Source organism: Lissotriton helveticus, chromosome 7 (assembly GCF_964261635.1).
Source record: "Lissotriton helveticus chromosome 7, aLisHel1.1, whole genome shotgun sequence".
NCBI classification, from domain to species: domain Eukaryota; kingdom Metazoa; phylum Chordata; class Amphibia; order Caudata; family Salamandridae; genus Lissotriton; species Lissotriton helveticus.
The window spans coordinates 901,826,405-901,970,583 of NC_136068.1; the positions used below are offsets into that span (position 1 = coordinate 901,826,405).

General features: G+C 43.7%; 1 pseudogene; it reads left to right on the top strand.

The window, feature by feature from the left end:
• The first annotated feature begins 34,569 nt into the window (after positions 1 to 34,569).
• On the top strand, positions 34,570 to 117,222 carry LOC144769323 (myelin expression factor 2 pseudogene; annotated as a pseudogene).
• Positions 117,223 to 144,179: the final 26,957 nt, after the last annotated feature.

The following is a 144,179-nucleotide window of genomic DNA, read 5'->3' on the forward strand; positions in this document are numbered from 1 at the left end:
ATTAATTTTAAAGTATTATAATTAATTTTAACATACTTAAAATACTTAAATAAACGTAAAATTAATAAATAATTAATGTAACTTTAAAAAAAATAAAAAAATAATTTTAAAACATAAATATATATGTTTTAAAATTATATATTGTTATATATATGTTTTATGTGTTATATATATATGTTTTAAAATTATTTTTTTATTTTCTTTTAAAGTTACATTAATTATTTATTAATTTTAAGTTTATTTAAGTATTTTAAGTATGTTAAAATTAATTATATATATATATTATATATATATATATATATATATATATATATACATAATATTAACTAAACATATACAATATTTTTTCCGTAGGATAGCGAGAGGTTTAAATTTACTATTCACACTCCAGAGAGTGCAAAAGTAGGGAAAGCGTTGGATAGCGTAGGGATGAAAATTACTATTCCCACTCCAGAGAGCGCTACAGTAGGGAAAACGTTGGATAGCGTAAGGTTAAAAATTACTATTCCCACTCCAGTGAGCGCAACAGTAGGGAAAGCGTTGGATAGCGTAGGGGTAAAAATTACTATTCCCACTCCAGTGAGGGCAACAGTAGGGAAAGCGTTGGATAGCGTAGGGGTAAAAATTACTATTCCAACTCCAGAGAGTGCAACAGTAGGGCAAGCGTTGGATATTGAGAGGGTAAAAATTACTATTACCACTCCAGAGAGAGCAACAGTAGGGAAAGCATTGGATAGCGTAGGGGTAAAAATTACTATTCCCACTCCAAAGAGCGCAACAGTAGGGTAAGCATTGGATAGCGTAGGGGTAAAAATAACTATTCCCACTCCAGAGAGTGCAACAGTAGGGAAAGCGTTGGATAGCGTAGGAGTAAAAATTACTATTCCCACTCCAGTTAGTGCAACAGTAGAGAAAGCGTTGGATATCGTAAGGATAAAAATTACTATTCCCCCTCCAGTGAGTGCAACAGTAGGGAAAGGGTTGGATAGCGTAGGGGTAAAAGTTACTATTCCAACTCCAGAGAGTGCATCAGTAGGGAAAGCGTTGGATAGCGTGGGGGTAAAAATTACTATTCCCACTCCAGTGAGTGCAACAGTAGGGAAAGTGTTGGATAGCGTAGGATTAAAAATTACTATTCCCACTCCAGTGAGTGCAACAGTAGGGAAAGCGTTGGATAGCGTAGGGATACAAATTACTATTCCTACTACAAAGAGTGCAACAGTAGGGAAAGCGTTGGATAGCGTAGAGATAAAAATTACTATTCCCACTCCAGTGAGTGCAACAGAAGGGAAAGCGTTGGATAGCGTAGGGGTAAAAATGACTATTCCAACTCCAGAGAGTGCAGCAGTCGGGAAAGGTGTGGATAGCGTAGGGGTAAAAATTACTATTCCCACTCCAGTTAGTGCAACAGTAGGGAAAGCGTTGGATGGCGTAGGGGTAAAAATTACTATTCCCACTCCAGAGAGTGCAACAGTAAGGAAAAGGTTGGATAGCGTAGGGGTAAAAATTACTATTCCCACTCCAGTGAGTGCAACAGTAGGGAAAGCGTTGGATAGCGTAGGGGTAAAAATTACTATTCCAACACCAGAGAGTGCAACAGTAGGGAAAACGTTGGATAGCGTAGGGGTAAAAATTACTATTCCCACTCGATGAGTGCAACAGTAGGCAAAGCGTTGGATAACCTAGGGGTAAAAATTACTATTCACACTCCAGTGAGTGCAATAGTAGGGAAAGTAAATACTTCATAAATAAATATATATAACATAAATATTAATACCAATTACAAAATAATTAAAATTTTATGAAATATGTTAATTAATCAAATAAAATTACAATTAAAAATTAACTAATAATAAAAGTTACCTACTAATACTAATTATTTACCAATTACCAATAAATTAATTTACTATATAAAAATAAATGAAAATTAGACACAAAAATGTATTTAAAAAATATAATTACTTACAATTAAATTACTTCCCAAGCTATTCCCCTATAAACACGCAACCCACTACAGAAAATAATGTAATAAAAGTAACATATTTATCAATTATTCAATTACAATAGATTACAAAATATATTTTAATTAATTACCAATTAATAATTAATTAACAACTAATTCTAAATAAATAACAATATTTAATTAATTATAAATAAATTACTTCCCACCCTATTCCCCTATAAACCCAGAACCCGCTACGCAAAATAAATTACTAAAATTAACATATTTATCAATTAATCAATTAAAATTAATTATATTTTAATTAATTGCCAATTAATAATTATAATTCATTCTATATAAATACCAATAAATAAAATAACATTTAATTAATTATAATTAAATTACTTCCCACCCTATTCCCCTATAAACCCACAACCCGATACAGAAAATAAATTACTAAAATTAACATATTTATCAATTAATCAATTACAATTAATTACCAATTATATTGTAATTAATTACCAATTAATAATTAATTAACAATAAATTCTAAATAAATAACAATAAATAAAATAATATATTTAATTAATTATAATTAAATTACTTCCCACCCTATTCCCCTATAAACCCACAACCCACTACAGAAAATAAATTACAAAAATTAACATATTGATCAATTAATCAATTAAAGTTAATTACCAATTATATTTTAATTAAGTACCAATTAATAATTAATTAACAATTAATTCTAAATTAATAACAATAAAATAACATATTTAATTATTTAAAATTTAATTACTTCCCACCCTATTTCCCTATAAACCCACAACCCGCTACAGAATTATATTACACCAAAAATAAAAATTAATATTAACTTACCTTAAATTCGATATTTTTGTTGTCTATATTATGTCTAGTCGATATTATGTCCATTCTATATTTTTGATTCGATATATATGTCCATTCTATTCGATATTAAAATTTTCTAGTCGATATTTTGGTAGTCTATATTATGTCTAGGCGATATTATGTCCATTCTATATTTTTACTCGATATTGTGTCTAGTCGATATTAAAAACTCGATATTTTGACTCTATACCCTCTTGGGTGTAGTCTTTGTCAGGGACTCCTCTGGAGCGAGTGCAAGGTCATTTTACAAGAGGGGTGTTGGCTACCAAAGCAGAATTTAATGCAGTTTTTATTGAAATTCTTCGGGCATCCACTTGAACTATGCCAAACTCCATTAAACAACATTACAAGTTACAGGATGTATTACATGGCAGCACCAATTTGGGGTGGGAGTACTTCATGCAGTGTTACCCTGATGGAAATGGCAATATGGAATAAATCACTGTTGAGTATTGCAGTCAATAGTGGTTATGTTTCTTTGTATGCTTTTTCATTTTAGTGGTCTATGAAGGTTGCTGTTCTGAAGAATGCTGTTGTGTTCCTCATTAGCAATGAATGAGACCAGGCCAAGAACAACCTGTAGGAATGTCTAATTCCTTGCTGGTAATGTTCATTACTCCTAGTCCTGTTATCCTCGTCACAATTATCACACCCCTCCCTCCAGATAGCTGGCCTGCATTTGTAGGGAGTCATGGTAGTTCAGGGGCAATGATGGGTGAGTATCACCTGTATATGCTTCAGGCTTATGGGAGGATCATATACTTCTCGCATTCTTCGCAGTGGCGTCACTAGAGGGAGCTAGACAGAGAGAGGGAGCTAGAGGGAGTAAGACAGAGAGAGAGGGAGCTAGAGGGAGTAAGACAGAGGGAGAGGGAGCTAGAGGGAGTAAGACAGAGAGAGGGAGACAGAGGGGGCTAGAGGGAGCAAGACAGAGAGAGAGGGAACTAGACAGAGAGAGGGAGCTAGAGGGAGTAAGAGAGAGAGAGGGAGCTAGAGGGAGAAAGACAGAGTGCCAGGAAGCTAGAGGGAGTAAGACACAGAGAGAGAGAGCTAGAGGGAGTAAGACAGAGAAAGAGGGGGCTCGAGGGAGTAAGAGAGAGAGAGGGAGCTAGAGGGAGTAAAAGAGAGGGGGCTAGAGGGAGTAAGGCAGAGAGAGAGGAAGCTAGAGGGAGAGGGAGCTAGAGGGAGCAAGACAGAGAGAGAGAAGGAGCTAGAGGGAGTAAAACAGAGAGAGGGAGCTAGAGGGAGCAAGACAGAGAGAGAGGGGGGTAGAGGGAGTAAGACAGAGAGAGGGAGCTAGAGGGAGTAAGAGAGAGAGTGGGAGCTAGAGGGAGTAAGAGAGAGAGAGCGGGAGCTAGAGGGAGTAAGAGAGAGAGAGCGGGAGCTAGAGGGAGTAAGGCAGAGAGAGGGAGCTAGAGGGAGTAAGGCAGAGAGAGGGAGCTAGAGGGAGTAACACAGAGAGAGAGGGAGCTAGAGGGAGTAAGACAGAGAGAGAGGGAGCTAGAAGGAGTAAGAGAGGGAGCTAGAGGGAGCAAGACAGAGAGAGGGAGCTAGAGGAAGTAAGACAGAGGGAGAGGGAGCTAGAGGGAGTAAGACAGAGAGAGAGGGAGCTACAGGGAGTAAGACATAGAGAGAGGGAACCAGAGGGAGCTAGAGGGAGTAAAACAGAGAGAGGGAGCTAGAGGGAGCAAGACAGAGAGAGAGGGAGCTAGAGGGAGCTAGACAGAGAGAGGGAGCTAGAGGGAGTAAGACAGAGAGAGAGGGAACCAGAGGGAGCTAGAGGGAGTAAAACAGAGAGAGGGAGCTAGAGGGAGCAAGACAGAGAGAGAGGGAGCTAGAGGGAGCTAGACAGAGAGAGGGAGCTAGAGGGAGTAAGACAGTACCTAGCGCTGTACATTTCCGACAGAGGTGGTCCATGTGGTAAGTCGTGAGGGGGTGACACCATGAGTTACCTGCACCGGGTGACACCAACCCTAGTGACGCCACTGATTCTTCGTGTTCTTTTTTCTGTCTTGCAACGTGGAGTCAACTCATTAGTGATGAACGGGACAAGGACGACAGGACCAGGAGTAATATCACTTTTCCCTTAACACTAATGCTCTGCAATAAGCATCATTTGAAACACAACACAGGGATTTAATTTGGGAACATTTAAAATAGACATCATAGAAGTTGGTCAACTAAATGTCTGTGAATGGAAGTGCCTACACCCTTAGTGTTACGATGAATGTTGTTTATCATTGTTTGCGGATCTCCTTCCGGCTTCTCACGTTCTTGGGTCAAGGCAATGTTGTAAAAGCACCTGCTGCTGTATGTCCCCAAGAATGAAAACGCTAAAACCTATTCATGTAGAAAATATTAAAAAGACTGAGTGGAAGTAATGCAGTTTGCTTCTAACACGGGGGGCAATGTGACAGGCCAGCCTCTTAAGAGCTGTATTTCTGTAATTATTTCCGAAGGAGAGATGCTTAGTGACGTTTCTCATTAAAGTCCTAATTCGCCTTTTGCGGCTAATGAGCATGTGCACATTTAAACTGCAGCTAATTACCCTTCTCGTTTTTATCAACCATTGGGCCACTGTTCCAAGCCTGGCAGTTTAACAGTGACTCGTAATTATTTGTGAAAATGCGTTCTCGAATCTGGAAGAAACAGATGTAATCAGCATTATGGAGCACAATATTAGTGGAACAAAGGATTACAGATTCTTGCCTGTCCTGCGCGTGCGGAAATGCTGTGCATATCACACAAAAAGCGGTGTTAACCAAAGTTTCTTGCTTTTTGTCTTCAGAGGCTATGGGTATTGTATGTTGAGAGGCAGAGTAAACGCGTAATATCCACTCTTACACATGATGGGCAAGTCTTTTTCGTGAAGAGTCACGTTCGAAAAATGACGACAACGACATACCACATGCAATCACTGGAAGCGTAAACCCCTTGCACACCAATCCACTGCAGTTTGAGTGCGTCATTCCACCTCGCAAATATAACGCACAATTGGCTACAAAAGTTCCGTCGGAGCAGCTGCGTGTCACACTTACTATCACGCACACATCAGGTACTCCAACGTCGTCCCACTGCACCTTTCAGAGCGTGGTGTGGCCGCCAAGTGCCCCCATGATGTCTCCTAGCCGACAGAGTTTTACCAATAATGTAAAATGAATGTTTGGGAAGCTGGCACGTGACATGGGACCACTTTGCAACATCCCCATATTTCTTTGTATATTACCGCTCGATCACTGCCTCCCAGATTTCTTATCCATTCCTGTTCCTGGCTTCGTTTAAAAGTGCACCACTTAGCTGAGTAAGACATCTTACCCCCGACATATTACCCATCCGCGGTATTATTATGTGTGTGCTTCTCCCTCCAATTGCTCTGATACCGCTTGGTAAGCAATTGCACTTTGAAGATCATTTCCTGTATTGCACTAATCCATCCCTAATGCGTTTTGCAAGGGATAGTTCGCGTTATATAAAGCTGGAAAAATAATCAAAAGGATTAAAAAAACATTGTAAATGGGTAAAAACGGTACAGATGCAGACATAGACAAAACACTTTCTAGCACACGTACAGTCAGACAAAAAGCTATCGCTCAGGGTCGACAGTTGGATCGATATATGATTTGAAGGATGAACAAATAGGTCAACAGATGGACCGAGGCATGGACAGAGCGTGTGCAAGGCAGAGGGAAGAATGGACAGAGGGAGGGATAAACAGACAGAGGAACAGAATGATGAATTAGCAGACAGACGAATGGTTTTATGGATGCATGCTCAAAGGATCCTAGATGAATTAATGCACGTGGGCCTAAATATGAATGAATGCATGTTTACACAAAAGCTCTTTATTACTGCAATATGGACATGGTAGCTTTCCCATTTGTAGTTTTGTTGCCACTGAAGAGAATAGTAAGTCATTTATGGACCAAAAGAAAAATTATAGAAATAATACTTGAAACTCAGTATAGTGCATTCATCTTTTTTATGGTCGACATTAATAGTGAACTTTCGAAGTAATAGAAAATTGGAATGTTGGGAACGGAGTGCTCCGGGCTTCTGATGGATGGTTGAAGCCTGGAGCTCCAACACACCAATGTTTGTTCACAGCTGTTGCTGAACAAACGACCTAACGGAGCCCGAGGCGATTTCAATACCCTCGGGCTCCGTGAGGCCTTTGTTTGACAAATTAAAACATTCACCCTGTAGGGGTGAAATGTTCTAATAGCCTTAGAGCCCTCCATAGGGGGATCTACGGGCCATTATAGCCCCGCTCCCTTAGTAAAGGCCCACCCTGAATGTTGGAGCAGGCCTTTAATGGGCGGTAGGGCGCTCCACGTCGGGCTCTAAGCCTATATTCCATGTCTTACTATGAGTGCTAATATCGCTGAGGACTACATCAGAATCTCCCATTTTTTCAAAAAGCATAAAAGTGGTAAGGGAGGATAATAGGATAGGAGTTGGAGCGGAGAATGAGGAGTAGGAAGAGGAAGGTAGAGTTGAGATAGGGAAAAAGTAAATATTTGTTTACAGCGGAATAGCAAAGGGTCGAAGAGGAAATAGGTTTTGGGGAGAAGAGCACCAAAAGTCAACAGAGCTCAAACCAGCATAGGCAAAGTAAAACAGGTGTTTTAGCTTTAGCAGAATTTTAAAAGATCCTCTGACTGTATCAGCTCAGCAGGGAGTGCGATCCATAGAGAGGGGGATCTCTGCAGAATGTTTGTGTAGTAGCATTCCGAGATCAGAACTTTTTGTTTTAACTTATTGTTTGCCCAGGCATCTCAAATTGCTGATGACACTAGAGATTGTCCCAGAAATCAGTTTGGAAGCTAATTCAAGCTAGAGTCGATATTTCTGTAGAAGACACACTAAGCTTATTACCCTTCTCTCTCATATCTACTAATACGTATTCTAATATCTAACCGCATAACTACTATTACACATTAACTAGCTCTAAGATCTTTGATGTATGATTCATCAGGAGTTGTAGGTATCTCTTTTCTAGCATCTCTCCAACCCCTCTCCTCTACTCATCCTTTTACCACTCTGTATGCTTACTCTTTCCCTTCTGCTGGAAATCCAGTAGCTCATCTCAATACAAACATGGACCTTTTCTCATGTATCTCTCTCAGACACCCAACAGTTTTACCACTAACATTCGAAGCCGGATACAGCGGAAGCGATGGAAGATGCTGCGTAACCCTATCTCCGATATGGAATGACCTGTGAGTATAGAGATACCACTCAACAGACAAGACCATAAAAAGGAAAAGGAAACAATAAAGATGCGGCCGCGAAATTACACAACAAGACTGACCGTGGAGGTGTAGACCATACTCCTGTTCTGTCAATCCAGCTGTTTTGCCCTGTATTCCCTGTAACAACATACAAGCGCAACATATATTTATATTAACAGCCACAGCGTGTATTAAGCGTTAAGACTAGAGTGAAAATGTCTCAGCACTTACGTTTCTATCATGCCGCACTAGCCAATAGAAAAACCATAAAAGTAAAAAATACAGCATAAAAGAAATGATCTGAACTTCCTAAGAAGTATACTTAGCCTGCGCCTACTCCCACAGCGTATGTGCCTTCACCAAGGTATGTAAGGATATACTTAGCTCCGAGAAGGGCACTCATGTGTAGGAAATGTACACTTCGCTGTAGGAACTTGCAGGAGCTCAAACACACAAGGTCAATCCTGGTTATGCCTTGTGAGTCATTCATTCAGAACTGCTGCCAAAGAAAACAATGCCGCCTAGTGTTCAGAGCCTCAGGTCAGCTTGAAGTGCTCTTCAGCCCATTTGTACAAAAAAAGAACAAAGTAACAAAAACCCAATGTCTTTGCCTAATCCAAACCTTTCAAGCGGCTCCGAAAAGCGTTCCAGTGTGTATGCCACAAAGTAACCAAAAGCAAAGCCCTTGCCGAATCCGAGCCTTTTACAAGCGGGTCTGAAACGCACTCCAGCGGTTGTGCAAAAAAGTAACCAAAAACGAATTCAGGGGTTATTGTCCGAAGTTTCTTCCATGTCGCCTAACTGCTCCAGGACACGTGCAGCGTGTTAGAATCAGAAAGAGCAGGGGGATACTGGCGTCTCCGTTTGGCAGTAGGGCGTTTCTCCCACGCTCAGAGAAGCAATATGTAGCGTTTAGAGGGATATATACCTTGTTACCGGGCTGGTTTACTGCATAGCACGGCAAACGTCCAGGTACAGCTTTCGTTATTGACAAGCACCAAGCTCCCTGTCCCTATATGGCCCTGTCACAAAGCCATATGAAGACCCCCACAGGGTTATGGGAGTTGTACTGTTAATATCCACATGCATTAGAATCTCTGCAAACATACATGTCAACATTTGTCCCAAACCCTAACCTACGCGGGAATGTGACAGAACCCCCTCTCGACGACCGGCGTCTCGACTGTCCACCAGGCATGGATGGGTACTGCAGGTGGAAGCGCCTAAGCAACCCCAGGCAATGAAGGTTGGTAGTAGGCTCACACGAGCGGTCCTCAGGACCATAACCCTTCCAGTCAATGAAGTAATGCACCCTCCCACGGATGTACCAGGAATCGAGAATGCGCTTGACCTCGTACTCCTCATCCCCGTCGACCTCTAGAGGTAACGGCCTCAGGGGCAATCTGGTCTGTGGAAGGCAAGGCCGCAGCAGGGAAATATGGAAAACTGGATGGATGTGCCAAGAAGAAGGGAGTGTTAATCTCATTTCTACAGGGTTGATTACTTTGTCTATAGGATCGGGACCCATGAATTTCAGCTTCAGTCAGGAATTATCCTTTAGTCTCAAATGCCTGGTTTCTAGCCACACCCTAACCCCCTCCCTGCATAAAGTCCCTCGAGAACGCTTTTTATCAGCAGCTCTTGTCACAGGCTTGTGCCTTGTTTAACTGAGCCTTAGCGTTCTGTAAAACGATTTGGAGGTGTGCATGTTCCTCCTGTATGGTAGGGTGTCTGGAGCGTATAGGCCACTCAAAAGGCAACATGTTTGGGTGATGCCCTGTTAGGCAGTAAATAGGAGAATGCCCCAGAGAAGAATGCTCTGCATTATTGCTTGCAAATTAAGCCATCTAAAGAAGGGTGCTTCATTCCTCTTTGTGGTGTAGCGTAAAACACCTGAGATACTGTTCCAACGTTTGGCTCAGTCTCTCGGTTTTGCTGTCCGATGGTGGATGGTAGCTAGTTGAGAGGCGAACGTCTACCTTCATGACATCCCATAATGCATTCTAGAATCATGAAGTAAACTGAGTCCCTCTATCCATAATAATAACTGCCGGGATTCCGTGTGAACGCTCAATATGCTGCAAAAACTCCTGGGCCACTTCCACCAAGGAGGGTAGCTTCGTTAGAGCGATAAAGTGCCCCATCTTGGTCAGATGATCGATCTTGACCAGTATGGTGTTGTGTCCCAAACTAGGAGGCATAGCCACAATGAAATCCATGGACAGTGTGTGCCAAGGCATCGGAGGTATGGGAATGGGTTGAAGCAATCTGCATGTTTTTTTTTATGATGGGTCTTTCCTTGGGTACAAATGTCACATTCGGAAACTTACTTGGCCGTGTCTGCCTGCAAGGTTATCCACCAGAAATGCCTTTTCATAGCCTGGATGTTTTTCTGTATTCCGAGATGTCCACCCAGCATAGAGTTGTGAATCCATCGCAAAGCTTGCTGTTGTAAAGGACCATCCGGCACGTACAATTTGTCATCATGGTACAGCAGGTAGTTGCTGGTCGACCGGTTTTCGGGATCTTTGTCTATCCACGCCTGGGCATTTCATCCTGCCACCGGTTTTTTCACCTCAACCAAAAAGCTGTGCGATGTTGTTGAAGCCAGGATTTATTCAGAATAAGAAGCCTTGTGTAGTATCACAGGAGGTTCTTCTATAGGACCTTGTTTGAGTTCAGGAAGCGGGGCTGGTCAAGAGAGAGCATCCGCTTTGCCGTTTTGTGGTCAGGTCGGTATTTAATCACGAAGCTGAAATCTGAGAAGAATAGCAACCAGCGGAGTTGTTGCGGAGTTAAGGCTCTGGCGGTCTTCAGGAACAGCAGGTTCCGGTGATCAGTGAATATTTCCACAGTGTGCCTAGCCCCCAGTCAGTAGTGTCTCCACTCTTCGCACACCCTTTTCATGGCCAGCAGTTCTTTGTCCGTGATGCTGTAATTGACCTCACAGGACTTCAATTTCTTAGAGAAGTAGGCCACAAGATGGAGTTGGCCAGTGTCTGGATGTCTCTGGGCTAGAATGCCTCCAATGGCGTAATGGGATGCGTCTGTTTCTACCACAAAAGGAAGAGAGGCGTCTGGATGCTTCAACACATGTGCTTGTGTGAGGCAGCTCTAGAGCATTTGGAAAGCCTGTTCTGCGGAAAGGGGCCATAGGAATTTGCCCCCTTTCTTCAGTAAATGTGCTAAAGGCTGTATGATGTTAGAGAACTCCTTTATGAACCTCCGATAGAAATTTGTGAAGCCCAGAAAGCTCTGTAGGGCCTTAACACTGGAGGGAGATTTCCACTGAACAACGCCTTGCATAATTTTATTATCCATATATAACCCATTTGGCCCTATGACGTACTGTAGGAATTCCACTTCAGTGATGTTGAAAAGACACTTCTCCAACTTAGCAATAAGAGCGAATAGTTGCACTCATTACAGCACTGCAGTCACATGTAGGACATGCTCTTCTGTGGATGCACAATAAATCAGGATGCCGTTGATATAGATCATACAGGACACGTCCATCAGGCCTCGTAACGCTTAATCCATGAAGTACTGGAAGGCAACGGGTGTGTTGCAAAGCCCTAATGGCATAACCTAGTATTCGTATAACCCAGACTTCGTCTGGAAAGCCATTTTCCACTCGTCCCCACGCCGCACACGCACAAGATGGTTTGCTCCCCTTAAATCTAGTTTTGTGAATACCTTGGCTCCTTTTAGCTTGTCCAACAAAACAGGTATCAGAGGCAGTGTGTACCTGTTTTCTATGGTCACTTTGTTAATGGCTCTATAGTCTATGCAAGCCCTTAAGCCACCCTCCTTCTTGGGTATGAAGAAGAGTGGTGAAGAGGCTGGGGAGGAAGAAGGGCGTATGAATCCAGAGGACAGCAACTATTCCAGATAACGCTGAAAGTATGTGGTCTCAGCCTCCGTAAGTGCATACACATGACTGCATGGAATGAGGGCTCCTGGCTCCAGCATTGGTGTTTTGTACCGTGTTTTTAGTGCAATGTTGTTTCCAGAACGTTGAGTTCATGGAGACGGTGCATGTTGCCCATTGTACCAGGTGCTCATGATACGTTAGCCATGGCATTCCCACGATAACCTTAAAGTGAGAAGCATCAATAAGGTAGAACTGGATGTATTCGAAATGGTGCAGGCCTACCTGCATCAGAATCAATTGTGTGTGGAAATATACAGGACCAGAAGTTAACACTGTACCATCCACCGCCTTCACTGGTTTGGGTATTTTCTTTTTTATACAGGGGAGCCCTAATTCCAGAGCGTACCGCTGATTGATGAAATTGCCAGTTGCTCCACAATCCAATAACACATGGACCACAATAGGTTCCAGGGAGACGCATAAGTTCATATGAGCCACAGAGCTTTGTACTGTGTTAGCCATTGCTGACTAGACCGCTTACTTCATGGGCCTCAAACAAGTGGTCTCAGTCTTGTTTGGGTACATCAGTTTCCCTGGTTCTCTGTAGCATAGTCAACGACGGTTAGATTCCGGGCTCCGGGGTTTGCCTTGAGCATGAATTTAGACCGGGTTTTACATTCCTGATGAAATGTCCATATTTCCCACAGTACATGCACAGTCTCTGTTTTCTTCTTTCTCTCTGTCCTCTTGGCTGAGGGGTCCCCGTATTCCGCCTATTTGCATAGGTTCTGTCCCGTCTGTGGCATGCGGATGTTCCTCATGAACAGGCTCAGGGCATGGTACATAGATCCTGGTTTCTGTTCGGTACTTGTCTTCTTTCCTCTCTATATATAAGAAAAGGGGGGGTTTACCCAAATGACTCACTGGGGACCTGGGTGCTATATGGTATATGAAAAAGGGTCCTAGTGAACCGTTCAGACAGTATTCACGTTTATTTACACCGACAATAACAAAGATATTAAAGCAAACACACTGTAAATTAATCACAATGGGCAAAGTCTACGATATATAAAGTTATGATAACAGTGCCCCAAGAGAAGGAAAAAGGGGGAAATAGCGTGATGCTGTGAAGGAGAAAAAGAAATAGATAAGAAATAATAATAGTTGTGACAAACAGATATATTAAACTCATTAGTTATTTGCAAACTAAATTGGCTTCAGATCCCTGAGCCAAAACATGGAATCACAAATTTCCAAATACTTGTCAAGAATCATCTATTTGACACTGGCATACTATATCCACAAAAATGAGGGCAGCGTCAAATGAGATGAAAGGAAAGTAGCCGTCGACGTTTCGACCCCACCCTACGACAGTAGGCGTACTTGAGGCCTCACATCGGGGTCTTCATCAGGACAAGGGTGTAACCAGGGTGCACTATATTTTCTGTAGGAGTATAAATAATGCTACATCAGTATAGTGTTCTCCATCGAATTAGGAGAAATTGAGATGGCATCTCAATTTCTCCTAATTCCTAAAAGCTCCTGAATATCAATCATTTATAATGTTAAGAATTTGCTCATTTGGCTTCCTCTCCCCCTTAAGCACACTAGTCATGAGCAGATTTATTATTGCAACAGTCTGCGTATATACTTTGTGTCCCCTTAAAAAAGTTATTACCTTAACATCAACTTTCATTTCAACATGGTTCACTAAGCCCTGGAGTGGAAAATCCTTTTTTCAACTTGTCATCCCATGAAAATGCAATGACCTCCCCTAGACCACTAGTCTCCTGTTAGACCTGGCACCATTGGCGTGGGTCTCCCTTCCAATTTTAGCTGTTGCCTCCTGTGTTTTTGCTATGTTTTTGCTGGTCTAGATGCTTTGGGCACTTTGCCACTGCTATTCAGTGCCAAAGTGCCACTGCTTCCTATTGTACAGTATTGTAATGGATTAGTGACTCCATGATTGGCTCATTTGATTTACTAATCAGTCCCTAGTACAGTGCATCATTTGGGCCTATAAATCAAATGCTGCTGGTGGGCTTGTAACACTTGTTGTGCAACCCCCCAGAGCAGCTTGTAGCCTATGGCTCAGGCCTGCCATTGCAGAGGCTGTGTGCAGCCTGGGGCTACCATATCGACATGGCAAGTGCACACACTTGCCAGTCCCCAAATCTTCCCTTTTCTGCATGTTAGTCACTCCCAAGGTAGGCCCAAGGGCAGAGTGTATTGTATGTAAAAGGTAGGACATGCCCTGATGTGTGTGGCATGTCCTGATAGTGAATTACAGCCAATTTCGTTTTTTCACTATTGCAAGGCTACCTGTTACCATAGGCCAGAATGGGCAGTTTGATTATAACATCTTATAATCCTAATTGACTCAGGGAACTAGGTAGAAATTCGAGTTTAGTATGCCTGAATTCAGAATAATAAAATACATCTTTTTGTGAAGTTGGTTTCTAACATTCTGTGTTTGAAAATACCACTTTTAGAAAGTAGGTTTTTTCTTGCCTAACATTCCAAGCCTGCCTCTGCAAGGTTGCGTATTCCATGTCTGGTTTGTGAGTGACAGGGGCTGGGGTGGATCCAGGAGACAGGGTGAGTCAGCACAAGGCTTTATAAACCTATCTGCATGAGGAGTGGTGGGAGGAGTAACACCTGCATCTGAATAGGACTCTGCCTGCCTTCCACAATGATGGCTCCACCTCCTGTGGTGTGTCTAGTGACCCTGGTCCACACTGACAAAGGAAGAAGTTATGCACTGGCAGAATGCACCCAAAACTGGTTTGGACTAGGTACAGACACTCTCTGCCTTCAGACACAAAGGATTTATGAGTATAAAAAGGGGGACCCAGGCCCCAGAATTTTAGATCACTTCTGGGAATTAAGATGACCCTTTGCTGAGGAGAAGAACCAGAGAAGCTGAAGGAGGAGACTACCCCTGTGCTGTGTGTTTGAGGGTTGGCCTGCAGTGGTTGCTTCATTGCCAAAGAAAGGACAAAAAGGACTGAGTGTGCTTTCATCATCTTGAAGTAGAATATCCAAGGGCTTGAACTGTGCTTGCCTCCTGCTTGAAGTCTCAGAGATGCAACACTTCACCCCCATCTCCCCCCTGAATTTCCTTGCTGGGAATTGAAGTGCCTGCTGTTGTTCTGGGCCTTCTGAGAGGCTGCATGTCGCTGGGAGCTGGAAGCGTGGCTCAATGACGAGAAGGATGCCGCCGCCGCAGCAGTTGTCATCGCATCCCTGAAGATGCTTGCCGCCGCTGCCGCCATCATATCGCCGAAGCGCGTTGCATCACCCGAGAAGCGTGCCGCCGCTGCAGCGGTTGATGTCGCTTCACCAGAGAAGCGTGTTGCAGGGCCTGTCATGGCTCAGAAGTTCATCGAGTCACCGTCGGACGTGCACACATCGCATCTACGTTGTCACACTGTAACCAAGACACCATTTTGTCGCATCTCACCGGAGTGTCATCACATCAGATCACAGTAAGAAACTGACGCATCACCTCCCCACACAGTAAGGAAGCGAGCATCAACTCCCCTGCGCAGCAGTAAGGAACCAACTAATCCACTCCCCTGAGTGTAAGGAACCAACGCATTACCTCTCCTGTGACCCTTTTGTTATTGTGCGTTATGCATCCAAGGTACTTTGAGAGTAAAAAGTTGCATTTGCAATCTAAAGTGAACTAAGCTATTTCTACCATTTAAAAAACTTATTTTGATTACAGTATTGTGGATTTTTGTAGTTTGGTCTTGTGTTAAGTCTAGTAAAGATTACTTATTTTTCTAAACCTGTGTGGTATCCATCTGTAGTGTTTTTACTGTATGTGTTCACAAATGCTTTACACACTGCCTCTAAGATAAGCCGGTCTGCTCGTGCCAAGCTACCAAGGGGGTGAGCAGGGGTTATTTTAGAAGTGTAGCCTCTTACCTTGACTAGCAGCAAGGGTCCCTCTTTGGTCAAAGGTACCTACCTCTGCCAACTAGAGACCTCCAATTCTAACGTTGGTGGTCAGCGGTGGGATTTGGACTTGCATTTGTGATTCATGAACAGTGATTGGTGTACACTGCTAGTGAGTGCAGATCATAACAAAACCACTTACATTTTGGTAGAATTCTTTTCCTGGGAACTTCTTTTCTATTTTTGATTCTTGAGAACTGCCAGTCTTTTCAACCATGGCCAACTTCCATTGCCTTCGTTGATTTTGAACTGGAAGAAGAGAGGATTGATACCTACAATGTGCAAAATCTCAAAGCTCTGTGCAATAAATTTAAAATCTCTTTGAAAGACCTCTCCAAGAAGGAGGAATACCAAAAGGCGCTCAAGGCCTGGCTAGAATCTATGAATTCCAATGGGCATCCTGAAAATCCGGTGGAGGAGGCAGAGAATTTAGATGGGCAGCTTGAGGGGCCATTGGGCCTAACCTGGGAGAAAGTACCTTCCAGGGCAGGCAACAGTGTTTCTTCCAAGGGCCTGTCCCCAGGAGAGCTGGAAGACAGGGAGAGGGAGAGAGTACATAAGTTTGAGCTATCCAAGCTCAAAAAGATGGTCAGAGGGAAATAGAGAGCAAGAAAATTGAAATTGGAAGGGAATTAGAAATAAAGAAGTTAGCCTTAGAGGAAAAGAAAATGCATCTTGAACATGAGAGAGTGTTGGGGGAATTGGAACTCAAGGCCAAAAGTTTAGAGGTTCCTCCCTCTGGTGGCAGTGTACCACCAGTGCCTCTAGAAGTAAGGGCCTACATCCCCAAAGAAGTAATTAAAGGTTTTCACAAACATAAGGATATTGGTCAATGGTTTAGGGCTTATGAAGCTGCAATGTTGCCCACGGGTCCCTGAGAAGGATTGGGGAGCAGGGTTGTGCTCAGACACTCTTTGCAGGACCAGCCAGACTTGTCAGAAAAGTTTAAAGAGTGGGAGGAAGCACAAGGCTCCATTCCTGCCCTTCCCTGTGGTCAGCACCCCCTTTGAAAGGGTGGGCATTGACATTGTGGGGCCTCTGGATCCCAAGACAGCCATGGGCAACAGGTTTATCCTGGTCTTGGTGGACCATGCCACCTGGTACCCGGAAACCATCCCTCTCAGGACAGTAACGGCCCCCGTGGTGGGACGTGCACTGATGGGGATTTTCTCCCACCTGGGGTTTCCCAGAGAGGTGGTGTCAGACCATGGTATGAATTTCATATCCAAGTATACGAAGTCCCTATGGCAGGAGTGTGGTGTAACATACAAGTTTACCACTCCTTACCACCCCAAGGTAATGGGCTGGTTGAGAGATTCAACGGACCCTTAAAGGCATGATTATGGGTCTCGAGGAACCCATGAGGCATAAGTAGGACGTCCTCTTGCCATACCTTCTCCTTGCTTACTGAGAGGTGCCACAGAAGTCCCTAGGGTTCAGCCGCTTTGAACTACTCTATGGACACCATGTAAGAGGACCTCTGAGTTTGGTAAAGGAAGGCTGGAGGAAGCTCCCAGGAAACCTCCCCAGGATGTATATAGCTACATGCTGGCCTTCAGAAACCAAACCCAGCATTTCAGGTAACTCACTCAGGCGAGTATGGAGCCAGCCAGGAGGGAATGAAGCGGTGGTACGATTAGAAAGCCACTCTGTTTGAGCTTGAGCCTGGTCAGAAAGTGTGGGTCATGGCCCCAGTGGAGCCTTATGAGCTCCAAGATAAGTGGACCGGACCCTTTGAGGGGGTGAAATGCAAGAGTGATGTCACCTACTTGGTGGACTTGCGGTCTCCCAGGAACACTTTGCGAGTCCTGTATGTCAACCTCCTGAAACCCCACTTGGAGAGGTCCAAAGTGGGCATGCTCCTAGCCACAGATGCTGCAATGGCAGAGAAGACTGTGCCTCTTCCTGACCTCCTGTGTGTCAAGGAGCAAGTTGGGTCAGTGGAAGGTGTGAACCTCTCTAACTCCCTGAACCCTGAGCAGCAGGAGGACTGTTGCCAACTGTTGGGACACTTCCCTGACCTTTTCTCCCTGACCCCTAGTGTCACTGACTGGTGTGTCCATGATGTGGACACTGGAGACAGTCCTCCTGTTAAGAACACATCTTACAGAGTGACTAACAGAGTGAGAGCTTGCATCAAGGAGGAGGTCTCCAAGATGTTTGCATTAGGGGTGATTGAGTCCTCAAACAGCCCAGTGGTCTTGGTGTGGACTACCGAGGACTCAATTCAATCACTAACGTGTACCCCATCGTCAGACCTGCTGAGCTTATTGATCGGTTAGGGGCTACCCAGTACCTCAGCACATTTGATTTAATGTCTGGGTACTGGCAGATCACCTTAACTGATGGGGCAAAAGAGAGGTCAGCATTCTCCACACCAGATGGGCACTACCAAATTTTTGTTATGCCCTTTGGAATGAAGAATGCCCCTGCCACATTTCAGAGGTTGGTCAGCCAGGTGTTGGCTAGTTTGGAGGAGTTCAGTGCCGCCTACCTAAATCACATTGCAGTGTTCAGCGCCAGTTGGGAAGAACATCTGCACCACCTCTGGGAAGTGTTGATGGTGCTGCGAAGAGCAAGCCTCACAATCAAGTGCCAGATCGGGCAGGGTTCCGTGGTGTACTTGCGACACCAGGTTGGGAGCGGTCAGGTGGCGCCCCTACAGCCCAAGATTGAGACTATCCTGGCTTGGGAACCCCCCAAGACCTAAACAGAAATGAATCTTTTTAGGACTCACTGGGTACTACCGGAGGTTTGTCAAGGGGTATGGCAGCATTGTTGCACCCTTGACAGAGCTGACTTCCAGGAAGCAGCCCCAGAAAGTGAACTGAGCTGGACTGATACCTGTCAGAAAACTTAGGATGCCCTGAAGACTGCCATGTGCACAGCGCCTGTGCTCCTGGCACCCAAGTTCTCAATGGAGTTTATTGTCCAAACAGACGCTTCAGAGCATGGTGTAGGGGCCTTTCTTTCACAGATAAATGAGGATGGCCTAGACCAACCTGCAGCCTTCATCAGTAGGAGGTTACTTCCACTGGAACAGATGTGGTGTGCGATTGAGCACGAGGAATTTGCTGTGGTCTGGGCACTGAAGAAGTTAAGACCATACTTACTTGGGACTCAATCCTACGTCAGACAGACCACAGGCCCCTCAGATGGTTGATGCAGATGAGGATTAAGAATCCAAAGCTGTTGAAGTGGGCCATTTCCCTACAGGGGATGGACTTCACGGTGGAACACGGCCTTGGAACAGAACACGCCAATGTTGGGTAGTTCTCCCCACATTTCAGCTGAAGAGGACACGTGTTACACCAGGCACCATTGGCGTGGTTCTCTCTTCCATTTTTTGCTGTTACCTCCTGTGTTTTTGCTATGTTTTTTCTGGTCTAGATGCTTTTGGCACTTTGCCACAGCTATTCAGTGTCAAAGTGCAAGTGCTCTCTATTGTAAAGTATTGTAATGGATTAGTGACTCCATGATTGGCTTATTTGATTTACTTGTCAGACCTTAGTACAGTGCACCATGTGTGCCCAGGGCCTGTAAATCAAATGCTGCTGGTGGGCTTGCAGCACTTGTTGTGCCACCCACCGAAGCAGCTTGTAACCTATGGCTTAGGCATGCCATTGCAGAGCCTGTGTGCAGCCTGGGGCTGCCATGTCGACTTGGCAAGTGCACACACTTGCCAGTCCCCAAACCTTCCCTTTTCTGCATGTTAGTCACTCCCAATGTAGGCCCAAGGGCAGGGTGTTTTGTATGTAAAAGGTAGGAAATGCCCTGATGTGTGTGGCATGTCCTGATAGTGAATTACAGCCAATTTTGTTTTTTTACTATTGCAAGGCCACCTGTTCCCATAGGCCAGAATGGGCAGTTTGATTATAACATTTTATAAACCTAACTGACTAAGGGAACTAGGTAGAAAGTTGAGTTTAGTATGCCTGAACTCAGAATGATAAAATACATCTTTTTTGAGAAGGTGGTTTTAAAATTCTGTGTTTGAAAATACCACTTTTAGGAAGTAGGTATTTTCTTGCCTAACCAACCAAGCCTTTGCTAGGTTGTGTATTCCATGTCTGGTTTGTGAGTGACAGGGGCTGGGGTAGCTCCAGGAGACAGGGGGAGTCAGCACAAGGCTGAATAGACCTATCTGCATGAGGAGTGGTGGGAGCACCTGGGTCTGAAAAGGGCTCTGCCTGCCTTCCACAATGCTGGCTCCTCCTCATTTGGTGTGTCTGATGACCCTGGTCCAGACTGACAAAGGAAGAAGTTTTGCACTGACAGAATGCACCCAGAACTGGTTTGGACTAGGTACAGACACTCTCTGCCTTCAGAGACAAATGATTTATGAGAATAAAAAGGGGGACCCAGACCCCAGAATTTTAGATCACTTCTGGGAACCAAGACAACCCTTTGCTCAGCCGCAGCCGGGGGGGTGATGTGGGGAGGGGGAGGGGCAGGGTGGGGTCTAGTAAAATATGGAATCCGGACCTTAACAGGTAAGTAAACATAAAAACAAATTTCGTTGCGCGCACTGCATCACCAAATGCGATGCATTGCACGCAACGAAATTCGTTTTATTTATTTTTATGTTTACTTAACTGTTAAGGTCCAAGTTCCATACATTACTAGCCCCCACCCTACGTCACCGCCCGGCCGGTACTCCCACTACCGGGCGCGGCTACCTTTGCTGAGGAGAAGAACCAGAGAAGCTGAAGGAGGAAACTGCCCCTGTTCTCTCTGTTTGGGGGTTGACCTGCAGTGGTTGCTTCATTGCCAAAGAAAGTAGAAAAGGGACTGAGTGTGCTTTCATCATCTTGAAGAAGAATCTCCAAGGGCTTCAACTGTGCTTGCCTTCTGCTTGAAGTCTCAGGTATACAAGACTTCACCCTCAGGTCCCCCCTGAATTCCCTTGCTGGGAATTGTTGTGCCTGCTGTTTTCTGGGCCTTCTGAGAGACTGCGTGTCGCTGGGACCACCACTTAACGATGAGAAGCGTGTCGCCCCGCAGCAGTTGTTACATTGTCGAATAAGCGTGCAGCTGTCGCCATCACATCGCCGAAGCACGTCACATCACTAGAGAAGCATGCCGCCACCGCAGAGGTGGCTGTCGCATCACCGGAGAAGCGTGTCGCAGGGCCTGTCGCGGCTCAAAAGTTCATTGAGTCGCCGCATGGCCGTCGGGCGTGCACGCATCGCATCTACGTTGTCGTACCGTAATCTAGATGCCATTTTGTTGCATCGCACTGGAGAGTCATTGCATCGGATCGCAGTTAGAAACTGACGCATTACCTCCCCACACAGTAAGGAAACGAGCATCATTTCCCCTCCCCTGAGTGTAAGGACCCAACGCATCACTTTCCCTGCGACCCTTTTGTTGTTGTGCGTTACGCATCCAAGGTACTTTGAGAGTAAAGTGTTGCATTTACAATCTAGAGTGAACTAAACTATTTCTACCATTTTAAAGACTAAGGCCTAGATGTAGGTAATTCCCATTTACAGACTCTTAAATAGCGAATTTTACCGATTCGGTATTTAAAAATCTGTAAATGGGAAGGGGTCAGATTTAGGTAATTCCGAATTCAGGAATACCAAATCTGTAAGATTCGGTATTTACCGATTCGGTAAATACTGAATCGGTATTGCCCATTGATGCCTATGGGCCTTGAAGCCCATAGGACTCAATGGGCAATAACGATTCGGTATTTACCGAATCGGTAAATACCGAATCCTGCAAGGGTGCAGGGGGTGTCACTTTGACACCCTCTAGCACCCCAAGTACAGGCTTGTGTGACATGCGGCACACATACATGCCCTAAGGGCATGTCTGTGTGTCACATTGCACAGGTGTGCATGCACAGATGTGCATGCACACCTGAATTTGGTATTTTACCACACAATAGGATTGTGTGGTAAAATACCGACTCTTAAGGGCCTGTGGCACTCTCAGGAGTGGTACAAAAGGGGGTGGTGATGGACGGAGCATCTGAACCAATAAAACACTCACACCCAGTCAACAGATCTGGGTTTAATCCATCACCGTTCTTTAGCCCACTCTGCCACCCCAGTTCAGACATGGCCATATGCAAATCATTCTGACCCTGTGCCTCATGGGAACAGTCAATAGGATTGTGTGGTAAAATACCGACTCTTAAGGGCCTGTGGCACTCTCAGGAGTGTCAGCTACATATGGATTTACCGATTCGGTATTTTACAGAATCGGTATATTTACCGCATCGGTAAAATTACAGATTCTTAAAATTACATGCCCCTACATCTGAAAACCCAAATACCGGCCGGTAACGGCCCAAATCGGCCGTTACCGACCGGTATTTGGGCTCCTACAACTGGCCCTTATTTTGATTAGAGAATTGTGGATATTTGTCATTTGGTCTTGTGTTAAGACTAGTAAAGATTACTTATTTTTCTAAACCTGGGTGGTGTCCATCTGTAGTGTTTTCACTGTATTACTGTATGTGTTCACAAATGCTTTACAAACTGCATCCGAGATAAGCCTGTCTGCTCATGCCAAGCTACCAAGGGGGTGAGCAGGTTTTTTTTTAGAAGTATAGCCTTTTACCCTGACTAGAAGCAAGGGTCCCTATTTGGTTAAAGGTACCTACCAATGCCAACTAGAGACCCCCAATTCTAACATCTCCCAATGAGTTTTATGGTATTATTGCCAAGCACAGATTGTTGTTACATCAAACACTGAGAAGACTCAGCTCCTTCTTATTTTCTTAATCACACAAAGTTGTTACCAGCATTGCGTACAGTGACTTGTTCCTGTTTGATATACTACTAATATTGAATGTCTGCTTAATAGCAAATGGACATGGGCACATTTTGTACACAGCTGTAGCATTCATTGTGTCCTGTGCATGACACTGCTTCAACATATTAGGTTAAGACCACCCTGGTAACAATCTCAGTGGTAACAGAAGCAGAAGTCCAAAAACATGTTTATGTTGGTAAAATAACCTGTGTAAGACAGCCAATAGGTAAGAACTGTGTTCACAGCCTTAGTCTTTTAAGCTTTTCTTTCCTATCCAAATCATGCAATAATGACTTTGGATGATTTCTATGTTGTTGCCAGAGGCATACAAGATCAAATCATCTCAGGTTAAGGAAGCTAACTAAAAATGTTGCCTCTATTTGGTCAACTGCAGATCCATCCCTATAAACAAATTAGAGCTCTTCACCTTTTTAGAAGAGACCCAGCCAGAAGATCTGTTTCTTACAGAAACCGGGATAAAAGAGAACTCCACACCTGATATTAAGGTAACACATCCAGAAGAGTATTAAATTGTGCACACAGGCCACCGTAGTAAAATAGAAGGAGGGTTCGTCATTATTATAACAAATATTTAAAAGGAAAATTTTCTCCCATTCCCATTCAAGGATGTGAAAATCTTGCATTCTCATTAGAACTTTCCCACACATTTACGTTCTCAGTGATATTGATATATCGGCCACCTGGACCCCTGTCCCAGTTCATACAAACACTGCCTGGCATAGTAGTAGAACAAAACTTACAAAATGAAAACTGTATACTCCTTTGTGATCTTAGTCTACACTTTGAAAACACTAGTTGCACAAATGCACAAAACCTAACACATGGCTCAGAGGCTATTCACCTAACCCAGAGAATGAGGCTGTCCACTCACACAAAGAGTCATCTTCTCAATCCTATATTTTCAAATATCTCTAATCTAATAGTATCTACTCCTCTCCCACTTTGCTGGTCAGACCACTTTATGATCCCCTTCCATCTTGAGAGGGAAGGAAATAAACGTATCCAGATCCAGTATCTCAGTTTAGGTCAAAGATGTTTGAAATTAGATGGCACTAACTGGGAAATCATTCTTCCTAGTTCTATCCCCACATTGAATGGAGATATAACCAAAATGTACTCCACATTTGTAGAGTGGATAGAAAACTCATTAGATGTACAAATTCCTAAGAGATTACAGAAAAGTAGCTACTCACATACATGTGAACCTGGTTTCACAAATAACCTCACAATCCTTATAAAGGAATGTAAAAATAACTAAAGAAAGTGGAGAAAACATTATGATGCAGTCAGTAAACAAAAGAACAGGGACAATGAAAACAAAATATCAATATGCTATAAGGAAGGCAATAGCCTCCTTCCTTAGTACTAAGATCGAGAATGTTCCCAACTCCGCAAAGGATCTTTTTAAAATCTATCAATCAATCAATCAATGACACTTGTAGAGCGCGCTACATACCCGTAGGGTCTCAAGGCGCTGGGGGGGGGGGGGGGGGGGGGTGCCGCTACTGCTCGAACAGCCAGGTCTTCAGCTTCTTCCTGAAGGAGAGGTGGTCTTGGGTCAGGCGCAGGTCGGGGGGGAGGGAGTTCCAGGTCTTGGCGGCCAGGTAGGAGAAGGACCTTCCTCCTGTAGTCGCTCTTCGGATGCGGGGGACGGCGGCGAGGGCGTGGTTGGCTGAGCGGAGGTGGCGTTTGGGAGCGTAGAAGTTGACTCGGCTGTTGAGGTAACTCGGGCCTCGGTCGTGTAGAGCTTTGTGTGCGTGGGTGAGGAGGCGGAAGGTGATTCTTTTGTTGACGGGGAGCCAGTGAAGGTCTCTCAGAGGTCCGGAGATGTGGCTGGTTCGTGGGATGTCGAGGATGAGTCTGGCTGAGGCGTTCTGGATCCGCTGGAGTCTCTTCTGGAGCTTGGCGGTGGTACCGGCGTAGAGGGCGTTGCCGTAGTCCAGACGGCTGGTGACGAGGGCCTGGGTGACGGTCTTCCTGGTCTCGGTGGGGATCCACCAGAAGATCTTCCGTAGCATGCGTAGGATGTTGAAGCACGTCGAGGAGACTTTGTTAACTTGCCTGGTCATGGAGAGGGAGGAGTCCAGGATGAAGCCCAGGTTGCGTGCGTGGTCTGTCGGTTTGGGTGCGGTGCCCAGGGCGGGAGGCCACCAGGAGTCGTCCCAGGCGGAGGGTGAGGAGCCCAGGATGAGGATCTCCGTCTTGTCCGAGTTCAGTTTCAGGCGGCTGATCGTCATCCACTCGGCTACCTCTTTCATCTATAACTCATTCTTGATGCCATCCACAACACAATCTGACCTGTAAGCATCTAAGGAAAGATGTAGCATGCTAGTAAGATGCTTTGTGGAAAAGGTTAATAAAATTGTTGCCACCTTGCCAAGGGACCTAGATTTCAATATCAGTGGCAAATTAACGCACCAGCTAGGGAAGGTTAAGGAGAGTTTTTCAAATTTCCCAAAGATTAGAGCGGAAGACATTGAAAGCCTACTTATCTCTACCAAATCAGGATCCCCTTTGGACCCAGTTCCACCCAATATTCTGTTGGAAGGTCAAAAAGTTATTTGTTCAGTCCTAGCCATTCTGCTTAACCCCTCTCTTCAGAATGGCATAGTGCACTAGAGCATGTAAACATGCCACGCTGATGGGGCATGGCTAAGCTGTCGACCGTCATGGCTGCTCAGCTCTGAAGCTCCAGAGCCCTTGCCCCAATATTGCAGGCTACGCAATGCTGAACCCCTTGCAACTCAGCCCTAGGGAATGGAACTCACCCCTCTGACCCCAGGAGCTGTGAATCCTGTCTGGAGCCACCCATTGAGGCCTGCTGAGACCTGCGGGGTCGAGCTCGCTCTGGATGCCATGTGGAGACAGGATCTACTGGTGAGTCGGAGGCAGGAGTTACAGTACCTCGCTGGACCCCCACTCTGCCCCTCCTGTGAAGCTTCTACTCTGCTGCCGACCTTCACTCTGCTGTGGCGGATCCTGTGAGGCTTGCCTGCCTTCCCTGGCTAGCGGTAACACCTAGGTGGGATGCAAAGTGGCCCAGCTGTGAGAGACTGGAGCGGCCATCTTGTTTTCTTCCTGGTGGACAGCCGCACTTCTCATTATCTGCTGGCCCTCTGGCAATTACGGACCCGGCTCTCCTCGGAGGTGCCACGGTGACAGGGGCCACCAGTGAGCCTGAGGCTGGGGTGTAGGTACCCCACTGGGCCCCCACTCTGCCACCCCTGTGGGGCTGACACTGGCAGCCTGCCACCCCCAATCTGCTGCCTACCTCCACTTTTCTGTGGCAGCTCCTGCTAGACTGGCCTACCCTCCCCATGGCTGGTGGCTACACCTGCGCGAAGCGGTCTGGCATAGCTTCGAGTGACCAGAGCTGCAATCTCTTTCTCTTTCTGTCCAGCGGCCGCACTCTTCACCATCTGCCAGTCCACTAGCTGTTACGGACCCGGAAGACAGATACATTCCTCCAGGCCATGAGACATATTGGACACTGCTGGGGTTGCTTGCCCACATCTACCACATATCCCCGACACTCGGACCACACTGGAGGGGGGATGGGCCCGGGAGTCAACTCATGATATCCCTGATCACCAACTGAGGACCCCTTCTTGGTCACTGCTCATCTGAGCCTCCCTGTCCGTCTGTCTCTCTTCCAAGTGGCACATTTGTTTTTCTCTACCTCCCTCTTTAATCCAGCGAGGTAGCCTCAGGCTCCACTGATTCACTGGGCCCCCCTCCTCATCATTTTTGCCGACCCACCAGAAATTTGGCTCCACTGTGTTGCTGGACCTATTAAATCTCTTTGAGCTCACCCATCAACGCATACTGTTCATCTCCTTTGAAGCTCTCCCTGCCTGTGTGGTTCTTTTGTATGCTCCACTGCAGTGCTCATAGCAGAGCTGCTGCTGGTTTTGGCACCATGGATGCCGCCTTGATAGCCTTGTTTACATGCAAAATGCCTGGAACAGCAGGTAAGCACCTGATTGGCTGTGGAGGAGTACGTATTCGGAGTTGAAGACAACACGACCAGTATGGCACATCAGCTGGAGAAAATGGTATGCTTCTCAAAAGCGGTAGTAATTAAGAACGCAGATTTGGAAGCCTGATCACGCCGTACTACCATCTGAATGATGTCCATTGCAGAAATAACTACTATGGGCCCAACTGATTTGTTTGAAGAATCCCTCCTCATCGGGCTATTTGGCCCTGAACCTTTTTCATCTATGTTTATTATTGAGAAAGCGCATAGGTCTTTGGGCCATTGGCCTTCTGCAGGAGCCCCTCCTACACCCTATAGTTGTTCAGCTCCTAAATTATAGAGACTGGGACACCACACTATGCTTAGCCCATGAACAATCACCCTTGCAGCACCAGAACACAGCAATCCCCATCTATCCTGATTTCACATTAGCCATTCATGAGGCCAAAAGAAAGTTCAATGTTGCCAAGGTTCTGCTCCACAAGCATGGTCTCAAGTACGTCATGCTGTGCCATGCGAGGCTCCGTGTAATGGTGAACAACAAAGCCAAATTCTTTGACTCCCCGGCTTAAGTCATATCCTTTTGTAAACTGCTGGGACCTGGTTAACCTTCTCCGACACACAGCTCCGTGGAATGTTCCTCGCCTGAACCAAACATGTCTTCCAATGCTGGCCTTTTCAATCCCGGTTGATCTCCCTGATCTGCATTAAGTCACAGCTTGGCTCCTTCATTTTTCCCCTTGTTCTGTATCCCCCCCTTGTTCTGTATCCCCATTGCATGTTCTTGTTGTGCAGCCTCACGCTATTAGACTACATTTCAAAGAGTATGTTTCAGAATAGGTAATGGCTGCTGTTGCGTTTCTTGCCCCTTAAGGAGCACTCCATATATGATGTTGGGTTCTTTGTTTGCATCATTGTTTTCTTCGGGATTCAATGGCACTTTCTTGTCCAGTGTGGGGAGATAAGGGTTTATTTGAATTATGCTCTCTGTGTTTACCTTTTTTTTGTGAATTGTTCCCATTAGGCCAAACAGGACGAACTGTGACTCTACACATATACTTAGAAATGCATGATGATACTCAGTCACCTAAATGATAGGAAGAAATAAGCAGCAGATTGATTTTGCACTCATCACTTGGAAAATTAGAGTTCCTAATAACCCTCACAGGGGTAAGCAGGTGTTATAATATTTGAACCGACACAGCATGACAGTGGCCTTTCTGGAGGAAACACACATTCCCCCCAACCCTCGACCCTTCCTTGCTGCCTGCTGGGTACCCACAGATATTTTTCCAATTACAGCTCCTACTGCTGTGGTGTTTGCATACCTATTCACAAAAGCCTTCCCTTTTGTCATCATAGTATTGTTACCACCACGCAAGGCTGTTATATATTAGTTAGGGGCACTTTACTGGGGAGACTGGTTTTGCTATTAAATGCTTATGCCCCAAATGTTGATGACCCCTCCTTCTTCCAAGATCTTCCAGCCCTTCTGGGCTGCTTCAGTACTGACAGTACAATATTGGGAGGCGATCAGCTAGATACCACCAGCCTTGAGTTTGCCCTAGTGGCATATCCTATTCATTGCTGACCCTCCATGACATAACTGAAGCCTACTCTCTTATAGATGCCTGGTGTACTCATTATCCAAACACTCTGGGTTATACCTTCTATTCTGGCCCACATTTGGTATGGACTCAGCTAAATTATTTGTACCTCTCTGAAAACACTAGCCCGTGGATCCTACCACGAACGCTGTTCGATCATGGCCCAATTCGACTGACTTTCCCACTACCTTATGGGGGAGGCAGGGAACGTACATGGTCCTTTCCATGTACTGCTCTACTTATCACTATACTTCACTCTGAATTATGATAAACGATCCTTGAATACGTCAGGGTGAATACCGGCACGGTTGACACCCAGGCCATGTTGTGGGATTCATTTAAAGCTTACATACGTAGGGTCTGCATCTCAAAGGGCGTCGGAATTCTTCAGGCTCTACGCAAAGACTCAGCCCAAGTAGAGGCTGACAGTGGTCCTTGATAGATCAAAATCCACATCAAGTGGCAGGGGAGGGTTTGGGTGAGGAGGAGGAGATAAAGGGGGAAAAACACCAAAAAACACAAACATGGAAAAAGCACACAAGACTTTGACAGATTATTCCTTCCATTTGTCACATCTTCCTTTGTCTGGTACTTCCTTCTCATCTCCCTGCCAACCCACCCGTCAGCGCCAAACTTATCACTCTCCTTTTTGTTTTGTACAATGTTTTTGCTGCCTTGGCACCTGAAAAGCATTCTTATGCATATGTGTGTGTGTGTGTGTGTGTATATATATTTTGATCTTTTTTTGTGGATATATTTAAATAGGCATAATTAAGAAAAGGAAAATAATAGATTTTTTTAGGAGTGGAAGACTGTTCCTTCAAGCTGTTATTCCCCTTGTGCATTTGTTCATTGTTTTTTCGGGGGCTTTTTTGTTTTAGATTTCTGCAGGAGTAACGGGCAGTATTTAATTACACATATGGGTATGTTCATTGTAAAAGTTATTGAGTCTGTTTTGCTTTTAAATGTACAAGAAGATGAAAAAAAGTCATGCTGAAACCTCTCTCAAAGAAACCCTCACTGGACCCTACCCAGCCTGGAAATTTCAGACCTATTTCCCTGCTATCAGGTGTAGAGAAATGTGTCTATAAAAATCTCTCCTTATGCCTGGAGGAACATGGCGTGCTTCACCCTACTCAAACAGGTTTCTGAACAGGAAACAGCACAGAAATTGCCCTGGTAGCCGTGACTGACGAACATAAAACAATCTTAGATTCAGGCGACTCAGTAGCTGTCATATTTCTAGATTTGAGTGCAGCATTCGACATTGTTTCCCACCCAGTACTTATTAAAAGATTAAAAGAAGCAGGGATTAAGGGTACCTGCACTCAAGCGGCTGACCTCATTCTTAAGCATCAGAAGTTTCCAAGTGTGTGAGGAAACGTTCCATTCAGACCCCATGACCATCGAATATGATGTGCTGTAGGGCTCGTCACTGAGGTACACATCATTCAATGTTTATGTTCGACTACTGGCAAATAAAAGAACAGGCCATGGATTTTCAATGGTATCATACGCGGATGAGACCCAAATAATTATGCTTTCACCTCAGACACTGCAGTACTCTCCAGTCATCGTAACACCTGCCTAAGAGACATTACTGACTGGATGTCAAATGGTAATCTAAAATTAAACAGAGACAAAACTGAGGTCCTGGTGGTCAATAACAACCGATCCCTCTCGACATAACTATGTTGGCCTGACTACATGGGAGACCTTCCACCCCCAATAAAACAAACGAAATAAAAAATCTAGGCTTCTGGATTGACAGCTCTCTGACAATAGAGCTTCAAGTTAGAAAGCTGACTACCAGTTGCTCAGGCTCCCCACTGGCACCCTCAGAACTGTGGTCCATGGCCATGTACTGTCTCGCCTTGATTACAGCAACTCATTTTATTTGGATTATTCAACATCATTCTGGCAGCTCTCCCTCGCAGCTCTTCACTAGCTATCATTATCTATAATAATTAAGATTAAATCTCTCTGTCTGACCCACCTTCAGAAATGATCATTTTAAAATTCTTTCTGCCAAGTACTCTCTGATACATTTTTGCTGCAACTTTATTGAAAATAAAAAGCAACTCAGCTCCAAATTTGGGCCACACCTTCAGCCCTGATTGTTGCACCTTCCCCGGATAGTTCTGTAGACCCAACACCACTTCTTATGGCCTATCACTGTCATTTGGTATTTAGCTACACAACCAATGAGGAATAAGTAAAACACTCCAGCTGACAGAACAACAAGCAGTTTTATCAGTACTTCTTTAGTTTCAGTCATAATAGTTCCAAACTATGCGCATATTTTCGCCATTTTACAGGGTCGCTTAAGTAACATCATTTATCCCTATTGCATGCGGCTGAGGGCTTTGCTGGTTGTAAAGGCCCTGGGCACGAGTTAAAGGCCCCTGAACCACAAACAAGGGCCTATAATGAGGAAGAGGGCCTTTAACAACTGGCATAGCCTGAGGAAAAGAGATATAGGGTTATTAGACCATTCCACCCACTGAGGGTAGAATGCTCTACATTTAAAAGGGAGAAGTAGAAAGACAATAATTGGAATGTTGAAATAGCAGTCCTTTAAAAAGCCCTAAACCACTTCATTGTCTTAAATGGCTCTCCCAAACCAGATTAGTCTTTTGATGGCATAAACGGAAGTGACATCACATAAGTTTTATGCTAATGGTTGGAAAATGAACTTAATACTTAAGACTACTGCATGTGAAATAGTGAAGAATAAGATATAGCCATAAGAATCTAAGTTAAAAAAAGCTAGCAAATCGTTTAATGTGGTTGAAAGCAAAGCCATATTGTAAGGGCCCGATTCAAAGAAGTAGCTTAAGACAAAATCCTAAACTTACTACTTTTGGTTTTCACAGAAGGTATTTAGTAGTAGTAAAGTTAGGATTTTGTCGTAAGTTTGACTTAAAACAAACTTAAGACAGACTTAAGACAGACTGAAGACAGACTTAAGACAGACTTAAGACTGACTTAAGACATACTTAAGACAGATTTAAGACAGACTTAAGTTAGGATGTTGTCTTAAGTTTGTCTTCAGTCTGTCTTAAGTCTGTCTTAAGTTTGTCTTAAGACTGTCTTAAGTCTCTCTTAAGTCTATCTTAAGTTTGACTTAAGTTTGTCTTAAGTCAAACTTAAGACAAAATCCTAACTTTACTACTACTAAATGCCTACTGTTAATATCAAAAGTAGTACGTTTAGGATGTTGTCTTAAGTTAGTTCTGTGAATCGGGGCTAAGTGTTTGACTGTGTGTGATATAATTGCAATGTAAACAGCAAAATATTCATTTAGAGTGTTTTAGCTGTCTTAGTGATGAATGGCTGAGCGAGGAACTGCATAATTCCTGGTGGAGTGCTGTACCTTGTGCTTGAATCTTTATCTGACTTCATTCTAAAATAATTGAGTGATATAGAGTTTGGCTGATGGGTTACTACACCACAAACTTAATAGATATCCCTTCAAAGGTATTACAAGTGTGATTGGATATAATGCACTTGTAATACGGCAGACAGGATACCCATCAGATTTTTGATGAGTAACCCATTTGTTGAACTCTAACTCAGGCCCTAAGTCTTTTCAACCTACTTTCTCTAGCGTGGATATGTGTAATTTTGATTGCAGTGAAAAAATTATCTTGAAACCTCACCTGGCATGTGGGAAAATGTACAATCGACTGTCTACAAGGGAGCAAAGAAAGTGGAAGGAAATGAGAAGAAAAGTGCATCCATCTGACCATAGGTTTATCAAGAGGCCAAAAAGAACATCTGACGACAGGACAGAAGAAGTGGTGTATGCTTTTTCACCTTCAAAAGGATTCATAAGAAGCAGTTTGTGTTTTAAAGTGGGCTGCTAAAAGGACTTGGCTTTGATAGATTTGTCCCACCACTTAGCCTAGAGTACTAGCTCATAGTATGTCTCCGAGTGGCATTTGGGTTCACTCCTGGTGAGGAGGTTGGGGGTAAGCTTACATATTAGGACCAGTGTGCTTTCGATACTTATACATGGAATCCTGTATGAAATAGAAGAATGAGGTACTGCATATCGAGTGGGCGAAACAGTCAGAGATTTACTTCAGACAGGTGCATGGGAAACTTCTCTGCAAGTATGGGAAAAGCAATAGGTCACCCTCTGGTTTGGTGGGGACATAGGGAAGAGCTCACTCCTTGCATATTTCAAGGAATGTTGGTGAATTCCCCCAAAATTCAAAGTACAATTAGGACCGAAGTCAAAAAGAGTTTGGTCTTTTGGGAATGAAATTTCCAAGTTTTTTTAAAATTTGCAAAAGCAGATCCTTAATATTGTGTTTAAAAACAAAAACTGTGCCTGGAACAGTTAATGTTGATCTTCATGATGGAAAAGTTTTATTCTTTTTGAGAGGTATTGCAAAGACGTTATCAGCTGAGGTCTAGGGTGTCTTCTGAATCGGAACTTCTAGAAAAACCAGGTATGGTTTGTTTTGTATGTTATGTTATATGAATTTGTTACACGCACAGCTATTCGTGAGTGTCCCGGCGCAAGACCATCGGGGTGCGACAGTGGGATTCAAGTGAATAGATGTGTTTTTAATTGTTTTTGAATGCAGCTGGATCCTGGATGGAGCGCAGGACCAGAGGAAGATGTATATTTTGAAAGCACTAATTAAAAAAAAACACCTAGGACCTGATTTAGAGTTTGTCAGAGAGCAAATGCAATGGATGGTTCAAATGGCTGCCATGCATCAACACAGGCTCCCTTGCACAGTGGTGCAAGGGTGTCTGCATTGAAATCAGGTTGTTTTTGTGGGGGAAGGGACACCTTCCCCAACAAAAACAACACTTATGCCACCCCTGGGGAGGTGTCGACTTTTGATGCATTCCCAGGTTCACAACTTGTATGTATGGTGTAAAGTCTTCTTTCCCTGTCACCACCAGGAAGAACATTCTGTTAAGAGACAGGAAATAACAATTATGACCCCACATCATGGGAGAAAACTCCTAGGTTATTGGGGCCCTTATTTTTTTTTTCAAAAACAAACTCCTGCTTTGGGAATTTGGCTTTGAAAAATAAAAAGCTTTTGAAAACTTTGACTGCCAGCAGTCATGGCTGACCGTACCATCTGTCAAACTTTTCCTATGTCAGCGGTTCCTGTCAATGTAGAGAGTTGTCTGTCAACACCTCTAAATTTGGTGAATAAGGCCCCTTGGGATGGTCGGGGTATTGTCTTCAGCCATCCCGATTGAGTAAACACCATCTGCCAAACTATTAATCAAAGCCTCAGTCCCTTTGCAGATTTTGCATGCAGCCTATCTTAGTGTGCGTGTAGTACATTTGTAGGTCAAGTCTAGATAGCGCTTGTGCTGTCACTTAACGACCTGTTGTATGTGGTTTGTGGAGTTAAACTCCACCCATTGCTAATCATTTCTTTTTATATGTCTATGCCAGTGCCCTTTAGAAATCCTTGCTTGCTTCTAAGCAATCCTCCCTCTTTTCCCTCTTTTGTGTTTCCACTCTCCTGCCACGGAGCGCTAGCCAAGTACTGTCTCCTTATGAGGTCAGTGTTTATATGTTCTTTTGGGGACTCTTTTTTTTCCGTGCTTGCTTGTGTTTCACTGTGGGCATTTGGCCAGAGTTCTCAGGCTGCAGCTAAGCTGTAAATCATGTTCTTCTCTCATTACATTTGCTGTGCATGAGGGCGCTTGTACCCCCTCGTCTCTGCCATGCAAAAAGAATCATGAACACAACTATTTACATTAATTGCCCAGCACTACCGAGGCGCTGAGAACATTTTTACAGTTATAATTTGTAATGAGTATTCCTCCAATTTAAGATGATGGTCACACGTCATGCTCAATGATATCATTAACAGCACAAAGGGGTTTAATGTCTGACAGAGTGAGAGTTCCATTTGCATTTTATGTGCATTAATAAAGGACTATTAAGGAAGAAGGCAGCAGACACTTTCAAATGGAAATTGTTATTTCTCTGTTCAAACGTTAACTCAGCATTGAGGTTTGGGAGCTCTGCAGCCAGAGGTGGCACCTGTTCCCAGAAAGTCTTCCATATCATCCTCACTATGTCGGTGTTTTTAGGAAGCTGACTCATGCTACCACGGAGACAGCACTGCAGCATCAGGGGACATGGCCTTCATGCTTAGCCACAGTTCCTGAGTAACCCTTCATTCATAGGGTGGATGGAATCTGGACTGCATGCGTGCGCACCTGCCATGCTTCTTCTGTTGTTCCTCAGCCTGGTGGCCCTGTGCACCATCTGGCCTGGGGACATGGACATGGTTGCAAGCAATTCCTCCCTTCAGACCCCATCGGCTGCTGACCTGCGCACTGGGCAGAGATTCTTCCTGTACTTTGCCTACAACAGTAACCTGCTGAGGGAGAGGATCTTGCTCAGTAACCCATCTGCCACCTTCTACATCACAGGGAGTCTGCAGGTACACACTGTGTTATCAAAAAGAGTTACCCCTGTATAGCTCTCAAAATTAGCTGAAGCGGGATAGCCAGAGACAATGTCTCACATCAGCCTAACTCATATCATCCTTTCATCACCATAGTAGCCATCTGATCGTTTGCCACGTGACGCTGTCTGTATTCTTGGCTTTTAAAACATGTTGCATGCTGGGAGTTGTAGTTCAGCCACTAGCAAAATTAACATAAGCTCAACAGTGTTAGCATGCAGAGTGCTGTATGCTTAACACTCTGGTCTACTACGAGGTGCCACTCATTGCTTTATTTGCAAATCAGAGAGTGCAATTCAAAAAGCTCTGCTCAGAAGCCTGTGGGCATTGCAATTAAATGTTGCACGCTGAATACCATGGCTGGTGGTCCTCAGGCCTCTTTAATCTACCATACAACCCTTGTCCCTTTATCTCACTTGTTCAGGTCTCTGCTTTCTCCCATTGTGAAGGGTTTCCTTCTATGTCTTCCTCCCATTTTCCTCTTTGTTTGTTTTTCTGTATCTTGCTCTACTTTCCAAATCTCAGTGCCGGTGCTCCCTCACTGCCCCGGCAACGACCGGTTGAAATTAAAAAATGGATCCACCATTCCATGGAACATGGCCAGCTTACATCTGCACCTCCCCCACCTTGTTGTATTGTGGCAGAGACTGTACAGTAGTTCAGCACCTCTGCCACTGAGGAATAATTGTGTCCCAGGCTTTAAAAGTCTGCATGGCCACAGTTGTGTTTCACAGCCGTGACTATATGAGAGCACGGAAATTAACAATGACTTTTATCATAAAAAACAACCTGTACAGCAATCCCTTGTTTCTCAAGCAGTGACAGTCGTTCGTGGTTTTCTTTGCTACACAGACCATGTACAGGTTAGACCTCACAGGTAGAACAGTTCATCTGAAATATGTATTTTTCTTGATTCCTCAAGGTAGAGTGTCTACTACTGCAGAGCCCTGAAATGTCCTGAAATGTCCTTATTCAATGCATGGGTGGATGCTGCAATCTAGATTTCATAACTGCAAATACAATAGGCAAAAAGAAGTATAATTACACTACACAGAATGCCACTGAGCACAACTTCATTCAACTCCACATAATAAGTCACTACCACATAAATACACCCAGCAGAAAACCAATCTATACCATAGAGCAATTATTCACATAAGCACACTCTACAACATGCCACATAATTACAATCAGCATAATTTCACTCATACTACACAGTTACACGCCACACAAATCAACTCAAGGCTTTTCGATTACACACCACATAGTTCAACAATAAATCACATAATACAAATCAACAACCCAATTGCATTACACACCAAATACATACATTGGCACATAATTTCACATCACACCGCAAAATTCAACAGCACACCACATAATTAAACTCCACACAAAATACCCTGCAACAGATTTACTATCCATAACACATGATCCAGCGTGACACCTAATCAGGGATCAATACTCAATAACATCATACATAAATTGCCCATACACATTCACCCAAATCCCTGATGCGCTAGGAGTCGAGTTTTAATGACATTAATATTAGTTTCCTTCACAGGTTCATGTATAACCTTTCTAAATACATGACTAAACCTGTATATCAACTCCCTTTCCTCTGGTCGATGGACCAATTGGTTGAGTAGTTGATGGTAATAATAGTACTATCTATTTAACTATCTAGTTATCTAAATAATCACATACTCTTGGTAAGTTTATCTCAAATGAAATAATGCTCATTAGATACAGTTCACAAATGCAAACAAAGAATCTCACAAGAGGGAGAGAAAACATTCAGCAAATGCAAATCAGCGTCATACTCATCATCAATTAACAATTTGCATATAAAGGAGTGGATATATGAAGAGACAAGTTTCAGAGACAAAAAATACATTTGCAAATGATTATGCAAAGTACGAGTCAGAAGGATAATACTAACCCAAAGATCAGTGAAATACAACCCCTCTGACCAAGGAGGTAGTGGGGGTCCCCTGAAATAGAGTCAGGGAACAAAGATTACAGGGATAGCATCTGGACAAGGACAGGAACAGCTAGGCCTCTCTGCAAACTGACGGACAGCGACAATATCACCCCTCTCTCCTCTCCATCTGACCTAAGACTAAACCACACCCTCAAAGGCGCCCCAATTATACCCTAAAACCTACATGTCCATCCCTCATCAGTTGAAGCTCTTCATGAAATTTGACTACTTATTGGTTGGTTTGGGAGGTGGTCTGTCACACCATTTAGGTTCTTATTCAAAATTTCTGCACGCTCATTGTTCTATATGCTTTCTCATGACATAACTTTTGACTTGTTTATTTATTTCAACATTTGAAACATTTCATTTGGGTTCCACGGCCAGTCTCATCTTTTAGCAGGCGAACAATGCTGTTCGAGCTGAATAACCCTGGACTTTTATTCTTCCTCTGCCTTGCTCAGCTCTTCTGCCTGTTTTGTCAGGTCATCCTTTCTCACTCTCCAGCCCCTCATCTATCAGGCCAATTTAGGAAAGTGTAGGCCCATTCGGCTCACTATGATGAATAAACATAAGCATTCATTAATTACAAGGTAATGCACTTTTCATTGTTTACAAACCCACCTTTGCACTATCCCCTGTTAAAGTTTTCTTAGCATAAGCTTGGAGCAAAAGCAGCATCATTTATTTATTAATTTTAAAGCAGAATGCAAGATAAGAAATGCGGCCTAAATGTGCATTATTTCTGTTTCTTTCAAAATGCATTCCACGATGCGGCTTAGTTTTTTCATTCATTAGTTCACATTAGTTCACGCAAGCGCAAAGCAGTTTCCCACGTGTTCATGTGATTTGTATATTAATTTTTCATCTCAACACTGTTAGTATGTTTTATGGAGGTGTCAATCAGAGCTGGTTTCTTTTCACGAAAACCCTGCTCCATCACACACAATCCCACTACATATAATGCTGATACACTAAACACCACATCATTGCTATCCACATAATTTCACTGCACACTGTACCACATAATTCCACTACACACCACATACATCCACTCCACGCCAAAACACATAAGTAAAAACCATTTACAATGCCAATAGCTCTTACTCTTGTAAATGTGAGACCTACTGCATTGTTAATGCTTCTTCTTAAAATAAAACCCTACATATTCACAGTGTTTTCTGTCACAGGTCAGGAACTTCATAGCACTATAAATACACATGTATTTCCTTATTACAATGGACCTGCCATATGCTTAAATGTTTGAGTAGCTCGCTTTTCACATTTAAGAACCCCAAGATGTTCCTCCAATTGCCTGCGTGAGCATCAACTGGGCCTAAGTAGGACTTGGCTTGAATTTTCCAGCAATACGTTGTGAACATACAAGACAAGTCTTGCTTTATTTTTTATCTTTTTTCTTTTTCTTTTATTTCTTTTTAAATTAAAATAAATGTTTTTATGCGTGATATTTGCCTTGCCTTTTCCTTCGCTGATTAATTGTGTCACAGTCTCAAAGTAACATTGTGGCATCTGGCACCTTAGTGTTAGTGTGATGCCAAGTTGTGATCAACTGTTTGGTTATACAGAGTACCACTGTAATGGACAATTATAATATATACTAACCACAGAATTTGGAAAGTCTGTGGGAGTCCTGCTGAAATTCAAGCATGTTGACCGCTGGTTAGATACAGAGCATATTCCTCCCATGAGTTACATATCCAGTCTAAAGTGCCAACTAGGAAAGGCGAGAAAGTTGCCATGTTGCACACCACAAACTGAAGGGACTCGTTTGTGTTCATTGGTAGGTTACATTGTTATCAAAGTCAATAGTACAGAGTTTGTCGAAGTATAGGAGGATGTGAGGATATATTATCGCCAGGAAACTGCCGATAAAGCGGTGATAATGGCCTTGATAATATGCTCTATGAATTCCAATCGAAGCCCATGTTAGATGTGAACACATCTAACATGGGCTTCGATTGGAATTCATAGAGCATATTATCAAGGCCATTATCACCGCTTTATCGGCAGTTTCCTACCGATAAAAGCGACGATAATGTATCGCCTGTCCTTGATAATATGCTCCTTGGTCTGCTAGAATTTGAATCCTCTGCTCTCTCCTACAGGCTTTCTATCCAATGAGGAATGCCCTTTTATGTAGAGAATACAGTGCACGCTATGCAGCCCAGCAAATATATAAAACCAAGCATTAGCAAAGTCGAAAGATCTGGCTTTTTGCAGTAATGCAAGCAAACTGCATTTGTGTTTAACTTTGTTTCCATTTGTAAGCACCTTAAAATCAGACTTTTTGGCATTGTCATAGCCTGTTTATTTTTCTCAGGAAACATTCTTCCCATTTTCGAAATTATCTATGCTTTAAAGTTCGGGGATCATATGCATCATTTTGTGTCATCTTTCTTTGTTTTTTAACTTGTTTGCTAAAAGTTAATGTATCGTTTTGTCCTGGTCTGATTCTGTTGTCTATCAGGGAATCTGAATTTTAATGGAAGTGGGACATACCAGCCTCCAACGAACATCTGTTTCTCTGAAGGTGTTTTTTTCATGGGAAGTAACTATAAAGTAACTACTGATCCTTGGTTGCAGGCACCCTTCAAAGGCCATATGTAAAGTGGATGTAGTCCCCATGATTTGCTTGCTGGCAAACATACTCATCTGTAACGTATACACAGGTTCCTTTACCACATAACCCTTCTGAGACCCGGGTGCAGCTTGCAGGTAGCATATTCTAATCATTTTCACAAACTTGAGCAGCCGCGGCCCGTGGAGGGAGTTGCGATGGGGCAGACAGGCTGGGCGGGGGAGGGGCAGGGTGGGTGGTGATAAACACCGGAATATGGATGATTGCAGGTAAGTAAAGAATGGACCCTGCATCGCAAAATGCGATGCAGGGTGCGCTACGAACTTCGTTTTATTAATTTAATTCTTTACTTACCTGCAATCATCCATATTCCGGTGTTTATCACCACCCACCCTGCCCCTCCCCCACCTGTCTGCCTCACCGCAACTCCCTCCAAGGGCCGTTGCTGAACTTGAGTGGCTGAAGGCTCATTCTACTGAGATTTGTATTGCTTTGCAGCGTTGTGATTGGCTTAGGGGAGCCAGGGTGATTCCTATTCTGGCCTGATTCGGAGTAAAGACGGAGGAGAGATTTGGCAATAAGGTACTTTTTTTCTTCTTTTTTACACCCCATTATCTCCCCACCCCCACTACTCCCAATCTGTGCCGGCTGCCACTGAAGATCGTTACATGCCCTAGAATGTGCTGATGTAGGGTAACATTCTCTGATCTGTGAGTAAAACTGCACGCTTCTCACATTTTATGTATGTTTTTAAATGCCAGCAACCTATTATTAAGACCTCAAACACAAAGAACGTTTAATATCACTAAAAAATGAAGTTGGATGAGATATTTTATATGCAGTTATCTGAACATGAAAGTGCAACAGAATAGTTAAAGAATATTTTGTTCTTTCTCTGATACCTGCCCCACACTCACTATCAGAGCCTCCTTTGCACTCGCGGTCACAATAACCATGGGCCAGATGTAGGAGCCCAAATACCGGTCGGTAACGACTGATTTCGGCCGTTACCGACCGGTATTTAGGAACTGGGATGTAGGGGGCCAATTTTACCGATTCTGTAAATTTACCAAATCGGTAAATTTACCGAATCGGTAAAATACCGAATCGGTAAAGTTCGGTATTTATGAATCGGTAAATACGAATTACCTACATCTGGCCCTATATTCTTTAAGCAATTTGACCACTGGCCCATGCAGAGATATGCATCTTCCTTACATTTATATTTTTATTGGTGAATCAAACTCCTGTTTTGTGGGGCTTCAAGTGTGTTGCTGTTAACTTTAAAAAGAGGCTTTATAAGAAAACAGCACTAAATCATGGTGGGTTCGGACTTGTTCACATCCACAAAGCAAAACAATTATCTCATGTTTGAGTTATTTACTCATCCCAAAGGTTTTGTTCCAGTCACACTCTAGCATTAAGGGACAATGTCCGTAATTTGTGCTTCAGTGTTGATTATTGTTAGACATTAGAGAAAGAAAATGGAGTATTAGTTCAGGGAAGTGAGAACTCGCCACAAATATTAATTACAATTTTTGTAAGGGTGAACCACTAAAGTCACTAAATAAATCTTTGCTGAACCCTCTCATAGCTTGAGACAAAGAAGCCAGGCTTAACTTAGAGGCAATGTGTAAAATATTTATTACTGCACTTAAACAGTTAAGTAATACAAACACAATACAAAAAAAGTCCTAAACCAATTTGGAAAAATAGAGGAAATAGTAATAAACAAAATGACATTAAAATGACAAAAATCCAACAAATAGAACTTGAAATATGAATTTTTAAATGTTGAATTGAGATTAACACCAAAAACCACAAAGCACCAACCCTGGCTATACGGTCACACCAGACCGGGTCAAAGTCAAAAGTTAAGTCTGACTGTATTCTGATACAGGGACAAGGATTGCCCCAGGGGAAATTTTACCTTCTGACTTACAAAATTATATGGAGAAAAGGTGTTCGTCGATGAGCTGTTAATGGGCAGCTGCAAGCTCGATCCGAAGTTCGGCTCTGCATTGGCAGGTTGCGGAAGAACAGGGACCCAGTCTAGTAATCAATAAAAGAGGGATACTCTGAGCAGGCACAGACATCAAAGACCTGACTCTGTCCAGGAAGGCCTCAATGTTGAGGTCAGATTCAGTCCCAATGAAGCCCTCCACTTTCGGACTTAGAACATTTCTGAAAGTCAGATCTCCTTAAGCAGAGTAAACCAACAAGCTGGGGCCTACCGGCGATTTAACGTTGATGGCTGTGGCTGCAATAGTGGCCCTTGTCCCCAGTGGTTTTCTAGTCAGATTTTGGCTAAATGTATTTTAGTCACAGATCCTGCACTTTGGGGTCAGGAGGAATATATGTATGATTAAGATAGGTGTTATATCAAGTGGTGAAATGGATGAATAAAGGAATGCTGTACTGTAATTTTGTAATTGTATAATTCTATCATTTTTGATATGCTTATCTAAATGCAATAGTTTTATTTAAATGCATTATTCTGTATATCGGCCGCTCAACTACTTTGCTCAATCAGCAACACTAGGAATGAATTTGATGATTCTAGCCACATTATCTGCACCATCTTGGAATGGCTATATTGCCAATAAAAGCCCATGTATCACTCAAAACATGAGTGATTATTGCGCAGTTTTCATCGATAAGCTTAAGGGTTTAATGTTTTAAAATGTATACTCGCATTAAGTTAAAAACCGGTTTCCCGAACCAAAAATATTAAACACGTATATTCTATACTTAATATATGTACCGGAAAGTCTGATAATTAGTAGATGTTTTTGGGAATGTAGTTAACCGGCTTAAGTAAATGCCAGACAATTCCATTATGCTATGCATAGAAGTATTCATTACATATAACGCTAGTTAAGTTCCAACGGGTTCATTAAAACCAAAAAGGGACTTATCTGCGCCATCTTGGAGAGAGGCCCGGAAAATGTCATTTTACTCCACATCATTATCGCACTAGCTTTACTCTCACCAAATTCGTCAAAATCGAGAAAATCAGCGCCATTATAGTGGGCACCAGAACGATTAATTAGCCAGTTGGTCCATAATAAAAATCGTGTTTCCTAACATTTAAGTGTTTCAAGAAAAGGGGAAGCTATTCAATATTATCAATTATAAGTATTTTTCGGAAGTCCAGAAGGACATTTCAGAAATATGTCTAATTTGAAAGTTTTAATGGAAAAAATATTAAATATCCTTATCTTAGCTCAACGAGAATGTGATATTAGTATTACATCACGCATTGGTGTCTCATCGTATTAGAAGAGTTAAACTCTGCGATCAAAAGACTCAATATCTTTATTGCCTCCAAACTGTCCTAGTCTGCTTGTTGTTAATACAGAAATGCAAACTGGACATAAAAAATTGTGATTATTGGTTTCAAGTGTGTGTAAGTCCTCTGGTTTGCACACTATAGATAGCCCTCTAATTATTCTCAAAGTTTTTTAAATCAAGGGATTTTTTATGTCCAGTTTGCATTTCTGTATTAACAACAAGCAGACTAGGACAGCTCGGAGGCAATAAAGATATTGAGTCTTTTGATCGCAGACATTAACTCTTCTAATATGTCGAGGCACCAATGCGTGATGTAATACAAAGATCACATTCTCGTTGAGCTAAGATAAGGATATTTAATATTTTTTATATTAAAATTTTCAAATTAGACATATTTCTGAAATTTCCTTCTGGTCGTCCGAAAAATACTTATAATTGATATTATTGAATAGCTTCCCTTTTTTTTAAAACAATTAAATGATAGGAAACACGATTTTTCCTATGGACCAACTGGCTAATTAATCGTTCTGGTGCCCACTATAATGGCGATGATTTTTTGATTTTGAAGAATTTGATGAGATTACAGCTAGTGCGATAACGATGTGGAGTAAAATTAAATTTTCCGGGCCTCTCTCCAAGATGGCGCTGATTAGTCCCTCTTTGGTTTTGATGAACCCGTTGGAACTAAACTAGCATTATATGTAATGAATACTGATGTGCATAGCATAATGGAATTGTCTGGCATTTACTTATGCCGGTTAACTACATTCCCAAAAACATCTAATAATTATCAGACTTTCCGGTACATATATTAAGTATAGACTATACGTGTTTAATATTTTTGGTTCGGGAAACTGGTTTTTAACTTAATGCGAATATACATTTTAAAACATTAAACCCTTAAGCTTATCGATGAAAACTGCGCAATAATCACTCATGTTTTAGTGATACATGGGGTTTTATTGGCAATATAGCCATTCCAAGATGGTGCAGATAATGTGGCTTAAATCGAGACGGGCCTATAAACCGGCTCCAGGTGTTTCTAGTTTAATGTACATAGTGGGCTATTTAAATGCCGGCCGTGACTGCCATCCTCGCAAATCGCGATGGATGCCACGCCACGGAGCCGGCAGCGACATTTTTTGAAAGTAAGTGTAAGCGTTACTCTGCTAGTTTTTCTGCCGTTTTTTCTGCCCCTCTTTCCTTATTTTTGTTTTCCCACTTTAACTTAGTTAAAGAGTGGTGTAGCCTGGTTCTGCACAAAGGTAGCTTAAAACACGAGTCTCTGTAGAGGGATTTTCATAGGTTACAACTGCTCTCCTACTGCTCGATTGAAGGACCAACTTCTAGGTCCCTCTTGCATGATGATACTTTTCAAATCTGTTAAGTATCCAGTAAGGTAGACTCAGGCATTCTTGTGTTGCTTGAGATAATATGGCAACCGAACTAGATCACTGCGAGATGGGCTACTTTACATTCTACGCCTTGTTTTGGAATAGCGTTACAAATATAAGTCTGGAATTTTAGACCACTTATTGACACTTATTGCCCTGATCTAATATCACCATACATGCAAGTTGGTCATATAAAAAGACGATGAAAATAATCTTTTGGCCAATATATCAGTGGGCAAGGGGCTATATGTCCCGAATTTTTTTATCTTAATAGAAAATATATATTTTATTTATTTATTTATTTCGAGTTTTATATAGCGCGTAGTTACCCTAGAGCATCCCAGCGCTTATTCCAGAACAACTGAAAGATGGCAGTCAGGCATGGTCAAAGACGGTATACACCCGTTACAACGGATCTTTTACTCCGCACTACCATTACAACGCGACCATTACTCCGCATACCATTACAACGCATTGCGCTGGGGGGCGCTCTAGGATAGGGAATAAGTATAATTTACTATCCAACACCTTCCCTAGGGTCCACGGGGACTGGAGTTAGAATAGTAAATTATACTTACCACTATCCAGCGCCCCAAGGCGCTATGCGTTGTAACGGTATGCGGAGTAAAAGTCGCGTTGTAATGGTCTGCGGAGTAAAAGTATGCGTTATAACGTCATACATCCGTCAAAGACATTAGTTAGGGAAGAGGTGCGTTTTAAGGAGTTTACGAAACCGGAGAAGACAAGTCTCCGAGCGTAGAGTCAGTTCCAAAGGATCGCTATATTCACTGAGAATCTTCTCCCCCCCGTTCGTGTCTTTTTAACTTTAGGAATTCTGAGCAGGTGTTTCTGATCTGAACGCAAGGCTCTGTTGGCCTTGTAAGGTACGACTAAATTCCTCAGAATGGGGGGTCCCTTATTCTGAAGGATTTTATGCGCCATACAGAGAGACTTGAATTTAACCCTTTCGCGCACTGGAAGCCAATGCAGCGCCTTCAATGCAGGTTTAGCTGACCGTATCGTTGGAATGCTCTTAAGAAGCCGCGCAGCAGCATTTTGAATCTGTTGAAGTTTGTTAAACGTTGATTCAGGTGCACCAAGATAGACAGCATTGCTATAGTGTAATCTTGAAACAATCAACCCCTGAATAAGCAGCTTTCTAGATCGTGGAGGAAGGAGGGGCAGAACTTTCCGAGGTGCACGGAGAAGACCGAAGCAGACTCCCGCCGTTTTTTTCGCCTGGGTCCTGAAAGAGAGGTCTTGTTCCAGCCAGACCCCAAGACTCTTGATCTCCTCCTTTGGACTAGGGAGCTCGCACAAACAACTGGGCCAACTGGTCAGGGGAAGGGAGGCTCCTTTATGTCCTAAGAGCATTATCTCGGTCTTCGACCCATTTAGCTTCAGCGCCGATTTGCACATCCAAGTATGGACTTTGGACAGGCAAGAGTGTAGTGTGTCTGAGCTTTTTGCCAGCTGGGATAAGGTAACCTCCAGCTGAGTATCATCTGCGTAGCTCACGGTTTTAATACCAAATGGGGCAACCAAATCCTCCAAGGGGGCCATATACATTTTGAACAATGTGGGGCTTAGGGATGAGCCTTGTGGCACACCACAATGAAGGGGGATTGACGCTGATGGTGCACTACCTTCCCATACTTGGTAAGTCTGGTCACTAAGAAATGACTTAAGCCATTTCAAAGCCACTCCTGTTACCCCTACGTCTGACAGCCGTTGAATGAGCACTTGATGGTTAACAGTGTCGAAAGCCGCGCTAAGATCCAGGAGGATCACTGCCACTGATCCTCCCGAATCTAGAATGCTTCTGGCTTCCTCAACGACTGCCAGAAGAGCAGCATCGGTGCCCTGGCCCGGCCGAAAGCCTGTTTGCGAATTTCTCAGCAGGCCATTGGACTCAAGAAAGTGTGATAGATGTAAATTCACTAACCTTTCCGCGATTTTACTGAGTCCAGGAAGCAAAGAAATCGGCCTGTAATTCGCTAGGTCCAATGGGTCTAGGTGAGGCTTTTTCAGGAGGGCTGTCACAACTGCTCCCTTCCAGCTCGGTGGCACCAGACTACAAGCAAAGGATGCGTTAATTAGCTCGGTAACAGGGTTGGCAATAGTAGTTCCTACCTGTTTCAGGATCCTCATAGCGACCGGGTCACTGGGGGAACCGCTCTTAATAGTGACCAGCACTTTAAGAACCTCTTCCACTGATGTTGGTCCGAAAGCTTCCAGATATACGGGGGTCCAACTGATTCACTGCTGCTCTCTGCTATCTGGTCAATCTGGGGCAGAGCACTTAAAATGTTCTCTATTTTGGTGGAAAAAAAATTCGCCAGATCCTCACATTTTTCTCCTGGATTGTCATGAACTGACAAAGGCTCGGGAACTCTCATTAGTTCCTTAACCACTAAAAATATTTCTCTTGAGGAATTCGAGGAATTTTTTATCCTTTCCTCAAAGAATTGTGCTTTAGTACGACGAAGAGCGCATTTGTATGCCCTTATCGCCGAGCGATATTCAATTCTTTTAGATTCGCCCTATTCCTTCCTCCATGTGCGCTCTAACTTCTTACAACCCTTCCTAAGAGTTCTCAACTCGGGAGTGTACCAAGGAGCAGAGCTTATTCTCTTCTCCCTTTTTGTGACTTTTCTTTATGGGAGGATAGAATCAAGTGAGCTGGTCAGCCAGTTGCCGAAGTTCTCGTCTGCCAGTACCGGGTCACAAACTAAAGGGGGGCGCGAGCATTCAAGTCTAAGGGCCCAGTTCTCGACCGGCAGCCTGGACCAAGCTCTTTCCACGATACGATCACTCAGGAGAAATGTGGTCCTGGCCTCCAATTGCCAAGTAAAAGGCACCAGAAGATGATCTGACCACGGAAGGGGGTAGGGAGGCATGGCCCTACAAAGGGGCATATTAGAAAAAATCGGGTCAAGCAAATGGCCCTTGTTGTGTGTGGCTCCAGAATTGATCAGGCCTACCTCATAGGTCTTAAGATCACGTTGTAGGTCTATCGCCGACAGGTCCGTCAGGTCGTTAAAGTGGAGATTAAAATCTTCCAGCGTCATAAAGTTGGTGGTAGTAGATTCCAAAAGCGTAATGGTTTCCATGAGGGAGCTAACAAAATTTCCAGTGCACCCTGGTGGGCGATACACCAGTAGACCTGCCACCGAGACCGTGGGTGAAATCTGCAGAGAGAACTGACAACTCTCGCAATCCAACACCCCGCTATTCTGTGCCCTGCATACAAATGAATCCCTATATAATATGGCGATAACACCTCCTCGACCAACTGGCCTATTCTGTCAACATATTAAAAAGCCCAGGGGGTGGGCTCGTACAATATCCACCTCAGAGCTCGGAGTGAGCCACGTTTCTGTTAAAAACAGGATATCTAAATTATGATCCTGTATAAGAAAGTTGATCTCTAGAGAGTGCCTCGGAAGGGGTCTGCAATTCAGCAAGGCCATTTGCAAGGAGCTCTTTCCCTTGGATGGCTGGGACGAACAGCATACCTCACAATAAGAAAAAGGTTTTGCTCCTCTGTAGGTATAGGTGCAGGTGGTCTTTTTAGGGGGACGTAATGACATAAGGTTGTTGCGGGTATACGTAAGACTGGGCCCTAATGATTTTAACAGGGGTACTGGCCCTGAGCCCGCCTGGGCCCGGACGGGCCCAGACGGGCTGGACTCTGGCGCGACTCCGGCACCATTACGGCGCTAAATATCTCTATTTATATATATATATATATATATATATATATATATATATATATATATATATATATATATATATAATTATATTTTTTTTTTCCCTTTTTAGCATTTTGAAGAATAAGGACAGTTTATTAGGACTGGTGACATCAGTGAATGGTCTATTTTGGGTTTGACACAAGGAAAACAAAGTCAATCAAACATAAAGTATGGATCCCCCTATACTGAAAATGGGTTAGAATAGATGCACCTAGTTACTACATGTGTGCACATTCAAGATAGGACTATTATATTCTAAAACATTAAATTTTATTCAATATAACAGATAAATCTGATATCATATAGAACTCAATTGTGAAGATACAGATTCAATCCATAAAAGACATAGAAAATTACATCTTTCAGTAAGGAATGCCAACTTTCCATTGGTTTAGGAATTCTCTCAAAATTGTCAAAAAAACCTCTTATTTAAGGCCCACCGGATTTTAAAATAACAATGAACTAGCCATAACAGGAAAAGAGAAAAAATCCTATGTTGATATTATTAGCCAGATAGAGTGCTCAATCTATTAGTAATAAAATGTCAGTGGAATCACAAATGTAATGCAGTGTAAATTGGGATAGGATTGTATCACGCAAATTGTCATGTAAATATTCTATAGTTTCTTTTTTTGTAATGTAGTAAGATTGTAAATTAGCAAAATGTATAAAATGTAAAATTCGTGTTATGTTTGTAAATAATTTGTATATATATGTGTCATTTGTAGCCCTGAAGAAGTTCTTGAAGGACGAAACGCGTTGGCTACGGCTACGGTCTGTTTTTTAACCGCTTCCGTGCGGCGCCGATTCCGCCCCTGTGCTGGACATTCCAGAACAGAGTGTGGTCGTGACGGAACCGTTCCGTCATCAGCACAGCTCAGCCGTGACTGATGACGGAACGGTTCCGTCACAAGCATCGAAGGGGTTAATGGAAAGAAAAAATTCATGGAATAAATAAAGAATATACTACAAACAACTCCACTGAATACTCATCATCTGTATGGAACAAGTTGTGTCAATATATGAAAAGACTTTTGTTATATGAGTTTCAATTATATTTTTAGAGTGCTGGACCAATGTTTATTGTTCTAAAATAAGACATGGTTGTCTTGGGAGATTTAGGGGTTTTGAATATCTGGTCCTCTGCACCACATTTTGAGATATAGGTATCATTAAGGATAGGTGTGATTGTGCTTGGCCCCAAACCCCATTGGTTTGTGTGTTTCAAACTCCTAATTTAAAACAAAATCCTAACTTAAGACAAAATCCTAACTTAATTCAAAATCCTAACTTTACTACTATTAAATACCTTCTGTGATTACCAAAAGTAGTAAGTTTAGGATTTTGTCTCAGATAAATTCTGTGAGTGAATCGGCCCCAATATTATCAAACTTGAAAAGAACGACAGTCTGTATGTAACGGACCCTAACAATATTCTTAGTATATTTGAAAGATTCTATAAAGGACTATATCAAGAGAACCCCCTCTGTTCTACATCATAGGGGAAGAAGGAAGTGTGAGGGAGCAGCTGGGAGTGATTGACCCAGCAGTGAGTTTGGAGTTGGAGGCTGACATTGCATTGGAGGAAGTCATAGATGCTCTGCATCTGATGACTTCAGGAAAGGCTGCAGGCCCTGAGTAGATTCCTCTCTGATTATGAAAGTGCTGAAGGCTGAGCAAGTCCCTTGACTCTTGGATCGGTTCTTGAGTGTACAACAAAATGGAATCACTCCTCAATCTTGGCAAGGTACAGATATAGTCATCTGTCCAAAGAAAGCCATGCCATTGGATAACCCTGCCTCTTACCAACCAATTACCCTAACAAATGCCGATGCTAAACCTATTCTAAAATCTTGGCTGTCTGGTTTGGGAGGATCATAGCTCATCTAGTAACTCCATGGCAAAATGGATTCATACCAAGTAGGGGAACTACGGATCACATCAGATGTGTTATATCCTTGTCAGATATAGAGAAGTCACAGGTGAGATGATGCTATGATCCTCCTTGACACAGAGAAAGCCATTGATCAGGCCTCATGGCAGTACCTATGGGGAATTTTGGCATAAACCGGTTTTGGCACATGCTTTATTACCGCTATTAGGGCATTGTTGCTTAAACTGTATGCCAGGCTTCAAATGATGGGGAAAGAGTCTGGAAAAATTGAGGGGGCTAGAGGGACAAGGCAGGGCTGTCCTTGCTCGCCAATCTTGTTTGCCATGGATAGTGACCCATTTATTAAACAGATCCTGCAAAGTCAAGCAATAAAACCTGTATGTGTCAGTGGGTATGACACAAAAGTACTGGCATATGCAGACGACATTGCCATAGTAACTTCGGACCCGGAGAGTGCAATGTCAGAGGTCGAAATTCTAGCTGGGAAATATGGGGGAAAATCAAGTATACTCCTGATTAAAGAGAAAACACAGATTGTTTGTACTAAGAATATTAATCTTCAAGATGTCCGCAGGATGGATACGGCTCTGTATTTGGGAGTTACAATAAATTGTAAGGTGGGTTCCATATGGTTGATTAATTTGGACCCCATTTTTAGCAAGATCAGTACTGATTTAAGACATATAGATAAGCCGCACATGTCGATAATAGGGAGAAGTAATATACTTAAAATGGTAGCTCTCCCAAAGGTATTGTACCTGTTCCATTCTTTTCCCCTTAAGATTGAAGGAGCCAGATTCTATTTTTATAATTTTTATATGGCAGTATAAGAACACACATCAATCTTTGAAAACTTTCACACTTCCACAGTAGTGGGGAGGGTGAGCCGTCCCCAACTTGGTATTCTATTATTGGTTGGCACTTACTACAATAGATGGGAGTCTTGTTCTTTGCAGTCAATACAAGGATTGAGAGTCAGGAATATGGTTCTGTTCCCCCTACCATATAAGAGTTAGCTATAGGTAGAGATGCACATGGGGTTCTTCTTCAACAGCTTGAGGCCAGTTATTATAAAAAAAACCTTCTTTAAGATTTTAATGGTGGTTTGAAAAGTTTGGAATAAGGTGGACATATTAATGAAGGTACCGAGATACAAGTATATACCCCTGTGGTGATCTCCCCTTTTCCTGGCCATGTTTTATGGTGTAATGGGTAGGCACTGCGGACAATATGGTATTACCAGGATAGGTGACATCTATAAGGCAAAATAACTCTGTTCATTTTAAGATCTACAGCAGGATTATGGAAGAGCCACTAGAGCTTATTTTAAGTATATGCAGGCAAAGGAATTTGTTAACCAATTTAGGGTCCTTCACTTTTTTTAGATAAAATCCCCCACCTGGAAACTATTAAGTGCGAGGACTGTAGAATTAGATGTATTTATAAAATCCTACTGGATTCCATCCCGGATGTATGACGTTACATCGCATACTTTTACAACGCCTACCTTTACAACGCGGTTTTTACCACGCATACCATTACAACGCATAATGTTTTTAGGCGCTGGATAGTGAATAGTTTAATTTACTATTCCAACTCCAGTCCCCGTGGATAGTAGGGAAGGTTATTGGATAGTAAATTAACCTATTCCCTATCCTAGAGCGCCCCCCAGAGCAATGCGTTGTAATAGTTTGCGTTGTAAAAGTTGCGTTGTAATGGTAGTTCGTTGTAAAAGTTTCGTTGTAAAGGCTGTTTCCCTCCATCCCAGATGATTTAGAGAATATTGAAGCTAAATGGGCCAAGAAGTTAGGGTAAGGGGATGCAGACCTATCTATGTCAATTGCCTTAGGAAGGAAGATCTTTCTCTTGGCAAACTTGAAGGCCCAGTATTATAAAACAATTTTTAGTTTATATTTCACACCAGAAAAGCTATTTTGGTGGGGAAAATGGAGAACAATAAGTGCCCTAGGTGTGGGCAAGGCCCTGCTGAAATGATACATATGTTTTATGGTCGCGAAAAACTGATACCCTTAAAGACAGGATTTGAGACTTTGTGGCAGTGGTGCCAGGTAAAGAAATGCATATCAGTCAGCTCATGGTGCTCCTGGGATATGATAACAGGGATGAATTGGATGTTATTCAGATAAATTGTATTTTTATCTCGGTTGCAGTAGCTCATTTGCTGATAGCAACAAGATGGAAAAATTCATAGCCCCCTATGTATCAAGCATGGTTTGCCCTTCTACTAAGTCTCTATACCCAAGAAAGGGATTTGCGTAATTGCAAGGGCAGATGCTCTACGACCACATGGCTCGCCGGAAACCTAGTGAATAGGGACTGGTTGGCCTCAGATTTTCGGAGGGGGTGAAGCGGCCTTCAGGATTGCACCCTTTTATGCTAATTACGGGTAAAATCCCTCTCTACTAATTTATTGTAACTATATATTTACATGTTTATATACTTATATATATATATATGTATGTATATATACATATATGTATATATACAAATATATAAATATGTAGATATATATGTATACATGGAGATATATACATATATATATATATATTCACTGAAAAAAAATAGGTTTCACACCAGTTATAGTTAGGAATTAGCATTTAAAATACCTATTAAATTCACTGAAAAAACCATAGGTTTTACACCAGTTATAGTTAGCTGGAAATTTTACTCGCATAAAACCATTGAAATTCCCACGTTACAGTTAGTTGGACTCACTATGACTTGCGCGTGCAATGCACTGCTGATGACGTCACATATTACATCACTAATGACATGGTCAGTGACATCACTCATGACATCACTGATGACACCATCTAGTGAATGTGTGTCTTTCTGAAAAATACATATGGTTTATATATGTATATGTAAAAGTTGATGGAAGAATACATGTTTAAATAGGTGTCTAAAGGGATGATTTAAAAAAAAATTGATTGGTTAACTGGCTTATTAAGTGTATCTTAGTGAATACATATATTAGTGAGTAATGTTTAAATATTTCGATATATGTATTAGTGTTTCACTTTGTGTGTAAGTGGCTGCATGGGTTGGTGAGTAGCTACATGTGTATGTATATAGGTTATTAGATGTTTTTCTTAGTATCAGTATGAGTGTTTGTATGGTTTGGTGGAGGTATTACTTAGCACATAGATGCATGAATGACTGACTCTCTCTTTGTATGTGTTTTGAAGACAGCATATGAGCAGGACTGTATGGGTGGATGACTGTGTATATGTGTGTGTTACTGAGTGAATGAGTGTCTCACTAGTTTCTTTATCAGTAACTACATATGTTTTAATCTAGTGTATGTGAATATTGATGTATATAAGTGAGTATATCTGAGAGTAAGAGATTGTAAGAGTTCCTATTTAAATTAGTATGTGTTTCTATAAGTGATTGTTTAAGACAGTAAGTATGTGTAAGTTTCCTTAGAAGTAAAGTGGTAGTGTGTGTATAGCTGTATATGCAAATAAATGGATGTTGAATAGTTCATTTGCATGTGTGAGTATGTGTGTGAGTAACTTTTGGATGACTGTCATTGTGTAACAGGATGTATAGGTGTATCACTACATATGATGAGTCAGTATATGTATGAGTGACTATATTGAACTGTTGGTGAATGAGTGAATGTGTATATAGATGGTGGAATTATTGAATTGGTTCTTGTAAGTGATATGGCTAAATCCATTTTTTGTAAATTTTAGTTTCTATTTTTAAATATTTGTTTCAAGGGTTACATTACAGTGAAAGGAGGTCTGTCACTCTGTCACAAGGATGGTGTCATCAGTGATGTCATGAGTGATGTCACTGACCATGTCATGAGTGATGTAATATGTGACGTCATCAGCAGTGCATTGCACGCGCAAGTTATAGTGAGTCCAACTAACTATAACGTGGGAATTTCAATGGTTTTATGCGAGTAAAATTTCCAGCTAACTATAACTGGTGTAAAACCTATGGTTTTTTCAGTGAATTTAATAGGTTTTTTAAATGCTAATTCCTAACTATAACTGGTGTGAAACCTATGGTTTTTTTCAGTGAATTTCAATGGTTTTTTAATAGCAAATCTTTATAGGTATAAAAAATAATACATTTTAAAACGAATTTTATATTGTATAATTATGTCAAAATATATATTTTTTTTTATATTTAACTTGGGGCGCGCCCTGGGGCGTGTACCGGGGAGCGTCCTGGGAGCGCTATTGCCGCAAACGAAAACAACATCGTGATGTATCGCGTACACGCGTGATGCGTCATATGATGCACAGCGTAATAGCAACCGAAAGCACGCGATCGCATACGATCGCGAAACGTCCTGAAGCGCTTACGCTACGCACCCGCGGGCGCGCCCCAGAGCGCGACTACGGGCGCGCCCTGGAGCGCGACTACGGGCGCGCCCCGGAGCGAGTAGCGTAAGCGCGTCGGGTTATGTGACTTGAAAATAACACTTTCTATTGGTGCAGAACAGGTTTGGTTTCTAAATGAGTAATGCCTGGGTCTTTTGACCAGCCTGGGTCTTATGACCTGAAAATAACACTTTCTATTGGTGCAGAACAGTTTTGGTTTCCATATGAGTAAAGCCTTGGTCTTGTGACCTGAAAATAACACTTCTGATTGGTTCAGCACAGTTTTCTTTTCCAAATGATAAAAACCCCACCTTTCTTCCTCACTCTGACTTTGTCCTTTGACTGAGGAAGACCTGTTTCATCTACAGAGACAATTCTTTTGTACTTTGAAATGGCTACTGTAGCAGCAACAGCTGGAGCATCTGCACCACCACCACCACCACAACCACCAAGAGGACCACCACAACAATACATTGCTGGTGGAGAAGAGGAGGAGGGGAGCAGATGGCTGCCGGAAAAAATTACCCCATACAAGCCAAAAGAACACATTGTATGGGAGTTTTTTCACTTCCAGAGGGCAAGAAAAAAGTTAATGCGGCTAAGGTAACATGTCGAATCTGTGGTGCAGAACTCTCAAGGGGCAATCCAGATAAAAAATATTCATTTGGTAATAATACCATGATTAGGCGTATGCAGAGATCAGGGAACTGGCCAGTCACCTCCCCCAGTGTTCAAGGACCAGCTCCAAAAGAAAGCAACCCACTCAATCGGGACCAGAAACATCAGAGGTGATGCCTTGTATCCAGCAACGATTTGGTACTTTTAAAATCACTTGTACTGAATGTGGCAAGCTCATCGCCTATCGTGAAAAGAGCGTAAAGCTGATCGTCCTTGCTGGTGAGAATCACATTTGCCTAAAAAAAAAGAAGTAATTTTTTTCCGTTTTTTGTTTTTTGCTCCAGTTGAGCCATTTTCAATTCCCTTTCTCTTTGTTTCTTCCCATAAAAAATACAAAAAAATATAAAACTGTTTTGAAAAGCCAAAAAAAGTACAAAATGTTCAAAAAACATTAAAAAATATAAAACAACAAAAAGAATAAAAAACAACAGTTCTTTTTAGAACTACCTTTCATTTATAAAATTAAACCTATATTTTTAAAGGATCTCTGTCAATTTTTTGTCCTTAGGGTACGCGTACCGGGGCGCGCCCCCCAAAAAAATAGATTTTTTTTTTAATGAAGCAGTTAGCATGAGGGTAGGACACAAAGAGAGTTATGTTAAGAGAAAAAGAGCTACAAGATGACCACAGAGGAATTGTTTGTTACATAGTGAGAAAAGTAAAATGACTAAAAGAGCGAAAGAAAGGAAGAGAGAGGAAGAACACTAAAGTAGAGATAGTGTGAGACTGTGATTGGCTGTTAAAAGAAAAAGAAAGGACAGTAAAAAATGGAGAATGAAGGGTAGTGGTGGAACCATGATAAATGAAGAACGATGAGGGAAAGTGAGAAAAGACCAGGTAGTATAAGTAAAGAGGGGTGAAAGAGGGAGAAAAAATAAATTAGGATAACACATGGGGAGTGACAAAGAGAGAGGACAAAGAGAGTAAAGGAAACAGTACCTGAATGCAAAAAAAGATAAGTAATGCAGTGTGTGTGACTTATAGGGAGTCAGTGGGTGTAGGTCGGTGTGGGTGTGTAAGGTGTGTCTGTGGGTGTGGTTGTGTGGAGTGTTTCGGTGTGGGTGGAGGTGAGGGTGTGTGAAATATGTGTGAGAAGTGTATGAGTGTGGGGTGTATATGTGTTCGATGTATGTGTGTGTATGGAATGTGTGTGTGTGTTTGAGGAGTGTGTGTGAGAGGATTTTTTGTGTGTATGAGGTGTGTGTGTGGTGTGTGTGTGTGGTGTATGTTACAGGTGTGTGTATGTGTTGGGGGGATGAGGTGTATGTGTAGGTGTAAGGTAAATAATTAAGAAAAAGAGAATGAGTGAAGAAGCAAAGGAAGGGAACAGAGGGTAAGTGCAGTAAAGAATAGGAATTGAAAGAAGTTGAATATGAGAGGGGAAATAGGGAGAGGGGAGTAAACATGTACAATAAGAATAAGTGAGGGAAGCAGAGTAAAGACACAGGAGTGAGGTAGATTGAGAAAATGTTAGTGACCTTAAAGCAAAGGGTGATGACAAACTACATTTTTTTAGTCATACTTACCATATAATAAATGTAACTTTAATTAATTTGTTTTACTACACTTTGTATCTGTGAAAGAGAGAAGAAAAAATAAGTTATAATTAGTAAAATATGTATTTTAAATTAAAAGATACAAATGAAGAGGTTAAAAATCATAACGCTCTATTTAGAAATAAAGTTAGAGTGAAGGACACAGAAAGGGAATTAAACTAAGGTAGAAGGACAAAAAGAGAGAAAAAGAAATTGAAGGAGAGCAAATTACAAAGAGTAAGGCATATAGATTCACTGACAAAAAGAGAGAGAAGAACAGAGAAATGAACTGAAGGTAAGAAAGATACTAAAACAATGTGAGTTAGCAAAACTAAATCAGGAAACAGAAGTAAGTAAAAAGATAATGACTGAGACAGAAAACAGTCTAATTAAGGATGCATTTAGAAGAATGAGGATTAGATAACTGAGAGTAAGTGAAGAACAGTCACAGAGTGAAAGGATGAAGGGAGACAGGATAATATACAACGATTGAGGGAAATGGACTGAGGGAGTTATAAGGTAGACACACTAAGAGAAAAACTGAGTGAGGTGGAGTACAATGAATGAGAAAAGGAAATGAGTAAGTGAGAAAAAAGAAGGAAAGAGTGGAGAAGACAACTAAACCAGTGGTACTGAGAGAAAATAATTTGGTGATGAAAGTAAAGAGAAGGACATTGAAAGAAAGGAAATGAGGGATAGTAATGGAACCAGAGTAAAAGAAATGGGATGAAGAACGATGAGAGAGGAGCAGTGAAGTTGTTGTAAAAGAAGTGATAGAAGGTAGATAAACACAAGTGAACATAACACAAGTAGAGTGAGGCACTGAGGACATAGAAGTAGTGAACGAAAAATAGAGAGAAGAGGTCAAAAGTAAGGAACAAACAAAGATAAGCGAGGGAGAGTGGATGAATTATAGTGATAGAGTGCAATAATACTGCTGAGTGAGTAAACAGGAATTACTAAAAGAGCAAAGGAGGAAAATACGGAAAAGAGAAGTAAAGCAGAGAGACTGAAAGCTAAAAAGTTATGCAAGGGAGAGACGGGATGCACACAGTTGAAATGAGAATGAGGGGTTGTCAAAGAAGTGGAGTAAGGGAACGGGGGTTACAGAGAGTGAGAGAAAGACATTATAAGTGAGTAAAAAGAGCTGAAAGAGGATGGAAAAAGGAAAGTAAGTGTCAGAGAATGGGAATACAATTTATTTACACAATCCAAAGTATAAAATAACTTGTACAACATGTTACATAGTTTATTTTTGCTGTTCTCAGAATATATTGAATTTCACTTAAAACAGTGAATTCAAATTACTCATCATATGACAGCGGGAAAAAAAAACACAATCTAAAAGATTGTGTTTTAAAAAAAAACGTAAATACTGACAAATGACAAATGTACGCTAAACTTAGATTGACTTACTTTTCCTTGAGGCCAAATACTGTATCATGGTGGTCCTTTTCTCGTTGGAAAGTACTTTGCTGTTCACTTAAAAATCCATTTCATCGACTTTCTATAAGAAAAGCTCCAAGAACATCTGAAATATTTTCAATATTTTCATATACTCCTTTTTTTCAGTCATGACTCTTTACTCATTCCTGCACCTTTCCATTTGGCCAAATAGTGTCAGATGTATGAGTATATGTTCAAATTAATTCTAAGGCACTCTGAAATGACCTTTTTCCCGACTTTCTGAAAGAAAGGCTCTACAACATTTTCACAATATTTAAGTATTTGTAAAACCATCTCTGACTCACTCTTGTTCATCATTTTGTATAATACTAATATCACTTACTATGAAATCCACTTACAGTACCAATATGACAAGTCCATTTTTTATATTGCCTGGATCACTTTTACTCAGAATATATTTTTAAACAGCAAAATAACGTTTATTAACTGCTCCCGTCTTCATTGGCCAATTACTTTTACCTAAATTTTGGCTGTAAAAACACTAGGTATGAATTTATAAAGCCAAAAGGCAAACGTTGTTTGAAAGTCAAATGAGTGTCGTTACATTGGGTCCAACCTTTAGAAGTTTTTAAATAGCATGTGTAATGCCCTGATGTTGTAGAAGGACCATCATGAAAAATAATAGCTACAGTTGCAAAGGTTCTTCCTGATATCGACAACTGAGAAGCCACGAAATTTTTAATAGAAGTTGTCAATTTAGTTCCATCAGGTCTACATAGTTAGAACATTAAAATGACATAGTGACCATAATTTTGTAGAAATAATGTGGACAGCATTGTAGACTTACATTGGGTACACACCATATTGTGATCCGCTGCTTTAACTAGATTATTAAAAGGCACTGATTTGCAGTCTGGTAAAGTCAAATATATAAATCTTTCAGAGTCTATTCTAGTAGTACTTGATGAAGCACAGTTATCACAGTCATGTTGCCATTGATAAGAAAGGTTAAAAAGATTTTTTATATCTACTCCTTCATCTTCCAATACATCACACATATACATTAAAAATTCCTGACAATCCTGCTGAATTATCTGTGAAAATTGATTTTGACCTGAACATATATCTACAAGATTTCTAATTTCTGAAACACTTTCTATTTTTCCTCTATCACTACTACATTTCTCTAAACAGCACAATGTTTGTTCCCGATTTTTGACAATCTGTTTTTGTAAATTTTGAAGAAAAAAAACAACATTAGCATAGCAGTTGACACCAGAACTGTTTTCAAACTGAAATCCAACAACATCCTCAACAGAAACCTTTTTCCTTCTGCTTACAATTACAGTTTCATTTATTTTTTGTCTTTTTGCTACTACCTCAATGCATTTACTCTCATTTCTTCTTTTTAGGCCTACCACACGTTTTTCAATCAGAGGATATTGAGGCAAATGTGGAGCATACTCTCTTTTTAACCTATTGTATTCTTTAACACAATCTAGATCAGCACAAATCTTTGTTTCATCACACTCAATCAAGTACAATCCTGATAAAGTTCTGACTCGTGATAATGCCACATATGCCATACCCTCTCTAAACACAGAGCTTCCAATGTTCACCAAAGCACTATCTACACTTAAACCTTGAGATTTATGAATTGTCACTGTATATGCCCAACAAATAGGAAACTGTTTTCGGCGAACATATAAGTCTTTCACGAGCAAAAATCTAGCTGAACAATTCATCAATACCATCACATTTAATTTTTAAAATTTCAATTCCATCTCTATTTTTGTAATTCACAAAACCAACAACATGACCCATTGCTCCATTTACCAGACCTCTTTCCACATTTAAATTCCTTCTCAAAATGACACAACAATTCAAACACACATTCAGTCTTTTCAAAAACCAGCAGTTTTAGATATACTCTTCTCTAATGAATCCAATTTTGATTTCAAATTTTCAGACAAAACAATTGTTGCTCCCATATGCTCTATTTTATCTGTAGCTTCCAGTTTCACTATCTCTTCATTTTCTAAATTTAACATTTTGTTGTTGAACATGGAACATTCTTTCAGAGTTGGCATCAAACATAGGGCAGATTTCCTCTCGTTAATTTTCTTAAAAATATTCTCTGGAAGAATGTTTTCATTTGGGTACAAATTTGAAATTAACCGTCCATGTAAAGCTTCTTTCCCTTGCTGACTTATTTTTCCTACTCTTACGTCTTGTAAAATATTTTTATAATCTTCATCCTTTGCCTGCCGCATATTTTGAAGCAGTTCTGCATATTTGAAGTTTAACCATATATTAACGTTTCCAATGCTTCCTAGGCACTTCCTGGTATCTTCATGCATGAGTATTTTAAACACAGGTTTTCCTTTCACTGGAGTCAACTGCAGAAGATCTCCAAAAACAATAATATGTTTTCCTCCAAATAAAACATCATAGTCTGTTCTAAGAATGTCTTGCATTCTCAAATGCACAAAAGCAAGCATTATATTTGACACCATGCTTACTTCATCAATGATAAGAAGTTTCATTTTCTTCAGGACTCTCGAAACTTCGGAACACGCATCTCCAGATAGCTTGTGATATTCAATTTGTTATCATGCTCCACTGGCAGCATCAGTAAACGATGTAAAGTAATCCCTTTAATATTATGTGCTGCCAGCCCAGTTGGAGCGGTAACAACACAAGACAGCGGTGATTCAGTCCTTTTCTGCAGATAAGATGCAATTGCTTTAATCAGAAAACTTTTTCCAGTTCCCGCTTCTCCACTCACGTACAGTCGGACAGGCTTAAATGATGTACATGAGCACTCTTTCTTCTCATGACTCAATCCATGTTCAACCTGTTCTGTGACTTCGTCATATATCTGTTTCTGCTCAAGGTTTAATTGTTTCACCAAATCTTCTAAATTAATTACATCCTCTTGAGCTTTCTCCATAGCTCTTTCCACCTCATCCATGGCAGTGGCAGCTTCATTTTGGATAATTGGTTCTCCTAGTGGATCCTGACTCAATGAAGCAGAACTCTGACTGCCTTGAGAACTGTCTCTCGCAATCTCTGCAGCAATTTTTGCTTCTTGCTCTATTTCTTCATTCAACATTTGCAGATAATTTGGAAAAACAGGACATTCTATGGTATCCTTCGTAGCATTAAAAGAGTCTTCATAACAGAGAAAATCTCCAAGTAGTTCCTCTTCTTCTCGCCATGGTTTAAAGAGTTGCAAAAGAGCCAAATAATAAAATTCTCTTTTATCTGGATTTTCACAACTCAATTTTCGATGATTAATCAAATGACCTTTTTTCTGTTTCACTAGACATCCTTCACATCCAATGACTACATATATTCCATTATTGATATCTTCTCTGATGTTCCTCTTATAAATATATCTTTGCAGAACTTCATAGAGACAAGCATTCTCAAGGTGAGGACTTCTATTTGGATAGTATGTATCCAACATGTTTGTCTTCAAAATAATTGTACTTTCTGGTTCTTTCTCCGCCAAATACTCTATCTCTTGGACAGATTTCTAAAACTCGATTTCGTGTTGCAGCAAGACCTAGACTCACCCAAATGATGGTTCTAGATTTCGCATAGAGACTTGCTGACGACAATCGATCAGAACATTCATATACTCCAATTTCTCGATGCGACAACATCTTCAGACTGTAACTGTATAATTTCTTGCTTAGGCTCTTTTCATGTGAAATGTCCTCCCACATTTCCTTCAGTTCTGTCTTTTCTTTTTTTGTGATGTAAGACGTCACATATCGAGCCACAGCAATAGAGTTGTCAGCAACGAATTGAATATCCATGTTAGCATTCCACATGGACAAAATCACTGGGTTGTAGTCGTTGATGTACTTGGACTCTTCGTTTCTTTTTAAATTGTATGTATTTTTTGGTGATTTCCTCGTCACAGTATGTCGCAGAGAAGACATCAAATTATTTACTCTTCCTTTAGAAATCACTTGTCGTGGAAAGCCGAAACGACATTTTGTGTAGAACTTGTCCTTGTTTCTGAATTTTCGACGACAGTACTTTCCACAACGATGGGATTGAAAGCGTAAAACTTGTTGCCTTAAACTGTTTTCTTCGGTAGTTTTCGAAACAGCACATGTTGAATACTCCTCAATGAAGCTCATCACTGTCTCATCCAAATCTGTTCCAAATTTCGGTGCATCTTTAATCCATAACAACATATGTATATGAGGAGCACCTCTCGCTTGATACTCCTTTCTCCAAAAGAAATCCAAAACCTCTCCAAGGGGAGGATTTTTTTTGTTGGTAATAAAAGACATCATAGCTTCAAATCTATGATTGAAATATCTGCATACATTCACTGGATCCAAAGAACACAGTTCTCCAGGTGTTTTGAATTCAATATTTTGTATATTTGCATTTGCCTCTCATAGAAATTGAAGTAAGTCCTCCCATGCATACTCGGCACAGCTAAGAGTGAGGAACCATGTAGGAGTTCCTAAGTTTCTTAGCATACATTTCAATTCCCCATGACGACGGTACCAATACTCGTTTGTACCACGCTGACATGCCATGAGATTGATTAGATGAGATTCTAAAATATTATCTTGCAGATTCACTTTCTCCATAAAGTCCCTCGCCGAAACATTTTGCAGATGTGCTCCACTTTTCAGTATATGGTTTACTGCATAAGAAAGCCCAGACAAGTCACTTTCATACAGTAGATGAAACAAATAGGGAATGCATTGACGAAACCTTGGATCTTCAGCATATAATCTTACAGTTCGATATTCAGATGCAGGAATTTGTAGTGGTCGATCGTCATATCGTCCACCTCGACCTGTTGGAAATAGCTGTGGAAAACAACGAGCTTCCAAACTTTGTTCCCATACACTAATGGGACTTCCTTTCGCTGCTTTTATTTGAAACAATTCAATTGCATTCCCCATTACTTCTTTGGAATGCAAAGGATGAACAGTATAATGTTCATATATTTCTTCACTTCTAGACACATCAACTTTTTCAATTTGGCCGCCTGAACAATCACTGTCTTCATCTGCAGCTGTTTCCTCTGCTGCAACCCATACATCTTTGTAATACTCATTGTTTTTGACTAAATACAACGTTGCCTTTTTGACTTTCCTAACATCCACTAAATCTTGCCAGATTTTTTTACTCTTTGTCGGAACCCCATTAACTAGAATAACTAAAGGTTCCTCTTCTACTTTTTCTATACCAATTGTATCAATATTTTTTTTTTAAATCTAGGGGCAAATAAACAACTCTTCCCTTTAATCCTCTCTGCAAATCTGTAGGAGGCAATTTCCCTATCTTAGGCTCCATGCGAACAATTGCCTGAAAAGGATGGACACATTGAATCAAAATAGACTCATATGTATTTAAATCCATCAATTCACGGGGAATGTCTACCAACTCCAGATTATTATGAACAGCTCTAGCAGGCATTCTGTTTTGATTTAATTTATCATAACAATATTTACAAATACGCTGATCAGAACTCAAATCAAAACAATTCTCCACCCACAAATAAGTTGCAAAATCTTTCCACTCATAATTATTCATCTTTTCACTTTTTACATATAAATCAACTAATCTAGTTTGATGCTTATAATGACTTCGTCGACAACACACACAAGTAAAATTCAGCCTTTCACTTGATTTCACCTTAAACCTGGTAATTTCCTGCTCAAACTTTTCTGTATTTGAAATCTGTACATTGTCTTCCACATTACCTTGAATTGCTGTGTCAATTTCTACACTGTCCTCTTATTCACCAAAATAACAAATCTCAATTTCTTCACAAATCTTCTTCACATCTAATTCAGTTCCATGCAAAAGAGCACGGTTTAATTTTTTAAGCTTAAGTGCTGGACTTTTTGCATAATACAACATTCTCACTAATTTCCTCATTTTGGTATGATGCACTGCTAACATCCTAAAATGATGAAAAACACTCTGACAGACTTTTCTAGAAAGACAAGCCAGCGAATGCCCTTGCAAACCTGTGTTTTCTCTCACTCTGCAAGGATCTAAGTCTTGCAACAACTTCACTTTCTGCTTTAGACTTTTCTTACTATATGTACGTAAGAAATTACAAAACAAATCAATTGATTCCTGTCGCACACTACAAATACGACTACACTTCCAAGTGTACACTAGACCCTTAGTACGTCTCCCTAAAACTTCATCAGTTAACACCTCTTCTAGTTCTCTAGGCACAAGTTTCTCTTTTTCAATCGGACAACCGTCTTTCACTTCATACGCTCGACCACTGGTGTCAACTGCATGCACTAAATCATTATCCTGGAAGTAACTCTCCTCATTAAAAAATGGCTCACAACTTGAACTGTGCATCCATTCTCCCGAAAAAACTTTACAAAAATTAGTCCGATTAATTACTCTTTTCCATCTACTGTTTGATTTGAAAACATCAATTGTCTTGTTAAGCGTCCTAATTCTATTGATTATTAAAAAATAATTTTTTCTTAACTTCAAAAGCCTGATCAACAATCTTCTCTACACTTTTCTTTTTCTTATAAAAAGCAGCTCTCTGTTTACCTTTCCTAATGTTTTTTAACAAATTTAAAACCACCCTATTGCGAAACATTCGTTTACGAATGTCTTTAAACTGATTCTGCCTTCTATTCCTATACATATTATTCTCTCCTGCTCCAGTTGTAGAATTCTTTGAGGGTCTCTCCTTCCTTTTCAAATTTACTCTCTCATTCTTTTTCTACATGCTGTCCATCATTTTTTTTGCGATGTACATATGTTACGTATGAAATACTTAGTTCTCTTACCAGGAGCTTTGTTCCTGTATTTGTTGTGGAAGAGTGCTGTAATTCCGTTGCTCTTTTTGTTTTTTTGTGGTTATCTTCTTTTCTTCGCCTTTCACTTGAAGGCATTTTATCTTACTCTTGAAATCTTGATTTCAATCTGTGTTAAAGAAAAAAATAGCACATTATAGATCACTATTACCAAACAACAAAGCAATGACAAAAAACAAACAGTCTATTCAGGGTTACAGATCAAGTCAGGATTCTCCAGGGGTGCAGAAGAGGTGAGGCCTGCATTGAAGAGTATAGTGGAACACAGCTCTGTCCACAGGTACAAAGTAGGTGAGACATGTGTCTAAGAGTCCAGTAGGGGATAGACTTCATGAAGTCCAGTCCACTGCACTCTTATACAAAGGCTTCACCAGCTATGCTTCCCAGGAAAGGCCTCTCTCCCACTACAGTCTTGAACATAGATCTCACCTCCTCTGTCCCTCTGGACATGCCTCACCTCATCTCCACAATCTACTTCCTAATCTCAGGTGAAACAGGTGACATGATTGTGAAAAGATCAAATTTTTTTATGTAATCATGCACACACAATTTATTCTGTCTCAAAAATGTAAAACACATTACTTTGCCCTATAAATGTTTCAGTAGTGTAATGAAAAGCATATACATATCACCTTATCTCTGTTTTTCAAATGTCATTCTAAAAAAGATTATGAGGCCTAAGCAGGACTGCTCATGTGATGAATCCTGTCCAGGGGAGCACAAAACGTGAGGCTTCTGTCCAAGAATGCAGTGGACAGGACTAAACTGGAGTAGTGTGTAAGAAAAAGATGAGCCTCATTTATAAAGCCATGCGTCAGTTTTGCGCTACTGATGCTTGGCGGCATAAAACATATGCCTTGTTGCACCATATTTAAAAAGTGACGCATGTAGGTAGATGCGTCATTTTTTAAATCTCTGCACCACATTATACCTCTTTCAATTGTAATGTACTTTACAATGATGTTACCTGTGTTAACTCAGCGTAGGAAGCATATTGAGTTTGGTTGCATAGAGGAATTGTATTTTGTAAAATAGTGAGGTTTCAGTAATGACATGGAATGCTTGTACATAGGACCTGTGCTGTGTTTCCTAAATATATGTCAAAAACGATTTTGGGGAAAATGAATGGCTTTTACATTTTTGAGTATAATGTGGCGCAGAGGTTTAAAAAGTGACGCATCTACCTACATGCATTACTTTCTAAATATGGCGCAAAAAGGTATATGTTTGGGCTTTCCTGGGGAGCGTAGGTGGTGAGGCTTGTGTCTAAGAGTGCAGTCGACTAGGCTTCATGAAGCCTATGCTTGTACATAGGACATGTGCTGTGTTTCCTAAATGTGATGTCAAAAACGATTTTGGGGAAAATGAATGGCTTTTACATTTTTGAGTATAATGTGGCGCAGAGGTTTAAAAAGTGACGCATCTATTTTTTTTTTATTTTCCCCAAAATCGTTTTTGACATCACATTTAGGAAACACAGCACAGGTCCTATGTACAAGCATCGGCCTCACAGCAGGGATAAGACTGAGGCAAACGCTTTCACATGGAGCTTTCCCCATGTGATAGGATTCTGACACCTAAGAAGGAGTGCAGATGAGATGAAGACTGTCCAGGGGAGCACAAAAGGTGAGGCTTGTGTCCAAGAGTGCAGTGGACAGGACTAAACTGGAGTAGTGTGCAAAAAAAAAGAATCTCATTTATGAGGCCCTGCGTCAGTTTTGCACTGCTGATGCATCACTTTTTGTGTCGCATCGGCGGCATAAAACATGTACCTTTTTGCGCCATATTTAAAAAATGACGCATGTAGGTAGATGCGTCACTTTTTAAACCTCTGCGCCACATTATACTCAAAAATGTAAAAGCCATTCATTTTCCCCAAAATCGTTTTTGAAATCTGTGGGCTTTCGAACAGACTGACGGACAAAGGAACTCTGGGTACGGATGGTTTTATTAACTTATATGAGCGCTTCTTCTGAATTGTCTTGCGGTAATAGGGGAGGGGCGTGTCCGTGTCCTCCGACAGGCGATCCAGGCGCTTCACAGAACTGGTTCTTCGATATTCGCGGGGTCTTCTGGGACTTGTAGGCCTCTTCTCTTCCGGAAATCTCCCTGTCCCGTCCAGTGTACCGGGGAAAGAAAGAAAGTGCAGTTATGCCGGGGCCAAGGACTGTGCACAGGGGAGGGAGTGAGGAACCCACGTGTCTTTATCCAACCCAGGCTTAGAGTGCAGTGATTGTGAGGGTGGGGGTTAAGTCTAGGGATGACAGGTGGTTCAGGGTGGCTTAGCCCACCTACGACCCGCCCAGCCCGCAAAGCGTGACCGTACCTGCTCAAGCCACACTTCCCTTGAAGTGTGGCCGGGCAAAGTGCCTCTAGGGTGGCCTCCTGGCTTGTCGTGGTCGTCTCGTCCCGGTCTCAGCTGGGCTCCGTTCTTCTCCTCTTCCCTGGGTTTGCCTCTCACCTCCTCCTTCCTCCGAGGTTCTCCGCTCTCGTCCTCCCGCCTCCGATGGTCTCCGCTCTCGTCCTCCCGCCTCCGATGGTCTCCGCTCTCGTCCTCCCGCCTCCGATGGTCTCCGCTCTCGTCCTCCCGCCTCCGATGGTCTCCGCTCTCGTCCTCCCGCCTCCGATGGTCTCCGCTCTCGTCTTCCCACCTCTGATGGTCTCTGCTCTCGTCCTCCTCTTCGTCCTCTCGCCAGTCTCCTCCTCTTGCTCCGTACTCCCGCTCCTCTCTGTCCTCACGCCAATCACTTCCGCTACCTCTGGGTGTAAAACACACCTGCAGATCTTCTGAGCAGGGTTTTACCTCGGACGGGAGGGCGTGGTCAGGGTCCAGCTCCGCTCAATTAAAGAAACAGGAGTCCGCCGCCACCTCAGGTCCGGGGCTATACACAGCCTGTGGTATCTTCCAGGTCTCGGTGTGCTGTATAAAGAGATGAGACACAGGTAAGCCTGGGGGGTCCGGTACCCCCTCGTCACAACATCACATTTAGGAAACACAGCACAGGTCCTATGTACAAGCATTCCATGTCATTACTGAAACCTCATTATTTTACAAAATACAATTCCTCTATGCAAACAAACTCAATATGGTTCCTACACTGAGTTAACACAGGTAACATCATTGTAAAGAGTCAAATTGACGCCTGTGTCTAAGAGTGCAGTCGGGGATAGGCTTCATGAAGCCTAGTCCACTGCACTCTTAGACACAAGCCTCACCACCTACGCTCCCCAGGAAAGCCCAAACATGTACCTTTTTGCGCCATATTTAAAAAGTCACGCATGTAGGTAGATGCATCACTTTTTAAACCTCTGCGCCACATTAAACTCAAAAATGTAAAAGCCATTCATTTTCCCCAAAATCGTTTTTTACATCACATTTAGGAAACACAGCACAGGTCCTATGTACACGCATCTGCCTCACAGCAGGGATAAGACTGAGGCAAACGCTTTCACATGGAGCTTTCCCCATGTGATAGGATTCTGACACCTAAGAAGGAGTGCAGATGAGATGAAGACTGTCCAGGGGAGCACAAAAGCTGAGGCTTGTGTCCAAGAGGGCAGTGGACAGGACTAAACTGGAGTAATCTCATTTATGAGGCCCTGCGTCAGTTTTGCACTGCTGATGCGTCACTTTTTGTGACGCATCGGCGGCATAAAACATGTACCTTTTTGCGCCATATTTAAAAAACGACGCATGTAGGTAGATGTGTCACTTTTTAAACATCTGCGGCACATTATACTCAAAAATGTAAAAGCCATTATTTTTCCCCAAAATCGTTTTTGACATCACATTTAGGAAACACAGCACAGGTCCTATGTACAAGCATTCCATGTCATTACTGAAATCTCACTATTTTTTAAACTACAATTCCTCTATGCAAACAAACTCAATATGCTTCCTACACTGAGTTAACACAGGTAACATCATAGTAAAGAGTCAAATTGACGCCTGTGTGTCTAAGAGTGCAGTCGGGGATAGGCTTCATGAAGCCTAGTCCACTGCACTTTTAAACACAAGCCTCACGCTTCCCAGGAAAGCCCAAACATGTACCTTTTCCCGCCATATTTAAAAAGTGACGCATGTAGGTAGATGCGTCACTTTTTAAACCTCTGCGCCACATTATACTCAAAAATGAAAAAGCCATTCATTTTCCTCAAAATCGTGTTTGACATCACATTTAGGAAACACAGCACAGGTCCTATGTACAAGCATTCCATGTCATTACTTAAACCTCACTATTTTACAAAATACAATTCCTCTATGCAAACAAACTCAATATGCTTCCTACACTGAGTTAACACAGGTAACATCATTGTAAAGAGTCAAATTTATTTCTTTAAACATGCACACATTCTTTATTCCTTTTAAAAAATGTAAAAGCCATTCATTTTTCCCAAAATCGTTTTTGACATCACATTTAAGAAACACAGCACAGGTCCTATGTACAAGCATTCCATGTCACTACTAAAACTTCACAATTTTACAAAATACAATTCCTCTATGCAGTAAAAACTTTTTACCAAGCATTATCAAAAAGCATGACACAAAGCAACATTAAAAAACCACAATTTGCTTCCAAATCTTCTCCATAGAGTATGCAAGTCTCTATGTATATTAAATGAATCATAACTCACCTTTACAAATGCTCTAGGAGATTCACAACAGTGTCAGATACACACACCAATATTTCTTTAGCAGAGCAAAAGGTATGTTCTCCAGGCACTGCAACCATTAATGGCACAGAAAACCTCTAATTGTACACACATATTCCTCATGGTAACCAATCAAAACTCTCCCTCTCTATTTTCAAATCAACACCCTTCCCCCCCTCAGCCCTTTCTACCTGTTACCATAGCAACTCCCTCCTCACTGAGCTCCCAGGGTTAAAAGTTTATTCTACAATGTTGCAAATCACATGAGCAAGGGTGTTTGACCTCTCAATACACCAGCTTATCTGGTGCAATGTTTCTTTAAATGACTTTTTTTTAACCATTCAAATTACTTCTTACACAGAACACAACCGTGCACCCTAACTTTCAGTTTTCAACTATCTCAATCTACCAATCATTGCTTGTGATTCAAGAGCACTGAAACTCCACAGGTTTTTTTTGCAAACTCCTACTGCTCCAACTGCCATTTTATTCCTACACTTCATCTGACTGCACCAGAACCTCCTCTACCATGTATTCTGTCTGGATTATTGGACATAGCTACATCCACTGGGCTCAAAGGTATGCAGCTACCAGAAATTTTCACAACCTTGATTTACCAAATGTGAACATTAAATGGATTGGCCAGAGAGGATTGAAATGTCACCAATTGATACCATTGGTGAAAACCTTTTTGCATTTGCCACACCCTAACCTCATAATTCTGCACTGTGGTGGAAATGACTTAGGCACTTTGACTGGGGTAGGTCTGGAAATGCTTTTAAAGGACACCTTTGAACAATTGATGGCACTTTTTCCTCAAACTGCCTTGGTATTTTCCAATATATGCCAAAGGCAGAAATGGAACTGGTCCAACCAATTTTGTCCACAATTTGAGAAAGCACGGAAACATGTGAATAAATCTGTTTCTGCTTACATGAGAGACTATGGAATGGGTTCAATATACAACAACAACTTGGTACCTACTTGTAGGTACCTAAATCAGCCACAGAACCCAAAAGCTCTTTTCAGAGCTACCCTACCTCTGATCCCTCCAAATGATTATCTTTTTCTAACTTTTTTCACTATTTTTCACCAAAGTACGCTCCCCGGTACGCTTCCTGGTGCACGTACCGGGCGCTCCCCCCCGCGAAAATTAAAAAAAATATATTTTTTTGGCCTATATGGGCCTCCTAAGACCCCCTCAGAAAACCTAGAGGGTCAGGGAGTGCCTACCGTGCCCCCTTATACCTATTCCCAACGTTGTTTGTCCGCCATTTTCTGACTCAAATCTACCGAAACACAAAATGGAGGACTCCCATAGCGCTGCCGGTACGCGTACCGGGGCGCGCACCCGGAAGCGCTCCCAAAAAAATAATAAAAGTTAATTTACATAAAAACCACTGGAGACACTTTCACCAAATATAGAATAGGCCATACTACATACCAGTCCCTACCATTTTCCCAAATTTGGTGGAATTCCATTGAGCCATTTGAGCTGTACCACTGTCTAAATATCCTGAGGTAAATTACTTCACAAAAACACATCCGAAGTGTTAGAATTGACAACCAATTAAAATGTTACTTTCATTTTCTACTTTTTTTTCCTGACATTTGATTGGTTATGTACATGAATATATATAAAGAAAGAGTGGAAAACCCAGCCATTTTGACTACTACATCCTGAAGTAGATTTCAAGAAACTTTTCACTGAGAACTTAAACTGCTTTTTGAAAGGTAAGTTGTTATTTTGAAAACTGAAGTATGTTGTGCACTTTAAGTTAATTTGGAAAACTTTTTCTGATAGTTTTATACTATCCCTCTGTAATAGTTATAGATTTAGATAGACTTCTCTGTTATAGTTATGGATGGATTTAGGCTTTTCTTGTATAATTATGAATTTACTTAGGCTTCATCACATACACTTTTTTATATTTCTACTTCCAGTCTGATACCATACACTACCCAAAGATAAATTCACTGTTAAAAAATCCAAACTACCTGTCTAAACTTAAACCCAACAGTGCCATATTTCTACTGATTTTTTTTTTAATGCAAATTTCAGCACCAAAATGGAAGGAGAACAAAACGCTTCCTTTGAAATTGTCCTAGAGACGGACAATGAAGAAATCATTGAACCCAATGACTTGGAATTCATGGATGAATCATGGGACCATGAACTTCTACAATGTGTAGAATCTGTGGATTTGTTAATTCAATATGAGGACGTTTCTGACAGTCAAATGATAGAAGTTATGTTTAATTTAGAAAAAGAATCTGAAAATTAAATGTATATTTAATAATTCTAAAATTGTTTGAGACATTATTCATTTTTATATGTAATTCCTAAACTAGTACCAAATTGATTATAATGTAAAGTCAGACTTATAGTATACTGTGCAACTTTTTTGTGTTACATAGTAATTTTGCTCATAGATACTTCCTTTCTCCCACTATAATATCTCCAATGTGTATTTGACATCTCTTTTTCATCTCCTGCCTCCATGTTCTTTCTGCTTTCCTGACAGACTATGGTATGGATTCCATATACCACAATAACTTCTATAACAACATGCTAGATATCTACATAAAAAAGGTGTACATTGAATTTAGGACTCTGCATTGGTACCTACATGTTGGTACTTAAATCACCCACACAACACAACAACTCTATGCAGAGCTACCCTACCTCTAAGCACTTTAAATTATTATTTTACTGTTTCACTGGGTTTTCCCCATGTGTGAGGGGGGGGTGAGGTGTGTGTGGGGGATGTGTGGGGGTGTCTGTGAGGTGTGTGTGTGTGTGGGGGGGTGAGGTGTGTGTGTGGGTGTGGGGGGGTGGGGTGTGTGGGTGTGGGTGTGGGTGTGGATGTGTAAGGTGTCGGTGTGGGTGTGTGGGGTGTTTGGGTGTGGGTGGAGGTGTGGGTGTGTGTTAGGTGTGTGTGGGGAGTGTGTGGGTGTGGGGGTGTAGGGTTATGTGTGTGGGGTGTGTGTGTGTGTGAGATGTGTGGGTGTGTGTGTGTGAGGAGTGTGTGTGTGGGTGTGTGTGTGGTGTGTGTGTGGGGTGTGTGCGTGTGGGTATGTGTGGGATGTACTTGTAGGTACCTGAATCAGCAACATAACCCAAAAGCTCTTTTCAGAGCTACCCTACCTCTAATCACTCAAAATGATTATTTTACACTAATTTTTTTCACTATTTTGCCCCGTGGTATGCTCCCCGGTATGCTCCCCGGTGCGCGTACCGGACGCTCCCTCCGTGAAAATCGAAAAAAAAAAAAATGTTTTTGTCCCGCGGGACCCTTTTATGGCCCCCACATCAAACCTAGGGGGTCAGAGGGGGTGTACCCTGCCCCCTTTTGGTCATTTACCCCTTTTGTTTTTAGCCACCTCTTATGGCAGCCGCTCCGGACTGTTTCGAATGTTTACAGACACCCGAGCGCCAATCAGCTTCCCGTGCGCAAGTCGCGTGGCGCGCCCGGAGCGCTCCCCGGTGCGTGTACCGGGGCGCTGCCATAGATATATACATTTTTTGGAACCTAAATTACTCAAAATCCTCTGGAGCACATATCTTGAGACATATCAAAGGCACATCGGGATACCAGTCATTACAATTTTGCCAAGTTTGGTGAAAATCCATTCAGCCGTTCGAGCTAAAAGTGCGACCGACCGCCCTATGGAAATTAACATGGGGAAAACACGTTTTGAGGCCCCCCTTTTATCTCGGCCCACGCTTGATGAATCCCCCCCAAACTTTCAGAGAAGGAGCGGAGCGCCGCGAGGCAAGGTTGCTGAAAAATTCAGGCCGATTCCTCAACCGGCGCCAAAGTTATTCCAAATAGAATGTTGCGACATCTAATAATGGGGCATTTCGCCTCATCACTACCTTTTCGCGTAATGCTGGTCAGATTAAGAAAATCCTTAAAAAGAACTGGAGTATTCTCATGTCTGACAACATTATCAAAGCTGACCTGCCGACCAATCCATTGGTCACTTACAGGAAGGCCAAATCCCTTAAGGATCATTTAGTCTCCAGTCATTTCTCATCCCCTGCGAGTACTCCTCAATTGCCTATTCTCAGTGGTTTTTACCCCTGTGGTCGGTGCAAGGCCTGCAAGTACAGTAAGCGGACGCTCACTTTTAGGATACCTGGTTTGGTCATACCGAAAAAAATCACGAAATTCTTGACATGTTCCACACCCTATGCGATTTACTGTCTTACCTGCCCGTGTGGTCTTAACTACATTGGTAGTACCACCAATGCAGTAAAATTAAGAATCTTAGAGCACATGCGTGCCATTGCCAAAAAGGATGAATCCTACCCTGTGGCGAGGCACTTCGAGAAGATGAACAATAGCAACAGGGATCTGTTGTCATACATCTGTCTCGATAGTGTACCGGCCAATATTAGAGGAGGTGACCGTCTCTTAAAGCTCAGACGCTTGGAATCCAGGTACATAATCGACTTACAGAGTAAGAATCCGAGGGGCCTGAATATGCATGAAGAACTTTCTGTACATCTGGGATAGGCCCTTTGAACGCATGTACATATGTATATATTTTGTCTGTTTCTTACCATCTTGTATTGCAATTGTGTCTTTTCTGATTCCATATGATGATTCATTGGATGGATCTTTGAATTTTTGAATTTCTTGATCTTGTTTTTTTAATGTCAACTTTTTGAACATTCAACTTGGCTAATAGATTTTGTATGCAGAGATGTCATGGGATATTTTGTGTAGGCAATGTGCCCATGCCCATACCGGGCGTAATTTAAGTATATAACTATTTACTATTTTGGAGAGTGTCTATGTTCACACTGTACCCAGAAGCATTTGTGCTTAGATTGACGGTTACATCAGATCAGGGGTTATGCACATGTGTTATAATGTGACTTTTTCTCCTTTTGTGGTGCACGCTTACATTAGTCCTCGTATGAGGTGAGCATTTAAGTTGGATTGCTTTTGCCCATTCAGGGCCTCATTATGTTTGTATTATAATCTTTTCACTCAGTGGGCGAGCCATGGCACATTTTTGAACTGCTTTAGGGTAGTATCATACGCGCAGTAATAAGAATGTTTAACGTTCAAACATGGCAGCCATTTACGTTCTAGATCATGTAGTCCTTCTTTGCTCTTCATGGCATTTTGACATCATTTATGTTCATGCGCGTCTCTGCTCTCTGCAACAACTTGACAAAGCCCCACGGCGAAACGCGTCGTTGCTGTTTAGCTCCGCCACTAATAAATTGGTTTTGGAACTACCTCCTGCGAGTGCTGCTTTCCTTTTGGATGTACGATCCTTGGATGTGTGAAGCTGATATATATATATATATATATATATATATATATATATATATATATATATATATATATATATATATTCACTGAAAAAACCATAGGTTATAGACCATATATAGTTAGGAATTAGCATTTACAAAACCTTGAAAATTCACTGAAAAAACCATAGGTTATAGACCATATATAGTTAGGAATTAGCATTTACAAAACCTTATTTTACTCACACAAAACCATTGAAATTCGCATATATAGTTAGTTGCACTAACTATATATCGCGCACCCGCAATCCACTGCTGATCATGTCACATATTACATCATTCATGACATGGTCAGTGACATCACTAACCGGTGACTCGCGCTAACCATGCGAAAATTTGAAAGAAAAAGTTTTTTTTTTACATATATGGGCCTCCTCAGCCACCCTCAGAAAACCTAGGGGGTCAGGATATGTCTCCCGTGACCCCTTATACCCATTCCCAACATTTTTTATCCTCCATCTTGTGACTAAATTCGTCCGAAACACAAGATGGCGGACTCCCGTTACGCTACCGGTGAGCTACCCGGTTCGCGTACCGGGTATCGCTTCCACCGCGAAAAATTTAAAAAAAAAATATTTTATTTTTTTGCCCCGCGGGGCCCTTTAATAGCCCCCACATCAATCCTAGGGGGTCAGGAGGGGTCTACCTTGCCCCCTTTCATTCATTTCCCCCTTCGTTTATTTCCACCTCTTGTCTCTCGATTCTACCGAGAGACAAGATGGCGGCCGCTCCGGACTGTTTAGAATGTTGACAGTCACCGGAGAGCCAATCCGCTTCTCCTCGCGAAGTTCCGTTACGCGTCTGGTACGCGAACCGGGGCGCTAACCGGGACGCTGTCACAGATATATATATTTTTTTTTGAACGTTAATTTCTCAAAATCCACTGGAGCACATATCTTGAGACCTAGCAAAGGCACATCGGGCAAACAGTCCCTACAATTTTGCCAAGTTTTGTGGAAATCCATTCAGCCGTTCGAGCTAAAAGTGAGTCCAACCGCCCTATGGAAAACTCAATGTTAAAAACACGTTTAGGGACCCCCCTTTTTTCTCGGCCCCCGCTTGACGAAACCCCCCCAAACTTTCAGGGGACGCTCAGAAACAAAATGTGCAATTTTCCTGAAAATGTCAGCCAATTCCGTCCATCAACGCCAAAGTTATTCAACATAGAATTTTCAGAAATCCCTATTCAAAAAAATCCTAACTATATATACCTACTGGCGACTGCCAGTATGTAATATATATATATATATATATGTATATATATATATATATATATATATATATATATATATATATATATATATATATATATATATTCACTGAATAAAACACAGGTTTTAGGGATGTTATAGTTAGTCTGACAATTCACTTGTACGGGTTAATGATTGGTTGTGTGAGTACCTGTATTGGGTGCCTGAGTGTCTGTATGGTTGGGTGGGGGTGTGACTCCGTGCATGGGTGTGTGAGTGTGTGATTCACTGGGTGTAGGGGGGCATGAGTGTGCCGGTAAGGGGCTGTATGGGTGAGTGAGTATGCATATGGCTGTATTGATGAGTGAATAGATGTCTCAGTGGTGTATGTGTGAGTAACTACATATGTGAAAGACAGTGCATGTAAGTGTTGGATTATCTAAGTGACTGTATGGGAGAGTGAGTGATTGTGAGAGTGGCTGTATGAATGAGTGTGTGGTTGTGTCTGTGATTATATAAGAGAGTAACTGTGTTAGTATCTGTATGAATAAGTGAGGTGGTGTGTGTATAACTGTATATGTGAGTAAATAGCAGTGTGATTGACTCTTTGGGTTACTGACTATATAGTATAGGTGAGTGGCAGTGTGTGAGTGTCTATATGGGTGTGTGAGTGCATATGTCAGCAACTGTATGGGTGAGTGAGTGGATGTGTATGTAGACCTAGGAATTAGTGAGTGGGTATGTGCTAACTGGTATTTGTGTGTCCATGGTTTCGAGTATGGTAGTCTGTATTTTAGAGTGGGTGTATGATAGGTTATATTAGGGTGTGAGAAGGTGTACCAGAGATTAAGTGGATGATGTCATCAGTGATGTCATCAATGATGTCATTTGAGATATCATCAGTGATGTCACTGACCATGTCATGATGGATGTAATATGTGACGTCATCAGCAGTGCATTGCGGGGGCGTGAGTTATAGTTAGTTCAGGTAACTGCAATATCTGAATTTCTCTGGTTTTGTACAAGTGAAATGTCAGACTAACTATAACGTCCCTGAAACCTGTGTTTTTTGTGAATTTCGAAGGTTTTTTCAATGCTAATTGCTAACTATAACGTACTTGAAATCTCTGTTTTATTCAGTGAGTTTCAAAGGTTTTTTCGAAGCTAATTCCTACCTGTAATGTCCCTTAAAGCTATGTTTTTTTCAGTGAATTTCTAAGAATTTTAAAATGCTAATTTCTAACTAAATGTAGTATTCGCGTGTGCAGAGTGGTGCAAAAAGGTGGCTGGGCCTCTGACCAGTGCCTAGGAATTCCACTGTGTAGAACTTACAGGAAGTACCAGGAGGGAATCTTGGCCCCCAAAGTCCCTCAGGAGGAAAGTGGACTTCATCCTCCAACACGTAGTGTGCCAGGAGGCATGTTTACAGAGTGGTGGAGAAAGGGGGCGTGGCCTCCAAAGACCTCTAACCAATCGCACTGTGTGGGACTTACTGGAAGTGACAGGAGAGTTAGTTGGCCCCCAAGGACAACCTTGGGAGACAACTACCCTCCTATTAACTCTCCTATTAACTCCATTAACTCCAGTGTGTCCCACATAGCAGCATTGGTAAGTTCTCATGGCAGGCCATACCCTCTTTGCTCATCAGTCTGCCAGCACGCTCCCTGGACCTGGGGACCCTATTCCCCGGGCTAGTCCTTTCCTTTTTTTCTATCTTTTATAGGGGAGGGGCCTAGTAGCCCCCTCCTGAGGCCAATTAGGGCCCTGGGGAACCCATCCCCTGGGGCATTGCCTCACTGTCGGGAGCAGTCATTGCTTTTGGGCAAAGGGAGCTGCTGACATGCAGGGGTCCCTGCAAGCCCGGCTATATATTTATAGATTGCCCCTGGGACCTGGCCCACCTGGCCTGGCTTAAAAGAAACAAAACACGGGAGACCGCACTTCGGTATTTCAAAATAATTTGTTTACTGAAATTGTGCACCGCAAGTGAATCTCGACAAAAATATAAAACAAATGATATTTCTGTCTCTATTATTGCCCCTGGGGGTAATTGTGGAACCCACTGACCAGGCCTAGGGGGTCAGGGTATTTCTACCCTGCCCACTTTTCTTTTTATTTAATGTTTTTCTTACCTTTTTCCTTGTGACTCAGTACAACCAATTCACAAGATGGCTGCCAACACTTCCTGGTTTGAAGTGCTGGCAGCCAATCAGAAACAAGCTCAAGATCGGGAGGGTTCAGCTAATCAGATCTCACAATTCTCAGCTATCCATATCTGTAAATATTTAAATTTCTCAAAAACTACTGAATGAATTCACACCAATTAAAGAAAGATTGCTACCTGGACCAAAAACTACCATTTTGCCAAATGTGGTGTAATTCCCGTCAGCAGTTTGGGTTGTAGCTGTGTCTAAAGTTCCCTATGGAAATTAACATGGAGAAAACATGTTTTGGGAACCTTCCTTTTTACTCACCCCGAATCTTTCAGGACATAAGCTAACCGAATCGCCTCATTAGTTTTGAAATATTTATATATATATATATAGTGTAATTAATTAGCTTCCTATTTTCTATTTGGCTTGGTATCAATGTCTTAAGTGTATGTTAAATAATTTAGTTGTTAGAAGTTTAATGCCCAAGCTAAATTGCAAGCTGGCCTCTTCTTAATTTTCCTCTTTTAATCAAATCCCATTGTATTACGGAATATGTATGAATGTAGCAGTTTTCTCTTTTAGGTAATTTAAGGAATTGACTATCCACTTCATATTTCATATTTTATACCCATTTATAATTTGTAGGCATGTTTTACCCTCTGGGCAAGAAAAGAAATATTAAATTGCACGATTGCATGAAGAATACCTTTAAACATTTTTGCTCTGCTATCAGTGTCCGCTGTAATGATTTTGTTTTGTTATTTGTATGTTTATATATAGGTGCCAGTACCTATTTAGGTCTGGGGAGTGTTGGTGATAAGAATATAATTTCTTTATTTTACATTTGATCATATTTACATTACAGTTCCATATATATTTGTTTGAAATTGTTTCCGGTGAGAACCATTGCAGCATATTAATATTATATGACCGGGCTCCCACCAGCTTGAGGGTTGCTCTTGTAGCTATAATTACCCCCTTTTTAATTTTTAAGCCAGGGCAATGGAGGTAATGACTGCAGGCACACAATCAATTAACCATTTCAGTTATTTTATTGGAGTATGTTGTTCTTTTAAACAATGTTAAATTGTATTAATGTAGCTTTTCTCATGACTATTGGTGGTTTATAAAAAAAAATACAGAAGTTCTGGCTTTGGAAAGGGCAATTTTGTTCACTTTTGAACTTGACTATCGAAAAAGCTTTATTCGTTCGCTACTGCATGGGAATTTTTGGGGATTGCTTCTCTACTAATACCGCAACTTCTTAAGAATCTTTTTTAAAATTGTAGAAATTGCTTTTACTTTGTGTGACATTCTTTTTGTTAAAAAAAACCTCAATCAGAGTGTGTTATACTTCACGCTATTCTAGTTGCATTCTTGGGAGGCTTCTCCCGGATAGCGGCCATCTTAGAAGTGACTTGCATTGTTCGTGGTCAGCGTTCCAGTCGATGTAGGCTGCATGCCGGCTTTAGGCAAATCCTATTTAATTTGGCCAGTCTGGTCGTGCAGCGCTCTGGAAAGATCAATTTTGTTATACTTCACGCTATTCTAGTTGCATTCTTGGGAGGCTTCTCCCGGATAGCGAGCGGTCAGCATTCCAGTCGATGTACGCTGCACGCCGGCTTCAGCCACACCCTTTTTAAATGGCCTCTATTCGGACACGCACCGGGCGAGCGCAGTGGGTGCGCCGATGGCGCGCCAAAGGCATGCCTAAGGCAAGCCAGTCAGCGCCAGTCAGCGCTAAGTCAGCACTTAGGGCGAGTCATACTGCCCGATTTGAATCAGGGACCAGAAATCACATCCAGCTATCGAGTGAGTATTTAAAATCTCTCAGACCTCTTCCATGTCCATCACATAGCGGTAATTTGGTAGGGCCTACTAGTGATTCTGTCTGTGCGGACTGCGGATACATATTCACACCGGAGTCCCCTCCGAATCACATGTCTGCTGACTCATTCATGCTTGAGTGCATTAGTGCCTGCCTTATCAACTCTAGATCACTGAGGAAGCACTATGTAGATGTTGCAAATTTGGTCTCTGATAATCATTTAGATCCATTGTTCATTACGGAGACCTGGCTTGATGCCTTTTCAAACCCCATCGTAGCCTTGGCCACACCTGTTGGCTTCAAAGTCCATCGGGTGGATCTCCCAGTTGGCAGAGGTGGTGGTTTGGTGATTTTGTATAGGGAATGCTGGACCCTTCATAGTGAGGCATCCACTCTCTGGGGGGACTGTGAGACTCTGGATTTTAGCCTACGAGTGTCTTTTTGGAAACTGCGCTCTTCGAATTATATGCTCCTTGGGGATGTCAATCTCCATCTTGACCACACAGAGATGACTGACTCTGCAGCTTTTCTTGACTCCCTTCGCTTGGCCCAGCTCTCACAATGGGTTAGATATCCTACCCATCAAGGAGGGCATACTTTGGACACTATCTGCTCAAATTTTCCTATATCGGTGGCCTGACCTCTGCCGGTCTCCTGGTCGGACCACTTATCCATATTTTTCTCATGGGATATTAAGCGTCCTTCATGACTGGTCGACTGCCACCGCCACAGTCCTTTAGGAAAATGGACCCCAGGCAGCTTAGCAGCTCTCTGGCAGCTTCCAGCCTTCCCTCCTTGGGGACCTGGAGGAAAATGTGTCTAGGTTTGCAGATTGGATCTCCAACTCGGTTGGTACTCTATCAGCACCATGTCAACCAAAGCTGAGGAGACAGTCCCCCTCCAAGCCTTGGTTTACCTCTGAGCTGAAGACTCTTAAACATGCGTGTAAAATATTGGTGAGAGCATGGCGGTCCAGCGGCTATTGTTCCACTGCTAAACACGCACTTAGAGCTAAACAAAAACTTTATTAAGCAGCTTATTGGAGTGGCCAAAGGCCAGCATTACTCCCCATGCATTGATCAGGCTAATAACAATTCAAAAGAAATCTTTGAGATTGTGAAGAGTTTCTTGGCCCCTGGTGCCCAGGAGGCACTGGTACCAGCCTCGGAGACCTGGTGTAATACCTTGACGAAATGTTTTAGGGGGAAAATAATGAGCATCCAAGCTACATTTTTTACTACTCACAGAGAGCTCATAGGGGCCTTGTCCGGGAGACTGGTGTCAGAATCCGCCTTGGCTTTTTCCACATTTGAATGAATGAATGATGAATGATTACAAAGCAGAACACCACAGCTCAGCAGAACAGGAGGGTCTTCAATCGTTTCCTGAAGACTAGATGGTTGGATTCAAGCCGAATGTTATCGGGAAGAAGGTACAAACATTTGGCAGCATGGAAAGAAAACCGTCGGCCACCCATTCGTGACCTCTTAACCCTCGGAACAGTCAGAAGATTGAGATGGTTAAATCTTAGGACTCGACCGATTGGTGGTGGCAAAACAAGGGGTACAGGATAGCCGGGCCATTGCCAGTTGTTGACTTATGAGCCATACACATAGCCTTGAACCATATCCTTTCCTACACCGGCAGCCAATGAAGAGAGCGCACAGCAGCTTTCGCCGAGCAGTGTCTCGGTACCTCGAATAGCAGACGAGCTGTGCAGTTTTGAACTGTCTGAAGTATTTTAATAGTTACGACGGGTGCCCCGAGATAAACCGCATTAGCGTAGTACAGTCGAGAAAGAATAAGGGACTGGACAATGAGCCGTCTGGCCTCAAAAGGAAGAAGGGTCAGCACTTTCCTAAGCTGCCTGAGCAGGCAATAGCAAGTGGAGGCAACCTTTCGGGCCTGAACTTGAAGGCCCAAAGTGGAGTCGAGCCAGACCCCCATTTAGACCTACTGATCAGCCCGGCTCTCTCAGAATCCTTAAGGCACTAAAGTTAGGATCACCTAATGACCCGTGTGCGGCCAGGCTTCTGTCCGAAGTGGCGAACACTATTAATCCATAGGTGAATCTTATGGTCAATAAATCACTTAGGGAGGCACGCGTTCCAATGTCATGGAAACAGGCGCTGATTCTTCCCCTACTAAAAAAGCTGTCTCTTGACCCTCTGTTATCTGAGAACTACTGCCCTAGCTCATTTCTGCCAGGTTTGGCTAAAGTTTGCGAGAAGGTGGTCATGTCTCAACTAACCAACTATGTAGAGGTGTCAGGCCTGCTTCATCCAGCACAATCCGGTTTCCGTGCCTTGTATAGGACGTAGTCAGCATTGTTAGAGGTGACAAAGGCGATCCGGGAGTGTTTGGATGCCGGTGGGAGAGCAGCTTTGGTTATGCTAGATCTCTCGGCGGCATTCAACACTGCGCCCCTCTCCCTGCTCCTTGACCGTCTATCTGAAATAGGCATTTCTGGACCAACTCTGCAGTGGATCAGGTTCTTTGTGGAGGGTCGGTTGCAGCAGGTCTGGCTCCCTCCATGTGCCTCTGTGTCTGTGCAGGTGACTACCGGTGTGCCGCAGGGGTTATCACTTAGCCCCCTCCTTTTTAACATCTAGTTGACTCCGCTGGTCTATCTCGCGGAGTCACTAGGGGTCAAAGTGATGGCATATGCTGATGATACTCAGCTCTTGTTTTTTTGGAGCAAGGAGGATGACTCGGTTGTGGCTGCGCAACACTGTCTGTCCTCTGTTTTTCACTGGCTTGTGAATGCACAGTTGAAGTGCAACAAAGGAAAATCAGAGGTGCTCTTGTATGGCTCTTTCTCGGCGGACTTCAGAGAAAGGCTATGGCCTCCTGGTTTTCCACGGCCAACTGCTGGAAAAGGCGCCGCATAAAATCTAGGCGTCTGGTTCGATGAAAACTTGAACTTTTCGACACAAGTGAAGAAGTTGGCTGGGACCTGCTTTGGCACTCTAAAAACTCTGAGGAAGTTTCTCCCCCTTCTGCCTGGAAGTGCCAAAAAAACTGTGGTCCATGCCCTGATTATGTCCCGCTTGGACTACGCCAACGCCCTTCTGGTTGGTATTCCGGGCTTTCTTGCCAAGAAATTGCAAGTGGTCCAAAACTCGGCGGCCAGACTGCTTTTGGGTCTGTCATCTAGGCATAGTGTTCGCTCCCACCTGCGATCCTTGCATTGGGTCCCGGTTGAATCTCTTCTGAAATTCAAAATGCTGTCCATCGCTCATCGAGCCCTTTATGGCTTAGGCCCTATTTATCTTTAGAAGAGATTTGCCTTTTACAAACCAGGGAGACAACTGCGCTTATCTTCTCAGCTGTTGATACAGACCCCCAGGTTCAATCGTCAAAGGCTTGGCGGGAACTCCTTTGTTCGGAAAGCTGGTCTGGCTTGGAACATGCTTCCTTTTGCCCTCCGGCCTACCCAGGATCCTCTGCTTTTTAAGAAAAAGCTAAAAACGCTGCTTTTTAAGCCTTTTATCTGTGTGCATCTTTCCTTCTGGAGTAAGCGCTGGGACACTCTTGAGTAGCCGTGCTCTGTGTAAATTAAATATAACATATAACAATATAACAAGTTTTTACGGTAGGCAATTATTTAACTATATTTAAAAATTCACCAGTCAGAGTTGCAGAGGTTTTTTCTATTATATATCCGATGGAGTTATTCTACTCACTATATAAATCTTAATCTTATCCACCATTTAGTCTCCAAAGTATTGTCTTTTTGCGTTATTGCTGCAGCAACCAATTCTTAAAACCTCTGTTCCTATCGGAGAACAATGATCCATTATTACCTCAGAGACAGCAGATTCATGCGTTCATGTCATTGGTGGAGGGAAGTTCTCTCCAGTGAGGAAGCAAATACCTCTTCTTCACTATTTGGGAGTGAGTGGTAAAATGACATCAATTAAAGCATGGATAATTATCCTTATGCTAACGTTAAACATTGAGACGCATTTGAAATGTTGAAAAGATGATTTGGTACATGGAGCAATATTGTTCCAGAAAGATATAATGTTTTCGCAAGGATTCAAGGGAAAACTGGAAAAGTGGGGAGTTATGTGGCATCTTTGATAACCTTCGCACACCTGTGCTTCTGGTACATTGACCATCTCACTGATAAAAAAACAGTTGGTCAGATATACCAGCAGCCAAAGGGTGAAGGAAATGCTTAGCTAAGAACCTGGATCTCGAAGTAGCGTGGAATTAGCTGATGACATAGAACATACCACCACTTGGCTGGTGAAATGAGAGAGTGCCTCAGTGGTGAAGTGGTAGAGACTGGAGAATCAGCAATGAATGATTTATGAGTGATAATTGGGACTGTGGTGTGTGGAAGGTGAGTAGTGATGACAGAACTGCTTTCTCAAGTGAAGAGAATAAATAGTCATGGAACAGAAACTATAGATGTGGGAGTGCAGGTCACTTTTCAAACAGTCTGGGATGTTTTACCAGGAATGTGTCGAAAAAGGGAATTATACTAGTGTTTGCAGCGTCAATAAGGGGCAAAGTTAGGTTGGTGCTGAAAATGTGAAGAAGGCGATTTAGAATGTGAGAGAAGATGGTGGGATTGATTGTAAACTGTTAGTCAGGCCTGCGTGAGAAGTGACTGTGAGTGTAAAAGTTCATTGTACTGGCTGATTTGGGTTCAACATATGTCATCGTTACAAAAACGGGGACAAATATTTTGGTTAGGACACGATTGAATTGCTACCTTCAGATATTAATCCTTTGGAAGATTGTGGCACAAGGATTGTTGTGCCTATTTACACAATGATAAAAATTCAATGCCCTGACAGGGGACTGTTGACAAGGTTTATATCACTAAATGAAGTGACAATCTGCTAGGGTTGTGTCACCAATGTGACATGGGAATTATGTTGAATCCCAGATCCCACAATATCCATGCCAGTGTTTTTGGTGATAAACTGAGATGCTGGAGCAGATAGTTTTCAGGAATTTCAAAATGTTTTAAGGTAGACTTAGGACTGCTGAAAGGTTTCAAACATAAGAATATTTTCAAGAACAATGTTGTGCCTTTTATGCACATAGTGTGGAAACCCCCAACATGATGCTGTGTCCATGCAAAGAGGACCTTCAAAAGTTGCTGAGGCTTGTGGCATCAGCAACCACTATCCTAGTGTTGGATAAAGACAGAGAGGATCATGGTAGGGTTTTGAAGTTAGTTCAAGAAAAGCACAGGACTAGTTGCCACTGGTCTACTGGGCTCCTTTAACTGGTGATAACTTCTCTGCTGGGCAATAAAACTACGCAATGATAACTCTCCTCTGACCAGTAGACTCAGGGGCAATATGTGAGGGTCAGGACACAATCTAACAGGGTGCATCTCCGCATCCAGTGGCGGTCAGGCTTCTTGGCACCGGGCTCTGAAGGTTACAGACATCTCATTTTTTATGGCCCTGTGACTGCAACAGGGAGTAAGCCAGCTGGATTTTGGAGTCACTTACTCTGTCTGGCACTCAATGCCAACTTTTCCACGCATGGGGCATCAGAGTCACAGTCTTATATTTGCTAAAACACAAGTGGAGCAGGTGCTGTCCAATGTTTGGTACAGCCTCTCTTGGCTGGGAGAAGCAGGGCAGTCCTTCTTCTCGTCTTCTTTACAGACCATATGTAATCTGAGGTATGGGTGCCACTTTTAGGCTTTTTATGAGCCTATGAGTGGTGGTGGCCAACTAGCCAATGGGCTACCAGGTCCCCTTCAGCCTGATGATGACTACCGGTGAAGTGTAGCATCTAGCAATCCAAGAATGCACTATTCTGCCCACTGCCCATGAGGCTGAACCCTTATCTTGGTCTGTAGTGCTTCTTAGCCCATCCCATAGGTGTGGCTATCTGGGCACTACGCTCCCTGTCAATGGTTTTTCCATCTCTGTCAAGATACCAGGCTGTCTGCTAAAACAAAAGAGGTCAGCTTAGTGCGACTATTGTGGTAAATAAATAAATAATACCCTATTTTTGAATGCATGAATGAATAACAGATAGCTCAATAAATAAGAGTCAAAATTCGAGGTAGTAGGAGTTATGCAGGTTTAATACAGGATAAGGACAGGAACAGGACAACCTGCACAGGAATAGGATGACAGCGCTGCCGGGGGCAGAGTCTGGACAAGGGAAAAGGAAGCTCTTTTTAATAACAGTGCATGAGCATATATACATAACGCAAACACATATCATTACATTGCAATAGACGTAGCAGTGGGTGGAGCAGAAGGTGTGACGCGTAGCAGTCGCGAAAGATAAGGGTGAAAAGAGGTGTAACGGGGCGTATACATAGACATGTGATGCAAACGTAACAGAATATGTCATGAATGGGGCGGAAACCATGGAGGGGGCTACCTAATGAGCCGGGACCTCTAACCTGGTGGTGCGCGCAAACTGGCAATGACGTATCACTAGGAGAAGCTGGGGGCTATGAACTCTGTGCTAGGAGCAGAGACTGAAGTCTGGAGAGTCAGGGCGACATGTACCTAAACAGTATCTAGTATCTGATGTTTAGAGAACATGTTGATATAAACTAGAAGTCAGGGGGGGAAAGGCTGACTTGATTCTAAGACTGGACCATGCATTATTCTACATGTAGTACGTGATGAAGAATATGAAATGATCATTAAATACAGTATTTCTCTTACATGGAGCCGGAAAGGCTAGACAATGACGGAAACTATTGATGCGGTTCAGTAGCTTAGGAATGCAGAGAAGGAGGACTGAACTGATAACTGGAACTATAACATACTTTTGGCAGACTCAGAGGCAGAGCCAGCCTGAACCGGGCACTGTGAGGCAGGAAGTAAGTGAAGGGTCGAGGATACAGGTGGGGGCTGTATCGCTCCTCAGCGAGGCTTCAGGAGACAGGAGCTGAATCTGGTGTCCAGGCCCTTTTTTAGGCCTAGAAACGGGGACTTTTTAATAGAATAACGTGCACACTGAGAAACGTGGCAACGTAGCTTTACATAGGCCTGATATACGTAGTATTCACGAGAACTGGAAACTGGCATATTAGAGGGGGACACAACTATAATTGCGTCTTGAATCGAACATGGGGAATGCATATGCATATTTAATCATGCACACATAACATATGATGGATGACACGTAGGGACACAGAACATGGCAAAATTTACTTTTCCACATTCCCTCCTTGTCACTACGTTTCCATCAGGAAACATCAATATTCATGATACCATCTATCATTTCATACAGTATCATTTGCTCATCTCGAATTGTCTTGGAACGGGATTTAGAACGGGGCTTGGGACTAGGAATACAAGAGGTAGCACAAATGCCGCAAATCGCAGGGCCACATTGTATACAGAGACAGCAGCTGAATATGATCGCTACTGCAATACCTAGGAAGGACAATATTTTCCATCCCCATGCGGAAATTATATTCCAGAACGAACCGGACCATGTCCAGGTGCCTGGATCTTGGTGTATCAGATGGGCAATTTTATGGAGTCTGGTTATAGCTGAATAAACAGACGGTGCGTTATTTGGAATGAAAATGCAGCAACTAGATCCGATGACTCTACAGGCCCCGCCCCTATCGGCCAGTATGACGTCAAGGACGAGACGATTCTGTAAAACGACAAATCTCATAGCAGATTGCTCTTCGGTTAAGTTACCTAGAGCAGAGGCAGTCTCATTTACCACAGCTTCAAGAGTTCTTGTTAACCTACGGATTAGCTTACTATTCTGGATAGGTCCTATAAAGAAGAAGAAACCTCTGTTGAAATCTGTATACTGTTCTAGAGCAGTTTCAGTATAATCGACAATTGGGGACTCCCTTCTATGTCTAATGTGTACTAGATGTGTATTCCTGTGATAATCAGATGGGGCTAGAAAAACAGGTGGCAGTAGGAAGGCAATGTAACAGGTTCCCTCCCAATCGAGGGGCAGACGAACATATGCAGTTTGACCACAAATAAAATAGGAATGACGTGAAGCTTTGAAAATAGATTTCCCACTGTCACTATACTTGACAATAGTAGTACAATCACTATGTCCTACATGTACAGAACCATAATTACGGACACATAATTCACCTTTGACTGGTAGTACTGAAATAGCAGGTAAGTCTGGAGTAGAATCAGACTGAACATTCAGGACCATGAAATTCGAAGAATAGTTACCTAAATTATACACTTCATTTTCTAGATCTAAACCTGTTCGGTGAGGGAGACCTTGCTTGTCTGGGAAACATGTACTGTTAAGAAAAGACATATCTGTTGAGGATGACGTTAACGTGGACCATGCTCCACACGAACCATTATGTGAAAATGGATAAGGAAAAAGTGGCAGAACTCCCTTCGACGTCTGGAAAGGGGGGAGTCGACCACACACCCAACAATTAGTGGCATTGCTGGACTGGTGTGAGTAATGTAACATGCGGATGAATGAGTTATTTCGCATAGCGAGGCGGTAAGAGAGTTCATGAGGAGGCAGATCACTAAACGTGTGCTCTACTGTAGCATTAGCAGATTTATTCACATGAGGAACTGGAAGATACAGATAGAATGCATAACTGGTGCAGGAAATCATAAGGCTGAGAAATAATATGAAACTTAGAAAAACGATACATCGGATTGAGTTTTGACTAACTCTCTCACTATGGGGGTCTATTTTATACATGTCAGAAACAGTCTAACCGTTTCACCTAGGGGAGGACTTAGACAATCAAACTGACTGACTTATTTTACTAGACCGGAGCTTTAGCTTATACTCCTGCTGCGGAGTTTTCTCTAACAGGGGGGGTGCAGTAACAATGTCATTTGCGGGACAGTCCTTGAGAACAATATTTTGGCAATCCTTCAAATCCTGGGAAATGTTCTTTAAAACGGGTTTCAGTCCATTAAAAAGTTTAATATGAGAAAGATGCACCCAGCCTTTGCGACCTTCCAACTTCACGGCTGTACGGGTGGTGAGGAGGACTTGTCGGGGCTCCTTCCAGCGGGGCTCCAGCGGACTTGATCTGTCAAAGTTGCGGACCATCACCATGGATCCTGGAACGATTTCATGCGGTGCCACCTCGGTATTGTCTGGAAATGCGGCGGCAACCTGTGAACGACATGAGTTGAGGGCAGACATCAAGGAAGCTAGGTAATCTGTCAGCATATTACTTGAAACATCGGTAATACTTCGGGGTCTAGGAGTACCCCACATATTTGGGGGGCGGCCGAAAACGACCTCATACGGGGACAGACCTGATCTGGAATGTGCGACCATGCGCATATAAAATAAAGCAACTGGCAGAGCTACTAGCCAGTCCACACCTTTTTCTTTACACACTTTTGCAATACGGATTTTCAGAGTCTGGTTATGTCTCTCTACGAGACCGGCTGCTTCAGGATGGCGTACACAATGAAACTTCCACTGGTACCCTAACAAAAGGGAAACATGCTTCATGAGTTCAGATGAGAATGGCTGACCGTTATCAGAATATACGACTCTAGGGAGTCCATAACGAGGGAAGAACTCACGAACCAACTGCTTGGCAGTGGTCGCGGCTGTGTAATCTGGGACTGGATATGCTTCTGTCCATCTGGACAAAGCGCATACAACTACAAGGACATACTTGAAACCTCGACATCGCTCCATCTGAATATAATCCATCTGGAGGACTTCAAAAGGATGGTCAGGGGGCTGGAATCCACCTTGTTCCACCGGGACACTTTTACCTGGATTAAACTGACAACATATCATACAGGTACGGACTTTCTGCTTGGCTGCAGCTCGTAAATGCTTGTTGAACCAGATGTTCTGGATACTGTCTAACATAGCTTTTTCTCCTAAATGTGCTGGACTATGTGCGGTATTAATAATGACTTGAACCATAGAGTCGGGGAGAAACCATGTGGCTCTACCCTTCGTTAACCATCCTTGATCTGTCTGGACCCCTCCTTGTTCGGACCATTTCTTGATTTCTTCGGGAGTAGCATGTAACTGGATATCTATGACATCTTGTGTAGGGTCCTTAACTGTCATACATGTAATCGGATCTGGAGTGTGTGTCATGTTAACTGGAATGTCTAGAGTCTGTGCTGTAAGCTTGGCTGTGCGATCTGCTAGATCGTTACCTTGAGAAATGGTGTCAGTAACTTTCGTATGTGCTTTGCACTTCATGATAGCGATAGATGTCGGTAAATGTATGGCATCTAACAGAGCTTGAATAAGGAGACCATGCTGAATCTTGGTTCCATGAGAAGTCATGAAACCTCTCTCCTGCCAGAGCACTCCGAAGTCGTGTACAACTCCGAATGCGTAACGTGAATCTGTGTAAACATTAACTTTCAAGTTCTTGGCGTGTATGCAGGCTTGTGTCAGAGCAACTAGCTCTGCTGCTTGAGCGGACAGGGTGTCAATACGGTGTGTTTCAATAACTTCGGTGTCAGTAGTCACTGCATACGCGGCGACTAGTTCTCCTGTACTTGTTCTCATACATGAACCATCCACATAAAGTGTCAGGTCGGGGTCTGGTAACGGAATATCTGTCAGATCTTGTCTTGGCTTGGTCATAATGTTAACTACTTCCACACAGTCATGTGTGGCAGAATTCGAAGTAACTGATGGTAACAATGTAGCGGGATTTAAAACGTTGCAGCGTCTGATTTCTATGTGTGGCTGGAACAGTGTCAATTCATAACCTGTTAAACGTGCAATTGTCAAGTGCTGAGTTTGTGTTCGGTTTAAAAGAACTTCCACGGAATGTGGAACTTGTACTGTCAAGGAGTGTCCTAAGACTATGGAATCACTTTGTCTGATAGCTAGTGCTGTGGCTGCAACTGACTTGAGGCACGCAGGCAGAGCCTGGGCTACAGGATCTAATGTGCTCGAAAAATAAGCACATGGCTTGTATTGTCCTGCTTGATCTTGTGTAAGAACAGATAATGCTGTACCTTCGCGTTCAGTAACGAAAAGTGTAAAAGGCTTACTGTAGTTCGGTGTAGCTAGAACTGGAGCTTGGCATAGGGCTTTCTTTAACTCATTGAAACTAAGTGTATGTTCAGATGTCCAAGGGAGGACAGTCGGTACGGCTGCCTCCTGTGTCGTTAACTGTATCAGTGGCTTGGCTAGAAATGCATACTGAGGAATCCATTGTCTGCAGTAAGAAGTAAGGCCGATAAAAGCACGTACCTCCTTCTGGGTCTTGGGCTGAGGAAGACTCGCTATTAACTGGATACGGTCAGGTGTCAACTGCCTACCCCTCTTGGACAGTAAGTGTCCTAAGTATACCACTTGCTGGACACAGAATTGAAGCTTAGAAGGGGACACCTTGTGCCCCATCTCGGCTAGGAAATACAAGACTGTAAGGGATGCTCGCTCGCAAGCACGTTCAGAACGGGCTGTGATCAGTAGATCATCGACATACTGGAGCAGGGCAGTGTCAGTTGGCATGTGAATGTTGTCTAGTTGTCTTTTAAGTGCTTGACTGTAAATACTAGGACTTTCTGTGAAACCTTGAGGAGCTCGTGTGAATTTATAGCTCCTTCCATTTAAACAAAATCCGAAAAGGAACTGGCTGTCTGGATGAATAGGGACACTGAAAAATGCGTTCTTGAGGTCGATTACAGTAAAGAACGTGGCTTCGGAATCAATGGCTGTCAATAGGGAAGAGATATCTGGAACGACTGGGTACTGAGGAATAATACATTTATTAAGTTCTCGTAGGTCAATCACTAATCGATATACCGGGGGTGCATATGGATCAGTACGTTTCATGACTGGAATGATCGGAGAGTTGCATACATTGGAGTCAGTTTCTACAACTACTCCTTGAGCGATGAGCTCGTCAATAATTTTGGATAAGGCTGCTACAGCCTCAGGTGGCAATCTATACTGTCTGATTCGTGGTAACACTACACCTGGTTTGAGAGTCACACGATGGGGTGTGATTTGCATGTAACCTACATCAGTTGGACCTTGCGCCCATAGATGCTGCGGGACATTAGACAATCTGGGATCAAAATCCCGTAATACATAGTGACCCTTAAAGTCACGTAGGAACAATCGTATTCCCTCTGGGGAACAGCATATAACTGCACCTAACTCTTTCAGTGTTTTAATGCCTAATAGATTTTCTGGACATGACATAGTAAGTAACAGATCAGTAGTACGGGACAATGGACCTACTTCTAGAGTAACTGGCTTTGAAATCTCATTTACGATAGGCTTTCCTGAAAATCCAAGGGAAACATTTCTTGAGCCTGAGAGCGGAGCCCCTGGAACTTCGGCATGACTAATTGTGGTCCTACTTGCCCCTGTATCGATCAAAAACTTTCTGTCTTTCCCTAATACTTGACTGTGAACATAGGGACCTTCTTGATCTACAGGTATCTCGATGAGAGGCAAGCCTACCTCCCTCTCTAGGCTGTTTCATGAATACTGTTGGTACTCTGGATACTCAGACTGTGCATACTGGTACATCTGCTGTGTGACGTGCTGTGTTGCAGCGATAGGCTGCGGAGCTGTAACTGTCTGTGGCGCATTCTGTGGCTGAGGAATCTGGGAAACTTGTTCTTGTCTAGGCGGACGTGGTCTTTCTTTAGTCTTACCAGTAGCTATGTTGTGTTTCAGAACTGCACACTCATTTATAAAATGACCTGGCTGTTTACAATAATTGCAGTTCCCGTTAACGGGAGCTGCAGGATGACTGGCTTGATTCGGACCCCTCTTCTGACTGTCTTGAGGAACAGATTGTGCAACTAGTACTTTCATTTTCGTGTCTTTCATACGTTTTCTCTCGTGTTCTTGTTCTTCTCTGATTCTATTCTGGTGGTATTGGAGCATCTGCAACATCTGGGACGGGGTATTAGCTTGCCAGGTACTTTCGACTTTCAAAACTCGATTTTTAATTTGTGGACTTGAATTCTCGACTAATTTAGTAACAAAAAGGTGAGGGTATGACTCACTACTCGTCTTGAGGCCACTGTTAATGCTAAAACATTTTTCAAATCTAGAATAAAATCACTAATATCTTCGTCTTGTTTCTGTTTACAGGCTGAGATTGCATCCCAGTCTTCTTTTCTAGTTGTCAATAATCTGGGTAAAACTTGTATTAATAATTCTGGTAATTCTTTACATTTATCTCCGAGACCGGTACCTGGTACTCGTGCCTTATCTTCAGCTTCTAGAACTGCCCAATCGATCTTTTTCTCTCCCACCTCCCATTCTTTTTCCTTGAGCTTTTCATACACCCCTGCGGGCAACAGAACCTTTAACATTTTAATTATATCTGGATACGTGTATTCTCCCATACGGAGCATGTCTTTTAATTCTCTATGGAACCCTGCTGGATCTTTATCATGACAGGGAATTAATTTCTTCATCTCTAGGAGTTCCATCTTTGTTATTGGAGTGTATACAAACACTCGCTGCATTTCGCCACCCGTTCCTCTAACTGGGTGGACTTCTCGTAACGGATTCTGTCTGTCTATGTAAAATGGTTTGCTTTCTGGGGGTGAGACATGAACAAAATGCGGGTTCAGAAACGTTCTATATTTGTGGCGCTGTTCTAGAATGACACTAATTAAATCGGTACCTAGACCTCTCCATCTATGCTGGAGTAACTCGTTCAGGATATCATGTAACGGACCTGGATCAGAATGTTGACCCTCATACAGAGTAATGAGGTGCTGAATCATATACATACCCACCAGTCGTTGCTCGGCTGGGGGCAGTTTCAGAAACATCTGTGCCACTATTTCGTCTGGAAAAGTGGTAGAATCAGTAGTCCATCGGACTGCTGATCGGGCTAGTTCTTGTTCATGCATAGTACTCAACTCACTGTAACCGATTCGTGATTTCAGAATGTGATCGGTAGCTTGAAACACTTGTTCTAGAGAACCTTGTTCTGGTGCTGGATGATGGAAAGTAGACTTGGGTTCTAGACGTAAATGGCGATCTGGAAATCTAGGTTTTCCTACATACGCTATTCTGGCGGAATTCTCGTCGTCTATCTCTTCAGTATCAGAGTTACTTTCTTTCTCGTTTACTTGGGCTATTTTACGTTGTTCGTGTATCTTTATTATTTCTTTACGGATCTTCTTGTACATACTCTCCATAGCACCGACGGTCTTGTGCTTACCCTCTGCTATATTATCACTCCACCTTGTCAGGATTTTCATTTCGGCCGGATCTTTAGACGGGTAATCTTGTTCTCTTATTAGACAATTGATCAGAAACTTTAATATCATGAGCTGGATCTCGGCTTTCCTTTGAGACATGGCCTCGCTAATGCTTTCTGGATCATCCCCTGTACGGATGAAACGATATATTCTGTCTAGATCTTCTTTCATATTCGGTAGGGTGACTAGATACTCGGCCACCTTTCTTACGCGGAATGAATATAAAACCATATTATCCTCGCCTGGGACTGGATCATAGCCGCATTCGGCAAGGGATTTTCTTATTTCTGCTACAGTCTGATGTCTGGGCGTACGCTGTGACGCTTGTGCATGTAATTCGGCTGTCGTTAAACGCTTGTGTGGCGGCGGGGTTTGAGGAGTACCTCCCCCTGCGGCCCCTAAACTAGAGTCGTCTACTGAGGCTCTTCGTCCTGGCAGAGTGGGAAATGGAAATGTAGGCTGGACTTGTATGGCGGGCTGGACCGGGGGTACCGTAACAGGTACTCCGGTGTCTGGAGGAGCGGGAAGTGCCTGATTTACAGGGACTGGCGGAGCGCGAACAGGATTTGCATATTCTGGGACTGTGTCGTCCAAATAGGACGAAATAAAAATATCAGCTGCGGTCTGTTTGTGACGTAGCTTGGTCGGAACTAATGGTGGCGGGAAATTACTGGATGCCTCTGGGGTCGCTTTTGGCAAGCCCTCGGCAAGGAGAGGATACATACCCCTAATAAGGGCATGCCTCTGTCTGTCTGACTGTTCGGCTTTTACTTGTTCACCTATCTCGATTAGTTCTTTTTCTTGTGCTCGTTCTAAGGATTCTCTACTTAATTCTGACTTTCTGATTTCCTTTTCAGTTCTTTTATGAGCTTCTTTGCGCCATAACTCGATGGCATCTTTCTGTGACTGTCTGGCTTTCTTTTTCCATAATGCTTCTTCTACTCGCATGATGCATTCGGCATCCCATGTACCCGATACGGGCCATCTATACTTTTCTTCTAACTGTTTGGTATACTCTACCCATAAATCTAGATACAATATGGCGCTTATGCCATGCTTCTGATACATAAAATGACCTGGACTGTCCCTAGGCGGAACTGGAACTGCTGCTTCCAGCAGACCCTTTCTGGTTTTTAACTGACGTAATTTCGAAAAGAGCGGCATGGCTGAACTATAATCTAGACACAATACAATACACAATAAACACGATACTTATTCCCCATTCATACCACGACATTAAAATACATGAAGAACATTTAAAAATAACAGTTCGAACAGAATACTACCTGGAATACGGAACACAAAATACATGAATTTTCTCGAGAACAGAACTGACTAGAACAGGAACTAGATGCACTGCTGAAACAGTACGAAACTTACCGGTCTCATACAGAGACACGTCAGGACCCGCATCCACCGAAGTGGACACTTCGTTTGTGGGTCTGTGTACCACCAACCCACGGACCAGAGTCAATTAAATTGACCCTGTCTAGATACCACCCCAGTAACGGTACTCACCGGGCAGCAAGAACGGAAGGCCTCAGACTGGACGGGACTGCTTGGACGCCGGACGGGCGAACTTCGGACTTCAGTTACGGGTGGGCCTCCGGATACCTCGGACCTTGGACTCTCGGCTTGGGCTCTGGTCGGGACTCGCCGCGTTCCTCCACCGTCTCGTTTGGATGCTGGACCGCCTCCTCCGTTTCCTCCGTGGGCCTGAGGGATACTTGAAGCAGAAATATCTGCCAGTGCGCAGAAGAGTTCCGTCACGACTGCAGAGGGTCAGGGGGTCGGCGTGGCTTCACCGACGCGTGGGGAAAGGGCAAGTCCCTATTCGGGCGCCATTATGTGGTAAATAAATAAATAATACCCTATTTTTGAATGCATGAATGAATAACAGATAGCTCAATAAATAAGAGTCAAAATTCGAGGTAGTAGGAGTTATGCAGGTTTAATACAGGATAAGGACAGGAACAGGACAACCTGCACAGGAATAGGATGACAGCGCTGCCGGGGGCAGAGTCTGGACAAGGGAAAAGGAAGCTCTTTTTAATAACAGTGCATGAGCATATATACATAACGCAAACACATATCATTACATTGCAATAGACGTAGCAGTGGGTGGAGCAGAAGGTGTGACGCGTAGCAGTCGCGAAAGATAAGGGTGAAAAGAGGTGTAACGGGGCGTATACATAGACATGTGATGCAAACGTAACAGAATATGTCATGAATGGGGCGGAAACCATGGAGGGGGCTACCTAATGAGCCGGGACCTCTAACCTGGTGGTGCGCGCAAACTGGCAATGACGTATCACTAGGAGAAGCTGGGGGCTATGAACTCTGTGCTAGGAGCAGAGACTGAAGTCTGGAGAGTCAGGGCGACATGTACCTAAACAGTATCTAGTATCTGATGTTTAGAGAACATGTTGATATAAACTAGAAGTCAGGGGGGGAAAGGCTGACTTGATTCTAAGACTGGACCATGCATTATTCTACATGTAGTACGTGATGAAGAATATGAAATGATCATTAAATACAGTATTTCTCTTACATGGAGCCGGAAAGGCTAGACAATGACGGAAACTATTGATGCGGTTCAGTAGCTTAGGAATGCAGAGAAGGAGGACTGAACTGATAACTGGAACTATAACATACTTTTGGCAGACTCAGAGGCAGAGCCAGCCTGAACCGGGCACTGTGAGGCAGGAAGTAAGTGAAGGGTCGAGGATACAGGTGGGGGCTGTATCGCTCCTCAGCGAGGCTTCAGGAGACAGGAGCTGAATCTGGTGTCCAGGCCCTTTTGAGGCCTAGAAACGGGGACTTTTTAATAGAATAACGTGCACACTGAGAAACGTGGCAACGTAGCTTTACATAGGCCTGATATACGTAGTATTCACGAGAACTGGAAACTGGCATATTAGAGGGGGACACAACTATAATTGCGTCTTGAATCGAACATGGGGAATGCATATGCATATTTAATCATGCACACATAACATATGATGGATGACACGTAGGGACACAGAACATGGCAAAATTTACTTTTCCACACTATGATTGACCCTTCAAAGGTGGTTCCGCTTTAAAGATCGCCTTTCGATCTCCCACTCACTCTGACCATCCTGCCAGGGGGGCATCACACGTCTATGCTCAGCAAGTGTGTTGTTTCTCTCCCTGAGAGTTGTTCTCACTTGTCCCCAGGACTGCAGCAGGCTGTCTCGAGGACAGCAGTTGTGTACAACCACAAATGGCTATTGGAATCTTTGGGCAACAAAGTGGCAACTTTCTAAAGTTGCCATTTGTATAATAGTTGTTTTAATTTCGACTTGAGCAACAATGTGGGTATACTGCAAGGATTTTTTCGATACCTTGAAGTATCAACTCTAGGAGTCCCATTTGGAAGTTAGCCATGCTGCGATATCAGCATGTAACTCCATACTTGCCAATTGGGCTTCTAGCCTTACCACATTAAAAACAATAATGTGGGGTTTTTACCATCAAGTCATGAAAAGGCCAGTCCTTCTTTTTAATGTAATGCACCCTTCCTGTATGGCTCGGTAGGCCTGCCTAAGTGGTGGGGGTGACTTACAAATTTTAAAAAGGAAGGTTTGGGCTGTGCCATAGGTTGAAATGATAAAGTGGAGCTAACAGTTTAAAAACAGTCTACAAGTCTGCAATTGCAGACTGAGAGTCATGCTTTGATTTGTCACACTCATGGTGGCACAATAAGTGCTTCAGTCCACGAGGGACACAACTTACAGGTGACAGGTGTGGTAACAGGTGTCCTGTTACCACATAATAGGGACTTATAAGTAAGTTAACCTATGCCAATTGGGGGAAAGCCAATTAAACATATACGTTTAAGGTTTAGCACACTGGCACTGGGGACTGGTTGGCAGGTCCCAATACATATTCCGAGGCATTACTCCAGTACCTAATAGACAACAAGTGGGGTCAAAAAGTAGGATTGAACCTGCAAAAATCTATAGTTTTACATGACCCATGGAGCAATAAAGCAGTGCACATGAAAAGAACGCATATGCCTGAATGTCCTTCCAAAGCTGCTCTGCAACAGCTGAATAGGCCATTGGAATTAACAAAGAAAATAGACTAATGACTTATGACAAGCCTCTCAAAACAAACTTCCCTTTCACAATAATATTATTCTCTTTCTTTATCCAATTCATCTTCCCCCTGAAAGCAACAGTCTTGAATACACTGAACCGTGTCTATTTGGAAAAATAGAAATTTCAACAACCTGCAAGGAATTTTAACTGACTTCTCCTCATTGTTTATGAAACCCAAACTCTCTAAAACAGGTGGTTCCCAACCTGAAGTCACTAAAGCGTTCCCAGGGGCTCGGTGACTACTTCGAAAATTGAATAATGTTACCAAATTAATAAAGTGTATTTAAATAAAGTAGACAAATGTACAATTGAAAATTTTAAAATGTACTGTAAATGTGGAGGAAGTTCAAATTGGAGCCTTAAAAATAAATTAGTATCCTCAGATTGATGCGTGGGGATAGTGCAGGTGCATCAAACAGAATTATATTAAGGAAGACGAGTGGCCTCAATTGAATTTCGAAAAGCTCTAACCTGTCTATTAAAATGGTTTATATTTGCATTTATACGTGTTTGCAAATTAAATGAAATGTATCATAATTTGTGTGTTTGTTTGATAAATGTTTATTCTGTATTTTTTGTGTTTTGTTTTGTGGTTCAAATCACTGACAATGCTTATGCTGGTGTTCTACGCCTCCATTAGTGATTCACTGGGGGTCCCAAGATTCAAATAATGAATTGATGGGAGTCCCCGGGATCCTGTAATGATTAAGTGGGGGTCCCCAGAAGTTAAAAGGTTAAGAACCACTGCTCTAGAATATTTCTCACAATCTATTACTGACTCACTCTCTCTTCTTCAGGTTATGATATTATTAAAATGTCCCCTAACTTTGTAAACAACTGTATTCCACGTTCTCCCAAGAAAACTACCACTGGTCTCAACACCATGGTAAAGCACCAAAGTACAGAAGACAGACTGAAAGACAAACATTGAAATTGGTACAGCTGATCTGCCCCATCTAAAATGCAGAAAGACTGACTCTTCTATTTAATGGAAAGTAAACATAATTAAAATCTATTTTTTACTAACAAATCTTTTTCCTGCTTGTAAAACAGAAATGTGTTCATTTCTCTCAAATTTCCATGTCCTTTTTCTCCAGTGACAAAATATTCTCATCTCATGCTCTTGTCTTTCCTCAGAACATTTGCACCCTTTCCCAACATTTGAATAATATCACCTTCCACCAACCACTTGTTTTCCTGACTTAAAATCAGCTCCATGTAAAATTGCTTCAGTGGCCTACCCACGCTTTTGATGGAAAGAACAAGAAAAAATGTCTGTATTCGCACTGGACACCAAAACTGGCCTTTCCTCTTTCATTGAACGCCTATTCCTTCTGTTAGAAATGGGGGACTCTTGTATGCAGAGGTAGGTACCTTTGTCCAAACAGGGACTCTTGCCTCTGGTCAGGGAAAGGGGGATACACACACCAGATAACCCCTGCTCACCCCTTGGATAGATTGGCACGAGCAGACAGACCTATCCCAAAGTTAATGTGTAAAGTATGTGAACTCAAAACACAAAGTAATACATTGATAACACCACAAATGGACACCACACCAGTTTAGAAGAATAAAGTACTTTATCTACACTCAATGTGACCAAAACGACAAAAATGCAACCTGCATGTAATAAGAATATGACTTTAAAAATGTTTCAAACAACTTGGCCCATAAAATACTATGGATGCATGATTCATCTAAAGGTACCTGTAGTTGTGACTAAATTCACAAGGCCAAATAGGCGCAGAGATGGGAATCATCAGAAAACAAAGAGATGCATCAGTTCCTGAAACCATGGGGAGGCGATGAGCCAGTTCTGCAGCACGTAGGAGAAGTGATGCATCGAACCAGGTCTGTAGGGGCAAGTGATGTGTCGATTCCGAAACGGTTCTTGTCCATGGGTGATGCGTTGGGAAAACATGCTACACAGGTACGATGGGTAGAAATCCAGGATGCAGTGGCGATCGATGTGGAGGCTTCGAGTTGCAATGCATCCTTGCTTCAGCCACGATCCATGAATGAGTCAGTTCTTGCAGCGGTGACAGGCGCTGCATCATTTTCAGCAGCGGCGCAGGGATGCATGAAGATTCTTCTTGAAAAAACAGCCGCAAGAAGAGCGATGCGTTAATTTTCTTGTTGTTGCGTTGATTTTCCAGCTCCCAACAACCTCCAGAGGCACAACAAAGTCACAGGCACCTCTTGGCATGTCAGAACTCCCAGTAAGGAAGTTCAGGGGAGCTGGGGGTGAAGGCTTTGTGTCCCTGAGACTTCAACAAAGGAGGCAAGCTCTACTCAAGCCCTTGGAGATCTTCCTCAAGCAGGGGGGACACAGCACACAGCAAAGTCATCATCCTTTCCGAGGCAGAAACACCTACTGCAGGCCAACCTCAGACAGCACACATCAAAGGGGCAGTACTTATTCTCCCTTTCTCCAGGTCTTCTCCCTGGGTTTTAGGTTCAATACTTATACCCCCAAATGCCTTTGTTCTCTTTGTGCAAGGATCTCTGAGCCCAGTCCGCACAAGGTATTTCCTGACTGGTGCAGTATGACCACAGGAGGTGGAGACAGCATCGTGCAAGGGAGACAGGCCCTATTCAGGTACAAATAAATCTCCTCCCACTGCTCTAAATTCAGCTAAGCCCCATTCAGCTCAGCTCTGAGTCATCCAGGAAGGGCCAGGTACACCATAACCCCCTTCCCCCGTGGCTGTCTACAGTGAATGTACATCCCCAGCCCTGTCATTCCAAAACCAAACAGTCAATACACAAACAGGCAGAGGCATACATAATGGTTAAATAAGAAAATGGCTCTTTTCTAAAAGCGGCATTTTCAAACACACAATTTAAAAACCATCTTTACTAAAAGATGTGTTAATACATTCTGAATTCAGAGAGTTTAAGCTTTATTTCTCGATCTTGTCCCAATGGGAGTTTCCCATTCTATCCAATGGGCAAGATAGCCTCTCAGTAGTGAAAAATGGAATTGGCAGTATTTCACTATCAGGACATGTCACACACACCAGCAAATGTCCTACCTTTCATATACAAAGCACCCTGCCCCGGGGGGGGGGGGGGGTACTTTGTGCCTACGGGGTGCCTTACATGTAGAAAAGGGAAGGTTAGGGCCTGGCAAGACGGTGAACTTGCCAAGTTGACATGGCAGTTAGCAAACTGTGCACAGACACTGCAGTAACAGGTCTAAGGTACCTCTTCAGGACTACCCATGTAGGTAGGACCAAAATCCTCATGATGCAGTAATTATCATAAGTGTTTCCTAGTGAAATTTTGGCAGGTTTGTCCTACTGAAAGTGAATAAAAGTTGGGTTATGTTACACATAAGATAATTATCGAATGAGTTAAATGAAACCAACCACAAAATGTCATCCCATGAGTACATAGGGGTTTACGCACAATACGCAATTTAACAAGCCTCTCATAATTAGGCTCTAAGGGGCATATTATCAAGAAACAGCGTTAACATTATCAACACTTTAGCATCAGAAAACTGCAGCTAAAACGGCGATAATGGGCTTCATAATATGCCCTTGTGAATTCCCTTAGAAGCCCATGTTCTGGTGTGAACATGGGTTTCTATGGAAATTCTCTACGGCATATTATCAAGGCCATTACCGCTGCTTTAGCGGCCGTTTTCTGCCGCTAAAGCGGCAATAATGTTAACGCCGTGCTTGATAATATACCCCAAAGTCTCATCCAGCACGACCTGAAGCAAAGTGAATCTAAATTCTGGAAGAAGATGAAGGGATTCCAGCTAAAGTTGTCCAGAGTCACTTCATGTTCTTTCCCAGTCCAATGCCAAAGGAAGGGCACATATGATGAAAATGTGGTGGGACAGAATTCTGCTTAGCTAAATGATGACCCTTGTAATGCATCACGTCAGCACATTAAACCACTGAGGGGTATATTCACAAGAACGTGTGCTAAACATCATCAAAGAAAGCTAAAGCACCTTTACACATTGCAGCCGATTGCGGAAAATAACCCTGTGTCAATGTGGAATTCACATAAAGGCGATAGCATGCGATAGTCTGCTGAACCTCGGCAATGTCCGTTCTACAACAACTGCGACGGCCATAAAAACACAAACCCCAATGCGAAAAAACATGCGATGGGTCAAAGCGGGATTAGGAAATCAGCGATAAGCAGTGCCAGGTCTGCAACACACACATGGCAGGCGGGAAAAATCTAAATAAAAGTAGGAAAAACACACAAACACGAATTAACCAACACCCAAGCACCATGGAGGCAGCCGTAGCAGGCGCAGAGGAGGAGCGCAACCCCACAAGCACCCCAGACGACCTGCCTGGGACTTCAGGGACAGGAAAGGGCAAGGACAAGAAGAAGAGGAAGACGAAGTTCAGTCCGCAGGAAAATAGGATCATAGTCACGGAGGTGATGGACCACCATCAACAACTGTTCGTCACCTCTAACGTGTCATTGGGAACAAAAAATGTCATATGGCGGAACATCGTTGACAAGGTGAATGCCGTCGGAGAGGAGAGAACGTCAATGGATGAGGCCAAGAGGCGATGGATTGACATCAAGCAAAAGCCCACGTAAAGACGTAACACTCGCCTTCCCAGAGTTCCCAGCGGCTTCTTCTTTGTGCCTCGCGCGTTTAATCCTCCATTTTACCTTCTGATCTCTAAATTGAACACGCAGGAACTGGCATCCGACGACAAAGGTGAGACCAAAGGGGCTAAGGATGGCATGAAGAGTGAAAATGACCGTTCAAACCAAAATGATAGAAGAAAAGAGAGAAGTGTCAAGAAATTCAACCGCTTTGAGCCGTACGGCCTGCCTCGCCAGAGAAACAAGATTTTCATTTCAAACATCCCATTTGACGTAAAATGGCAAGCGCTGAAGGACTTGATAAAAGAACTAGTTGGTGAGGTAACATACGTGGAACTCTTAATGGACGCAGAAGGAAAGTCAAGGGGATGCGCGGCCGTTGAATTCAAAACTGAAGAAAACTTGAAGAAAGCTGTAAACCTTTTAAACAAGCATGTGCTTAGTGGGCGGCCGTTAAAAGTGAAAGAAGATCTTGACGGTGAACATGCAAGAAGAGCAATGCAAAAAATGATGGGTGGTCCTGGTGGCATGGGATGCCCCATGGGCATGGGAGGTCCAATGGGCATGGGTGGCCATATGGGTATGAGTGGGCCAGGGGGCATGTCTGGACATATGGGCATGGCGGGCCCAATGGTATGGGTGGCCCTTTGGGACCGGGTCCTGCTGGCCCTGGAGTCCACATCCCACCACGCATACTCAATAACCCGAACATTGCAAATGAAATTATCCATGCATTGCAAGCTGGAAGACTCGAGAGCACAGTGTTTGTGGCAAACTTGGATTACAGTGTTGGCTGGAAGAAGTTGAAGGAAGTCTTTGGAATGGCTGGCGTTGTCGTTCGAGCTGATATTCTAGAAGACAAGGAAGGAAAAAGCCGCGGCATCGGCACAGTTACTTATGAACAACCTATTGAAGCTGTGCAGGCAATCTCGATGTTCAATGGTCAGCTGCTTTTTGATAGGCCGATGGTTGTCAAGATGGATGATAAAGCAATGCCAAAAGGTGACAATTTCCCCCCCGAAAGGCCATCTCAACTCCCACGTGGACTAGGAGGAGTTGGTATGGGCCTAGGACATGGTGGCCAACCTCTTGATGCTCATTTACTAAATAGAGGTAGTGCTCTGGGCCCTTCAGCAGGCGGAATTGATGGCATCGGTTATGGCATTAACAAAATGGCTGGTATGGATGGACCGTATGGTGGCAGCAGTGGGGGTAGCAGCATTGATCGCTTTGCTGCTTCTGGACTTGGTATGGGAAGATTACCTGATGTTGAACGTGGAGCTGGTGCTGGATTTGAGAGGGAGTTTAGCCGGAGTGGCATGGGAATGTCTGGCGGCTTTGGAGACACACTGGACAGAGTGATAAACTCTGGGAGTGGCCTTTCTGGAATAGACCGAATTAGTGCTGGTATCGGGTCTGGGGTAGAGCGGATGGGTTCTGGGGTGGGACATGGGTTGGACAGGGTGCCTTCAGATATAGATAGGCTGGGTTTAGTTATAGATTGCTTGGGTTCCAGTGGTGATAGGCTATCGAACTCGGGGATTGACAGACTAGGCTCCCTTGGTATGGATTCTATGGCTCCCAGTGTTGAAAGAATGAGCCACAACCTGGACAGAATGTCTTCTGCAGAGAGAATGGGCCCTGGCATGGGATATGGGATGGAAAGAATGGGTTCTACTTTGGAACGTGTAGCTTCTGCTTTGGATAGAATGGGATCTGTAGATAGGATGGGATCAGCAGCTATGGATAGAATGGGTGTTGGTACGGTTTCTTCATCAATGGATCGAATGGGCACTGGAATGGACCGTATGGGCCAAGTTATGGATCGAATGTCTGCTCCTGTAGATCGTTTGGCATCAGGGTCCATGGGTAGAATGGGTCTAGATCGTGTCAGTGCAGGTGCAATGGACAGAATGGCAGCTGGTATGGGACAGCCAATGGGGGCAGGAATGGATCGCATGTGACTTGCAATGGGAGTTGGTTTTGATAGAGCAATGGAAATGGAGCGTGGAAACAAAAAAAAAAAGCCCAAGGAGAAACTCACAGCCAACCAGAAGGCAGTAATGCAGACTGGAGGTGGGGGCCCAGCGCCACAGCTCGTGCTGGATGACATGGAGGAGCTTGTGTCCACAGTCAGCAGTGTGGAGACTGTGGCCGGAGTCGGGAGACTAGACACTACTCGACGGTACACAACACAACTACAACAAGGTGAGTGACCACTAGGTACTGGGGGGATGGGTGGAGAGGGCCCCAATGGCACAAATACACAATTAAGCAGTGCACGCCTACAATGACATGGCCCTGACTCACACACTGTCACAATGTACAATGCCATGCTGCCTGAATGTCACCATGTACCATGCGGCTACATATATGTGGACACATAATAATACACCATCTCCCCTCACATTGCAAGGGCACCGTCAACACCCCCTGCAGAGCAGTCCCAGCCACTCTTCACTGATGATGAGGAGGACAATGCCAGCATCGATACCCAAACCCTCTAAAACATCATGGACATCATCCATAACTCACCTCCAGGATCAGGGCAGCCCAGCTACATCAAGGAGACCCCACCCACTACCCAAAGATCCAGCAGGAGGTGCCCACAGCTGAGGCACTTTCCCAAGACCCCCAGGAACAAACCATGGCCTTCCAACGCCGTGTGCTGGAGGGCCAGAGGGAGATGGCTGAGCAGGTGCGAGTGGGGTTCGTCCTCTTGGCTGCCAAAATGGATTCCATCCATGGGTGTCTAGGTTCCATAAGGGATCAGCTCCAATCCCTAACAGACACCCACGGCCTGCTTCATGGTCTCCAATGGGCCCTGACTGACATCGCTGGAGTCATGACACGGAGAGAAGAACACCTGTCTGCTCAGACTGGTTCCAGCGATTCCATCCATGAGCTGGCACACATGTGGAGGCTCATGGAGGACATGGTGCATATGGAGGCAGAAAGGATGGCAGCCACCAGTGCACATCAGAAAAATGTAGCTGTGTTCTACCATACTCTGCAGATACTCATCATGACATTGCTGCCACAAGGAGTGGCGTTGATGAATGCTGCTGCCCCCACCCCGTCCACATCTCCGCCCCCTGGTGTGTCAGTGCCTCACAGTGCAACAGGCATATCCACTCCGGCACCTGATGTGCCACTGCCACCCAGTGCGGCTGAAAATCCTTCTCGGGCTCTGATGTGTCAGTGGCACACAGTGCCGCAGCCGGTACTGCAACACCCACAGGTGGGGCAGAGCACACATACAAGGACGAGGAAGTGGATGGGATTGATGTCAGAAGGAGGCAGTAGCATTCATCTCTGCCACCGGGCCTGTTTCTGCTTGGTGTCGCACAGGGCCTCATGACCTCCCACTGACCCCCGATACACTCTGCTGTACTCACCTTGGACCACAACATGGACTGCCATTTCCTGATTGATGACCAATGACACAGCGACCAGACTGCAGACTATTCCCTTCCTCTTCCGCAGTACCTGTCAACCCCGGATGGACTCTGGCTGGCTCACCATGGGCCCATATTGTTTGGGGTGCTTGGAATGGCCCTATACCGCTCCAGCTGCAACACTCCGCTAAATGTGCAATAAACATCCAGTAACGCACTGCTGTATCATGTCTTTCATCTTTCATCATTCCTGCATGAATGTGTGGGTGGAAGTGGGGACAGTGATTACCCTTACGTCAATGATGCTCATCTATTGGGATGCCTGTCACCGTATGCTACATTGCCTATTGCGTCCCGGGTGCCGTGACACTACAACAGGGACACACGCATTAGGCACTTCCTTGTCCAGACATGGACTGAACCACGCCCAGAGACCCCGAGTCACTGTTGCAAACCCTGCGCTGGTCCGGCGTACGCCAGGCCAGACCACTCTGCTGATGCTCGAGGGGGGCCCACATAGCTACCTGTTGCAATCGTACTCGTTGGTAGTGTGCAGGTCACTGGTCTAGTTGTCATGGCCACTCCCTGAGGGCAGGTCTGTGCACACACCATACCCATCCGGCACAGGCGGCACAAGCCATGAGACCCCGCTAATATAAGAGGCCGACAACGTCACATTTCCCTCTGCCGGTGGTGACTAGATGACGGACGCTCCACGTGCTCAATCATAAAGGGCCCATGATTTTCTGCGCACAGGGTTGGTGGCGCTTGAGGCCTTGTGGCAGACACGGGCCTACCACCACATGGCGCTGACTGGCGTAGTGGCGTAGCACAGGCTTAGTAGCACCTGAGGCCTTGCGGCTGCCACGGGCCTGCCACCACATGGTGCTGACTTGTGTAGCACATGGTTAGTGGCACCCGAGGGCTTGCGGCCAACACAGGCCTTCCACCACGTGGCGCTTACTGGCGTTGCACAGGGTTGGTGACACACGTAATTGCTGAGTGGGTGTGCAGCCTGCGATGATGATGTGTGCACTGATGTGTTCTCTGCCATTGATGACTCAGGACTCAGTGTCATGTGTGGAACATGCTGGGCCGCGGGGGGGACCCGCATGATGGGGACCATGCCATGCTGACATGACAGGGGCCTGGAGCTTGCACGGGCACGCGGTGTGCCTACTGATGGACACACCAGTGGCAGCAGGTGATCAGTGGGGACTGTGTGCACAGGGCCAGCGGTTTCTCTCTCTCTCCCTTCTCTCTCTCGCACTCTCTCTCTCTCTCCCTTCCCTCTCTCTCTCACTCTTTCTCCCTTCCCTCTCTCTCACTCACTCTTTCTCACTACCCTCTCTCTCTCACTCTATCTCTCTTCCCTCTCTCTCTCTCACTCTCTCTTTCTTCTCTCTCTCTCACTCTATCTCCCTTCCCTCTCTCTCCCTCTCACTCTATCTCCCTTTCCTCTCTCTCTCGCTCTCTCCCTCTCTTTCCCTGCCCTTCCCTCTCTCTCTCACTCTATCTCCCTTCCCTCTCTCTCTCTCTTTTTCCCTCACTTTCCTTCCCTCTCTTTCTCTCTCTTTTTCCCTCACTTTCCTTCCCTCTCTTTCTCTCTCAGGCTCACTTTCCTTCTCTGTTTCTCTGTGTCTCGCTCCTTTAATGTACGTATGACACACGTCCTGATTTTGTGTTTTCTCTTTCAGGCTGTGTCGTCGAGATCGCCCCTGGTGGACCCGACAGGAGTCTTCCGCATTGCTGTTTCATGTTGTGTTTCAATAACGTTTTTGGTTGTTACTTCACTGCTGTGTGACTGTTTCTCGTTCTTCTGGCCACTGTGCATTTGTTGTGGCTCTTGTGGCATGCACGGTATATGTTTGTCCGGTGAGGGAGGTCCGTGGGGTGGGGGCTGGGGTGGTTGTGCAGGGGTGTTGAGGCCCTCATGGGTATCCGCGTTGCATGATCATTGTCTCCATGGCATCTGTGGATCTTCAGTTGTGGCTCTTGGCTGGGCTCCCATTCATGTTACAGATCGTCGTCCTGCTTAACACCAGCAGAAGGCATGTGTTAATTCCCTGCTGCTACCGTGGCTTATCGCATGTTTTTGTTTCACTTCGCAGATCTGGAAGTTCATTATGAATGTGGTGTTGTGGTTTTTTCGTGTGTTTTTGCATGGGAACCCCCACTCTGCATCTCATTAGGATTAGTTGGTGGTGTCCACCGTTGGGATACATTTTGGGGCTGTTATCGAGGGAATACTGGTGATGTCTGCACTTTGCAACAGCTTGTGAATGGGGTGTTAAATCTATCTCTGCATTTGTTGCATTAAGGAGGGGATAATTTGGAGTTGTGTCCTTGTGAATATCCCCCGAGACCCTTGATACTAATGTTAAACCAGTTATCTTCAGCACTTGAACTTGCAAAAAGTGCTCTTGGGATACTTATGATGTCAACCAAGAGTATCTGTATACTGTATTATAGAGTTGAATGCTCAGATTCAGGTCAGATACCAGTTAAAGGCAGATTGGCTGATGGTTTTCTTACAGTTCTTTTTAGTGCAAAGTCTACCTTGGTGACAAACTGCAAACATATCACTGGAACAAAAGATCAATCATTCATTCTTCATATTTCTGCGGTTCAACCCATTTGATGTGTCCTATGCAAATCCATATGTGCCTGAAGCCGATTTCACTATGTCCATTCTAGTAATGTAGATGGCACTTCTATTCCAGCTGCAAATTGGGTTCCCAGAAAAACACAACCTAACTAGAACATTTCAACTTCATGGGTAGGCTTTGAAACTAGAAATGTTCAGGTTCAGGTGTCATACTCCATTTTTGCCAAGCTTATTTGTCTGCTTAATAGGATCTCTGTGAATGATGAGAAAGTGCCATTTTAAATATTTTGAAGTCGTATTTTTAAGGATGTCTCCAGTTTTAGAAATATAGGGCATATTAGCAAGGTCCTGCGATAATTATCGCTCAGTGCTTTTAGCGCGAGGATAATTTTTGCAAGCTAACGCTGGATTCTATTGCGGAGTTAGCGTGCTATCAGCAATGCTTATGTCCCAAGCGATAGGAATCCATACGTTAGCTGGTAAACAGTGTGATTATTGCTGGATTTCCAGCAATAATCACACTGCAACCAGCGAAACCTTGCTGATAGGGCGGGTGATCTTAGCCATGTAATCAACCTCCAATTGGAGTACATGGCTAAGTCTGAAAATTAGCAGATGTAAAAAAGCAGCGTTAACCGTGGTTAGCGCTGCTTTATTGTCTCTAACAGGGTTACTGTGAAGCTTGATAATAGGAGAAATGTCGCTTAGCGACATTTCCCCTATTATTTTGCTCTGGAACGCCCCCTTTGCATCTCATTAGAGATGCAAAGGGAAGCGTAATGGAAAAGGGTGCTAACATGCGATTTTGCATGTTAGCACCCTGTTGTTGATAGGGCGATATTTTTATCTCTGCTTCTTTGGCTTTTAAAGCCAGATAAAGCCCTTGATAATATGCCACATAGTCCTTTCTAGTTTCCCATATTACACCTAATTCTAACAGCAAAATATGCAGGCATGCATAAGTCATGTAAGCCCTTTTAATGAACTACCTGCTACAAGCGAAATTCAAAAAGGTTTCGAACGAGTCTTCACCTCAGGTCATTCTGGCATGGTCGATGTACCAGTTTCATTTGTATTGTTCCAAGAAAATCAATTTTATCTGCAACATTTATTTGAAAAATAGAAATGCCTGCTATGTGTTTTCACTTTGTTTGGGTCAACTGAAACAATTTATCTGGATAACCTCCCTTAAGAACAGTGGATGGTGGTTTTCTGGGAAAATCACAAAAACGTAAAAAGAGGAGGTTTGTGCTGGAAGCCTAACCCATAACATCATCGTGAGTTAATGATGCACCAGGGCTTGGCCGGTTGCAGCTTTATGGATCTACTCTTATCTTTGTGAGTCTTGAACACTTCAAATCAAAGCCAATGCTGTTTCTTTGCACATTTGATGGTCAGAAGCCAGTTCACTAAGTAAAAGTCTTCAACGTTTCAGCTTCTCAATGTGCACCTTAGAAATGTGTATAGTTTGTGAAGTTTAGTATGTTTACATACTTTCCTTCGTGATTCCTGAATACAGAAAGCATGTCAAAATGTGAGGGTGTATAATTCTGTACTTCAGACACAACGGTAACATGTAGCCTGTTTCCTAATCATCTTCTGGTGAGGCATTTTGGGGCATATGTTCAACAAGTTAATGCTGCGTTGGCGGCACTTTTCTGCCGCTAATGCCACGGATATTTGTATCGCCCTATTAACAAGCTGTCGCTAACAGCTGTTAGGGACAGCTTTCTGGCGAAACCAGAAGCTTTCCGCATCGCCACCCATGTTAGCGATAACTATCGCTAATGACATGCAAGGTAGGCGTTATCCGTGCAAAAATGCACGCTAACTCCACTTCGCGGTATTTACAATAATCGCCCGGACCCGCAATACGTTAAAAAACAGCCACTAAAGGCTGTAAGCGGCTGGGACTTAAGACCAGAAAATAGCTGGTCTTAAAAAAGGAGATAACACATGGTGGACTCATTCCAGCAGGTCATGGTGCTGCAAAGCACTGCAAGCCATGTTGAATGCGCACCATCAATAAGTATTCCTGGGCCTCAGTCAAGAAAAGTGTTGTAGCGCTGCGACAAGACAGTGTTGCAACACTTCTCACTACGCCCTTCTTGTGACACCATGGATGCACTGTATTCACTGGACAGTGCTCCATGACGCAAGTAATGACAGATACGTCTGGGATCCTGATGTATATGTCTGCGATAAAGTCACGCATTGCTGCAGTCGTATCACAACCATGACGCAACTCCAGAAATGCATGGGACCAGCCTATCCCTGTGGCACTGCGTCACCCTCACACCTGCCATCAGGCAGACGGAAGGTAGTGACGCAGGGGTGCCCGGGTGTAGCGCAGTTGAGATTCATCGCCGGCGGTTTCGAGCTGCAGTGTCATCATTTGAAAGCGTTTACGGAGTGGTGGTGCGGAGGGAGTGGACGAGACGTTCTTCGGTGGCCTTGATCCAGCTGTGAGGGGGGCGACGATGGCGGTGGCATCCGATGGGCAAGGTGAAGACGTGATGTATACAAGGATGGCCGGTCCAGGAGAGTCTGGTGTTGTCGCTGTAATTGAAGTTGGCAAGGTGACATGCTCGACCGTGTGTCCTGCTATTAGGCTTGATGCGGTGACTTGCTGCTTGCGTCTGATGTTGGGGACCTTCTCCAGGAGGGGGTGGTATTCTGGTCCCTGGGGTTGTCCAGGTGGAACTTGAGTTCACCGAGTATGATGTGGTCGGTGGATGGGAGAGTCTGGGGTGCAATGAGGTATACAATGGTATCGGAGAATGGAGGGCCATGGCCTGAGGAGCCTGTACATGAGGGTACCGCAGAGGATGGGCTTGGGGTTTGTCCGGATCAGGAAGTTGAGGTGGTCCATGGTCGCCGTTGGGTCATTAGAGTGAATGGTAAGTCAGAGTGTGCTTCTGTAGGTGATGGCAATGCTGCCTCCTGAGCGGTCGGGATAGTTCTTGCGGGTGATACTGCATCTGTCAGTGATGACAATGGCGATATCCGGTCAGGAGCAGAGGTTGGTCCTGGCAGGCAAGGTGGCATCCACGGTTGATGGCGAGGAGGGTGCTGGCATTGTAGAGGTGGAGGGTCCAAGAGGAAGGGTTGTTTGTTGCTGAGCGTGGTCCAGAGGCAGACAGATGCAGACGGGCCTGCATATGGCTTGACTTTGACATGGGAGACGTCCATTACAACGCAGGCATTACATCGTTAACAACGCAACTCAGACAACACTGGTGCCTTTACATCACATTCGATTACAACGCATTGTGTGGTCAGTAATGGGGCAATTTTAAGTTTCGCTGCTGGGTTTGAGATGTCGGATTTGAAATTTGGGGTGTATTCTGGGGTAATATTTAAAAATCTGGGTGCGTTTTGGGGTTAAATATGAAAATGCGGGTGTGCATTTGGGTCAAATGTGTTTTTAGGGTGTGTTTTGGAGGCTCGAAAAGGAATTTTAGGATTCACGGTTTGGTTTGGCATGAAAAAGTAAATTTTTGGGTTGCACTCACTGAAGTGGGAAAGTTTTTTTTGCGTCTGTGCTATGCAACACCTTCCCTACTGTTGCAATATGCCTAGTATTAATATGCATTGGAATGTGATGTAATGGCATGCATTGTGACTACATTTGTACCTTTGGCACACGAGTGGTAGACGTCATTGAGAAGTGATGGGGGGCTGGACAGGTGGGAGGTGGTAATCACCACAAAGAGCATAAATATATAAACGGAAAAAACAAGTGCTCAGATAAAACTAGTCGGACTTCATGCCCAACGAAAGGCAACATAGGGCTACGCAACATTGTGCTAAAATTTAGCATACAAGTTTTTCCAAGCCTAAGATTGATTTAAAAAAAAAAAATTAAAACAGGAATTTGCTCTCAATGACTGAAAAAATTAGATGATATTAGAAAAATGTACCAACATCTTTCCTCAAAGCTGCCAAATATGCCAGATATTCTTACGGAGAAGAGTATGGCTGTCTCCAGGAAGGAACTGTCCGGCTCTCCACCTTAAGACCCGCTTGTTCCGGGGCTCCATGCCGCCAATGATAAATGCATTTATACATGACATAGGCAGCATAGACTGCTACCGCGATATTTCATGAGAAGGCCAGGAGCACCATCTGCCCCAGGTGATACAACCTACTATGCTGCCTCAAAGAATTCCCAGGGATATTGTTGTCCTTTCAAATGAGGGCATCGTGCACCCGAAAGGGACACCACAAGGTGCCCACACCACGTTAGAGACCTTGGAGCAGATATAATTTGCCCCTTGTGACACTTTTACACCACAGTTGCATCACTTTTGTGATGCAGCGGCGGCGTAAACCATGCGCCACGTTGTGACTTATTTACAACGTGATGCATCTAGGCAGATGCGTCACGTTGTAAATCCCTGCGCCACATGTAACCTGCGTCAGATTTCATGTGGGCGTTCTGTCGCAGGGTGGGCGTTCCCTCGCAGGAAAGCCCAGTAAAACTGACGCAGTGAAATCTACAGGATATCACTGACTTAATTTTACGACACTGCTGCGAGAAATCCTTACGCCTACTTGAAGCAGGCGTAAGGAGTGACTCACCACGTTAAGTATGGGCGGCCCCTCTGCATTGCATTGCAGGAGTTATGTCAAGCTTGCAACGCAACACTAGCAATGCGCCGCACATATGCTCAAGATGCGTCACGCATCTGCCCCTCCTTGCACCATGGTGCGCCGCATTGTAAATGCGACACATCCGTGGTAGCGCAAGGGGGATTACGTGATGCATCTGTTCTGGCGCATCCCTGCTGATTTACAGAGATGCGGCAGAAGTTGTAAATCTGCCCCACAGTTTCCACAAAAGCTTCTGACAGGCCTTTAGAAGGGGCATGCATGGCACTGCATAAGTGTTAATTGGTCAGTTGCAGGCCTCTTGAGATCTCTAAACTACAAGTTCGTACAAAGTACTGCTGCTTTATTATTCATTAAAAACATTTTCTTCCCATTTTTCTATCAAATATGTAATGGCCTAAATTCATTTGCAGCCCCGTCCTGTGCAGATAAGAGTGGTGAGCAAGGTGGGGGAGTATTTCGACAGATGACCACGAGGGAAAATTATTATTATTTTTTTCGCCTTGTGGTCCTCTGTCGAATCCAGTCGCCCCCCACCAGGCCCTGCAACTCTTACCTGCATGGGCTGCTGCTGTTCATTTCTGTCTAGTCGTTTAAGTTGAAGCTATTTCCCCAGCAGTGCTAACCACTGTGGCATTGCAATAGAATCATTCTGTAATGCAGCCCTCTTATATTTAATTAGAAATGCTGAAGAACCCTCTCTTGGCACTTTATGGAGCGAAAATGGAGGACTTCTTTCTTCTTCAAGGGCACTGATTTGTTTTCTCGTTAGAAGAGCAGGTCTATTAGACTAGTGTTTGTCTGCCTTCAGGAGGGACGCATAATCCAAGCTGCACTCGCCCCTTTCCTCTCAGCTGTTCAGAGCTGTCTGCCTCATTGGAGTGCCTTTCTAAGTCCTTGACGTTAAGGTAAACTTTAGTCTTGCAGACTAATGTGCGTGCAGTGTTTTGATGCAAAACATCTATGGCCAGGAGACACTCACTGCAAGCACATTGGGGCCTATTTACAAGTCCATTTCGCTGCCGGTGCCCCACTTTTTTTGATGCACCGGGGGTGCAGTGTGCCTGTTCATATTTACAAGGCCAACTAAAGCCACTCTGAGTGACTTCTCATGGCTTTTTAAATATGGGCCCTTTCACGCATTATTCTGCATGGGTGTTGCAGTGGGTGTTCCCATGCAACATCCACGTAACCTGACACATTCCCAGATTTACAAAGTGTTATAAATCTGGGAATTTGTCAAAATCCTATGCATTCCCAGGGGAGAGGTAGGTGTGGCGCAACAAGGAGAAACACTTTTTTTTTGCTCTGTCTATGTGTGCTGCATTCTGCTTGCAAGGAGCAAAATGCCATTAATTGCGAAGATGCCCCTGCCTCCACAACAACAATCATCCCTGGAATGCAGGCACCCTCCACAAGGGTGTCTGTGTTGGTGCATGGCTGCTGTTTTTGTGCACAAGGGAGAAGGATAGGAATGCGCCGTATCTTGTAGATACGGCACATTCCTGCCCATTTATTTTGCCCAGCAGCAGCGCAGCAGGGAGGTTTTGCTGTTGTCAAAATAAAGTAAATGAGGCCCATAGTGTACGGAAGTTCAGAATTTCGAAAGTAATAATGGGCTATATTTCAGGGACAAGGGTTATAGTGACTCCTAAAGGTGGGCCAACCATTGAAAGCTCGAGCCAGGCCCGAACCAGATGCCCAGCTCTTGCTCAACTTCACACCTGCTTGGACCTTTGAGCCCAAACTGAGTCGAACTGTCATGTGGCCTCTGTCTGCCATCCACGCTCTATCTTCAGTCACCGAGAATCAGTGATACGTATTAACCTATGATAAAGAAGGACAATCAGAAGAGACATCCATCTAGTGGCTAAATTACACAAACTGAATCAGAAACCTGGGGCCTTATTTATGAAGGCCTTGCGCCACCGGTGCGTCACTTTTAACATGGGAAAAAGTGACGCACCGGTGGCGCAAGGCTTTCATAAATGAGGCACTGGTATCTAGCACGGCTTCCCTGCTTGACCAAATTTTGTGGCCTTAGGGATATAGCTTATTTCACCGAGCCTCATTTTCTTCATTATCACATATAAGAGAACTTTCAAATATCTGAGTTTAGGTGTGCCCTGTATAAAAACAGGGCAGAACCTGTGTTTTATTTAATGGAATATAATTGTGCCTAATATATAACTATAATTTAAGACTTGCAGAGGGTACATGTGATAACTTACTTGCCGACTCGGTTCTCTTAGGGGTTTGTCCTCAGCGCCAGGAGTCAGCGAAGTTTCTAAGTTCATGTTTAACTTTTAATAAACGCCTCTCAATGCAGGGCTTTAACCTGATTTATTAAGGTGAAAGGCTTCCGCATGTTTAATGAATACACTTTTTTGAATCTCGAAGAGGCTTTATCATAATTTCACATGCTCACTGCTGCATGATTTAAATGGCAAATACTTTCATAGCATGTCCGTGCACGGGGCTCTTGGAGCCGAGCCAGATCCTAGGTTTGGCCGTAGCTCAGCTCTCCCTAATAATTTGTTGACTCTCCCATCTCTAGGGAGACCTGTATGCTAATCTTATAATGTTCAGTACCAAAAAATGTAAATGCTGTAATAAAATTCTTAAATTACGCCACAGTTTAAGCTAAGGTAAATATATTTTGGTAGTTGATTATCGCGTTACCAATTGCAAACTAAAGTGAAAATTTTGATAAAACACAAAATCAAATAACTGTCAGGACTTTTGGGGCATTAAAAAGAGGTACCAACCAAATGCATTCTCATGACTAAGGGCCATATGTTTGAAGCTAATTTTTCCTCGCAAACGCTGCGAATCGCTAAAAATAGCGTTTGCGATTAAAAACTAGCAATTTCCTATGTATGAAACCAAATTCACATCGCAATTTAAGGAATCGCTAAAATAGTGATTGATTCCTTAAATTGCATCAGTCTGAATTCTGGGATTCCTTATTGTGCGAACATGCAGTTAGCGATAATTGCAAAATCAGAAATCGGTAATTAGGAATCGCAATGGAATGTATCAAAAAATCGCAAATTGCGATTTCACGATATTCGCAATTTTAGAAATCGCAATTACCACCAAGTGGGGGCAGGTGGTAACCAGGTGCAAAGTATATAAGGAAGCCCACAATGCAACAGACTCTTTTCCACAATGTCTGGGCTGTACGTCATTGCGAGGAGGCGAAGACTGAGAGCTGCTGCGCAGAGGAGGAGACGCCAGGAGAGGATTTTCCGTGCGCGCACCACAATCTACCAGTGCACTGAGGAGGACATCTAGACCCACTACAGACTGGAGGAAGACAGTATACTAGATTTAATTGAAGAACTCAGACCCTATCTTGAACACCCCACACGCAGGACACAAGCCATCCCCACTCACATCCAGGTCCTGTGTTCACTACACCTGCTGGCCTCACGTAGTTTTCAGGGGGTGATAGCCACAGCAGGAGGGGTGTCACAAAGTGCCCTGTCGCGCTTTTTACATGCGTTCCTCGATGCCATGCCACAGAGGATGCAACACCACATTCACTTCCCCAGCACCCCACAGGAACTAGCCCAGACCAAGCAGGACTTGCGATATTGCCCAATTCCCCCACGTCATAGGATGTATCGATGGGACACATGTCGCAATATCACCCTCCTCAAACAATGAGTACATATTCAGGAACCGTAAATGCTACCATTCACTTAACATACAGGTGGTGTGTGATGCTAAAAACATCATCACTGACATAGTAGCAAAGTATCCAGGCAGCACACATGACTCGTTCATCTTTCGTCACAGTGGGCTACACCGTAGACTCCCAAGAGGTGAATTTGGCGAAGGATACTTACTAGGTAAATGCATTTAAACATGGGGCACATTTCTACTGACTCCCATGTGCAATTCAGTGACTAACCATTTACATTTCAAACCACAGGTGACAGTGCCTATGCAGCCCGGGACTTCATCACGACACCCTACCTCAATCCTGCTACTGCTGGGGAGCGGCGATTCAATCGCGCACACATTTCCACAAGAGGCACCATTGAACGGACTTTTGGCATACTGAAGAGCCGATTTCGATGCATTCATAAAAGCGGAGGAGCACTCCAATACAGCCCAGAAACATGTTGCAAAATAGTGGTAGCATGTGCCATGCTGCACAATATCGCCACCAGGAAAGGCACATCAGTGGAGTTGAGTGAATCTGAATCCTCTGACGTGGAGGCATGGCACCTGGTGTCGCTGGTGCTGCAGCTGGCCGCCAGAGGCGTGATGAGATCATTCGCAACTACTTCTAGGTATGTAATAATGACACAATGACAACTCCATTGTGTGTAACTGTGTTTTAATAGCAGGAGAAACAATGCCACATATCCTCCATTGTAACTACTCACAATCCTAATAACATGCACATGTTAAAGTCACAGTGCAACAAATAAACCGGTGTGACTGCAAAGTCATTCTAATTGTGCGTAGCAGGCCTATTGCTCCTGCCACTACGGCGCCTCTCCATGACGGGTGGTGGGGTGCTGTTACTCCGCACTGATTGTGCGTTTTCCTCACTGGGAGTAAGTACTCCAGGGCCTGCAGTACGGAGGGCCCGCAGCTCGTCCAGAGTAGATGTTGCCTGCACAACTGCAGTGGCGATATCCCGCATGCCATATGAGAATTCACGCTGCATTAGGATGCTGCGCCTGTTCTGGACGTTGATAGCAGAGGCCAATCTATTGATTGCCCGGGTATTACGGTCCATGCGTTCAAGCTCCCTGCGCCTTGCTGCACGTTCTGCTTGCAGCTCTCCACAAAGCTCTTGCATGGCACCCCTCACTTCTCCTTGTATGCCCCTGAGCCCTGCCCTTACCTCTCGCTGTACTGCCTTTATGCTTTTTGCTTGCAGGCGCTGCACCTGGAGCATGTTCAATTCCAAGCCTGCAAACACTGATTCATCTGCCTGGTCCCCAAAGCTGCTGGCCATGCGGTTTCTGCGCCTGGCTGTGCCCTGCAGACCTTGGCTGTTTTGAGACCTGGACTCCTGCTGTGGCCGTGTGTCTTCGGACTGCAAATTGTTGTTGCTGTCCTCTGCCTCGTCCTCCATTGGTGACAGTGGCCTCACTATGTGCCGCCTCTGTCTCTTTGGAGGATTGACAGGGATATCCTCCCCATCTGATTCTGGCTCCTGCCCTACGTCTCCAGTGTCTGGTTGTTCCCTCACTCTTCCACTGCCTGTTGGCTGTGTAGTTTCTGGTGCTGTGGACAGAACATCACACATTTATTTTTTTTACTCATTTGCAATGTGATAATAAATTGTTTCACAGTTTGGGTTAACATTACTTTTTCTTTCCCCTTACTTGACCTGCACATGTCAAAATTGCCTAGCTTTGTTGTTTACACAACTTTGATTTACATGTGACTACATCTCCCATAATGCATTGCTGTTACTGCCTTTGTACCTGCTCTAGCATGAAATGTGTTTACCCTACCCTCTAGGTTGCTGCAGGGGGTCTGGGGAGTGGGGTTTGGTGTGTGATGGCATGCTTCTTACCTGGTCTGGATGTTTGTTGGTCCGAGCTGTCTAGGTCAGCCACACCCGTCACGCTCTCTGGTACCAGAGTACCCTCCACTAGTTCCTCCTGAGGTGTGGATTCTGGCACAGTTGAGGTCCCTCCACCGGTCATTCGTGACTGCTCCAGACTGGAAGCGACCTTTTCTTTAGAGCGCTGGTGCAGGTTGTACCAGCGCATGCGTAGTACGTCCACACTCCGGTGTGTCACTCCCACCGCATTCACTTTAGCCTGTATGGCTGCCCAAATGCATCTCTTCCTGGTCTCTGACACCTTCAGGGAACTCCTCCCAAACAGCACATCGTGGTTTGGCACCATCTCCTGAATCAGGGTCTCAAGTTCTGCTTCAGAAAATTTCAATTTTCTCTTCCTGGAACATTCTCCTTCCTGCTGTTGCTCTTGCTGTGTTCCAGCCAGTTCCATGTTGCCACTTTCAGCCATGGTGTACCTGTAGCAGTTTTCAATCTCCCACTCTCCATCTCTGTGACTCAGCAGCACTGTTGCAGCATGGGTAGTCAGTCACTTCCTGGTAGTCATGTCATCAAACTGCACCAGGTTTCCGATTGGCTGTTTAGCGAAATTCGCTAAATTGCAATTTTTTCGGTTAAGGAATCGCAATTTTGCGTTTTTTTGGGTTTAAGGAATCGCTTTTCGGAATCTCGCAAATAAATAGCGATTTTTACCGAATCGCTATTTATTTGCGATTTGTTACATACATATCGATTTGTGATTCGGAAACAGCGATTCGGTAAAAATCGCTAATTCCGATTCGCAAATCGTGAGCTTCATACATATGGCCCTCAGACTCTGCCAATTTGGAAATTCAAAAATTGTGGGCTGCAGTAGAAAAATTGAGGAGGCAAATAAATGAGCATACGTTTACCATAGGTAAAACGTCACCTGTCATCTCCACTGTAAAGTGCTAAGGAGATGCTGGAATAGAAAAAAACAATATTACGGTGACAAACATTATGGCGGGAAAATTGCTGTTTACTACTTCCAATGATGCTTTTCCTTCTTCAGTCTTTGACATGACAGAAGAGTGTTTTTACAACCAAGACATGTCGCATTTGAAGAACTAATTGAAAAGATTTGAGATGTGAAATGTGAAAACCAAGATGAGTCAGCAGACTAAATTTCAGTTCCTCCCACGTAACCGAGGGACTGTGCCACTCAGTTTCCCCCGCTCGTTATGAGGTGGTATTGAAAACTGGCAATGACGCAGGAAGCATTCGGATTTTTGTGGGAATAGCTACCTAGCTGAAGATCCGGTGGATTCCATAACAGGAAAGAAACCAGTATTAATGTCTAGCAGTGTCTTGTTCTGTTGTACCTTAACCCCTTCGCTGCGGGGCTTATTCACCTGCTGTGTGGGGCAGGGGGGCCGCGCGCGGTGCCGCCGTGCTTGTAACAAGCTCGACTCGTCACGCTGCACGGTGGCGCTGTGCTCATGACGAGCGGAGTGACCACGCCCATTTTAGAACGTTCAGCACAGCGGGGAAATTATCCCCGCGTTGCGAGCGTTGCAGTGCTTGTCATGAGCACGGAAAGTGTTAAAGTGCACTAAGCTCTAGCCCCATAGGGGCTTCTTTACAAGCCCATTGTGCCGTTGGTATGTCACTTTTTCCCATTTTAAAAGTTACACCTCAGTGACGCTAGGGTCTTGTCAATGAGGCCCTTGCACTTCCGGTGCATCACTTTTTTCACGCACTAGAGGCGCAGTGTGCCTGTCTATATTTACAAGACCATGTAAAGTAACGCTGCGTGACTTTTCATGGCCTTCTAAATGTGGGATCCTTCCATGCATTACTCTGTGTGAAATTAGCATTCCATGGGTGTTGCTGTGGATGTTCCCACACAGCATTCTTTCAACCTGACATATTTTCAGGTGTGCAAAGTGTCATATACCTGGGAATGCATCAGAATCTTATTCCCCCCCCCCATGGGAGAATTAGGAGTGGCGCACCGAAGAGAAATACTTACTCCTTATTTTTTTCTCTTTCTGCATTCTGCAGCAAACATAGAAGGAGCAACATGCCAATAATGATTGTTTTTGTGTTGGAAGGTGTCCCAACAACAATCATCCTTGGAACTCAGGCACCCTTGCACCATGATGCAAGGGTGGTCTGCATTGGTGCACTGCTTTAAGCATGAGCGGATCTAGCGGATCTCGCGTACGCGAACTTGCGGATTTACGGATTCGCAATCCGCGAAGATCCGCGAACTCTAGCGGATTTTCCCGTTTTTTGTGTTGGCGCGCGTTCGCGCCGATTTTGGGACAAGTTCGCAATTGCGAACTTACTTTTCGGCTCGCAACGGCCGCGACTATGTTGTTTCTACGTCTGGTTTATCATCACAGGTTCACAGCACCCTCTGTTTCACCACTGCCACCCTCTGGGACACCCATGCCACCCTCTGGTACATCCTCAGTTCCTCACTGCCACCCATTAGGTTTATTTATCACTGTAGATTATGGTGGTTGAAAAAAGCAAGCACACCTGCCCTTCTTCAACTGCCATCAATTAATTTGTGTTTCATTAATGTGTCAGTAATTTTGAAAGTTCCAGTCTGGCTGGCACCTGCTTCCTTCCTTATCTGTAATTTGCTTTTTGTTGCAGTGAAATTTTTTTTTCACAGGACCTTTATGGTCTACTTGTAGCTATTCTATGAGCCTGCTGTTTGGGTCATAGCAGGGTCATAGAATAGTTGCAATCTCTGGAGGGGCCCATCAGGAAGCACTACCTTGAATGTTACTAATGTTAAGTTTGAACTTTTGCACCTGCTCATTGCTTTCAGTTTAGCTAAAATCGTTTTTTTCTGCAATTTCGCGCGTTTTTTGGGGCGCGAATCCGTGCGAGATCGATTTCGGAAGCCGCGAATACGTGCGAATACAAAATAGTTTTTTTTGCGACGTGTATGTTCGCGTGATCTTGCGCGTGTTCGCGAGGCGCTTCTAGCTATACGTTTGCCAAGTTACCCTATCGGTCGTACACGGGCGCGGCCATCTTGTTTGCGTGACGTAATTCCGTTTCCGGCCGCTATGTGTAATCTCGCAAAGTGTGCTGCTCGCTAGTACAATTTCGCGCGTACTCGCAAGGAAAATCTCGCGCGAACTTACCCACGCGGTCGTGAACGGGCGCGGCCATCTTGTTTCTCATTCATTGCTATGGTTCTGGGCATGCTTTCTCTATCCTCTCTCAATCTCTGCCATCCTTTGCTTGTTTGAAGTTTTTTTGATCTAATTTTACTTATTATCTATCCCTATATTTTTCTAGCTCTATATTTTTGTGTTTTCTGCAGCTTTTAGTTACTTTTAAACTACTTTTTTAAACTCTTTTCTTTTCTTCTTCACTATTCTATTTCTTGTTTATCATTTAACTCTATTTCTGCCCAGACCATGGTAAAGGGAGCCGGGAAGCACCCTGAGAAGGGGAAGGGTCCCGCACCCCGTGCCCGGCTCCCGTGCGGGCGTTTAAGGGGGGAGCAAGTGGTCCCGCGAGAGATCTTCAGCGCGGAGGAAGTGGCGGCACTGATCTTCCACGCCCAGCGCCGCCTCCCCAAGACGATCCTGGGAGGCGGCAAGATCGCGACTGGCTATGGCATCCGGGAGCGTCGCAAGCGGTGGGAGAAGGTGTGCCGGACCATGTACAAGATCTCTGGGGTCCGGCGCACATATAACCAGGCCACCCACCGCTGGACCGATGTCATGGACCGGGAGCGGGACTTGCTGGACGCGCTCGGCGTAGAGGTCCCCGGGCTTGGTGAGTAGTAGTAGTAGTACATTTACTACTCTGTTTTATCCTGCTCTGTTATTTGCAAATCTTTGTTCTTTACCAAGAGCAATAATGCTGCCGATTACATTGAGGTAAATTATATTTCAAAATCTTCTATGCATTTCAGGTGCACTGCTCTCCTTCTCAGTAGCCTTGCTTGCTACTATGCTTCTTTGTTTTGTATGTTGTGTTCAGAAGCATTTCATTGGCCTGAGAAATTATGTATGAGTGTAGTGTAAAGATAAGAACTGCGTAATGCTAGACAGTAAGGGTCATATTTTCAATTACCGGCGCATCCCTGCAAAGTAGCAGGGATGCGGCAGTAATTGTGTGCCATGCCACCACCACCCATTGGCCCAAAACATCACAGAAGCCTTACGCATCTGTGCCGTAAAGGCAGCGCATTGCTGGAGTTGCGTGCCAACGATGGCGCAGCTCCAGCAATGCTCTGGGGTACCCTATCTCCCCAATGCTGCATCAAGCCGTACGTCGGCTTCAAGCGCGCAGGGTTTGAGTCATGCATCATTGTCCTAAAAGTGACTGATTGACATCTTGTAGATTTCCCTCAGCCACTTTTAGGATTCGTTCCTGCGCAGGTACGCCCTCCCTTGCGCCGGAACGCCCCCTGATGGCGCAGGGCTTTACAACGTGATGCATCGCCCATATGCCCATATGCGTTTTTTTTTAATATATACGCCGCACCAACACCATGGCGAGTCTTTTGTTCTGCCGCTGCGTCACAAAAGGCACGCAACAATGGAGGAAAATGAGCCGCAACTTCCGCAAGGGACTTCTAAATCAGTCCCAACAGACTGAAGTCCAGTCCTTCCTTTAGACACATGGCTATAAGAAGAAATAGTGGCGGTGGTGGCGGGTGGATTGATAGTTTGAGTATTCACTGATCTGCAAGCAGGATGGACTTTGTCTGTCACTTCGCGTGCTGCGCACTGCTGCCTGCAGTGCCAGGCCTAGGCAAACCTCTTTAGTAGTCTGTTTATTGAGTTACATAGGAACTTTCAAAGTCAACGTTCCGCAAATCAGGCAATACGAATAACGTAGTATACCACATGAGATAGATCCCGTGGAATAGTTGTCTATCTATTTGCTATTTTTCCAAAATATTTTGTTATTGTTCTTTTGAAATGTTTGATTTGGTTGAAAAATCTCATCCATGTTTTCTGGTTTTTCTTTCTTTCATGTTGTACATCAGCTCCCCCCAAGGGCAAGAGGACACAGGAGGAGGGTGCTGAGGATGCAGGCCAGGATCGGGCAGGCGAGGGCTCCTTTGCTGGCCCCAGTAAGTTTACATTTTAATAAACAGTACCTATTTTTTCCTAGCGTTCCTCATTCGATTTTTTCTAAATCGTCTTTGATCTTCTTGTAGACTGGATATAAATTCTTATCCTGCCTCGAATATGACTCCCTGTGGTATTACTAGACTATTCTTATTAGTCTGTCTGTGTAGCTAACTAAGATTGGACATTTGGCAATTCTATTGGACTCCCATTATATTCAGCAATACCTCTATGCACTGTCTCCTTACTGACTAGATAGTGTGGCAGAGTCATTCAGCTCCCGAAGTCACCGATTATAGATCCCCAATGATCTCTAGATTATCGTACGCAGGACAAGAGAGTAGTACGGAGTCACAGCACAGTCAAGAAGTGTCAGAGGCACTCATGCTTGCAAAAATTCCAAAACCTTTAGCTCATCCACTCTAGTCTGGAGGAACAAAAACCACAGAGTCTATTGAAGTTTAAAAGCTTTATTAAAAGTAAACACATTTATTAAAATCTACTTTGTCATAAAACTATTTAACTGAAAATGGAAAAGTGGTTAGTGCTTACGATAAATTGGACACATTTCTTGTGGTCGAGCCGAGCTCTCACCTGGTTTGAACTTGATCCTGGTCGTGTTCTTAGGAGTCAAGCTTCTGTCTGTTAGGAGAAAAAGTGGTGCGTGTTAAAAATCAAAAGCAAGCATTCATCAGTTGTGCATAAAATTGCAGCAAGACAACAGCCTTCCCTGGAAAATGGGACATTTTTACTATGGAGTAGACAGTCACAAATTATTACATTGTATTCTGTTTTTTTAACATTTCTCCTAGACCAAATATTATATAGTAGTGAGTGGTGTATTCTAACATTCTTAAATGTACTTCGTAGGTGTACCATCTGGTGACGGGGCCAGCGCGGAGGTGGCTGTGTTGGGCGAGGACTCGGAGGACTCTGGGGAGGAGGCAGTGCAAGAGCCGGCGGACGGTCCTGTGGGGGTTCAAACGGTGGTGGCGGAAACAGGTAAGCTATATATTCCTTACTTATTGAGATTGAAGACTGCATAGTGTGCTTTCTGCACGAGTGTATTACAATTACAAATCAACCAGGTAGTAGCCTCCTCGAAATGTACTTCGACTTAGCTGTGAAGTTTTTGGTGAGAAGAATCCCAATAAGTTCTTAGACGAACGTGATGGATGGGATGAACGAAAAGCGAAAGAAGGGTGTAAGTAAGTGGGACGCGAACTTGTATGATGGCTGGCAAAGAAGAACGATATGTGTTTGCTTGGCCCCCGAGGTGGCTGGGAAGGAAAGAATATGGTATGGTGCATGGCTGGGTCAATGATGAAGCAAGGATGGGTGGAAGGACAGCAGCCTGGGTGGGTGAAACAGAAACTGTATGTGTGCGTATACTTTGACTGAATGGATGCCCGGAGCATGGTATTCTCTGACTCTTAGATAGCACATGTGTATCTAGAGAGAGTAGATGGTCGCCAGGTGAAGTAAGTGTTACCTTGAAGAGCATGTACCACCGCACCCGCACGTCCGTTCCAGTGCAGGGAAGGCAAGGAAAAGAAATTGTAAATGTGTCCAATACTACCATGAATAGTAGCAGTACTTTGTATTGCGTTTGCAATCACAGCATATATCTGGTTATTACGGTGGACACTCCGTACCTCTCTTAATAACTTTAGTTTACTTGGAGTACGTCATTCATGTGTGGGTGTATCACTGTTCACTCAATATTAAGCAAAGCACCTAAAGTCATCTCATATGTCATCAAATACGTCCCATGTGAAGTGATAGATAATCAAATTAGTTAGCTTCTTCATTTTCCTTTTCTAGTACTCATTTGCACTGTAGGGTGAAAGGTAAATTAATTAAGCAGTAGCCCTTGGAACAGAGTATTCTCAGTGCCACCCGTAATAGAAAAGTAATAGCTTCACCACCTGCATGTACTGGACCGGTACAGTAACGCAAGTCTGTCTCACTCATCATGGTGTGCAACTTTTTTTCTCGGGTGCAAGTTCACTGTGCTGTCCATGTCATTCTGCCGGCTTGCATAAGATAACGTACCAATTTCCCTAAACAAGAGAGAAGAAGAAGAATAAGACTGGTGTACTGTCATAGTCGACTGTAATGGAAGTCCATAGTGGTCGTAGAATTTGTTCATTAAACTACCACTAATGTTAGAGCAAGGATGCAGAAGTGGGAGGTTACATAGATACTGTCCTCAATAGTTATGTACTGTGCTTTCAATTTGCTACTTGTACTCTGTGACCCAACTTTCGGCTCAATCACTTTGTGTTATTAATAAGGAGCATTGGTTACAGACTATGTCTTTCTTTCTTCATATAGTTGCTCCTTCCAAATCAACAACAAGGAGGGAGCAGGCTAGATTGGCCCGGCAACGGAGGCTGGAGGCCACTGTCGCCGAATATCGGCGGCTGGTGGCCCTGGAGGAGGAGGAGGACACGCAGTCGAGCGGGGCAACAACGACATCCTCGACTGTGACCACTGCATCCTCCTCCGTGACTAAGCCAGCGGGACCGAGCCGGGCTAAGAAAGATGACCGCCACCGCCAAGCAACCGAAATACCAGCTGCCCCCCACAGGAGCTGCAAGGACCGCCAACGCCGCCTACGAGTCCGCATGTCCAACCTGGAGCAGGAGGTCCTGAAGTATAAGAACTTGGTTAAGGGCCTCCGCTCCGAGCTTGCCACCCTCCGCAAGGAGTATGATGCCCATGCCGCATCATGCACCAGCACCAGCACCCTCCAGTAGTGGAGTGTCCCTTGCCCTTTTTTTATAGACTTTTGGGGGGTGGGATTTGGGAGTTGGGATCGTTTTGGGACGTTTCAAAGACAATCGTTGGGGTTAGGGTGGGTGAGGGAGATTATTTTGTTAGGGCTAAATAAATATATTTTTAAACTTTATCTGACCATACCTGTTTTTTACTGCTTTTCAGTCTGGTGGGTGGGGGGCGGGGGTGTAACAGTAACTTTGTTTTCCTGAACAGTCGTAGGACTTTAGTAGTACAACCGTCAATCTCTTGTCTACTCCGAAATAATACTCCATTATACTACCTCCCACCAAACGCTTATCTTACCTGTAATTTGTGTTAGAAATTAGGGCTAGGCCCAGGGCTGGCTCCAGGTGTAATGGGGATTAACGTTGTCAATCCTGGGCGGGTGACATTTCCTCATTGCGGTGGTACTAGTGGTGTGACACAGTGGCAGTTGCATGCCTATGGAAAAAAAGAAAACGAAACCTTGTTTGTCCTCCTTACTGTAGCATTACAACGGTTACGGTACGATCGAGAAAATAGCAGGTGACAGTACACTAGAACAGTGCCATAATGTAGCCTAACAAATGGTAAAGTATTTGCTTGCAAGTATAACTAGTACTTGCGTTGAATTTATTTGACATTGGCTACTACTACTAGAAGATATAGTACTGAAGCTGAGTAAGTCTAGAAGATATCCTCGTATTCCTTCACCAGCCTGTTGCTATGACCTTATCCTCCCCAGCAAGTGTGTGGAATTATTGATGTCATTTTAGTCAGACATCAAGCAAAACAACACAGCCCAGGGGAAGAGGGTTAGGGTTTGTAAAATGGATGGGAATGGGGGTTTCTTTTTGGGTAGGTTTTGTTGAGAGAAGAAAAAAAAAGCAGAGCATGGACAAACAATAATTGAAGATACAGACAATCTTTGGTTACAAACTAAAGGTAAGCACATGCAGTCACACTCATAGAATAAAAGACAACAATGGATACTGTATCTGTATTGCGTATGTTGTTGGAGTTGTCCTGTTGAATTTGGTAAGTAAGTTGCATGCAGCAAACAATTCCTCTTATTGGCGGCACTCCTCCATTCCAGCTGACGCTTCGTCCATCAATGTGGTGACCACTGACAGAAGACACCCTGTCCACTGCCTGCCTGGCGGATGTTGACTGAAACCCGGCCTGTAATTATTGAACGGAAAACAGGAAGTGCTATTACAATACCACTGATAAATAAATAAAAGGTATGTACGCTGTGTGGTTCAAAAAGTGACACTTTGATTTCCCTAATAGACAGTACAATATTTTTGAAATTGCGTGCTCTGTCTGAGTCACCTTTTTAAGGATCAATAAGTATGGCCAAAATATTATAGCGGATCTTTCCCCTCAAGGTAGGTGTACTACTGTGTTTTAGAACAAAATTTGACCTTCCCAGCAATGCTCCCACCAAGACCCTTACTAAAGCCAGTCGCAAAAATGTAGAAGAACCCCAATCAGATCTCCAAAAACGATGCCTAGCAGAAAAATGGTTACAAAACGTACTTTGAAAGTAACAGTAGGCCCAAATACAGACCGTGGATTGTATTCAAACCACTTGCAAGCAAGCAAAAGTATCCATAGCCAGCATCGCTCCAACAGTGCTCTACAACAACAGAACTGCGTTGCAATAGAACCCCCCGAAACACATGCAATCCTGCTGCTAGGGCTAACCCTAACGAACCCTAACTTACAAAAAGTGCCAAAACTGGTGTTTCCTTATGGATTTTGTCCAACAAACTTCTAGCCGGTATTAGACCTTCCCAGGAATGCCCCAGGCAAGACCCGCCAACCCACCCGCAAAAAAACACCCGACAACACCCCCAAACAGCGAAAAAGCTAAATCTCATACTTACAATGTCTCTCGGCCTTCGGTCCAAACGCGGCGCTGTGCAGCTAGGTCATCATCATCATCATCAATCATCATAACTCCTGTTTTCCACCACGGATTTCCTGAAAAGCAAATGCAATCAAGATTAGACGGTCGCAGCAGTGCTTCGACAGAGACCCCGGCCGCAACCCACCCACGAACAGCAGGAAGCCCCCCAAAACGCTACATTGAGCAAGATGTCAGAAGAAATAGCAAAAAAAAGGCTGTTCCTTATGGATTTTGTCCAAAACACTTCTATCCGGTATTAGACCTTCCCAGGAATGCCCCAGGCAAGACCCGCCAACCCACCCGCAAAAAAACACCCGACAACACCCCCAAACAGCAAAAAAGCTAAATCTCATACTTACAATGTCTCTCGGCCTTCGGTCCAAACGCGGCGCTGTGCAGCTAGGTCATCATCATCATCATCAATCATCATAACTCCTGTTTTCCACCACGGATTTCCTGAAAAGCAAATGCAATCAAGATTAGACTGTCGCAGCAGTGCTTCGACAGAGACCCCGGCCGCAACCCACCCACGAACAGCAGGAAGCCCCCCAAAACGCTACATTGAGCAAGATGTCAGAAGAAATAGCAAAAAAAAGGCTGTTCCTTATGGATTTTGTCCAAAACACTTCTATCCGGTATTAGACCTTCCCAGGAATGCCCCAGGCAAGACCCGCCAACCCACCCGCAAAAAAACACCCGACAACACTCCCAAACAGCGAAAAAGCTAAATCTCATACTTACAATGTCTCTCGGCCTTCGGTCCAAACGCGGCGCTGTGCAGCTAGGTCATCATCATCATCATCATCATCAATCATCATAACTCCTGTTTTCCACCACGGATTTCCTGAAAAGCAAATGCAATCAAGATTAGACTGTCGCAGGCTCGCAGCAGTGCTTCGACAGACAACAAAAATTACCCACAAACACCCGGAACCCCGCCAAAGAGCACCTCAAAGGCAAGCAAGTCAGCAAAAACGGCAAGAAATTTCTACCTCATATTTGGTCCAAAACACTTTTGTCCATTATTAGAGCTTCACAGCAATGGGCCCAAATCCGTCAACTCACCCGCAAAGAAGTACAACACCCCCACAAGTGCTGAGTCTTTCTTCATTGGGCGTAATCCAGCACTCTGCTTGGAGGGAAATCGCAGTCTGGAGGAGGAGGATAGAGGAGTATGTTCTTCAGAACTTGTGAACCTGAGGAATGTAGACTGCGGCACCTTCAAATCAATAAGCAAACAAGTGAAGACAGTTCTGATGATGGTCTTGTTTTTGGGATTAGGTGATTAAAGTTTGAATTAAATTAACTGTGCAAAACAAAGAAAGAGAGACACAAAGCACACAGGAATAAAAGTGAATAAGGACGAAAAAGAAAGTTCTTGATTGATTGTCTCATTTTCAGGGCTCGGTGTCAGGGAATAAGAACAAGATTTCGTCATCATACTCTGCGAATTCAGGCTGGATGAGGTCAGTGCCACCGAACAGAGAAAAAATCCCCTCATCTACGTTGCCGTCCTCCTCGTCTTCATGCGGCGTGCCTTCTCGTACTTTGTAATCTGGTGGTATGAGGTGCTGATTCATCTTGATCATTGTCAGCCGCTCCACATTTTTGGGCGACAGGCGGCTCCGTTTGGGAGTTACAATGCCACCAGCAGCACTGAAAACACGTTCAGAAGACACACTTGCGAGTGGGCAAGACAAATAGTTTATAGCCAGGTTGGAGAGCTGTGGCCACAATTGTTTTTTGCCATGCCAATACTGCAATGGCTCCTCATTAAGAAAGACCTCTGTTGAGTCATTCAGATAGTCCTGCACCATCGACTCAAGGTCATCAACTGTTCCTCCACTTTGCTTACTTTTTGCTGTGCCTGTGACATTTTTTCGAGAACCATACCCCATCAAACTTAGCCAATCCTCCTCCGCAGCCACTGTTAGTGTTGTCATTGTGTGTGGTGCAGATGATCCAGTTGCCGGTGTCTTTAACGGCTGAGAGGTCACTTGTGCCCCAGCCACAGGTGCAGAAGTGGATTCTTGTGACTGGGGATGGCCTGCTGATGCTGATGCTGATGTACTGGCTTCTCCTTCAATAACCTGCCGTTCTTTTTCAAACCTCTTGGCTGACCAGGCTAACCAATGTTTGTACTTTTGAACATCTGCATCAGCAAAAGGAAAGAATGCTTCGTCTGCCAGTGCCTTTTTGTAGCGTGGATCCAGAATAGTAGCACAAATGTAATGCTGTTCTGAGTTGATCATTTTAAGACGTTCATCACCACGTAGGCGCTCTAATAATTTCTGAGACAAAATAAAATGGTCTTTTTTTTTTCATCTTTTTCAAACTCAGAAGACACCGCCATCAGTTGGTGCTCCAGCATGCACAACAATGGGATAGCTTTTCCCAAATTACAGTCCTCCTGGCTGACTGCACGCGTGAAGAACTCAAAAGGACGAAGCATGTCTGTCAGGCTTTTAACTATGTCCCATTGCGCCGCACTCATCCGCAGGTCCTCCTTCTGAGATGTACCCTCTGTGAAGAAATAGTGATCGAGTACCGTATACTGCTCATACAGACGCTCAAGCATGTAGAAGGTTGAGTTCCAACGTGTTGCCACCTCCTGGATGAGTGCTTTCACTGGCATTCCACGTTGAAGTAGCAGTCTCCTCAGATGCTTCCGGGCCTTAAAAGAATGGCTGAAATGGTTGCACATTTTGCGGCAGGTGGCCATTACCTCGAACGCTGTACTGTCTTTATCACTCAAGAATTTTTGAACTACCAGGTTGATACAGTGCGCCAAACACGGCACTCTAAAATAGTGACCCTGCAACATGGCCTTAACTACATTGGCGCCATTATCCGTGGAAACATAACCAATCTTGCGTTTTAGGGGGGATAGCATGTTCAAGACCTTTTTGTCAAACTCTTCCAAAAGGTTTTCTGCTGTGTGACTTTTCTCCAAGCCAAACATGGCTAGTGTTGCATGTTTCCGAGCAGCTTTGAAAACTTTGTCCGGGTCAACACCTGCGTTTAGCTTTGCTTTAACACCTGAAAAAGAGACCCAGTGTGCAGTGATGCACATGTAATCAGCGCCTGCGCCACTGGTCCACATGTCTGTTGTCAGATGTATTGTGTGAACAGCACTCTTCTGCAAAGCTGCCCCAATCGCCTCCAGCACATCTTCATGTAGTGCTGGAACCGCAACTCTGGCAAAATAGAACCGGCTCGGAACCTTCCATTTAGGGCAGAGCGTTGCCACTAATTCAAGAAAACCTACCGCTTCTACAAAAGAAAAAGGTAGAAGGTCCACAGCTAGCATTTTAGCCAGCTTAGTGTTATACAGACGCGTCAGTGGGTGGTTGCGTTCATATGGCACGTCTGAAGTAAGCATTGTTCTAATGTTGCCCTGGACCAAGCATTTACGGGCTGATAATGACTTCGTTGACCCAATTTTGCTCGCTGGTGAACTTTTGTGCGTTGGTGTCTCACTCGCTCCAACACTCTTAGTGTGCCTCACATTGGGTGTGCTGCTGACAGGGGTACTGGGTGTAAGGGAAGTGTTTGACACGTCTTCTTCCTGCTCGTCATCATCAGATGAAACATCAACGTTTCCTTGAATTTGGCCTTTCTTGATCGCATCTAGGTGCGCAAACCATTTGACAGTGTGCTGTCTCCTAAGATGACCTCTCTGGCCTCCGGTACCATAGTTGGTACCTGGCTTACCACGACTAACTGCTTGCTTACAAATGGTACAAATGGCAAACTTTGGATTTTTTGGACAAACAGTAAAGAAGTCCCAAACTGGGGACTTGAAGTGTCTGTGGGACATGGAGGAGGCGGCGATACTGGTGGTGGTGGTCATGAAGCTAATGCCAGATGAAGTGGAGGATCTGGATTGCCCAACTTTTCTACGTTTTGCACTTTCACCGCCACTAATTAAGGTCGAGGTTGACGGAGGTCTCTTCTTGCCAGAAAGAAATATGGAAGCGGGACGAGTTGGTGTACTACTTAACTCCAATGATTGTGGTGTTTCCACTGCCTCCTCATCGACAACATCATCATCATCATCATCACACTCAGCAGCTCTTCGGGCTAGGGTCAAAATGTCTGTTTGCTGCATGCCCGCTGGGGCTGCAGTGACCTTTATGATGACTGGGTCGTCGTTGGCAGAGTCTTCATCAGCAGCAGTATCCGCCACTTCTTGTTGAGACTCATCACACTCCATAACTCTGAGACTTTGGACGAGCTTCCTTTTACGCTTAACTACCTTTGTTGGATCATGGTGTGCCTCACTCTCAGACGGCTGTGGTGCTGGTTCCCAAGTTTGATCCGTATCATCAGAAGGAGGTGTGCTTGAAGAGGATGTAGACACCACCCTTGATCTCTTCCTTGCTAGGGGTGTGGAAGACAATGAAGGATCATCAGGAGGAGTGGCTTCCTCAAATGATACCTCGCCTTGATTGTCGATTTCCTGATGTGCCCCTACTTCGGGAGGAACAACTATTGTGGGCACTTGTTGTGACCCTCCATGCACCTCTGCTTGCGCATCTCCTTGCGCTGCCTCTCCTTCCACATGTACTTGGGCTTGTACTTGCACATGTGATTGTTGTTGCGGCTGTGGTTGTTCAACACTCGTCAGATGAGCTACAACAACCTGTGTTGATTGAGGGACATTGCTGCTGCTTTCTTGCGATGAGCCACATCACTGGTCGATGGTGATTGAAGAACTATACTGGCTGCCTCTGCAGCACTCAAGGGCTTGGACTTAAGTTGGCGTGGTGATGGTGGTGGCACTGAGCCCAATGGAGCAGGGGTGCTGCTGCCAGCTTGGTCCCCAGCAGATCCCGCTGCTGCTGCTGCAGGCATACTTTTTTTTTTACTCCCAAAAAAAGGGGCGGGCGGCACACCAGTGTCCTTGGTAACTTGCTTCTTCTGCTCCTTACTGGCACCTTTCTTGCTAGAGGAGCTACGGGTTACTTTTTTTGGGGCCATCTTCTTCAGAGCAGGTCAGCAGGCAGCAGTTGCACGAGTTGCAGAGGGTTCTGTGTCCAGACGTGACGTCGCGTGACGTTATGCTGCACACACCGCTGCAGGACTTCTTCCTGGCACTGGTGGTTCTCTTGAGTCTTCTTGTGCACCTAAAAGCAATGGAAGACAGAGGAACATCAGTTCAGTTATACACCCCAAAAAATCGACAAAACACAGAAAAATTAGCACAATCCCATGCCATCCATGATGTTTACATTGAAGACACCCCACAGAAAGACTAGGGACATGCAAGTATGCAACACTCACTATCCCTGGGCATAATGGATGAAAAGTAGGCAAAATAAGTGCAGGCCTCAGACACTGCCTCTCCTCAAAATGGCCCCCTTACACCCCAAGCACATGTTGCCTGTACCAGCCAGCACTCAAGATGGCCACCACCACCACCCACATGGCCAGTCCACATCAACAGTACACCCCCAAAAAACAGAAAAACAGCCAGAAATCACCACAATCCAATGCCATCCATGATGTTTACATCAAAGAGAGTGAGACCACACCACAGGCACACTCAGTCCATGCACCACCACCACCCCTGGGCAAGCAAAAGGCCACACCAGCAGCCCCCCAAAAGCGACAAAAAACAATAAAATAAGCACAATCCCAGCCCATCCATGGCCTCAATTATGTTTAAATTCAAGAAGACACCCCACAGAAAGACTAGGCCCATGCAACACTCACCACCCCTGGGCAAAGGGCCACACCAGCAGGCCCAAAAAAACGACAAAAAACAATAAAATCTGCACAATCCCAGCCCATCCATGGCCTCAATAGAGTTTAAATTCAAGAAGACACCCCTCAGAAACACTAGGCCCATGCAACACTCACTACCCCTGGGCATAAGGGATGAAAAGTAGGCAAAATAAGTGCAGGCCTCAGACACTGCCTCTCCTCAAAATGGCCCCCTTACACCCCAAGCACATGTTGCCTGTACCAGCCAGCACTCAAGATGGCCACCACCACCACCCACATGGCCAGTCCACATCAACAGTACACCCCCAAAAAACAGAAAAACAGCCAGAAATCACCACAATCCAATGCCATCCATGATGTTTACATCAAAGAGAGTGAGACCACACCACAGGCACACTCAGTCCATGCACCACCACCACCCCTGGGCAAGCAAAAGGCCACACCAGCAGCCCCCCAAAAACGACAAAAAACAATAAAATAAGCACAATCCCAGCCCATCCATGGCCTCAATTATGTTTAAATTCAAGAAGACACCCCACAGAAAGACTAGGCCCATGCAACACTCACCACCCCTGGGCAAAGGGCCACACCAGCAGGCCCAAAAAAACGACAAAAAACAATAAAATCTGCACAATCCCAGCCCATCCATGGCCTCAATGGTGTTTAAATTCAAGAAGACACCCCTCAGAAACACTAGGCCCATGCAACACTCACTACCCCTGGGCATAAGGGATGAAAAGTAGGCAAAATAAGTGCAGGCCTCAGACACTGCCTCTCCTCAAAATGGCCCCCTTACACCCCAAGCACATGTTGCCTGTACCAGCCAGCACTCAAGATGGCCACCACCACCACCCACATGGCCAGTCCACATCAACAGTACACCCCCAAAAAACAGAAAAACAGCCAGAAATCACCACAATCCAATGCCATCCATGATGTTTACATCAAAGAGAGTGAGACCACAGGCACACTCAGTCCATGCACCACCACCACCCCTGGGCAAGCAAAAGGCCACACCAGCAGCCCCCCAAAAACGACAAAAAACAATAAAATAAGCACAATCCCAGCCCATCCATGGCCTCAATTATGTTTAAATTCAAGAAGACACCCCACAGAAAGACTAGGCCCATGCAACACTCACCACCCCTGGGCAAAGGGCCACACCAGCAGGCCCAAAAAAACGACAAAAAACAAACAAATCTGCACAATCCCAGCCCATCCATGGCCTCAATGGTGTTTAAATTCAAGAAGACACCCCTCAGAAACACTAGGCCCATGCAACACTCACTACCCCTGGGCATAAGGGATGAAAAGTAGGCAAAATAAGTGCAGGCCTCAGACACTGCCTCTCCTCAAAATGGCCCCCTTACACCCCAAGCACATGTTGCCTGTACCAGCCAGCACTCAAGATGGCCACCACCACCACCCACATGGCCAGTCCACATCAACAGTACACCCCCAAAAAACAGAAAAACAGCCAGAAATCACCACAATCCAATGCCATCCATGATGTTTACATCAAAGAGAGTGAGACCACACCACAGGCACACTCAGTCCATGCACCACCACCACCCCTGGGCAAGCAAAAGGCCACACCAGCAGCCCCCCAAAAACGACAAAAAACAATAAAATAAGCACAATCCCAGCCCATCCATGGCCTCAATTATGTTTAAATTCAAGAAGACACCCCACAGAAAGACTAGGCCCATGCAACACTCACCACCCCTGGGCAAAGGGCCCCACCAGCAGGCCCAAAAAAACGACAAAAATCAGCACAATCCCAGCCCATCCATGGCCTCAATGGTGTTTAAATTGAACAAAACAGTTGTATCATGCACCCATAACCAACCCTGGTCCTACTGGATACTGTGGCTACCCACAATATAATTTATTTAATTTTCTGAAAAAGTTCCAAAATTGTACTTGCAGCAACTGTAATGCCCCAAACAAACTTACTTGTGAAAGTTGATTTCTAATCCAAAAGTGATCCAAAGACAGTCAAAAAGGCCTCAAATCCAAATATCCAGCAGCACCCACAAAAAGTAATCCTTCCAGCTCCAGATCCAAATGAAAGTGACCAGGAGATGGACAAAGCACTGGGAGGAGCCTGCTGGACAGGAACAGGAAGTTGGAGACTGTGGGGCACTTCCTTCCTCCCCCCCCCCCAAAATGGACTCCTTGCAAAAAGAAAGGCCATGCAAATGTCAACCTGAGGAGTGATTCTGATAAAAATCATCATTTTCTGAAGGTTTATCCTGTTTGCTGGTGATTTTCTTGTGCGAAATTGCAAAATCTCTACTTCGCAAGTGCGAGATTGTTCCTTTCCGCCGCAACTACGTGTTCGCAATTGCGAACTCTCGCGAGATGTGCTGTGCAAGGTGGCAAGCCGCGATTACGTATTTGCGGGAGCCAAACTCCCGCGGGAACACGCAGCAAGATCCAAAATGGCGCAGCACTCTCAAAATATGATCGAGAAAAACAACTCGGCAAACGCTAAATGACGGAAAGTGAACGCCGTGCACCACGCCGCGCGCCGCAACCAAGCAAAAAATCCGCCGCGAGCGGATTCACGGATTTTCGACAAATTCGCGAGCGTTCGCGGATTGCGAATTTGCCGAAAATCCGAAAAATCCGCGAGCGGAGCGGATTTTACGCCCATGCTTACACTGCTTCTGTTTGTGCACCGGCACAGGGAAGTTGGACAGGTATGCTCCATATCTTATAGATACAGGGCATTCCTGCGCTTTTATTTTGATGGATGGCAGCGCAGCAGGAAGGCTTGCTGTGCTGCCATGCGTCAAAATATAGTAAATGAGGCCCTAACTTAGGTGATAGCAATCCTGCACAGTAATGGGCACTGTGCATTGGATCCTCACCAATAGTGCAGGAGTGAAATGGAAATAGATTCCAGGGTTCAGGTGCCGGCTTCTCAGTGTGTGCTCCAAGTTTCTTGCAAACTTTCCAGACCAAGGCCACTAATCTGTCAATTGACCACATGATAGTGTTTGAAGGTAAAGAGGTATCCCAGTGCAAACAAGAGAGCTACATGCTCCACAATAGAGTTGAATCTGTTTCAGACATTTCATTCTCCAATGGTAAATTGTGCATTACAAAATGTTTTTTTTCTGTACTCCAAAGGCTCAAAGATACATAATGTTAAAGCAAGATAATGGAATGTTCAACCAATAGTGAAGTCAACTCTTCATCACACTCATGAATGCCGTTATGAACATTCTCAAGTTCTTTATGATTAAAGCTCCTGGACTCACTATCTCTAATTTATCTAATCTTATTATATATACCCACACTTTCAAAAATGCCATTCTGAGATTAAAATGATCGTATTCGTTTTTTAAATGTTGTGCAATAGCTGTAATATATTTTGTCCAAAATCATTATATTTTTAAGTGAAAATAGCAGCCTAGTCCCTGAAAAGAAATTGTTCCATTCATTAACACACACTTCATTTTTTTCTTTGATATCTTCACCATTTATACGCCCCACCTAGGAAAGTAATTATTTGTACCTTCTATGTTGCAGGTGACAGTCCTTGGGTTTCTAGGCTGCACTAGGGACTGTTTCAATATGATTTCTAATGACTATAGCAGGATTCAAGGACTATCACAACTGCAGGTATCTCTTACCTTGAACCTTGTCTCAATGGGTCTCAACAAGTCAGATGAAACTTCATTGATTTCTAGTCTGACGGTCGAAACTGAGGGCCTAATTTTTGAGGTTTTGCCGTAGGGCAGTGCCGCAGGCCTTCCTGTTGCGGTGCCCTACGGTAAAAGCAAAGGGCAGTAATGCACTGTATCTATCAGATACAGGACATTCCATCCTTGTCCCCTGCGCCGGTGCACAATGGGCTGCCATACGCTGCCGCAGGCTGCTTTGCACCATGGTGGAAGGGTGCCTGCATTGCAGGGATGAATATTTTTGTGCAGGAATGGGAACCTTCCTGAACAAAAACAATCACAAGAGTCTTGTTCCTCCTTCAAAGTGTGCTGCAGAATGCAGCACACATAGAAAAAGAAAGAAAAAATATATTTTTCCTCGTTGTGCTTCCCTTACGCCTCCCCTTGGGAGGTATATATTTTGGCACTGCTTCAGAGTTACGATTTCTCGTAAATCTGGAACATTGTCTAAAAGCCATGGATGTTGCTGGAAACGCCCCCAGCAACACCCATTGTGCGCCCCTTTAATGCAGAAAACTGCATTGAAGGGAACGATTTTTAGGAGGCATCATTAAGCCAAAAAAAGTGTCTCAGTTTTGTCTCGTAAATATGGAGTAGGCTCCTGCGCCATGGAGCGTAACAAAAATTGACGTTCCGGCGACGCAAGCTGCCTCAAAAATGAGACCCTCAGTTTCAAATGTAACACCTCTTGCAGTACATCACCAGTCCTATCTATTCTTTAACGTCTTCCAGAAATTTGTCTCGTAATGAGACATTCGACGTATGACTCGTTCGGATTCAAGGTCACCAAATCTCACATAATGATATCACTCAGTGGTAGATCATTGCAAGCCAAGAGGTCCAAAATGTGGACGACTGCAGCCCTCATGCAAGATTGTGCATATAAAAATATGAAAGAAAAAAATAGTAGTATGTTTTATGCTGTGAGTTTAATTAACAACTAGTACACATAATTAGACACTTCTATGTAGAGAGCTAATTAAATGCATTATTAATATTACTAATGCAGTGATAAAGGTTCGTGGCTGATCAAGGAAGGGAATAATTATGTTTTAAATCGCAGTCTACATCTAAATGCTTATTAGTAGATTACTCATTCCAATACATTTATTTCAAATTGGTTATTAAACCCTACCTGTAGTTAGAGCATAATAGAAACAATTAGGAATCACTGGAAAATTACAATTACCATGCAGATCTATGAGCATGCATCTGTCATGTAATGTATTCCACATTATTTACAGAATAGCAGATCCACAGTACATGAGAACTGCCCACTGCAGTTTCTATTATGACACACATGTAATAGGGTCTCCTTTCAGATCAATAAAGTTGGCTTTTTATTATCGCCAGAGCATCTCACTATAAATATGAGTGCAAAGCCCATTTTTTAAGTATATGTCCACAACTCAAGAAAAACGTTATATTCCTAGCTGAAGGCCCCTTGCTCTGCCCAGTACTATGGTATGTTGGCTTTATCAATGTAACCAGTCTGCTCACTATGTACATAAAAACACTCTAGTGGTGGAGGTATGTGGGCACAGAGCATGAGGGCATGAGACAGTAGGAAACATTTTCTACTGCCCTAAAGAGGCCCATGGTACCTCACAAATGGAAAACCAAACAATACCTCCTTTTGGGAAGAAGGTATCGTTGACTTCTTTTTTGTGGAACAGCATACGTGTAAGGAAACGACTCTTTTTGCATGACCTCCCTACTCATATTTTTGGAGTGATGCTGTTTAGTTTAGATCATTTATTTGACATTATACCGCTTAGGCAAAATGAAAATTACACTCATAACACTCAAATATAAGAAGATTAAAAGAAGAAATCATCCATGCTGTATATCTTAAAAATGATATAAAATACAAGTAATAAAATGTATTGATAGCAGATCAACACATTGTACCTAATCATCTATAAATGATAAAAGGCAAGTAAAAATATTCCTGTGCACCCGAAAAATTAATATAGAATTCAGACTACTAAAATATTTATTCATCCAATCTATACTATATAATGTATTATCTATCAATTTTAAATTAGGAGCTGCCATAACGAGATTCCATAGTGAAACAGATGTGATTTCTAATAAAGTGCCTACTACAGTCTTACTCTAATCATCTATTTATTTTAAACAAGAAGCAACATTAACAGATTTCTGTAGTTATACCAAAATAATTTCTGATAAGATGCGAAGTGTATTTGCATTTAGCTTAGTTTTGAATGAAAAGAGAAACAGCTAAATTCAATTCAAAGGTAACATTCTAATAAAGTGAATCTGTTAACCTGCTAACCTGCTAACCATGGCCCACTGCATGTGCTCTGATCTCTACAAGCGTGTTGAATTGATTAGAATCCCTGATTTTCACATTTAACTTACACATAGGTCCCTAGTAAATGATCCCCTATGTGCTCAGGGCCTGTAAGTTAAATATCACTAATGGACTACAGAGCTTAATTTTCCATTACTAAAGTGAGCACGTAAAACAAGATTCAAGGCCTGACAGAACCCTAGCTAAGCAGTTTTAAAACTGCCATTTCCACCTGCCAAAATCCACCTTTTATCAGGACTAAACCTTTCAAGAAAACTACTTTTTCGAAGAACACAGCTGGCAAGTTCCAAATGAATTTCCCCTGGACCCTGCTGTTGATTTATATAATAGTGAGACATAACCCCCAAATGGTGCCCATAAGGTCCTGGACTCTTGGCTGGTGTTAACGTGTACTCAGGAAACACAAGGAGATGATGGATGGATCGCTGGAACTTTTCAGACACTCATCCCCAGTCACAGATTTGGGATGAATCCAACATCGTTCTTTAGCTCACTTTGCCACCCCAGCCATATGCAAATCAGTCTTGACCCTGTACCTCATGGGAACAGTCCAACGTGAACTGCCAAGCCAGGACATCCATGCTCCCGTCACCCATGGGCCTCTGGTATGTGGCCCGAGGGCCACACGTGGTGCTCCCGCAAAATCCATGCACACGTGTACCGGGCACCACATGGTCACACCAAGGGACCTGAGGGACACCTCTTGGGGAATACTTACTCTAGCAGAATCCAGCAGGGCTCAGGCAGTCACAGTTGCAGGTCCAGGAGGCAAGTCAGCTGGGCAGATGCAGTAGGGAATCAGGAGCTTGTTATGTCCCTGTAACTCAACAGAAGAGGTAATTGAGCTGATCCTTGGAGTCACGTCTGCCCGGGATGAAGGGTGCAGGTTCAGTCTTCCTTCTCAGCAAGCAGCAAAGTAGTTGGACAGCAAGGTAGCAGTCCTTCTGGCAGCAAAAGTGGGTCCAGAGGGGTACCAAAGAGTTGGGTCTGAGGGTTCAACTTTGAAGTAGGAGAAGCTTCTCGAGGTTTCCACCCCAGAGTTGTTTCGAATTTCCTGCCTCCCAGCACTGTCCCCAGCTGGTTTGGATCAATCAATCAATCACAGTATTTGTAAAGCGCACTACTTACCCATGAGGGTCTCAAGGCGCTGGGGGAGAGGGGGTGCTGCTACTGCTCGAAGAGCCAGGTCTTGAGGAGTCTTCTGAATGTGAGTAGGTCTTGGGTCTGCCGTAGGTGGGTGGGGAGGGTGTTCTAGGTTTTGGCGGCGAGGAAGGAGAAGGATCTGCCAACGGAGGTCGCTCGTTGGATGCGGGGGACAGCGGGGAGGGCGAGGCCGGCAGAGCAGAGCTGGCGGTGGGGGTGTAGAAGGTGAGTCGTCTGTTGAGTTATGCTGGCCCGGTATTGTGGAGTGCCTTGTATGTGTTGGTGAGGAGTTTGAAGGTGATCCTCTTGTCGACAGGGAGCCAGTGCAGGTGTCTCAGGTGGGGAGTGATGTGGCTGCGGCGGGGGGTGTTGAGAATCAGACTTGCAGAGGCGTTCTTGGAGACACAAAAGACTAGTGTCAACCCTTTGTGAGTGTTCTCAGGCAGAGTCTTTGTGATGTGCAAGTGTGGTAGGTGACATTGCCGCACCTATCAAATTAGAGATGGCCCATCCTGCAAATCCCTATTCCACCGATATCTCACTGTCTGGGAACAATACACAAAGACCGACTGACAGCCACAGCTAGTCATGGGACTCAGGATACATCCTTTAGGTACCAAATGGTTGGGACAAGAAAATGCCAACTTTCTAAAAGAAACCGGTCCTAGGAAGCTTGTTTCCGGTCCAGGGAAGGCATGGCTTGGCAGTTTGGGCTGGACTGTTCCCATGAGGCACAGGGTCAGTCTGATTTGCATATGGCAATGTCTGAACTGGGGTGGCAGATTGGGCTAAAGAACGGTGATGGATTAAACCAAGATCTGTTGACTGGGTGTGAGTGTTTGATTGGTTCAGATGCTCCGTCCATCACCACCCCCTTTTGTACAACTTTCTAAAAGGGACATTTTCAGAATTGTGACTTGAAATCCATCTTTAACATTAAAGAGGGATTTAAATTACACTTCTTTAGACACCAAACTCAAAATTCTTATCTGCTCTCATTTGAAGTTATAATTTATTAAATGTAATAAGGTAACCCACTACTATCCTATGGGAGAGGAAGGCCTTGCAGTAGGCAAAAATGAATTTAAGAATTTTTCAGTACTAGGACATGTTAAACTTAAAAATACATGCCCAGTATTTTAAACCCATTGTACCCCGCCCTTTGGGCTATTGAGGGCTTACCCTAAGGGTGGCATAGATATGCAAAAGAAATGTTTTGGCATGGCAAAAGGTTTATATTGCCAGGTCAAAACAGCAGTTTAAAATGCACTCACAGGGTACAAAGGTAGTCCTGAGACATGTTTATAAAGGATTATTACGTGTGTGGCACAATAAGTGCTGCAGAGGTGTTTGGACAAAATATTGAGTTGTAAATATCAGGAGACAGAAATATCCGAAATAAAATATTGTGATGAAAAATTAGCTCATTTTGACAGGTGGACCAGGATTTTTGGCCTCCATCTCTGTGTAGCTCCCCACTCCCAGCAGGCTCAGTTAAGAGCTTGGGGATTGTGATTAGTAGCGACCTGTCCATGAAAACCCAGGTTGGCTCTGTGGTCTCCGCCTGCTTTTTCCACCTGCGCAGAATCTGGAAGATCAGTAGATTCTTGACCACTGAGGCTCTGACTTTGGTCATTCTAGCCTTGGTAATCTTGTGTGCTGATTACGCCAACTCACTATTTGTTGGTATTCCAGCATATCAATTACACCATTTACGGTTGGTGCAAACCACATGGCCAGGTTATTCGCCCGTCAGCCCAGCCGGCATCATATCAAACCTTTGATGAAGAGTCTACATTGGCTTCCAGGGGCCAAACGCTGCTCCTTTAAGCTGGGATGTACCATCTTTTAAGCCCTTGCCGGGAATGGCCTAGCTTTTATTTCCTCAAAGATTCAGCATTATATCCCTTCCCATGAACTGCGTTTTTCCAACTTAAATCTATTGACCACTCTACCATTCAAACACAAAAAGCATGGAGGGCACTGATTTGCGGTCCTGGCCCGCAATTTTAGAACTTGCTTCCCGTGGAAGTGAGGTCAGCGACCCCCTAGCTCAGTTCAGGAAAAAGATTAAGACCTGGCTGTTCTCCCAAGATTATCAGTAAGGTAATTGTCCTGTCAATGCAGCGTCCCCTCTGCTCTTAGCGCCATGAAACTGCTTGGTGTACGTGCACTTAATAAATAAGTACCTTTAACATACCAAAACATAACAAATACTTTACACATTGCCTTAGGGATCAGCCTGCCTGCTCGTGCCAGGCTACCAAGGGCCTGAGCAGGGGTTATCTAAAGTGTGTATCCCCTGACTAGAAGCAAATGTCCCTATTTAGATGAATGTACCTACCTCTGCCAACTAGAGACCCCCATTTCAAACACACATAACCTACCTTTTACTTAAACAGCGCCCTGACCATAGGACTACCCCAGGCCTTCCTTAAGGATTACATATGTGTATTAAAAGGTGAGTTTAAGGCTTGGCAAGTAGTTTTAAATACCAAGTTGAAGTGGCAGTAAACTATGCACACAGGCCCTGCAGTGGCAGGCCTGAAACAGGTTTGAAAGGGTACTTCTGTGGGTGGGACAATCATTGCTGTAGGCCCACAAGTAGCCATACAAACTAAATCAGAGCTGCACCATTATGAAATTAGCAAGTCCAATCATTGCTCAGTGAAACACAGAGTCTTCTTTATTTTTTCTGTCTTAAAAAGCAACAGCCAACATGTTTACCTTCTATAAAATAGGACTTCTTCAGGGCATTAATCAGTCTGAGACGACCGGAAGATATGCAGATAGGGTTGAATCGTTGTAAG